Source organism: Anser brachyrhynchus (assembly GCF_964034855.1).
Source record: "Anser brachyrhynchus genome assembly, chromosome: 4".
Lineage (NCBI taxonomy): Eukaryota > Metazoa > Chordata > Aves > Anseriformes > Anatidae > Anser > Anser brachyrhynchus.
This window is the reverse complement of record NC_137698.1, coordinates 65,621,737-65,765,915: the sequence shown is the minus strand read 5'-3', so window position 1 is coordinate 65,765,915 and position 144,179 is coordinate 65,621,737. Positions and strand designations below refer to the sequence as shown.

The 144,179-nt window shown below is 39.1% G+C and overlaps 2 protein-coding genes and 1 long non-coding RNA gene across 3 annotated transcripts; 2 read left to right on the top strand and 1 right to left on the bottom strand.

Annotated features, from left to right (window-relative positions):
- Positions 1 to 34,763: 34,763 nt before the first annotated feature.
- On the top strand, positions 34,764 to 44,184 carry LOC308194557. Its single transcript, XR_013950663.1, has 3 exons — positions 34,764 to 35,774; positions 40,948 to 41,079; positions 44,004 to 44,184. It is a non-coding gene; the product is annotated as an uncharacterized lncRNA (long non-coding RNA).
- Positions 44,185 to 51,043: 6,859 nt separating this feature from the next.
- Positions 51,044 to 117,551, top strand: STX18 (syntaxin 18). The gene is made up of 11 exons (XM_080591990.1): positions 51,044 to 51,269; positions 83,863 to 83,930; positions 94,895 to 95,010; positions 96,397 to 96,474; positions 96,592 to 96,658; positions 100,421 to 100,536; positions 105,037 to 105,125; positions 112,956 to 113,014; positions 113,386 to 113,455; positions 114,040 to 114,120; positions 115,836 to 117,551. The coding sequence occupies exons 1-11, from the start codon at positions 51,108 to 51,110 to the stop codon at positions 115,929 to 115,931; spliced, it is 1,002 nt and encodes a 333-aa protein (XP_080448116.1). The 5' UTR covers positions 51,044 to 51,107; the 3' UTR covers positions 115,932 to 117,551.
- On the bottom strand, positions 117,541 to 139,402 carry NSG1 (neuronal vesicle trafficking associated 1). Its single transcript, XM_080591992.1, has 5 exons — positions 139,125 to 139,402; positions 138,535 to 138,685; positions 135,087 to 135,203; positions 124,240 to 124,350; positions 117,541 to 118,935 (listed from the first exon to the last, which is right to left on the bottom strand). The coding sequence occupies exons 2-5, from the start codon at positions 138,661 to 138,663 to the stop codon at positions 118,735 to 118,737; spliced, it is 558 nt and encodes a 185-aa protein (XP_080448118.1). The 5' UTR covers positions 138,664 to 138,685; positions 139,125 to 139,402; the 3' UTR covers positions 117,541 to 118,734.
- Positions 139,403 to 144,179: the final 4,777 nt, after the last annotated feature.

Here is a 144,179-nt window from a genome sequence, read left to right as displayed (position 1 = left end):
TTTATTAATCTTCCATGCATTTCAATGAGTGTTTTGAGCAAGGACTGATAAGTGTCATCTCAGCTTTTTGTCAAGGTTCTCATACTGGCCTTAGCTCTTACAAATCCTTATTCATCTGAATTCCTTTGCAAATTGGATCTTTCCCACTGTATTTATAAAATAAAAATAAAAATAGGAAAATGCTACTTGTACATAGAGGAGTTTTACAGAACTTGGACCTGAATGCCCGCTGTTCTGGCATTTGGTTGCTTCCATGCTTCTTCTTATACAAAAAATTGGGAACAGTTATAACGCAATTTGAAAGCTAAGGCATTCTTTTGCTATTTTTCCTGGTGCAGAATGTTTTGTGTTTCATCTGTCACACAGTGAGCCCTGTGTCTGTACATACAGCTGTAAAGCAATCTCCTTCCTTCTTCATTCCTAAATACACATGGAAAAGTTAAGCTCTAAATAGGCAACTGCTAGCCATCTCATTACTATCTTCCTCAAAATGCACTGTAGGGAGTTCTAACAAGATTGAAGGCAATCATTTATTTGTGAATTCATTCTAAAACTAAAGATGGGAGAAATCACATTGAATTTCCTAGAATCTGTGTGCTATTATCCCTCAGCTCTTTAGACCCAAAGGTCTTTGGCAGATTTTCTCCTACCTCTTTTAGCCAAATGCATATTTTTCCCTTTGATGGTAATTCATATTATGAGCAATTAGGTCTTGCTCAATATTATCTTTCCATGTTCTTCTTCATTGGCCTCAGGATTGAAACTCCAAATGATGGCTTTCCAAAATAAGCCTTGCTGGTCTGTCTTCCATCATCTTAACCACATACTCTGCCCACTCAGGTCACTGGGATTTCACTCCATTCACTGCATTTGGCTCATGATAGACCTCCCACAGTCCCTTGTTCAATAGTTCTCTCCACACATCGTTCCCTCTAACTGGCCCAAACATTTATCACAGAAATTTATTCTCAAAGATCTTTAACTGTCTTTTGTTCTTTTTAGTAAATTCCCTTGTTTCCCATCCACATTAAAAATAATAATAATAAAATAAAGTAAAATAAAAGATTTCCCAGTGGTTCTATATATTGGCAGCTTGGTCTTTCTCAGTAGTTGCCTTGAGCTAAACATTTTCTTCAGAGAAAAGCAACAACTGTTCCTCCTCTGGACTAACTCTGCATTTTCCCTCACCAAAATGTTGCTGAAGTTTTCTGGTCATAGCCAGAATGCACAATTTGGAAATTATCTGTAGAAATGATGAGTGTGGTAATTTTGATCAAACTGCTCTGTTTATCACATTTTAGATACATTTTGTTCATATCTATCATGTTTTTATGACTCTTTTCTTTTCCCCATCACCTAAACAATGTTTCAAAGCTAAAATGTAATTTTGATTTTATTCCATGTGTCTAGTATAAATTCTGTATGCATTATCACATGTACTTATCTTCCCAGAGCTATTGTTATTTTTCCTGTTGCCGACCACCAAGTTACACAATTCCAATATTGAATATTGTTTCCAGATTAACATGGAAGTTTCCCATATAAACAATAGTTTTATTACATTTTACCTTTATTTACATTTTTAAAAAAAATCAAATCCTCTAGTATTTGATTCCATGGCAGAGAGGGAACATAATATGCTGTAAAATTAGCCTTAAATCATGTAAATATCCCCTAATTCCTTTAGCTTCAGGCAAAAGATGGTATCTCTGAGAGAAAAGATTTTTAAAGCTTAAGGACTCTTATTTTGCATCCAAGCAGTAAAAGCCACTCAAGTATTGCTGTTACCTTTGTATCACTATTTGTGAAGAACAAAGGCCTTTTTAAGCAGTGAAAAGCATACTGGTGCAATTAAAGTCTGTTAATAACAATTGAATGTATTTTCATAAGTCAGTGCAAACAGGGGTTTTAATCTTTGATGAGAAGATTTAATCTGGAATTTCTAACACACTGTAATTGCTGTAAAAACTGCCAACTTGGTAAGGAGTTAAGAAGAGAATTTATCTCCTGCTCTTTTGATACTACCTTGTAAGTTCACTCTTTATCCGAAGCTTTAATTTCATTTTCATTGCTTGTTTTACTGCCCTGTAGAATTCAGTGTGATCAACTGTCAAGTCTTAAAATTCATTGGGCTCTCAGAAACTCCTGTTTGGAAGCATACTGTAGTGTAAATTAAAGTCTTTTAAGTGCGGAATATAAGCATTAACCAAGAAAGAAACAAAGCATGATTCAGAGTATAATGCAATGACAGAATGGGAAGGTTGGACATCACTTTAACAGAGCTATGTGGAAGCTGACTCTGGAAGAATTTAAAATCACTGCTAAGCATTTTGCAAATGGAACAAACAATTCATGACGTTTGACAAGCAGACAGCAGCACACAATAATGCTGACAGACTCATTTAAAATAATTTATAAATATTAGTATAAAGAAGCTACTTTCACTTGCAGATGTTTCATTGGCTGCAAACTTCTCATAATGCAGCTCGCTGGAAAGCTATCAATAAGATTATTTTTTCTTTACATAGATAACTCAGGGGCTTGCCATTGGAAAAATCTCGCCCCGCAGAAGGTGTTTCCCATGTCAGTTTGCCAAAGTTTTACGTTGCTAAGCTGCACTTAATTCCAATAGGTATCTGTATCTTCACAGTGTCTTCAAGCCAACAAAAGCAGGTGAGGAAGATGTTGGAGAAACTCTGGAGGTGGTTTCCTAGTTGAAATGTCGATAGGAATCCTTCCTTTGCTCTGCATTTTGTCCGTCCTTCTATGTAGAGTGCAAGACCCTTTGACAAAAGCCTGGCCCTGCTTATTGGCCTGGTGTAGGGTCCACTGAAGTCAATAGAAATACCTTGACAGTCTTCAATAGCACTTGATTCCCAGTATGCGTGTACACAACATGTACAATAACTCATCTAGGTCAAGGCATGTCAACGCTAGTGTAATTATAGAGAAGTTATCTGTGATTCTGCCACAAAGGCTCGTTTGCTGTGTACCCAAAGCAGAGAATGTAGTATCCAGGCAGCAAGTTCACTTAATGTTTACAGCACAACCTTGAAGAGCTGGACGAGTCTTTTTAAGTCTCCAGGTAAATATATTATCTCAATATACACCATAATTTGTTTAAAACTGTGTCCTTTAAGAAATTTAGCATCTGTGTCAATGTTTTCTTTGAGTCTGGTTACACATAACGGAAATCCAAACACATTAGGGCAGTCTGGCACCAAAATAACTTTTTAACTCTGCCCTTCAGTGATACCATAAGTACAGAAAACATAGGATCGAGGAATTTTATGTACTTTTAAAAATGAAATATAATCTAATCCAGGAGCATAAATACAAAATGCTGTAATTATAATCATATCATTGCCACACAGATAAAGATGTTTCGGAGTCTTAATCTTCATTGATTGCCATAATGAGTGGATCTCTTTTAAGTTTAATCATGTTTTCCAGCTTTGATTTTGATGTAATTGAAACAAATCTGTACAATATTTTCCCTTGAATTAATTGTTTTCTTGGTCTTAACACCATCTTAATTTATTTTTTTATCAGGGCATACCAAGTAATTGATTTCTCAAATGAGTAGCTATGTACCTAGATCAATGGAAAAGCTCATTTTTCAAGAGATTTACACAGCATGTTAGAGAATACTTTGCTTCAGTTGAATTAAATACCCTGGCAGTGGGATATGCAAGGAAATTATTGAGTTTTATAGCTCAGTAGATATATCTTCATACATAGTATGAATATGAATATCCTCTTTCAAATAAAAATCTTTTAGCATAGTTTTTCAATTATTTCACTTTTGTACAAATCTCCCATTATTACAATGATATTGGCTTTTGATCACATTGCATATTTAAACACAGATTTGAAAGAAGAACACAAAAAGTAAGTGTTCTAGCAAGCAAAATCACAATTTATGTATGTTTTTATCTTAGAAGTACCTCGTTCATGCTCTAAATTGGTTAGTTTTCTGTGTGTTACTACAAATTGCATTGTCAATAAATGCCTTTGATCAAAATCTAGGGAGGAGCACCACTCCTTGATTACTATATCTATTTCTTAAAGACACTCAGTAGTAAAAGTTGATAAGAGCAGAGATAAAAGGTTACCAGCAGCCTGAGATTTGGAATGTAATTGAAAGCTGAGACACTCACAAGTCAGTGGGGTGCTGTTTAAAATGTAAACCATGGAATTAAGAACTAGAAAGACTGAGAGTATGTATTTTTGCATGTTATGGTTATGAGGGCTATCACAGCTTATTATCAATGTTGAATAACTAAAGACACTGTGTTTTAAAAAGGCTGTAAATTAAAGGTGGAACTTTTAGGACAATTCATTGAAAAATGTAAATCTGTTTTAGATATACTTTATAGGTCAAAACCTGGCAGTCTAGACCTGACATGCAGTACTAATATCTACATTTGTGGAGTCACAGTTAACAGAAATTGCAGGAAAACCTAAGGCTGAATTTACACAGTTATCTCAATTCCTGCTGCAGGCAAGAGGGGGAGCTTGCAATCATGCAGCCGAGCACGCAAGGGCAGAAAGGGAGGGCGGCTTCTGGAAGTCAAACTCTAAACTGGTGGAGCGCTGGCACAGGTTGCCCAGAGAGGTTTTGGATCCTCCCTCCTTGGAGATCTTCAAAAGCCAAGTGGATGTGGTCCTGGGCAACCTGCTCTGGGTGGCCCTGCTGGAGCAGGGGTTGGAGCAGCAGACCTCCAGAGGTCCCTGCCAGCCTCGGCTATTCCGTGATTCTGTGAATAAAGAAACAAGATTCACTGAACAGTGTAGAAAGTAGCTAATTTGGACAGAAGTGTTTTACAAGTGATTAGGTAGTAGAATGGGCACATAATCATATGAAAAATAACAATTTTCTCTGTTCATGCTGTTCATTCTCTGTTGCACTTTTAAAGTGAATGCAAAAATGTTCGAGGCCCTTCTTTTTGATGATATAAGAGAAACAATGTGTACTTTAAGCTATGATAAGACAGCTCCTAGACTAAAGTTTCTGCAAGAGTTTTCCATTGTGTACCTATTGCTTCCTTTGTCAGGACACTAGGAATCAGTAATATGGCTGAGCAAGTGATTATACACAAAACCTGAGCCTATCTAGTACTCCCTTCTGAGACAAAGCCCTGTCTGAGACCAAGACTGTCGCTGCCTTCAGGCAGTTTCTTGTCCATTCAGGACAATTATTCAGGCATTCATAAAAGAGCATTGAAATCAACATTTTGTTTATAACTACGTTTTACTTGAAGCTCACACTTATTTCTAGTCACCGAGAAAACTCTCTGTGATTTCAGAGCATAAAATACAGTGCAAGAATGTGAAAAAAAAAATAAACTAAGAGGAAAACAGTAATATAGTGGTTATCCTACAGTGGTAGATGAGCTTGTTTTAGTTACTAGTTAAATAGTTATTAGCTATTGTACATATAGAAGTATCATGTAGTTACACTGCACTAAAGACTGGAGTAGTCATCAAATAATTGTATTTGTTTTATTTAGTTGAAGTTCATACACAGAAGCTTTTCTTCTTGCTTCACGCGGCCTAGGAGTTTACCCCCAGATTAGCTACCTCACCCAACTCATTGGAGAAATTGAGAAACTGCAGATGGGATTTATCTCACCCAAATACAACTGCCTAGAGGCTAGGAGTCTAGTCTGCATAACTTACCCAGACTTCCTGTATTGCCAGTGAGAACCTAGTCATCTTCCTATGCAATAAATTCCATCTATCTCAGATGCTTTATTACAGCCATAACTACATAGCTATGAGTCTATAGCTACGCTTTCCTAAAATGTCATGGAGTATGCACTGTTTCTTCCAGCTTCCTCTAAGCCAGCAGAACACCTCACTCTGGGATGCTTCTGATACTGCTGTGTTTGTGTGGTAAGCTCTGTATGGCTTTTTTTTCAGCTAGCTTGATTTTCAACAAATGATCTGACTTCAAAGAAACCCTGTTGATTTTCTTTGTTACCAGATATAAACTAGCCTATGAAATGATTAAGCTTGAGTCAGGCACAAATTGCTAAGGGGCGGCTAGGCAGAGCTGCTGTCAGAAGGCAGCACACGGGAGCGCAGCGATTGCACTGGCAGCAGGTCGGCGTGGTGCCCTGATGCTTTCTTGTTGGGTCAGAGAGCTCACTGCTGGGAGGGAACACGCAAGAGTTGCCTAATCCATCTCTCCGCTGTAGCTCTGGCTGCGTGAATAACGATATTCTATTTCAAATAACAGACAAGCAGATAAGTTTAGAGCTTCCTTCTTAGCAGTGACTTTGCTGCCCATTTGTTTGATTTTGGAACCATCACGGGGGCTGCTAAATTTCTCAGCTGAGCAGCTACTGCCTGGAAGTCAGCACCACCTTAAACCCTTTCTCATATGAACCTAGCATTTTCAAAGCCAAGCAAAACCTGTAACCTTGAATTACTTCTAGAACTTAAGCTAATATCAGGCTGAGGAAGCAGTTTAAGAACCTGTTCCTTCCTGCTTTCAGTAGTTCATTACCACTTCTCAGCTCAGGCTGGGTACCTAATACATATGTATTAGAGGGCTTATTTGGCTCACATCAAATGTGAAAACCGATATGACATGTTAGTGTGACCCAGCTCGTGGATTAGAATACAGTTGCTTAACCACCCAGGCAAACTCTGTCATCTGACAAATTCTATGGCCTTTTTAATAGTAGATAAAATCTTCAGTCATTCTGTTGATAACGACATTCCTTCTGGAAGACTGAAATTCTTCTGCAGAAGAATTCTACAGAAGACTTTTTTTTTCTTTTTTTTTTTTTTTCCAAAATGTATGCCATTTTCACCTTCTGTTCTTCATAGCTCAGTAAATGGTTTTATAGTCTCCATACCTTTTGTAATGAAATTTCACAGCTTTTGCAAGCACTTTTTTAGAAGTAGGAGAGACTTGAAAGACAGCAGTTTTAAGGGATCGTATAAACTACTATTTCATTCAAACTTATCTTCATGGTTAACTCCATGGGAGAGTAGCTGCCTATCTAACCCATTTCCTTGATTGGAGCTTCTAGCTGCTGATGTAAAGAAAAAAAATAGGAATTCTTACTGTTTACAACCTTCAAAGTTAACAGCAATCACTGCAATATAAACCTAAGAATGGGTGGTAAAATCATCAGGGATTTATTTGAATGTGTTCTGGTATTTTGAAATGATCAAGGAGAAATAATCTAAGTAAGATGTTTGTCTAACTTGCCAGGAAGTGACTACATAAGGCTGAATTTAAATGTCGTGTACTCATTCGCTGGAAGCTGAAAGAGAGTTGATGACTCTGGTGTAGTTTGATGTTACATCTAATCTCATGAAATTGCATGTGTAACCCTCAAAAGGGCTTCTCCTGTCCTTGCATTGATTCCTTCATATGCTTCCTGCCATGTCACTGGCCTCGGACACAATAATCAAGTGACCTAAGGGTGAGTTAGTACAGTTTGCTGAACCCCTGGAAAACTAATCTAACCAAAAACTAATTTAACTAAGAATAAAGATAATAATTTTCTATTGCATCCACTCACCGAACCAGCTCATTCTCTGCTAAAGCTGACACAGAAGGGAAAAAATGGTCAGCAAAGAAGGGAACATGACCAGCCTTTCTAGATGAAGTCTGCAGAGCTTTGAGTTCAGTGAACCTCAGACCCTAGACTAACAAGAGTTTTAATGTTGTCTAAAAATAGCTTGCTGCCAAAAAACCCTATACCCATACTGCTGGCAGTATGTTCTTACATCATCCCTTTTGCTGATATTGGGTGCTAATTCTAGCTGGGCCAGACACCTCATGTACAACAAAACACTTTGCGACACCTGCAAGTCCATCCACTAAATACAAAAAGGCAGCATTGTCTGATCTTTCTGGTAAGTTAAAATTTAGCCATGTTAAATTCCTTGATCTAGACCACTGGGTGGTTATCTAATTGGCAGAGTTGGCACAGGAAGAAATGTCAAGATATGGGCAGGGACTCAGCAAGTGTCTTTACAACTCTTTTGTAGTTCATTCCTAAATCATCGTAAAGAAAACATGGGGTATGAGACTGCACCCAGGCTGCAGTGGTTATCTGGTTGAGATTTAAAACACAGAAAAGAAGAAGGATAAAATATCATGTCTCTAATTAGTTTCTGAAAGGGAGTATTATATGTGCTGGGGAAAAAAAGTGCCAGTATTCTGATCCTGGAGAGAATCTGTTCTACTAGAAGATGAGGTTGTGCATAAATTCAGATTGTAGCATAAATAGTCAAGGAACCTGACTGTATGCAAAATCTGGACTAGAGGCAGACAGCTTCATGATATATATTTGTAAGACGTATCACAATTCTACACCAAGTAATTATTTCTTCCTTCTTTTAATTAAGTGAGACATATTCCTTTACTGAAAAAAAAAAAAAATCTTATTTCACAACTTTTCAGGACCCTTCCAGTTTTGTCTGACAGTTCTTGTAACTTCAACGTCTTTAGGAGACAGAGAGGCTTCACCTTCCACTCTGCTGCACAGTCTTCACTTCTGGTTGTTGACTGCAGCCAAAACAGATATTCGATTTTCAGCTAAACTTCTGCATTGCGAAACTTGCAAATTAAGTCCATCTACTGAATATAATGACCGTCCTCAAACATTCTAAAGGGTGATCCTTGTGTGCGGCAGTGCTTTTAATATTTTTTACTTTTTCCTTCCTGTGGCAATATATTGTAAAGAGCAAGCATATGCTAGTATTAAAAAAAGATAAACATTTTAAAAAGCATAAACGACATTTTGAAGCGTGAAGGGACTAAATAAAGTAGCTCTCTCATCACAAAATTGCTCAGAAATTTGAGTAGGAAATTAATATCTGTTGTGAACAAAACCTTAAGGCATAGAAATACCCATGTCTTAGGAAAAAAAGTCCAAGATGAAATCCTGACTCTTTAAGAGTCAATCTCCAATTGATTCTTTTGAGACCTAAATTTTATCTCCCGCATTTATGATAATTATGCTTATTATTAACTCCTTCATTCTCACCACTAGACAGAAAAATTTCATTTTCTCTCTTCCTTCTTAGAGAGATTTGGGGATGCACAACATTCAGTCCTACAGATTTCTAATCCAACAGCCTCCAAGACAGATGTCAGCCTGCTATAAATGATGTGGTCACATTTTCAAAAATGCTTGATCCCTAGTTGTTCTGTATATTTTCTACGGCAATTGGACGGAGGATTAAAGTATGACACTTGGATTTTAACTGCAGATTCTCTGTTGCACAGGCCCCAGAAAGGTACTTGATGCAATGAGCTACTTTTAGCTCCAAGAGTCTAAGCTCCTTCCCATTTTTCACATATGAAACAATGATGTCATGTGGCCTTTCATTTTTATATACTTTCATGGTGTCTATTGAGAAACAGTTATGGGGAAAACTGGAACTTGAAAGAATGCTACCATTAGTTTAATGGAATAGCACAGAAGACGACTGTCCATAGTAATCACAGAAAGGATGCAAGACCCTACCCAGCCTCTTTTATGCCATGGGAAGATACACTAAAAGAGCTCTAAAATATGAAGAGTTGAGAAAAATTAGGTGCAAGTTAGGTATCCATACCTCTTGATCTGCAGTACAGTGTAATACCCAGAGGCTTAATGTTATATTTCTTAACATCTGAATAGTGAAATAAGCTATTGTCAGCTGATAATGCTGAATTCACAGAGTACAGAGGAATGACAAATGTGTGAATAACCATTCTTTTTTACAATGAAAATTATAGAACTATGTCTGTGTTTGTGAACCAAACATGGGCCCAGGATGCTGATGTATGATCATACATCAAGTTATTAGCATAATCCCTAGAACAGTTTTGGCCTGAGCCAAAAAAGCAGTCTCACAAACTGCATCTGAGGCAATGCCCATTATCAGTAGATAGTTTGGATTTGGCATCGTGGTTCCAGCAGACCACTGGATGTGAGCCAGTGAATGCAGCTGTAAGGATGTGAGCTATGCCATAGCACTTAACCACGTGGCCAGCAAATACTCAGTGGCTTGTTTTATTTACTGGTGTAAATATACTTTAAGTGCAGAAGAAATATATTTTCTGATACAGCATAAGAAGCCAGATGAACCGATGTTTTCACTTTCTGAAGCATGGCAGCTTCAATTACAAACACACACACACAAGTTCCATAAAAATTAAGGTATATAAAAATGCACTGTAATGTATCTTAATATGAAGCTTACATTTTCATTGGATTATATTCATTGTTAGAAACTTAAGATATCATTTCTGAGGTTAAAAATATATTCTGGTAATTTATTCCAGTTTTAAGCCTAAAAAAAAAAAAAAAGAAAAGTATATCTTCTGACTTGCATCATAATCTTGCCCATTTTTTTCCCCTCACAATCCTGAAAAAATAAAATGTGGAATTTGTAGAAAGGTTTGTGATCGGGAAACCTGGACTTTAAAGCAGGTTCTGTGTCTGTGCATATTTACATATCTTCAATTCCAGATTTAAAAAAGAGCAGAATTAAGTCAAAGGAAGCAAAGTCCTGCTCTTGAGCAATATCAGCTTCCTACCTCCATGGAAAAAATGAAGTCTCCTTAGAGATTCAGAAAAAGGACTAACCGTGAGGGTCTGGCATCACTTATCATTGGATATGGTGCAGAAGTTCCAGGTTATTCCATTATCTAGGTGGGGAGGGGAAAAAAAAAAGGGGGGGGGCATAAATAAGCCAAAGTTTAATAGCACTAAAGAGAATTTTAAGTGATTACCAGATAACATGTGTTTCACATGAATACAGAGGTATTAAAACTGACTTAATTTGCTCTTCTAAATGAAGAATGGCATCCAAGCATGCCTGTCATTTGAAAAGATAAGTGTTCCATCTTCCAGTAGCCTCTGCCTAGAAGGCTGTTTTTATCTTACTGTATATTCTCCACATCTAGTAATCAACAGTTATCTTTCACATGTGGAACTGCTTTGGCATTCTGACTTTACTTTTATCTTGGTTTTAGTTACCTATAATTTCACTTTCACATGTGATTCATAAAAAGTAAAATTAGGTTGCCAGGGTCTGGGTCTTAACAATCAGTTTTGTGGTGTTGTCTTTCCTGCACTAATGGTCCAAATAAATCATTGTTGAGACAGTGGAATTTAGTGCTAATAATCACCTGTACACTTCCATACTCTTATCCTTTAACTCTTATAACAGTGAGAATTCTTCTTCAGTACAGAAGGCAAGAAACACCTGGCAGCACATTTACTTACCTATTATGTTGTTCAAGCTATAAGCACTGACGTACGATATGCACGTGTGATAAAATTTCTAAGAAGAAATATGATCAGAAAAATCATTATGCAAGTTGTGGTTTCACTTAACCTTTTTAGTCTGTTAAACATATTTGATGTTTTCTTACAGCAAATTTAATAAATTTTAACATCCCTGGACTTCCTGGCCACCACTGTCCTATAATGGTGTGTAGGTCTTTGGAACATGAATAACTGGAGGTAACTTACACGGTCTGTTCATAATACCTTTGCTACTTACACTTTAATCCAGTATAAAGCAAATAAACTTTCATCTTCTAGGCACTTAAGCTAATTACATTTAGCCAGAATCTCAAGTGCTGGAATCAGTTCTATATACAGCTATTACAAAGCCAAACATCATAAAATCCAGATGCAAAAAACATGGCAACTTAGTCTAACAAATTTGCTTTGGCGTGAAACATGAACAAAACCATATCGACCACTGTAGCACTTCAGATGTCAAATTGTTAATCAGTGTTCTAAAATGAAAACTTATTTTACTAATGTTTATATACATGTACATTATTACTAAAATGCATTTGATTCAGACAGTAGAAAATCTTAGTATAACCAGTGTGTTGAATCTTTGAAAGTTAGGTGCCCATATGTTCAGTTTCCCAGAATAGTAATCGTAAATTATAAAGGCAATTTCAGCTTAATTTGATACTATTATTTTTTCCATAGAAGGGATTTTCTGTATTTTTATTTCTATGCTACAAGTATTGAGGGAATTACTGCTTTTTCAAAAACTACTGGTAGAAATCTTAATTATAAAGACTTTTTCAAAACAATTCAACTTCTAACACTTGAATTAACCGAGAAATTTCTTTCCAAGTCATACTGAACTGTTGACAAAATTACATGAAAAGAAAGAGCTCATAGAAAAGACTAGGGATATAATCTAGCTGCTTCATTTTTTGGCAAAATAATTCATATTAGTATCAGACTGTGTGATAGATCAGCTTCCTGTCTTGCACAAGTGCATTAACACACTGATTTGGGAGCATATTACTCCAATTTGCACAGTGAAAACTGCTTTTAATATTCCTTTGCAATATGTAATCCAATAACAATATAAATTGGTCCAAGGTCCAGAAAAGATCATTTTAGCTTTAAAGAGCTTTGCTGCACTTGATTGTTCTCTTACTTTGTTAGTGTAAAACTGTTCCAACTTCTATGTTCCAGTTCCCAGACTCTCTATAGTTCACACCACTGTCCATCACCTTAGGTTCATAAGGCTGTTTACATAAAAGTAAGTAGTAATTATTATATGGATTTTACAGAATCCATTGCACACCTCATTATGGTGGAAAAAAATCCATTTGAGATAATATGGGAGTTTTATATCTTATCATTTGGTTGTAACTTGTTTGCCATTGGGTTCATTTAGTAAAAGGTGCACTAAGACTGTAGGGTTCAATTCCTTTTGTTGTTAGAAAAGTGATTTGAAAAATGATTGTCTGGCAATTCCTGGAGTCAGCCTATGAACTCTTGTCTGCCATTGAATCATTATGAATCCCCAGTGCCTGTGAACAAGGGACCTAGAGTTCATCAGGGATTTCCCATCATGTCATTTTCAATCAATGTCAGTTAGCAAAAATCAAAACTTCTCAGTGGGATATTCACACTGGTTCTGATGAAGGTGAGATTCTTGCCCAAAATAAGAGAGAGTAACCCACTTCAGATTAGAATATGTCTGAGATATGCGAGAATAAGTTTCAAAATTTAGCTCCAGTAGTTATTTTGTGATTTAAACACATTTAAATAGCTCCCAGAAAGTAAAATAAATAAAAATAAAAATAAAATAAATTGAAAAGACACAGCTAAAAAAAAACCTAAAACAGATAGCAGAGTCATTCACTGGGGATTTTGAAGTGTGAGGCAGGAAGCAGATATGGCAGAACAAGCTGAAAATGCTAGTGCTCCTCTTTACTGAGGACAAGTGCCCAAGAGCTCTGCTAGAAGTAAAAATCTTGTCCATGCTGCTTAACCCACCTAAGAAAAAGACAGTTAAATTAAATTATTATTGTAGGTGTTTTGACACTGTCTGATGCTGGCTAGAAATTTCTTCTGTAACTTTTCTTCTTCCCTCTTGCTGGCAGAGAGATAGGGATATCATGCACAATTGGAGTTGCTTGAGCTGGGGGACAACTGTCTCCACTGCTTTAATTCAAATCCTTTGCCTTTCAAGCAGAGCATGGCATGGGTTTTCTCATGACACAGATCCTAACTGGCTTTTCCTGCTGTGAGATAGGAAATCTTTTTCCTTATCATTCTTACTGGTAACCATTATATCACAGAAGCTGGTGAAAACTCTAAGGAGCAGAAAGGCTAGATATTCCAGGATTCAGCTCTGCTGCTGCCATGCAAAAGTCTTGTTGGATCAAGTTTGGTTAAAAGCTGCCTATGCAAAACTTGTAAGTGGGTACCATGATTTCAGAATCCAAACACCAAATTAAATGGCAGCCATAACTTGACCAGCCCTCTAAGCTCAATAAAGTTCTGAAGTGCATGAAACTAGCTTTCACTATAACACATTTATTTAAGTCTTTATAAAATAGAGGAAAACTTAAAGGGTAGAGAAGAAAACCTTACCCCTGAATTTCTTGGGCTTCATTGCTTTAATGTTAGTCCATAATTTCTTTAATTATTTTACATGCAGATAACATCTGTGAAGTTCAAAGTATTTCTTCCTTTGTATGGTATTAAATCAGGCTCATCAATAAGAGTTTCAGACTGACTAGGATTTTATGTTGTTGTTAAATTACTGCTGGCATGCCCTGAAGCATGATTATCTCAATGACAAAAGACAAAACAACACTGAGTCTATCAGTGTAATAATACTGGCATTTTGAAAGGAGCAATTGCCACACAGGTTACACTCCAACTGCTTCACAAGGTACTGCCAAATATTTTGAGTGTTTAGAGGGATCCTTTCCTTCATCTAAGTAAGCAATAAACCAGCAATGCCAAGTTTATAATGTGATTTTAACAACATGTATTGTTTCTTTTTCCCGTAAATGCTGCAGGTTAGGACCTTGTTCACAATCTTCCTGTGAAATTCAGTTCAAAGATTTCACCCAGTGAGAAGATTTTACACTCTTTTCTGCTAATAAGTCTCACACACTTGTATATATTGAGTGTGAATTTATTTCAGTTTTGATGTTCCTTGTGCTCTAATTATTGCTACTGTCCCTCAGTAGAAGCTATCTCAATGGGAAAGGTGTCCATATTACCCACATCAAATTAAGCATGACTTATAACCACCTTCACACACCACCTACATGTTTGAGGAAATCTGGAATGTAAGTGAATTCGAGTAACTGTAAGACCTGGCCTATGTAAGAAATTGATTAAATATATTTACAGTGTTTACAGATGTATGTAGCTGTAGTGGTGTAAACCTTTGCTAAACTAGGTTTAGTTTTCATAAACAAAGTAGGAAAGTAGGCCTGACATTCATTGGCTTTGTACAGCTTTTTGCACAGTGAGGCTCTGAAGTAGCTGAAGGGTGTAGGCCGATCTTATAACTGATGATATCACAGATTTTCAAATTCATCAGTAGCGATGGATTATTTAGCTTCAACCTAGAGTCAAAAGTTTCCATGATGATCACTTCCTCTGGCATTTATTTTTCATACCCATTAGATTTCTAACGTACAGGTATATTTTAAAGCAAAATAAAACGCAATCTTCTTTCACACACTGCTCATAAACTTACAGCTTGGTTTCTCCAATGGAGAAAGGTATCTACGGGGAAAAACAAGGCTTGAGAGCACTGTGAAATTACTGTCGAAATATTTGATGTACTTGAATGTAAGCAAGTCTTTTATATAACATGCTGCTGGGACTGCATTTGGTCACCTACGAGGTCCCTTCTTGCCCTACTGGAACTGTCTGACACAGGGCATTCAAGGACATCCATACTGGAAGTCCAGCCAGTGAAGAAGAATTCAGCTTGAGTCACTCCAGCCACAGTTCCCTTGAGGCTGCGTGGCCACATACACCCCACAGCAGCCCAGAACTAGGCATCCTGGCACTTATCATGGAAAACATCTATGCTTTGACTTTCTTGGCATTAATGGCCTTGTGCTCCAAAGGAAGGCCTGTTTCTCCAGGTGTCTGGCCTACTAGCTGCGTTACTTGAAAATATAACTTCCAATACAAACTTCCAATACAAAGCTAAAGAGGGAAATCCCTACTGGGCTATTAAGCCAGCTATGCACTTCATTTGTTTAGCCAGAATGATAGAAAATGTATCTGTCAGCATTTACTTAGACACTTGTACATTCAGTTTTTCCAAGTGACATGGAAATATGATTGTAATATTTGAACTCTGTTAAGAACAGCAGTTTCCTCTGAGAATGGGGGAGACTAACTGTTTTTTCCTTTTCTTTGTTTTTTTCCCCCAAAAAATACATACTTTAAGGGTCCACTGGGTCATTAAGGATGTCTTTATTTTTAGTTTCCTTTTGACTGAGCCCTTTATAAGAGATGATGTGTGGTTTTCCTTTAGAAGAAGAGGAGTTTTGTGAGTAGTTAAGGGAAAAAAATTGAATTTGTTAGTGGTGCATTCCACACTTTTATGACTAAGCCTGTAGCACATGTCTGTGTTACTGGTACATAACATGATACTAAATCAGCCCGCATAACTAAATTGCAGCATACCATTGATTTTAGCCTCTAATAAAACACATGCATGGGTTTCAAATGGTTTTAATTATCTGTTTATTATTAAAGTGTGTTTTCTCTGCTGTATTTCTATACAGTTTTGATGTACAAAAGAATTTTGCTTCCAAAGTTAAGCTTAACTGTATTACTGGAGACGTTTTCAGACCAGGCAAACAGCAACAAATGACCATTTATGAAACTATTGTTCTTTAACTTCAACCTCTTAAAGGTGTTACAGAAATTATATCTGAGAGCTGGTGTTTGGGTTAAAATAGTTAAAGTTTTGACTGACTGCATGATAGAACTATATGGTTAGCTTCAAAGAAACTAACCACTTCTTGAGCTGATGTCAGAATGATCTGTAAGCCTGACTAGCAAAATAGTGGGAAAGCAGTTCTCTGCCTCCTGCTCTCTTCCTTTCTCTTGCTTTTTCAAAAATTCCTGCCGCTGTGATTCCCTGTCCTCCACAATTTATTTATTTATATACCTATATATTTTTTTTAACCTTTCTCTGACAGCAGAACTTTAACTCACTCCCATTACCCCTTTATTCTCTTCCTGATCTTGCACAACGTGGTATGTCTTGGTAGCGCACAGCATGGTATGTCTTGGTAGCCTGGATGACTTCCTGCACCATGGATGTGTCTTCTCCTCCAGGTTTGCCGTTTTGCTAAGTAGTGTTCCACAGAATAAATCTACTTAATCCCCATAGCTTTTTCCAAATCTCTGACTCACGCCTTAAGATTTCCATCTTCCTGTACCCACTTCTCTGTCTCCTCAAATGGCATCTCACTGACATCTTCGAGAGGAAATCAGCAAAGGCTTCCTCTTTGTCTTGCTTTCTCTTCTCCACCCCAATTTTCTCTCCTTTTCCCTTGAGGCAGAGGTGTTATACTGGCTTTCTTCCTCTCAGAGCTCAGCTTCCTCCAATAACCCCATCCCTTGACTACTCTCTTCCATTTTATATATTGCTCTTACTACAGCTTTTGCCACTTTCTCCTTTGAGTGTAACCCTGCTTTAGTCTATCCCATAGTCACCTTTCCACACTTGTCTCTCTAGCAATTGCTTTATTTGCTTTTTACTTTAATTTATAAGCTCACTGAATGAAAAATTAAATTCCTCTCCTCTGGTTCCATCGCAGAACCTCTTTTGGACAACATTTTTTGTATTTTACCAACACAGTGATTGCCAAAGCCTTTTTGAGCCTTTAGACTATGTATTCTTATCCTGCTCAGTATCTGTCATTCATTTTCAAGTTATTGGCTCACAGTTATTAACAGGAACATACTGGCTCTCTCAGCAGTTTATACTCACATAATAAATTTTTAACAACTACTTTCATTCCTTTGCCGTCTTTGTTCATTATGCTTAGGAGGAACTACCCACAAACATTTATACTCAGCTTCTTCACAGTCTTCTCTTTCCTTGATATCTGTGGAAAAGCAGACAATTGCTACATTACTGGTCTGCAGAGATTGTTGTTTATCACTACTTTTGCTAAACTAACCCAATATTTTTTAGTTTCCTTGTACTTATTTATCTGAATCTATTCCTTTGTCTTATCTTTAAATGATCTTTGAGTCAGGAATGTGTTTTTTGTACACTGTTCATAGAACTTTTCCTGTGATAGGGTCTCAGTCCAGGAATAAGGCACCACTTCATTTCAGAAATAATAATAGCCATACCTTAAAGGCTTAACTGAATTTCAGCTGTATCTAAATGCACATAATTGTTAATAAACCAGACTCCTATTTTTATAAAATTGTTTGAATTTAAACCTTTTTTCAGTAATTTACTCTTCTTTGTAATTAAAGATAGTGAGAAACATATGGTTACCCTTTTTGATCTGAGCAAGTAGACATATTTTGAGATTTCATATGTTATTTCCATTGGATGGAGAAATTGATGGAGTAAATTTTCTTTGATGTTTATTTCTAAGAAGGTTTATTTCCAAGAAACAAATTCCTGCTCTCTTGAAACCAGCAGGATTCGAGCTACCAGAAATAATACATCCTCCAATCAGTACCCAACAAATAACACACCCTGTAGACTTCTCCTAGGGCATTGGTTCTTTTTATAACTTCAGACTGTTTTTTGAGCATTGCTGCACTTCTCAGTTTGAGGTCTGTTCTACATACTCATATATCTATTCATGTGCAAGATAAGAAAAACTACTTCTCTTTATTTGGATTTGTGTGTTGAGTTTGGAGGTTGTTGTTATTTAAGCTGTTTGCTTACATGGAAGGGCTGAATGACTTCTTAAGACTGTTATAAATAAACAGCAAGTTCATCCCTGTCCCAATAATGCAGCTATATTTAATTGAGATTTCTTTTAAAAATTATATGCACATGCATTTACTGTGAATTTTGCAACATGATCTGTAAAATCCTGACAGAGAATAAAACTATGTTTGTATTTCAGCTTTGTAAACCTCTGGAAAAACTGTTTCACTCAAAAATATAGAGGATTTTTCATGGAACACTGGAAATTCAGCATTTACTTCGAGAAGACTGTATTTTAAAGCAGTAAGAAAAAAAAAATCATACAGTAAATCTGTAGGAAGTCCTTTGCTAACTAACTGTGCTATTTCAGAATCTCCCAGAAACCCAGCCAGAACCTTTGCATGTACCTACAGGCTTTGTTGTTTGTGTGCGTTTGGAAGACTTGGTTGTGGCTATATGGTTACTTCATGTTGATTTTGTGGTGAAGTGAAAGAAAGGCACATCACGGACTTTATTATAAACTATAAATAATGTAGTACAGGCCTTGTAAATTCATAAGTAAGAACCATGTTCCTTTTACCCACACACTCTATAGCTAGTATTTTGCTGTCAATTTTTATTAGCACACTGTAACTACAAGCTATCTTATACAGATAATAAGTGATGATGTGTTAAAGAATGCATAAGGCATTTTTGCCAGGAAAAATACTTTTCACTTGCATTGTTTTTTTCATTGCTCTTCCAATTCTAAATTTGTTTGCATATTCTTCTATAAATATCCTGTATGTGATAACTTCTCTCCAAGCAGTTAAAAGAGGCAGTCTTGCTATTAGGAGAAAAAGCTAATGTGGGATTTTATATGAATACCGTGGGGCTTCATATGTACTTTAGCTCATTTTCCCTGAATCTTAATTCATGTTGAGATGTCCATTGCTGCTTTAGTAATCCTACTGGAGCACTGTCATTTGGACTTTTTTATTTCCCCATAAATTTTCTACCTTTGCTAGTGCTGACAGATTAAACTCAGTTCTACCAACACTGAGATCATAGAATCACAGAATATTAGGATTGGAAAAGACCTCCAAGATCATCTGGTCCAACCATCCCCCTACTACCAATATCACGCACTAAACCATGTCCCTAAGCACCACATCCAACCTTTCTTTAAACACCCCCAGGGACGGTGACGCCACCACCTCTCTGGGCAACCTGTTCCAATGCCTGACTGCTCTTTCTGAAAAGAAATGTCTCCTAATTTCAAACCTAAACCTCCCCTGGAGCAACTTGAGGCCATTCCCTCTAGTCCTATCGCTAGTTACCTGCAAGAAGAGGCCAACTTCCCACACCTTCCCACACCTTCCTTTCAGGCAGTTGTAGAGAGCAGTAAGGTCTCCCCTAAGCCTCCTCTTCTCCAGACTAAACAACCCCAGTTCCCTCAGCCTCTCCTCATAGGACTTGTGTTCCAGGCCCTTCACCAGCTTCGTAGCCCTTCTCTGTACACACTTCAGGGCCTCAATGTCCTCCTTGTAGTGAGGGGCCCAAAGCTGACCACAGTACTTGAGGTGCGGCCTCACCGGAGCAGAGTACAGGAAGATTCTTTGACTACACGAGCACAGAAATATGTCTCCACAGATACAGCAGTGATGAGGGTTCTCTGCCTTGCTCTTGAGATGGCTGCTTATGAGCCTGCTCTAGCCAGGAAGCCAGCTGGCTCTGTTAGTGCCTCAGCTGGTCAGACTTGCTGAGAGGCATGGAGAGTGTTTTGGGACTGGTGCTGCCTGATGCAGTTGTATGGGCTCCTGGACTGCTCATAACTTGTGCCTACCAAACTCATGCCTGTTTGTCAATGCATAATCAAGGTTAACATTTTGTGTTTTAAATACTGTGTTCTTCACATGACAGCATGCAGGTCACTGGCACATTTTCTTTGTTCAACCTTAGTTCAGGGCAGATAGATTTGAGTGGAAGGCACCTGCTACAGCTGTATATATGCATCCTGAAACGATACGTGCAAATTTCTGTAGCCCCATGAAAACAAAACTTCTTTTTCAGTCTCATTTATAGTATAACAAAGTAGTTGTTATAAACTGTAACCTTTCAACACTGATCCTGATGAATATACAACAAAAAGATAAGTTTTTTTGAGAAAAGCAATTGCAATGAACTAACTATAATAATACCTAGCTCTTGTACAGTTCTTTTCATCAACTGATCTCAGAGCACTTTAGAAAGGAGATCAGTATCATTACCCCCATCTTATTCATTGGCTTCATTTTCCTACAGTGCATTGTCTTGATTTGCAAAATGTATACAAAACTCTTTATATTCCTCTTTCAGATCTAATGTGAAGTGGGAGTTACACTCACTCTGGCATGAGAGGGTGCTTTTTGCCTTTCACATCCTCCAACCCCTACACACACAGACCCCTCTATTTTTTTCTGACTGAGTGGTTTTGCAGAGCAGAGATCAAAAGGAAATTTATCAGTATCTGTCTCCCTTCAGACCATTGAAGCCAGACTTCTGACAACTGTGTAGCAGCAGCCCTAAAGCTGAAAGAGGCATCAAGAACAGGAAAAGAAAAGAGAGAAAAAGAGAAGTCCCATGGCTACACTGCCACTGTCAGATTATGGAGGAGTAAATCGCAGTGCGAGCACCCACAGATGCTTTGAAGGTAGGGTGCCAGATGCTGGGGACTGTGGCCTCACTTGATTTTGGTTTGTCCAGTTCAAAAGACTCCAGTGTCCCAAGCCCCTGAAGACCCTTGAACTCTGAAGTTGAAACAGCATCTTCTTGTGTTACAGACGGTTGTGGTTAAACGTGAGCCAAAGTGCTTTAAACACATTAAGCACCTTAAAATCTTGGATCATTAGTAGAACACACTTGTACAATCAAATTTCAAATACTTCACTGAAAATGCATTTTAAGTTGTATCATTTAAATACAGTCCTTCATTCATCTAACTACTAAAAGCAGGGCAATAGAGTTCAGAATTTCTTCTGGTAAAAAAGCTCTCTTATAAATGCTACGGTGGGAAACCTGGAGTAAATACTTACGAGTTACTGGTCTGAACTTTTCCAGACTCCAAGGGATTCAGGCTAGGGATTGTCTGAAGTCCCTTGCTTAACTACTCAGCCAAGACTGCTGAGGTGATATTAGACAGCACTGACTCTGTTTAGCTAAACCAGAGGAAAAGAGTCAGTGGATCCTTTTAAGTCGGATGTGCTCAGTATTCCTTCAACAGTATCCTCTATCTACCATACTGCAAGGGCCTTCACCAAAAGCGCTGGGGAGGGCTCTGCTTCTGCATTGCTTTAAATAATCATGTTAGGGATGTGATTCACTGATGAAAGAGAAGCAGATAAATCCCTGAGCTCTGAACTTGGAAGGCAGAAAGAAATGATGGATGAACCTTCTGCATCAGCAATTCAATAGGGTTCAGATAATGAATCAAATATTTAGCTGCTTATCCAGCCCCGATCCCCGAAAAACTCTCCAAACAGTTATATCTGATACTGGGACTTCATCCAGCTCCCTTTGAAATCAATTAACAGACTCTCAGTGATTTCACCAGGGAGGAGATCGGGCCCTAGGGCTCAAACAGGTTTGCTGTCATGTGTGACCTACAGATTCTTTTTGCATTCCGTCTGAGGTGGGGACAGGAGTGGCAGAACACAAGTGTAAAGACAAATCTCCAGTAAAGGAGAAATGGGACAAGTGAAAATGCCAAGGACTGTAAAAATACTCTAAGAAAACCCCTGGTGGGGCACTATTATGTATTTCTTTTCTTAGGTAGAGTTGATTCAGTTTGAGGAAAAAGTCAGATTTGTTCTAATTTTGACCGTTCTGGTTCACCTGCATCAGTTAAAAGCACTATATTTCATCATGAATAGGTAATTATTTTGAACTTGTTGTCTGGAAGATGCATTTTATTAATGAGTAGGATCTGAAAGAATCTTTTTGAAAAAGAGTCACATTTACTTTTGAGATAATAATGGCAAGCATACACAGTAAATTCTCCACCCATGATCAGGGAGGAGTTTAGAGGTTCCATATGGCGACTGGCACCAAGCAAAAGGAAGCTGGTCAAAGAGGTTAATTAATTGGGACACATCCTCTCAGAGTTTTGTTCTGTGTCATTACTACCCAGAGATACTCAACAGGATGTGGTTACATTTCGTCTTCTTGGCATTTCAGCAATGTATCTGAGACTGCATTGTTGAGCCTTTTTCAGATTTAAGAGCTGTCAGTCCCAATACTTTTGTGTGACTGTGTAAATGAGAAAAGGATACATGTTTATATGGAGGCTGTCAACATAGCATTTACAGCGAGGAAAGAACCTCTACATCTCTAGGAACTAGACTTTTTTTTTTTTTTTTTCCAGGGAACAGTATTAATTTTTAATCCTTTTTTTTTTTTTCTCTCAGAAAATATAAAACATTTCTAACTGAAATATAAAAAATGGTTTCTAATTAAATATATATCGCTCATGTTTTTCATGTAAAAAAACTCTATAATATTTTTCATGAAAAACAGGCTCTAATGAACAAAATTACACTTTCTAACAGGAAGAAATGTTATAGTAAGAAAATGAGCCAGTTCTGCTAGTAACTCTTTAGATCTTCATATCTACATGTGAGATATTCCTGGGTTCCATGATTTTCCTTCCAAATTGACCTTGCTAATGTGAAGGGGAGGAAAAAAACACAGATGTTTTAGTCTCTGTGCTGTAGCCAGGAGACAGTTGCCAACTTTTTAAACAAATTTTTCAGTCCCTAAAAACCCAAGAGCACAAAAAGCTTTGAGGATGTGAAGCCACAGGTCTCAATACGGTGGTGCCATTTTAAGCCAGCATTATCTGAGCATTAAGCTTATCAGGCACAGCTGACAAGAGCTGTTTTAATGATAATGATCTACCTAGTCTGGCCATACACAGGCTCCTTCTCTGTTGACTTTTTCTTCCAGGAGCACAAGTCACTCTAATATAAAAAGACTAGATAGAGCTGTGGCAAACAAGAGCACACACATATCCCAAAGCATATTTCTGGCCCCTAGCCTGCGGCATGCAAATAGGCTCATGAGCTTCTGTGGAGTGACTGTGGTGTCTCTGAAAGTTTTGGGGGAGGTAAAATTTAGTATATGCCTGTACAAGGAGGCATTAATGCCATACAGAATTGGGTCTGAAACATTTTTAATCTTTTTTTTTTCAACTATTACCTTCCACTTGATTCAAATGTAAATGGAAAACAGAGTAGTCCATGTTACTTGTTTTTATAGCTGTTTTCTGGCTAGGTTCATAGCCTGGTTCTCAGGCACTCAAGGAATGTTAGCTGGACTCACAACACTGGAAAGCAACGATCCAATGCAAAACATTTCCCTTTATAATGGACACAAATCATGGCAATATTTCCATTCCTACTATGTTTCAAAAACCGACTTCATGAAACATAATTTGAGGCCCTAAACCACATGGTACAGACCTTGTAATGGTAAAATAAACAACGAAAAAATGCAAAATTAAATATTCTTTTACCTATGTTGAAACTTAGTTACTGTTTCTGAAAGGTGCCACATATTTTTCATTTCCACTCAGTTGTGGGTGGTTGTGGTGAAAGTAGTTTTCTTGAGAAAAATGCAGACCTTATATTGGTTCTGCTAAATGCGTTCGCTTCACTGCATCTGATGCAGAAAAAAAAAATAAAAAAAAATCAGGACTTGAAGTATGTTTCCTTCTGTGGCTCTTCATTTATCTCCTCTGAAAGTAATCTAATATTGGTCTTATCAGTAGCAGGTTACCCCTCGTGTCTGGATCTGTTACTTGTGGTACAACGTACATGGTGCTTGAGAAGGCAAAGCATGCCTGACAAGCCACATAAAAACCGCAGGAATGTCGCAGGGTTTTTTCGTTAGTCTACCTTTGTCTGAAGGAATTGGCCATAAATCCCAGTGCCTTGAGCGTGCCTACCCAAAACTGATCACTGAGAGGTGCAGTTTGGCAGATAGCGCATCACACTGGTGTCAAAGGCTGTTTGGGAAAAGTCTCCTGAAAGTGGGCATAAAAATAAAATGGTTTCTTCAGAGAGCTGAACAGAGACCTCAGGTAAAGAAACCAGAATTCACAAGAATGATTAATGGAGCTCTTTGCACACTAATTCCAAATCATGAGTACATGAGGCACAGTTGATAATCAGATTAAGAACAGTTTACTGTCAACATCCAAATAATTAAAAAAAAATCACCCCAAATTCCTCATTCCCTAATGGTGTTTGCCACAACATAATGAAGCTCTCATTCAGCTCTCATTCAGACTGTTTTGGACAACAGACATTTGTAGAAAAACACTTTGTGTTGTGGATAACCTCACAGGAGAATGTTTTCTGCTTCCATTTAATTTAGAAATTATTCAAAAAAAAAAAAAAAGCTTTGGGTTTGCATCAGCATACTGGAAATCAGACATAGCTCATGGGTATAAAATCTTGCCTGTTTCTGGATGTTATCTGGGGAGACAGTGCTGACACTGCAGTTTCAAGCCTGATGTAACCATTCATCAGACATCTAATTTTTTTTTATTTTATTTTATTTTTGTCTAATATGTGCATATAAACCAATGCTGCTGCAATTTTGCTGATGGGAGATACTGTTTCCGAACTACCCACACATATATTTCAGAAGTCATCAAAATCCAGCACAGAATACAGATGTTCTCTATATTAATTAATTAGTTTGTTCTCTGTTGATATCGTTCCTGCTCCCTGGAAAGGCATCCTACAACACAACCAAGAGTAAAGAGAAGTGACATTGAAAACTGGAAAAGTAAAACCAGCGTATGTGGATGGAAGAATGGCAAAATTATGTATTAGGCCCTTGCTTTTGCTGTCTTCAGCAGGCCATAACCTGAAGTCCTTGTTCAATTCTTATTTCCCTCTTTAAACAACAACAACAACAAAAATAATTGAAATTAAAAAGTAATAAATAAGTGATGAATCAATTATGAGGCCGATCAGTATTGGGTGCATGAGTTGCCACATTTTGTAATTACCTAATGAAGTAACCCTCTTCCTTTCTTCTTTTGGCCTTCTTTGCTTATGACTATAACCAGCATAACTGTGATGCGTTTGGAGAAAGAGAATATGCTGATAAACCTCTGCATTTGGTTATGGACCTGAAGTAAACTTAGAGCAATTATCTATTCTAGTAGCAATATATCTTTAAAAGACTCCCTGAGACAGCTGTTTCAAAACAATAACAAACACGCATGGTTTACATCTGAGATTAGCTCTTCTATCACTGAGCAATGTTTCTGGAAAATATTTGAGGTGGAGCAGCATGGACTTGCCATTGAGGTTTTGTGGCAAAACATGCAAGAAGCAGAGATCAACATAGTGATTACAGTCACCTACTGAATTGCTCCAGTTTCTTAATTCCTTATTCCCACATGAAGAATTGAGGTCCTTAGGAAATGTTTTCAGAAGACATAAACTCTTCTTTTGCCAAAATAAGTGGATGATGTTCAAGGCTTTAGAACTTCTTGACAGAAGAAAATTCTTCCCCATAAACCAGATCCCCTGGGACCTGCTTCGTGCCAAGCACTTTTGAAATATAAATCTTTCTTACCTGTCTAGCTGAGCACTGAGCTTTTCTGAAACGCTGACCCTGTGATATTCCAGTGATAATGTCATAGAAAAATAACAAGTTACAAATGTCTGTTTCTTGGGGCTTAAAATGCAAAATACGTCCAGGATAAAATCCAGGTTGTTTATCCCTTAAAAATATATTTGCCTTTTATCTGAGCTGAAGAACTGTCTAGTAACTCCTTATAAATGTCTATCAAGTCTGTTAGCCTTTGCTAACATTCTACATCAACTGAGGGATGCTTTTATTAGGAACACTTTTCCTTTCAGAGGGATCATACCATCAGCATATTATAACAGTCACAGAGTCTCTGCTTCTTCTCTGGTCCCATATCATCTGACTCACTGTATTCGCATATATTCTTAATTATTTATAATTAGCACTTTAAAATGACAGGGGACATCTAAAAAAATTGGATGACACTACACTAAGCTATCACACTGACAAACCTTGCACATCCCTTATTCTGCCCAAACATGGCTCACTGCAGTACACACGTGCATTAGATACACATTTATTTGCACACATTTGCAATGTGTGCCCTATATGCTGACAGTGACGTTATTCCATGAATATGGATTTAGGCTCCTAAAGAGGCCCTTAAGTGGAATTACAGACTCCCTATCTCTTAACCTGCCACCACCTTTGTGTTTCCAGTTAATGAACTACATCTTTCTTCCCCCCTCATTGCATGTGTTCTTTTAAACACCATTCTAAGTAATTTAACTCTTGAACTGCAAAGGAGGCTTTGCAGTACTGAGCTCTTGATTTCTTTTCAGGGGACAGATGACAAAACATTAGCTATAGCCCTACTTAACTGATTTTAGCTGATTTAGTCCTACTTGGCTGATTTTACCTTGTATATAATAAAAGCAAGAGACAGACCAAGATCAGGTAAGTACAATCTTGCAAACACATAATGGTTGTCATCAGTACATTAAAAAAATCAACACCTTGACTTTATCGAGGCAACAGAGATATTAGTTTTATGTACGTGTGCGGGACATAGATATAAATTAAGAGTTTATAAGCCTTCAGCTTTTATTTATACTTGTACTACTTAAATTCTTATGTACACAAAATACTCATGAAATGTTTGTGGTAATCAAATTTCTTGACAGAGAATTCTCACAAACATTTGAATTGCAAGTATTAGTGTCCACTAATGCTGATACCTTTGAGGAAAAAACAGCCTGATGAATGTAAAACACATCATAAACCTAACAAAATAGTCTCCTGAAAGAACAGCAAATTACTGCCTTTTTTTTTTTTTGGAGTAGCTGCTTTTCTAGTACGTGCATTTCCTTTCATGTTAGAAATATGCATTTTGGCCAAGGTCAGTATCCAGAATTGTTAGTGTAATCATGGTTATCATCAAATCCACTGAAGGAGTCTGTCACAGTTCCTCTCAAAGTGTAAGTCCAACTGCTTAAAAGCATTGCCTAGTAATGCATCTCTGAAAATGTTATTTATTATTTGATTCCCCAAAGAGGGGACATATAACATACTATAAGTTGCTAAGACTCACAACGCTGCTTCTGCAACAGGTGATTTATATTCCCAAGGGACTTACATACACTTGGAGATCATGTGGAGAGCATCTGAGATCAGCTGGGAACCATTAGGTACATTGCAAGATTAGACCCACGTGAGGTTGTCCCTAGAATTACCTTTTTTGCTCATCATTAACCATTTCTACCTCCTTTTCTTTCTTAATCACTTTATTTGTTTCAAGGGGACTGATACAGCCCTTAAGGCAGTCCCATAATGATACTAATTAATTAATAATTGGTAGCAATTTGGGTGTGTTGGAAGAGCTGACCTTGGATAATTCATGCATTGTGACATGATGTACTTTACAGTGCCAGCAGCAGAAACAGCAGGAGTGCCATCCTCCAGCTGCCAGAACTAATTATAAGCAGTTTGTCTTTTCCCTCAATGGCAGATTCTGTTTGTTTCACAACAGCCGATTTAAAAGTCACTTTTAATATCATCGTCAACAAAATAATACCTGGAAAAAATGTGCTCACTTTTGACCAAGAAACTTTAGAATGATTTGGATTTCCATGGCTGCTTTTGTTAATTCAAACAGTGAACAGAAGGCAAAAAGCAGATGGAAAGTCTCTCACAGGAAAATATAAAAACTGGTATTGCTTTTGCATGACTAATGTGGTGCTAACAGGTTAGTTAACTCAGCAACTTAAAACGCAAAGTCACTTTCTGAGGCTCTTATGTTCTATGACCAAGCTTATGACAAAGGACCACAGGCTATGCTCTCTGTGAAAATTACATCTATGTAAGTCTTAGTGGGAACAAGGTGCTGAGAAAGTCAAGTAGTCTTACAGAACTATCCCAGTGTTCATTAAACTAGAAGGTAGCTCACTTTTATGAATTCTCCTCCTTCCTGTTACTCGGTGCACTTACATACTCACACCATTAAAACCCCATCTTAAAATTTCATTCTTCCTCTATAGTAAGGTGAAAAGGTTAATTCTCAAGGGACTAATCCTGTGAGGTGCTGAGCTCTCTCAGCTCCCACTGACTTCAAAGCTAAATATTTGGTTCACATGAAAGCCTCTTTAATTCCCCATTACTGTAAGGTATACTTGTATACAACAGTGGGAGCAGTTGTCATTATAAATCAGACAGTTTATCAGGGGAGCTATTCTCCAGGGCAGAGCAGATTCTAACACACCACGACATACTTTATTTGTTAGCCTCAATTCCACAGGAATTTTATTCAGGCAGACACCTCAAGGCATGCATCTTTTCAAAGTGTTTAGGCAGGAAGCGAAATTCAAATTAGATACACTTACGATGCAAATGCATTATTATTTAGCTCAAAACGACTGAGGCTCAGGGGTCGTAAATCCTGCCATAAAGAGATCTTTCAATTACCTTCTGTTCAGTGAATCAGAGAAGAGGAACCCTTTCCCTGGCTTTTTCATGCAGAACAAATTTGACTCCCAAACAAATATCAATCACCATAATACTCTATATTTTGGCCTCTATATAGACGTAACTCCAAGCTGTTTTATATGGGGTTTTCTTTTAAGACGGTGTCAAACCAAAACCTTGCATCTTTAGTGTGACTGAAATCTGAACCCAGTCTTGAATGACTCCTCCCTTTGTGAGCTGTGCCAAAGCTCCAGAGTAAAGGATATTGGAAACCCAGAGTCAGACCTAGATATGATTTAAGAACGATTTTCTTTCCTTTAAAATTTCATTTCTTCAACAGCTCATCCCTGTCCTTCATTCCGAGCCAAACTGTATTACTCCTTGCTCCTTAATTTTTCCACAGCGTGACTTTTTCTGGTGGCTCATGTTTCCCTTCACCTCATTGCTTGATGTTTGGCTTTCCTAACAGTCACCCAGTTGCCCCTGGTTCTCCTGCCTTCCTGTCCCCAGATGCGTCAATCTGTTCTGCAGACCACCTGCCCATTGGAGATATTGACACTGTGGTCATTCATTATCCACCATATTGACCACAATGGCCATCACAGACACCTTGAATCCTTTCATTAGTTACTCTTATTCCACTGTATCAAATCATACCTTTTCCCCCTCAGAACCCCATGAACCCCTCCTTTCCCTTGCTTCTCTGTTTTTATGCTGCCCTCCTGCTTTGCCATTCTTCCAGTTACACTGATCAGCTTCACCCACCTCCTCCACAGCACTGCCACATTTTACATTGAGTTTTATTGGATGAGACATTGGGAAGTTTTTATGTCTCCTTCTGCTTTGATCTTCTGGACAGGTATAAGAGCAACATCTCTTTACATAGTTCCTCAAAACGTGTGTGAACTCCTGTGTTCACAGACAGAGCATAGGCTGGGAGTGTCCCAGTAATGGTGAACTGCTTGTAGTCAGCATAAGGTTTCAATCAATATAGTTCTTGGCATGTATATCCACACGCTAGATTGTCTGTGGGAAATTTCAGTTTTGTCATAGCACAGTGATGATTGTATAAATGCTGGTTTAAAGCTTCTGTGTGGCATAAAATAAAGGAAATATATGTCTCTTCAGATACACAAAGACATCACAAAAAAAAATCAAAAAAAAAAAACAACTTTCTCTGACATGGAGAAACTGTAAGGTCAAGTTCTCAGTTCCTTATGTTTAAAAATATACATATCTTTAGGCTCATATTTAAATACCACTTGAGGCCATATTTATAGCAATGCACATATTCCAATAATATTTTATGCAACTAGATATTGTATGTATGTTCAGTAGAACCACATTTAAATATATCCTCGCAGAGAAACTTGCTAGTTCACAGGCATCAAATTAAAATTTTGATTGTGTTCTAAGTGTATGCATGTATCTTCTCACATACAGAATAAATAAATTGCTGTATTTTGCAGTGTATTTTAAATGGAAGCACGCTTTTCAAAAATAACGGTGTGGCTGCAGTGCTGGTGAAGAGTGCCAAATAAATATCTTCAGAGACTGCAGTTTTCTATGGGGTTCGTCCAGAGACTATTACTTTACATCAACTATTAGAGAAGAAGTATGGGTCCTGTGGTTAGGGAATAGAGCTATGTGTCCAGAGGTCAGGTTTCCATTACCCACCCTGCTGGACCTGCTGCTTAACCTCAGGCGAGTCACCTGATCACTTTGTAACTCAGTTTGCCCATCCATGAGGAGGGCTTAATCTTTCCTAGCTACTCTGTAGGAAAGCTCTGCGGTGTATTTTGCTAATGTTCATAAAGTGCTTTGAAATGTTTGACTTGAAAGCAAAGCACATCTCTTGTGGTTGTGTTTTCATCCACAGAACTGGTACTACCTTTATAGTCATGATACAAGGTCTCCAATGCCACTAATAAAACTAAGCCCTAATGATAAAAATGGTTCCCATAAACTTCCACATTTTTTTCTTTTCTCTTTTCCTCCTTTTCTGTCAACTCAGGTGATTTTTTTTCTTTTTTTTCCAAACTAAAAAGACAAAGGTCCAAAATAAATTAATTTACTTTACAGAATTCCTCACTCAATTTCAACCAAAATGAGAACAATAACAACAACAACAACCACATTTTAAATTAATTGATAAAGTAGTCCTTTTGTAAATTAGGCTTTATGAGTATGTGTGGCAAATAAATACAATGGAAACAACCACAGAGCCATAGCTTAAAAGATACTATCACTGGTTCCTGAGTTTGTGCAGGCCTGCTTAGGTCTTTATCTGTGATTCCACTATCTAAACAAAAGCTTATCTTTCTTTTACTGTTCTTATCTTGTTCGTCAGTCGATTGTTTGCTAAGTATCTCAGTGAACAAGACCCAAACAAAAATGGCTGTTCATGTATAATTTGTTTGGATCAGATTAAATTGGAAAGAAGGTAAAAGTGAGAGACAGAGAAAGTAGAATAGTCATTACGAATGAGTAGCGGAGGTCAAAATGAATTAGCAAACATTATGTTTGAAGTTTTCTCTTCCTTTTGTCTGACTTTTCTGAGTAGCTTCTGGCAGAGGGTAGCTATAATAGCATGTCCAAAGGAAATTCTTTAGCTGATGTGAATTTGAAATGTCTCTTATTATTGTAACGTAAGAAAACGTCTTGGGAAGAATAAAAGGGTCTAACACAATTATGGCTAACATAGTTAGCTCCCTTTGTCACACTGTTGCCTGCTGACAATTCTTCCAGTGACTGCTATTACTTTCTGTTCTACCATGCATTTCTCATACTGATTCATTTTACTGTTGTATCAGTGCAAGTCTTTGAAATTGATCCTACATTTCTTGCAACTCCAAAGGACTCAGAGCCCTCACTGGGATGTGATTTGGAAGGGAGAAACTAGTCATGTTAAAGTTCTTTGTTGTTCTGTTTTTGTATCACAATAATACCTGTATCTGAGATTCGGACTCTGTTTTGTTCAGAAGCGGCACTATCTTATGACCTTATTTCAAGTAGATAAGGTAATCAAAGGATGCCTGGGGAATTAAAAACCTTGCAGGATGCCATGACTTGCCAAAGGCACAGCATGCCGGCAGCGGCAGAGCCAGGATTCTGGAGTTCTGTTGTGTTTCAGCAGCATCCGCAAGCTGCTAGTATAGGTATGTTTCCCACTTCTCGCTCTCTCCTCAGCTTTTCTTTACTTCACCCTCTCAGAGACCTAAATCCAGAAGAAAAATAAAGCTATTTAGTTGATGCCCCTTCATTCTACAAGATGGATAATTTTGTTAGGGGTCCTTCCTCCACTCCTTCTGGCCTGTTTTTAAGATAGACTGTTGATTTAAAACCAAAAAGGAAGCTACAACAACCTTATGTAAACTCACACCCTTACATAATCTTCCAATGGTTACCAGCTCCCATTTAAAAAACTGCATGATTTATTTTTATTTTGAATTTGTCAGGTTTCAGTATCCAGATGCTGAGCCTTGTCATATATTTGTTTGATAGAAAAAATCTCCCAACTAAATGGATGATTTTGAATGGTCCTACGCTTCTTTTAGATAAATTAAAAAGATTTTCAGTCTTCTCCGTAGATCTTTGTAGCTCTTTTCTTTACTTCTTCTACATTGTCAGTATTTTATTTTAGGAGAATGAGACTCCAAACTTGGTACAATATTGTCCAAAAGACCATGTACAATTGTAATACTTCCCTTCTGTTTGACTAGTCCTCTGCTCATATGTCCAGAGATCTTCCAGCCATGTCACGTTCAGTTCATTATTTACCATGACGATTAACAGTAGAGAACCTGTATGTGTCTCATACCTCTGTCCACACAGTCTTGCCAGCCTCCCGCTGCCAAAAGATACTCTTTCTAGACGATTTAACCTCCCCATTTAACCAAATCCCCTCCTCCACTGAGTTACATTTCCTCCCATGCCAATCCTCACATCTCCCTAAGTCATCCGAATTCTTCCTTGCTTAGACCTTCACTGAGTTCCGTAAACTCCACAGATGATTTTTCATCTGTGTTGTGAGCGTGTCCAACAAGACGTGATCAGTGCTAGCAGTAGGGAAATTATTTACATCAGAGACAGTTCAAAATTAAAAGTCCCTGCCATTATTTCTACCTGTCCCCAAAGTCTTTCTCTGCTGTATGTAAAAAGTTGGAAAAGGGAAATCACTAGAAAAGGAGTGGAAAGAAAAACATGTAGCTGTGTTCTTTCAACAAACTACCTAGTCTACTTTTCTATGCTGTACATACATATATATCCTTTAAAAAAATAAAAATTAAAAAAAAAATCCAGTGATGATATCCTTCCTTTTCTCTACCCATTTAATGGAGACATTCTCAGGATTATTCAGTCCATCATGTGCTTTGAGATCCTCAGTTCACAAAGAAATATAGTTACTCATTTGCAATTCATACAACATTTAATAAGATTCCCCCATGTTCCTAGAGTGATGAAATCAAAAGTAATATTAAACACCCCTCAGACAACAAAATGCCACCCCGAAGACTCTGAGGGGACCTCCTCTGAAACTCCATGATGGTTAGTAGATTGACAATTCCAAAGGCACAACTTGTTTCAGACTGTGGTACCTGCCAGAAGGCTTGGTCCGTTCATAAGACTCCTCCGAGAACTTTTAAAGGCCAGCAGCTCTCTCCCTAGTGCCTTCCAGAAGAAGATGACAGAGTACAGCTTTTTCAAAATGGTGTGTTTCAGATCAGAACATGAATTTGACTTCATCTTCCTTGTTTACAGAGTCGTCCAACACAGAGGACTTTGAGGCACTGCCAGGCAGGCTGTTCCTACAGGGAATATTGCGCTACGGGGGCATGCATATGTGGAGCACTGCTGGCATGGTGTGGACGGGACCAATGAGTGTGTCTCTGCGTGGCCTTGGTGTTAACCAACTTGTTCTGTCAGAAGGCTTATGTCACTCCTTAAAAGTGAATATTGATAACCATGCTGGAAAAGCCATGGGTTTGTTGGTAGAACATCAAACACCCCATGTGAATCCCAGCCAGGATGGATCAACTTTTGCTGACATATTTCTTGGCACAGGGCAGGATGCTGCCCTTCACACAGCAGACCCTTCATCGTTGAGGCCCTGAAGTGTGTACAGAGAAGAGCTACAAAGCTGGTGAAGGGTCTGGAACACAAGTCCTATGAGGAAGAGCTGAGGGAACTGGGGTTGTTTAGTCTGGAGAAGAGGAGGCTCAGGGGAGACCTTATTGGTCTCTACAGCTACCTGAAAGGAAGGTGTGGGGAGCTGGGGGTTGGCCTCTTCTCGCAGGTAACTAGCGATAGGACTAGAGGGAATGGCCTCAAGTTGTGACAGGAGAGTTTCAGGTTGGAAATAGGAGACATTTCTTCTCAGAGCAGTCAGGCATTGGAATGGGTTGCCCAGGGAGGTGGTGGAGTCACTGTCCCTGGGGGCGTTCAAGGAAAGGTTGGATGTGGTGCTTAGGGACATGGTTTAGTGCGTGAGATTGGTGTTAGGGGGATGGTTGGACCAGATGATCTTGGAGGTCTTTTCCAAGCTTCATGATTCTGTGGTTCTATGATCTCACGTACAGGCCGCAGGCCCGGCAGTGCGGGTGAGGCCCCGGCCCCGGCCCTGTACTCACTCCCAAGCGGGCGGGAGCCGCAGGGCCGGCACTGCGGTGCTGGGCTGTCGGGCCGCCTCCGAGCCTGAAGCCAACCAGAGGTCGCATGAAAGCCGGACTTGCACAAATAAATATTTTGTGTAGCTGTTATGATTATTGTCGGTAACTGTCCCCATTGTTCGGGCGCGGGAATTCCTTTGGTCTCATAAATACTAAACGAAGTCCTCCCCTCCCCCCTTTAACTGTCAGATAATTACACAGTTGGCTTTAGAGTTTAACTTGTCAAAGGAGTTTCATTACTTTGTTCCTTTTGGGCAGCTTCCACTATTGTGCTTTCTGAACACTAAACAGAACCTATATTAACTGTCAGTTAATTACACACCGTTTTTCTTCAGTATTTACCAGTCAAAGGGGCAGGTAGGCTGCAATCCTATCATCTCAATCACTGTCTCTGCTCACAAAAGAATCAATAAAGATGAGTCACTTAGTGTCACCCAGTGTCTGATACTCAAAGCCACCCATTCCTAATTGCCTTTAGAGATGGATGATAATACAAACTTTGAAGTGATAATCAGCCTAATGAGTGGCCTTGCTGAGAGGGTAGATCATGTGTCAGAACAGTTTGCAGATGCTTACAGGCAAACAAAGCCAGCTTTCCTTTTGGAGCTGGGAGGACCATGGCGAGTCTGGTACCCAGAGGCCAGCACAATGGCAGAGACTGGAGCCCAGCAGGACGCTGCAGCCTGCTGATCACAACCGACTCCATCCATCTTGCTCTTTGCCTTTAATCAGCACAGTCAGAACAAGTCCTCCAGATCCCTGCATGTTCATGCTGGATGTTTAGGCAATAACTGTGCAAAAGATAAATTCTCTGATTCTGAGTCGCTGGATTTAAATAATAGTGATTGGACTTGATGGGTAATGGCCGGGGATCCCGGCTAAAACTACCGAATAAATGTAATTAAATACAATCGGGTGCAGTCAGCCAGGCAAAGGCAGAGACCATAAAAGGCTCATTCAGACAGCAATGAAAACAAACAACGTCAGCAACAAAAACAAAACCAGTGTTTGGTTTGCTAATAAGAGCATGATCCGACGCCTGATCTACACTCAGGTTTTGCACCCAACAATTTGACCAAATCAGTAAGTTTTAAAAAGCAGCAACAAACAAACAAGAAGACAAATAAATTTGTTATAATCCCTTAGTCTGGGTGCAGTTATTATAACATTTTCTTTTCAAAGTAGTTAAACTGTCATAAATTCAGTCAAGTGTGAACAGATAAGCTATGACCATGCTTGTAGGAATACAACAGTCTCTGTAAAAGGGGGGTCTTGATTTAACAATCCTTTGCCAATTTAGCTAACTTTTGCCACGGACTGACCGGACATGATTTAAAAATCATCTCACACAAAGACTGATCATCTGTAGGATTGCAGCAATTTGACTTCAAGGTATAAATGAAACATATGAATGTGTATAAGTGGACTGGTTAACAGCTTTAGCAATTTAGACTTCACAATTAAAAAAAAAAAATATTTTGGGACCAAATGCTAAAATCTGTATTTACTTTCTTAAAACTATTTTTTACTGAGTCACTAAGTCAGGGACAGAAACGTAGTGAAAAAGCTTACCAAGGACTTCAGGATTTGACACTGCTTTAATAAGAAGCTGTCAGAGGTCTCTAATATTTTGCAGTCACCTATTTTGCTTGTAAAACCTGTCATGCAAATAACGAATTACTGAAAGAAAATGAATGAGAAACAGAACAATAAACTTGTCCTAAAAGCAAACAAATCCACTGAAATAAAAAGTAAGATTATTTCTGCCTTTAAAAAAGACCACAGAATTATGCCCTTTTGGGATAAAACCAGAGTCAGATTTACATATTTTCACCAGCTTTACATCTGCCTTGCTTCCTACCTTCAAATCAGTGAGAAAATTGCAATCTTTAAGATATGAATAGACAGAAAAATAACTTTTTTTTTTTTTTCGAGTTTATATATGAATATAACAGAAGTACAACTGGAAAGGTTTTAGAGTTCTCTGACTGTATTTTTATTTTCATTTTTAGGTAGTGTTCTCTAATAAGTGATGCCGAGTAATATTTTCTGTATGTTCATGTAGACCTATGTCTTCATGATCTGTGCTACATTTAGTATCTGTAATTAGCCCAATGAACACTGTCTGAAACTGAATTCACAATAAGAAGATAGTTTGGTTCTTTTGGTAAAAAAAATTGACTTCACGAATGGGCTCCAGAGACTTGTGTTCACCAGTGCTCGTATGCTGCCGGCCATCATACAGAATACCTACAGTTTCTGAATTCATAAAGCTGGAAGCACATGGAATCACAGAATATCTGAGTTGGAAGGGATCCACAAGGATCGAGTCCAACTCCTATGTCCAACTCCACATGTCCTCTACTGCTATGCTGTCAGTCCCACAGTAGCCCTACAGCTCTTCAGGGTTACCTCAGTGGCAGCTGTGAAGGACACAGAGTTTTCCATGCAGTGAGGCTGTGGGCTTGTTCCCAACAGGCCCACAGCCCCTTCATCTCTGCCTGCAAAGAACTAATGAGAACTAATCTTCTCTAACAATGCTACTGTGGGTTTTCTGAGAAGTAGTTTTGAGCTTCATCTTTATTCTTACCTGGGAAATCAGCTGGGAAAGAACACCTCAGCTACACTAAACTAATATTCTTCTCCATGGAAAATTCTAGCTCACAGTTAGATTTCTTCTACAGATAATATTCCTTTAAAATCATACCCATTTATAGTTCATATGATTTAAACTAGATTTTAAGTAATAAAGTAACTAGTATTTTTTTTAAATATCACTGAATAACTTCATATGCATATGCATAGGACTATATGCATACCAGAAGTTCATTCTAATTTAGTTAAACACAAATGTAATTACAAGCATACAAGTCTAAATATGTCCTTTCAAGCACAAAATATTGCTATCATTGCATATCTTATCACTTACAATCACAGTCAAGAAATCTACTGGAGCTCTAAAGTGTGTTGAAGAAAGGGAAAGCTTACCTGTGCTCAGACCTATAGACATGAAGCTGATAATTCATGATTAGTTAATGGAAAAGTGTTGACATATAAATTGTGGTTGCAAGCTTAAGCAAGTATGCTGTGGGCAACTCTGGGTGGGAAATGGAAAGGGACAATGAACAGAATAACTGGGTTTGGTGATGCATGATAGCTGATGTCCACTCAAGTAAACTTGGTCCAAAATTTGGATTGTAGCTGGGGATGTTAAAATCCATGTGACATGATGTACTGCAAGGAATTTACTAACTGCTTTTAAAACAAAGCAAATAAGACTTTTAATGTATCTCTGAAATCTACTCAGTTGATATTAACCCTAGGATATGAGTTTACTATTTTGATATATCTCCTGTTATTATACCTTGTATTCACAGAGGTTTTCTCGTGCTCAGATACCAATCAAATAATCTGTCTGATAGATTTCCCTACATGTAAAGCCCTAAGAAAGGGAATTAAAACTATGATTTTCAAAATAATTTTATTTTTGGATGAGCTCAGTTTAAGCACCTTAAAAAGATATGGCTATCAATAGATTTTGGGTTTAGCACATCCTAAAAATGTCTTAAATTTTATACTTAGAAGCAGGGGCAGCCATAATTGCTAGACATCTTTGAAAATCACAAGTGTGGTTTTTCCATCAGTTCATGCCACTCTTACATTGGGTCATTGCTGAAAAAAGGGAATCCTAACTTCCTTCTGTTTATGAACTCTCACTGCATTATTTATGCTGGCACTCAAGAGATCAAGAGCAAGCCAATCTGCTGGAAGCATAACCCAACAAAATATACAAGGTAATCTGGCTGACTGGGCAGCCACACAAGTGGCAGTGGCAGCACATGGGCAAAGGCTGCCAGGGCCAGCCTATGGCTTCATTCTCTGCAGGCTGATATTTAATCTAAATGGGGGAGAGTGACTTTGGCAAACTGTAGTTACACATCCCTTAAGAAAATACCATTTATATACATAAATAAATTAGAAGATAAACATAATTTAAAATAAATAAATAAAGAATATAAAGAATAAATACTTCATATTAGAGCAAGAGGAAAGCAGAAGAGGAAAATACTGGAAAGTTTGTAAAAGAACATAAATTAGGTATGCTCTTGTGTTAAGCTTTTGATTTACATATTGAGATCTACAGCAAGAATGGGTTTGAACCAGTATCTCCAAGCTCTGTTTCAAACAAGTAGCTCCAAGTGTTTTACAAATATCTAAAGAATCCCCTAAAACTTACCGCGAGGTAGCAAAAGTTTATCGGGAACTAGTCACTTGCCAGCAAAAGGCAGTACATCTGGAGGAAAACACAGCAAGGGCAATAAAACCTAGCAACATGATCAATAATGGAAACCACAGGAAGACATTAAGATGGTTCAATACAGTTACTGGAGATGAATTTTGGCCAAGGCATGATGGTGTACAATCCTTTTTCCAGTCTCAACCCTATTAACAATTGCAGTGAAACTGGTAATGACAAACAGGAACTGGAATCTCTTTTTGTGTCATCTGAGACATATCTCCAGAGTAGGAAAGAAGCTTGTTTTAAAAATAGCTAGTCCTCTATTTACTCCCTCTGAGCCAGTATAAATTTTACCAATGATTTTAATTGGACCAGATCTTCCGTGTGCTACTGAATAAATTACCAAACCCACTTCCTACTTTTCTTGGAAATGTCTCCATTTCCCATATTCATCCAGTCCAACTCTTCTCTGAGCTACAGCTCTGTTAAGTCTTGCAAACCACTGGGGCAGAAGAGAACTGTGCAACTTTGCAGCAAATTTTGAACATTTTCTTTAATACATGCAGTAGGGTAGCATAATTTTAAGCAAATCAATTATATAGCAAAAGTCACACAAAATCAAATGTAGCTTTTCCAAAATCTTTTTATTTATTTATTTTTTTAAAAGCACAGTATACGATCACTGATGTTAAAATGCAGCCTGATTAAGCACTGGGCTGTATTGCCTTCCTTCTCATTGAATTCAAAATGAATAAGCTCAGCCTGGGTATTTGAGAATTCATCGCTGCTAAGACATATTCTGGCAGGTCAACACAAGCATTATTCATAGGCCTCAATTCAGTCTGTCATCTGAAATGAAAGAGAGCCTTTCTTTAAAAAGCTAAAATCCATCTTTAATTTGTTATCCTAGTTACTGTATCAAAAACTGTTTTAAAATAAATACTAAAAATGAGAGCAAGCTGATGAGCAGCTGAAGCAGTAAAATAATGTGGAAGTGGACTGCAGGGCCACCAAATCCATGCTCCAGCTATTGCAGGCAGCCAGCTCATGTAGTCCTTTTCATAAATACATCAAACTCTATCTTAAAAGTAGCTGGTTTTATTTCTTCAGTTACTTCTATTGCGCAGTTATTTGTATTTCTTCCAGTTTGAGTTACAGATTCATAGATTATAAAGCCAGAGGGGACCACTGTGATCATCAAGTTTGACCTCCCATATAACATAATCTGTAGGATTGCCCTGGATTCATTTAAGAAGCCAGTGATTTTGCAGCCATCAGGTTATTGGTGAAAGGGCACAAAAACTGTGGTATCAGTGTTAGACTGATGGGATTAATCAGCTCATGTTAGCACACTGATTATCATATAGTAAAGGGAAATGTTTCAAAAGAATGCTCCAGTCTGAAATGTAAAGTGAAATCATTTGGACTTCCAGAGAGGTCATGGTTGAAATATCACAAAACTTTCTTTACTCAAAGCAGATGCTTATTAAGATTAATTTAGTGTGAAAAGTGAACCAGAATGCATATAAAAGACAATGCCTCCTCAATTATGTAATAGGACACCTCCTCATTATATTGTGTTCACTGAAGATGATGGTATTTTCCTAAGGGATGTATAACTACAGTTTGCCAAAGTCTCTCTCCCCCCATTTTAGATTAAATATCAGACTGCAGAGAATGAAGCCAAGTGAACAGAAACAAGAGAACCCACATAAACATCAATTTAAATGAAAAAGAAAACGCCCATTATGGGTGTTTTCTAAATATACATGTTCAAAATAGAAAGTTACACTGACGCCAGGATACAAATACAATAAAAATTACTAGCATTTAATATTAACAAAAATACCTCTTTACTACACTTGTACATGGATTGAAATGACAGACAACCTATAAGTGTAGATAGTAATGTAAATTCTCGCATAACTAGAACATCTTTTCTTTCTTGCCACCTTTTCTTCTTGTCTCTTTCTGTGAGCTCCCTCCAGTGTTCTCAAGTAAGTATTGTATCAATTTATTTTGGTGTATTCCAGTTTTATCACGTGAAGTACCATGACCAGAAAGATAGCATTCATGTTACCTAAAACCAGCTGCCTCAAAACTAGATGCCTTGTCTAAGCAGAAAGTCTACGCTAAACTAGACTGTGAAGATAGGCACTGCTAGGAGATAGATGCATCTCACCCACCACATGTCCCTTAGAAAGAGTGGCCCACTTTGCCAAGAGGACTACGGGCTCTAGAGGTGCCTAGAGAATTAGCTGAGACTGTGTACCGACTTTAAAAGATAGTTAAAGAGTCTGAATTCTTTCCTTCTCTTCCCCTTAGGGGCTAACAAGAAGAATTTCTGCTATAAACTTGCCATTAATTATTTGCAAAAGACAGACAACCAGAACAGCCCGGATGCTGACTCTCAGTCAACAACATGAAAAGTACAAGTTGTGTCTAAGACCCTAACAGGTAAGATAAATTCTGTATAGCAATAATAATGCCTTTGTACAGGTCTAAGCTGAAAGGCCAAGGGGGTATGTATGATTATACCCAGGCATAAAACATTCAGGGACACTGAATCCAGTACACTGTGGACATACTAGCCTCCTTGGAGCCAGCTGCTATGAAGGCTGTAAAGATGTCATGGTGCTCTGACACCTATTTAGATCAAATTTAAATCCTAACAAGATGAGCAAGAGTAGAGTCAGACGTTGTGTTTTCTGTGCCTCTTCTCTGGCTTCGTGGAGCCACTAAACTGAGCTGAAATAAATGAGAGTAAAATTATTCTCCATAAGGCTAGTCTGCCTGGTTCATTTATGCTGGTTTAATTTGGGGTCTGTTTACTGACAGAATAAACCAACATAAGCTGGGGCTGTTACAGTGTCTTTCTACCCTTTGGTCCTTAAGCTGTTCTCACCCTTCCCTTGTGCTTACAAGTTACGCTAGTGCTTTGTGTAACTGGGCCATGAAAAGTTCGGTTGACTGCAGTGTCGATTAATTTGTTATCTTTACTGGTGCTTTATTTATTGTGAAAGCCAGTGTGACAAGCCACTGTACTGCTAATCTGCATGATATTTAGCAGATAGTGAGGCATTGCCCAACCTCAGAAATGTCAGAACAGAGCTATGGAATGACTCCAGTCCTTCGTGGTTCTGGCAAAGACTTTGCAGGATCTCTAGTGACGTATGCTGGGCCTGATTCAAATCCCAACGACGGAAATGTCTTTAATCGGGCTCGCTGTTATTTCTGACCCTATAAACATGGGGAGCACTCAGGCAAAGGTATTGTTTGTCTGACTTATCGGTTGGTCATTGCATCAAATGAAACAGAATGGAAATCCTAGTTTGATTTTTACTCTTACTTTTAAAGCACTCAGCGTAAATTCAAGCCCATCCAGTCATCATGGTTCATTATGTATGCACCAGGATTTGAGTTTCTTATGAGAAAATTTAATATAATTGGTCTATATTTCAAAATTGTCTAGCTTATGCCATTGTCTGTAAACAGCTTCAGTCTTTCCCTTTCCTTGTCTCTCCTCTGTGTAAATAGTTCTTTAAAAAAGTTTTTCCGGCAGTTTTATTTTTCTACCCTATTGTCACTTTTGTTCTACCCATCCTCTTGTAAGGGCCACCCACCAACACTTATGCGTGTTACTAACACGAAATCAGTGGAAGAACTGTACTTTGTTTCAAGTTCATCCTAATATTTTATAGCATATTTTTTCTTCTCCATTTTTATAAAGGGGTTAGAATTTTAGGAAGTAGCTAGGTTGATTTAACTGCTAAATCCATGAATCATGACAAATAATTTGAATTTGGATTGTACTATGGGGATCTCCTGTATCTGTGCCACTTTTCATCCTTCATAGTAGGATAGCTCCTGAAACATTTCAGCCTCTCTCTGACTTTTTTCACAGTGCATATCAACATTATTTTTCATGTGAAATTTCGAAAGGATCTCTTGCATTTATACTTCTAGTTCTGCTCACTGCCAGTAACTCAGAGCCTGTGGGACAATATGAGCATCCCACATACACAATATTTATTGCATATATATTTTCAAGCCAAATCCCCTTGAGTCCAATATGGTGGACAGTGTTGTTGAAAATCTGTTGTGTATTTGTGGTATCCCATTTCTGAGGCAACACAGGTTGACAGCCACATATGCAGTTGTTGGGAATATTCATTCTCTTCCCTACCTACATTAAATTATACTTGTGCTAAGATTCCTTTGTGTTGCCTGCTGATCAGTTTGGAAGGGTTTGTCTACTCAGGGAAGATTACGAGCAGCAAACTAGTTTGTGAATGTACTATGCACTAAACCAAGCTGTACCTAAAACATCCGGACATTCCTGGGCTTAGCCAAAGCTGCCTCTTACATTCATCAGTGCCATACAGAGCGTGTTCAAAGGGCTCACTCAGTCTCAAGTGGGTTATCGTGGGTTATCGCCATGTGTGTTTTCGCAGTTCTTAAAATCCTCTCTTCGGCTACCTGCAGTTGTCTATGCCCTGATCCAGAACCTTCGGTCCCCAGTGTTTTTTTTTTTTCCCATTAATTTTTGTTCCCAACTTGTATTTATTGTAAGATTTGAATTGCTTGGTGTAGACCTTATCTACATCTCTTCCATTTTCAACTGACCTCTAAGCTCATTATGTTTCTTTTCTCATTCTTAAATTCCTGTTCTTCCTACTGCCATCATTTCTCCAAGGAAAGGCTCTCCAGATAGCAGTATAACAAACTATAGAATATGGAAGTCTGCCAGCGTTGCAGGGCTAACAACAAAGAGATGCACAAGATTCTTGTACATAGAATTACTCTGAGTATATGCTTAACTATTTTTTTCAGGATTTCCAAAACCAGTAGTTTTGGAAGATCTGAATACATTTTTCATGCATGAAATGTTTTCCTCAAAAATGCGTTATGGTTTTACATGCATGCTACCCTTGGGGAACCAAATACAACATTTTCAAGACACATAAAAATAATAGCTTGGGGTAGTGACAGTGCAAGCCTTCCTGTATTATCTTACTAATATTTTAGTGACTGCTCTCAAAGTTCAGTTCACTGAGGAAAATTAAAAGGTAATCCAGCTGTTTCATCATCTTTTACGATTATCCAAGCACAAGAGAGACAATGCCTGTTGTTATCATATATTTATCAATGTTAAACAAATCTTTTTTATTGCTCTTTCTTTTCGCCTGGTAGACAACACATTGCTTTGTTCCTAATTGTAGAGGCTGAGTTTTTTCAACTTCTTAGATGAATGTTGACTGATATTTTTGAAAAACGAAGTAAGAACAGTGTGACTTTGTGAGTCTCTGCAGTAGTGTCATACAGAATTCAGTAGACTGAACTTCTTTGTTTAAGTGCCAGCTTTATTATTTTTCTTACAGAGCTTCGTAGAAGAAACCATACAGTTTGCAAGAATCTGTGAGGGTATGGAAGGTTCTCAAAGGAGACAGGCCATATATTCCTATGCAAGAGTACGGCTCCCAGAGGTTTGGAACAAACTAAAATCTCTACAGCAAAATTTAAGACAAAGAACGTAGTGTTTCTATTGACTTCTTCCAAGCATAGGTGCTGGTTGTGGTAAATAATTGCTGTAGGTATTACTTGCTTTATTTGTTTTAATTATGGCAGTCATAATGATGAGATTTAGATGCCCAGTTGTCATGGCAGAGCCAGGTCCAGCTGCTCCCTTAGGGATGGGGAGCCAAGTGGACACCACGGCCTGCAGGGTGGGGCCTCACCAGCCGGAGCCTGTCCCACTGCCCCAGGGTGAGGGAGCAGGGTGGCCAGGGGGACCCCCAGCCCAGGGCATCAGACACCTTTCTGGGGACAGGGACAAGCCAAGGCCAGGCTAGGATAGCATCCTTCAGTGCCACTGTGGAATGGTGGTCCTGGGAGGTTGAAATAAGGTTTTGGGCCATCAGCAGCATGGGGGAAGGCCCTAGAGGAGCCTGGGCAGGGCCACTGTTGAGTCCTGGCACCTGAAAGTCACTGAAAATAAGTTATATATAAAAAAAACATGAATGGGATTCAGATCTTATTAGAAGCTAGGTTCCTAATTACCTTTGGGGAATCCAACCTATCTGGACCTGACCTTGGTTCTAGGTTTCTTTTTAGCTATCATTGCTTTGGATCCACTAACTGTCCAAGTTAGATGATAATCTGCTTAAAACACCAGGAGTGACTAGAGTTGTTAGTTACAGAAATACATCTGCTGTAGCTACTGCTGATGATGAATCAGTCAAGAAGCAGGAGTAATAATGACACCAATAAAACAATATACACTGTACTATAAAATCAAAAGCTTTGGGGAATGAGAATGGATCTACAAGTTTACAACTTCAGTTGTGAGCACTGAACTGAATATCCTACCTTCTGAAGTTGTCTGCTTTGGAAAATAACATTAATTTAGGTGCATAGGTTAAGTATGGTAACATGTATCATGGTTTTGGGCAACTGGCTGCAGGTGGCCCTGCTTGAGAAGGGGAGTTGGACCAGATGACCTCTAGAGGTCCCTTCCAACCTCAACCATTCTGTGATTCTGTGAAGTATATAACCCAAGTTGTTCTTTTTTATTGACACCTTGTCTATAAGTTTTTTTTTTTTTTTTTCTGGTGAAGACCTACAATTTTCTTCACTTAGAATTTAATCTGCTTTTTACATACAATGTTCTAAGGCAGTGACAGTATTTTAATTTACGTAAGGAAGATTTGGCCCTCCTGAGCATTCCTTCTGCATGCAAAAGCCAGCTCTTTACCATCTCCATACTTCAAGCTTAATTGCATCAAGCACACACATACATACACCTATCATTTGATGATGTAGTTTGGATAGAATATACTATGTTAGGAGTTAAATTACAACTAAAAAATGTTTTTTATATATGATATCACTAGGAACTAAATATGCCTTTAAACAATACGAAAATTGAGTTAACATTTTTTTCCTGAATTTGTGTTGTTAGACATCATATATTCTGATATATTTTAAGAAAAAAAAGTATACTTTCAACGATGGTTGGTTATTTTTCTTTTTTTTTTTTTTTTTGAGTGTGTGAATTTTGATGTGATGGTCTAGTTTCAAGAGGAATAACAGAACCTTCGTGTTACTGCCAATGGAATTGGTTTGGGGCAGTCAGTATTTGTTTCCACAGACATTAAAACTCGTGAATAACCCTGCAGTTCATATCCATTCTTTCCACAGAACTTTGCACCATTGTATACAGTCAGCATACTTTCTTTGTACAGGTTGTACTGTCTCCCAATCCTACTTTTAAATACCAAGAAAAGATTTCTTCACACATCCACAAATTTATTATATTTACTTTGATGTTTAGCCAATAAGCATGCATGCTATTGGCTTGAAAGTTTAAACAATCATCAAATACAGCTTCTCCCCTCTCGATTTGTCTCGATTACAGATGTGCACTGTAAGCAAATTGCCTTCCTTTTGATATCTTGTTTAGTTTGTAACACTGCCATCACAGAAAGAAAGTTACTGTTTTTATGCCAGAAAAAATATGAAATGTATAAAATGGACAGCATAGAGTTTTCTATTGTCTGTTCCAAATTAGGACCTCTGTAACTGGAGTGCATTGTAAGGGATAGAGTTCAGGAGCTTTGTCCCATTTTTTTATTTCTCACACAGGCAGAACTTACTAATTGAGGAGTTACCTGTCTCTGAGTGGGGATGAACCCCACTAGCTCCTGTTTAACGGGCATTTTAATTGATAACTGCAGGGGAGCCTTGGCCTCCTTTCCACTGGCGGGGTTGCCCAGGTTATTTTACTGGCATTTAAACAGATACACGCTGAAACCTGATGATCAGCATACTGTCCTCACACTGCAAATAAAACTGTAGTATTTTGCAAACTCCTAATTCCTCCTGTTCCAGACATATGTCTGCTGAAGCATGACTGAGTGCACAGTGCATCCGTTCCTACAGATTTACCTGTGTTGCTTATGGTGGCACTGTAGCCCTTTGTGCGTGTTTTGGAATTTTACTCCAACCTTAAAATCTTAAATTTCAAGGTTAGTCTATTAGCAATTACAGGAAGCTCCAGCATATACTATTGAAACCTATCTGCTCCAAAGTAAGCTTTAAACTTTCAAAACAAGGTGGTTGTGGAAGTGCAAATAACTACTGAGTAGATGCAGTTACTGTATACAGGAAGCTAGGATCAAGTTCAAATAAAAGCTCCGGGCACCACTTCTTAGCAACTGATTTGAAAGTAATTGAAATCTTCAAAGCTATCTATTTATCTCTACAGCAGAGGCCTGGGTATTATATACCTAATGAGTTAGACCATTTGAGCAACCTTCTTTCACATTGAAAAGGTGTTTTAACTTTTTTCTGTACCAGACGAACTGTTCAGTCCATTTCTGACAGATGAGATCAGCCATATGGAATTTTAATACTGTGTTTCTTTTAAAATGTGTCTCTGCTTATTTCCTTGTGCCTGAATAATTTAAGAGCATTGAGGTTCACAATTGGTTGTGCAATTCTCCTATTTCTGTTTTGGGGTGGTTTTCAGTAACTACTGGTCACACACATACTGTTATTTGTGGACACAAAGCACAAATAAATAGATAAAAGTAGAAATAAAGACACAATCATGTTCCCAAAGAATTTTAAGCCAAGGTCCTGATCTGATAAAAGCTTTATGTGCTTAACTGTATGCGCCTTGTGTGTCTCCACTGACCTCAGTGGGAGTATTCACAGTAATCAGTGTGGTTCAGTATGTGTATAAATCTTTGCAAAGTTGGGAGGTGAACTATAGTAAGTCTGTTAAAATTTATTTTGTTTTAATGTATTGAAGTTTCTTTTTTTCTTTCTTTCTTTTTTTTTTTTTCATCCAAAGACACACAGAGTATTCCAGTTATTTTTAAGTACCTAAATTTCTTTCGAAAATGAGTAAACTATAACCTGATATAGGCACTGGTAAGCTGTTGTTTCTAAAACCAGGAACATAAGATGAAGTTCAAAATTTCAAAATAGCATTCATATTCCTTCAGTTTAAATGTGAAATAACAACAACACCTAAATAGCAAAAATGTATAGATTCTTTTCCAACATCCACTTAAATGGGAATACTTCAAAGGAGTGTAAATGTTAACTTCATTAGATGTAAGAACAAGCTCTATAGTGAAATATGCACAAAACCAGGGAGGTTAATTTTGTCACCTACATTTTCAGGAACATATTACTCTGGCCCATGTTGTGAATGTCTTATTTCTACTGGCACAAAGTTACCTATGCAAGTGTCTATGAAGTAATGTGTTTGTGGTGTGAGGCATAGTTACCCTAAGGATGGCAGAATCACAGCATATGAAAACTGCTCTAACAGGTATCCATCATCAATGGCATGACATTCAGCTAAGGCGAATGCCAAGTTCTGCAGCTGGGATGGAGTAATGTTGGACATAGGTACATAGGTACATAGGAAGGCATGTCCTGTGTGGAGCGGGGAGGACACTTGGGTTGTCTGGTCTGGAGAAAAGGCGGCTCGGAGGAGACCCCACTGCTCTCCACAACTTCCTGAGGAGAGGAAGGCGAGAAGGATGTGCTGATCTCTGCCCCATGTTACCCGATGACAGAACAGGAGGCAACGGCAACGAGCTGTGCCAGGGGAGGTCCGGGCTGGAAGGTAAGAAACATTTCTTTACCATGAGGGTGGTCAAACACTGGAACAGGCTTGGTAGGGAGGTGGTGTATGCGCAATGCCTGTCAGTGTTCAAGAGGCCTTTAGAGAATACCCTAAATAATATGCCTTCTCTTTTTGTTAGCCCTGAAGTGGTCAGGCAGTTGGACTGTGTGATCCCTGTAGATCCCTTCCATCTGAACTACATCTAGAAAGAGCAGAGGCATGGGGGTTGAGGTCCAATCAAATACTGCTGGCTTTCCTGGAATGAAAACCCTAGTTTCCTTAGCTGTCCACTTGCTAATACCTTAAATTTATTTCACGGCAAATCCAGCACCGAGGACAGTGACTTAACACCATATGTTTGGATAATTAGAAATACCTATCCATACCATAAAAACAAACAAACAAACAAAAAAAAACAACAACCATGATTTAGAATAGAGCAGTGATGACAGAGTATGAATGGATCCTAATCACAACAAAACTATAAAGGAGCCTCGATTGCTAAGATTGAAGTGAACTGAAAAGCAAGGTAGTAATTATCAATGGAAGAAAGTCTGATACTCTAGAATGGATACGAAAAACAGTTGGATTAAGCTTCAGTCTGCTGGAGAGAGGCAAGATTTTGAAATTTTCTTCTTTGGAGACTGTTTCAGACAGCTTGCTCTTGGTCAGTGAGAGCACAGTTAAAAACTACAGTGTCTGCTGGACCCCAAAGCATTATATGGCATATATACGTCACCATCACTGGTTATTTGGTCAGAAGTTTTCCCTGCTGTGTCATACAATTTCCCTGCAAGTAGCTTGTCTCCTGCACAGAACATGGTAATGAAATTGCCTCAACAGAAATCATAGCAAAGGCTATTTCATAAAGCTTTCTTCAGATTCAGTTAAATGACCAATAAATGTGTATTCATAAGTGGTGTTCCCCAGGGGTCGGTGTTGGGGCCCATCCTCTTTAATATCTTTATTGATGATTTGGAGGAGGGAATTGAGTGCACCCTCAGTAAATTTGCAGATGACACCAAACTGGGGGGAAGTGTTGATCTGCCAGAGGGTAGGAAGGCCCTGCAGAGGGACCTGGACAGGACATGTCGATGGGCAGAGGCCAATGGGATGGGGTTCAACATGGCTAGGTGTTGGGTCCTGAACTTTGGTCAGAAGAACCCCATGCAGTGCTACAGGCTTGGGGCAGAGTGGCTGGAAAGCTGTGCAGAGGAAAAGAATTTGGGGGTGTTGATCAATGCTCACCTGAACAGCCAGCAGTGTGCCCAGGTGGCCAAGAAGGCCAACGGCATCCTGCCTTGTATCAGGAATAGTGTAGCCAGCAGGACCAGGGAGGTGGTCATCCCCCTGTACTCTGCTTTGGTGAGGCCGCACCTCAAGTACTATGTTCAGCTTTGGGCCCCTCACTACAAGAAGGACATTGAGGTACTGGAACAGGTCCAGAGAAGGGCTACTAAGCTGGTGAGGGGCCTGGAACACGAGTCCTATGAGGAAGAGCTGAGGGAACTGGGGTTGTTTAGTCTGGAGAAAGGGAGGTTTAGGGGAGACCAGGGGAGACCTTACTGCTCTCTACAACTGCCTGAAAGGAAGGTGTGGGGAGCTGAGGATCAGCCTGTTCTCACAGATAACTAGTGTTAGGATTAGAGGGAACAGCCTCAAGTTGTGCCAGGGGAGGTTCAGGTTTGAAATTAGGAGACATTTCTTTTCAGAAAGAGCAGTCAGGCATTGAAACAGGTTGCCCAGGGAGGTGGTGGAGTCACTGTCCCTGGGGGCATTCAAGGAAGGGTTGTATGTGGTGCTTAGGGACATGGTTTAGTGGGTGATATTGGTGGTCGTTGGACCAGATGATCTTGGAGGACTTTTCCAACCTTTATGATTGTATGATTCTATTACTGTAATTCCCTGTGTGGTATGTCTTTCAGGTACCAGCGTGATACTGTCCCAGTGTTAGATGGCAGCAGGTCTCAGGAACCTTGACAGTCAGCCTCCTGGTGAGGAGGGAATCACGTTCCAGGTCACGCACTCCAGGTGTAAGGAGCCTGTTCTATCTCTAAAGTTCAAGAATAAATAATCAATATGCCTATACATGTATGGCCGTTTCCTCTGGAAATGTCACTCCTGCACTAATCCCCGATCCTGCTACAAACCTGCTAAAACACATTGATCAGCTCTAATTAACCTGTCTTTCCGTGTCTAAGTTCTGAGCCTGAAAGCCTGGATGGCTCTGTATAACAGCACCACCTGGTGACACCTGCCATGCCACCAGAGCTCGGCGGCCCAGACGCCATTAGTTTCATTGCAACTTAAGTTTTATTCCGCAAACTTTTGCTATATGATAGGAGGCAGCAGCGCCGAAGTCTCCTACAGCACTGCCCCCGACAATCCAGTACACACGCAGACACATGCTTCTTCCAGCTTCCCCTGGGTGAACCCGTGAAGACAGAACAGCACGGCAGCTCCCCAAATTCTGGGAAGAGCTGGTCGAGCCCCGGGCTGCTGGCTGAGCCCCCTGAGCTGCTGGCTGAGCCGCCCAGGACGCCGAGAGCCGGAGCCGGGCGGCGGAGCCCGTCCCTGGCCGCGGCTTCTCTCAGCCGAGGCCTCCCTCACACAGCCCGGCCTCCGTGGCGGCCCAGGCCGGGGCGTGAAACACCTCGTAGGGCCGGCGGGCTCAGCGGAGGGTCCCGGCAGCCAGCCGCGCAGCCAGCCCCACGACCAGCCCCACAGCTGGCCCCACGCTCCCTCACAGGCTCCGGGACCGGCCCCGGGGGCGGGCGGGCGGCGGAACGCGTCGCGCGGGGCCGCGTTGCGCGGGGAAGGCTGCGCGGCGGCACCGGCCGCCATGGCGGTGGACATCACCCTGCTCTTCAAGGCCAGCGTGAAAACGGTGAAAACCCGCAATAAGGCGCTGGGGGTGGCAGCCGGGGACAGCGCCAGGGATGAGCTGCTCAAGCGCGGCGCAGCCCGCTCCAAGAGCGACTTCACCGGCCGGGCACGAGAGGTGGTGAGTGCGGGCACCGGGGCGGAGGAGAATGGGGGACGGCGGCGGCAGCAGCAGCAGCAACCGGGGCCGGGCAGCCCTCCCCGGGGAGCCGGGGCGAGCGAGCCCCGAGTGCCCGCAGACCGCCCGCCTTCCCGGACGGATGTGGGCTGGGAGCCCGGCGGCGGGCTCGGAGCCCGCCCGTCGCCCCCGGGGGCTCGCCTTCCTGCCGGGGCGGCGCCGCCTTCCCCCCGGGGCGCTGCCCACGGCGGCTGCCGCGTAGGAGATGGCGCCCGGAGCCGAGGCGACGGCGGGTGTTGGCGACACAGGACCGCCCGTTTTGTCGTCCTGCGTTTGCGCCCTCCGTCGTGCGGCTGTCAGGTGCCGGCTGCTGGTGAGCTGCAGGTGACAAGAGCACCGGGACGCCGCACGGCGTGGGACAAGCGCTGAGATCGCAGGAGTGGCGGAGCAGGAATAGCGTCCGTCAGCAGTGCTGCAGAGCAAATTTGGTGCCTAACCTTTGCCTCTGTACCGGGTGAAAGGGAGGGGGAAGAAAGTCTGGGATGAGAGCAGGGTTTGGAGAACACCTTTAGTAAGGCACTGACCATGTTTTGCAAGGGGAGCACAGCCCTACCAAAATGTGCAAGTTCAGTACTGAGCAAAGAGTGACAAGTAACCTTTGTCCTAACGTCTTCTCCCTTATAAACAGCCTAGTTTCAAACACAGGGATTAATGTCAAATTGCTGTTTCCATTGCACTTTTCCAGTTTCTCAGAGAAAGCACTTAAAGGCCAATGTGTTTTGCAGCACTTGACACCAGCTGTTCTACAGTAGTTCAGTGGTTGCTTTGAGGCCTAAGCAGAGGATGTCAAATGAGGTACCTGTTAATTGACCACATAATTATTAACTGTCCATGAAAAGTTCATATAAGTGCCTTGTCAACTGCGATTGCTGTCTTAGGGATCTATCTGTGGTGATAAGACCAGTCTGTAAAGCTACATTCAAGATCTTTGACCATAAGATCTGCTTTTTTCTCCCCTGCCCACCTTCCCCCTTCCGCAGCTTCTGATTTTAACTTAATTCTGTGGTGTTAGATCAGACTCCTTCAATCTTATCCCAGGACAGGGCAACCTTTATAATTTTTAACATAGTATGTGTAAATTCATAAATTCCTGGAATTCTAAAATAATTGAAGTTTAGTCATGAGGCGTCATACTGGCGTTTATCTGCATCATCAATGCAGCTACAAATTTTAAATCTACTCTTCAGAACACCATCGCTTGGACTGATGCTGAGAGATGGTTGTTATCCTCTAAGGGTCTAACACTAGCCAGTGTTTGGATACCTTGCTGAAGCGTTTCACAGTCATGCTCTTCTCATTGTCCAGCTATAGTCCTGTGCTGTGTAGACATGCTAGATGTACGTCTTTTTCCTCCTACCTTATTTTTCTTAAACCAAGTGAAGTAAACGGCTAGTGCCACCACCATGGATGAGCTGACCAGTAGGTCTGATGGCGAGAATGGGTTTCATTATGGTACTAACGTAAACAGTGGCTTCGGAGAAAAAGGCAAGGCCTTGCTGAAGCAGATATGAGCAGGAATGCTGTGAATGTGTCGATAAATGTGTCGGAGTGAAATAGATCAGGCTCGTCCTGTTTCTGCTCCTGTAGCTCAATTACATTGGTGGCAGCAGAGCCAGACACCTGCTGGACCAGAGAAGTCTTTATAACATTTCTTTAGGTCTTCTTAAAGAAGGTCTGATTTAAATGTGTGAACAAAACATAGAAACTGCGCCTAGAAACAGTAAGCTTTGTAGTGAAATAAATGATTTCAGTTGCTTGCTTCAGTTAAATACAATTTGATTTGATTACACGTGTCAAAGCCTCTTTTCAAATACTTTGTCATAGCAATTTTTAATTTGCCTAGCAATTAAAAATTGAGATGCTTCTGCAAAAACCATGCAACTTACCTTGCAATTGTAATCCTTGATAGATGCATTAATTCTTTAATATATTTCTATTTTAAACACACACACACAGCCAGTGAATTCTTCCCCTTGTACTTTTTTGTTCTGTTTGTTTTTTAACCCAAGAAACATATCAAGCTGTTAACTACGGTTGTCTTTAAAACTTGCCCTGGAGGATATCAATCAGAATACATAGGTAGGATAGCAATGGAGACCCTGAATAATTTACACCTTGGCAGCACTTTCATTGTGCCTTATTTGGCTGAGCAATAGTGGAAGACCTGTTTGACATGCAGGTATGGAAGTGGCAAAATATTTCTGCGGAGTCCACACAGCCACGCTTCCTTCTGTGCCACGGTTGGGGTGCCTTGCCTGGCTTTGTGCAGGGTGGCAGCAGCACAGCCGAAGGATTGTGTGATGTTTGTTGTAGAGACTGCTGTGACTGGTGACATCGTCAAACTTAGGACGAAACTGATCAGTTTGGCTAGGAGTGTTCTTCTAAATGAAAGAAGACTGATATGGCCACAAACTTCTAAAAAGATTTTCTTTGCCACAGCACTGACCTATTTCTGGCTTTTTTGTGTATGTGGATTTTTTTCATCCGTCAGCTGCATTTTTCAAGCATTTGATTGTCTTACACGCAGTGAAAGATGACAAAAGCTGCGTGTGTAGTGCATGTTGTTGGAATCTCTCCCCCTGTTCACCAATTGACTGGGACCAAGAGAAGAACTGACTTGAATGATTCCCTTCAAGAAAACCATGATACAGTGGTGAACTCTTCAATGCTTGAAATTTATAGGAGACTGTTAGAATTTATATTGTGTGCATTAGTGCTTTTGGGCCAACTAAAACAAAAGCAACATTTTTTTCTGTCCTTAAACTTTTATTGTGACATAACTATTTAAAGTACAGTGTATAGAGATATTAAAGATTTTTAATCACACTTTTACATGCTTACACAGTGACTTCGTATCAGATTTGGCATCAAGCTGAGCTATTTGCTAAGCGATGGAAGAATTTTAAGGACAAGACATATTAGCATTAAAAAAAAATTGTGTTTGAATTAAGCATTGAATGACAAGTTATCCAGAAAAAATATAGCATAGGCCCAGTTTATATAACACTTGTTCACAGCTTTACTGTGGCCTTATACTTGTTGTTTTGTGTATTTTAAATGATTATCAGTTTTGGAAGGTGTTTGGCGCTTGATCTTTTATTTTAGAGCAGTCTTGGGAAATCTTACTACTTAAGCCTTTCCTTTTCCCTTTTTTTATGGCAATAAAAGTTTTTGAGCTATTAGGAAGACCTGTCAAATATGCTTCCTAGTTATTTGAAAATGTGGAAGGAATGAGAACTTTTAATCACTGCTCACTGTTCAATATGTGTTATAGAAATGGAATCAGGGCTGATATGGCCTATTAACAGAAATAAAAGTAACGGTCAAACAGAATTTCATGATAGGCTTGATTATAACTATAAATTACTTATTTGTTGTTGTGCTAGGGAGATTATCTTTTTTAAGGTGTTTGTAAAAAGCCAAAAACTGAAGTGCTAGAGCACAAATTCTTCAAAAGCAATACCAGACATATCTGAAAACATATCCTTGAGAATGGAAAATTGAAAGGTTAAATGTTTGTAAGTCTTTAAATGCAAAATTTCAGAATGATCAAATGTCTGTGTTTGAAGCTGTTGAACACATAAGGATGCCAGATTCACAAGGCTACGACATCTGTTCTTCATATAACTTGTGTGTATGGATTCTATAGGATGATTAACTGATTTTTTTTTTTTTCTTAAATGGGTACGGTAGGCCAGCATTCACATTAAGAGTGTGTTTGGTTGCTCTGTACATATATTTAATGAGAAGGAAAAATCCCCACATAAAACTTGCCTCCAGAACTAGTTCTTGTGAAAGCCAGAACAAATGACTTTGAATATAAATTTTGAACAAACTTTCTAATTACGAGGTGGCCTGACTTTCATAGTATACTGTTCTGACTACAGATAAGCTCCAGTTGTTGCAGTTTGTTTTGTAGTTCTGTTGTTGGTTTTTGATGTTACTGTTTAAACTCTATATGCGATGTATAAATTCTATATACTTTGAGTAAAACAGCATTTTCATGCATACCTATGTAATTCCAGTGTATCTCATCGGATTAGCCCACAGGATAATTCAAACTGACATTGCTATTAGTAGGAGGGGAGAACTGATTTGTCGTTGGGCCCAAACATGGGATCTCGCTGCACATCTTTCACAACCTGGCATTTAGAGCATCCTTGTAGGACGAAAGAAAGGAGCAGGCATACTTGTATATGACGTTTACAGTGGCTGAATCTTTGCATGGCATTAATGAAGCCTAAAAAAGCATGGAGAATGCCCAAATGAGGAGCTGGACTCCCAAACTGACCGTGTTGCACCACCTTGAATAGCACAACAGAATTATTGACACAGCACAGTTAAAAGTGAATGGTTTTAAACATATTTACCTTCTGATCCCTGTCAGACTATTCTGAAACGTTTGAAGAAGGATCAAGAATAAAGTGCAGGACCCCATAGCTCTGTAATGTGCCCGGTTAAAGTGCATAAGGACTGGGAGGTCCGAAGGATTTTCCGCAGCCTCCCATGGGTGTGCGCCGGCCTTGGCGGTAGGCTGGTGGCCTTGGTGCTTGGCCTCAGCCACCCACCGCTGCTGTGGTTGTGACACTCTCCCTTCCCTTCCAGAGGGGTCTGGCGGGGAAAAGTAGGGATTGTATGCTGGTCCAAAAGTAAAATGTGTGCCAAAATGCCAGTGCCGAGTGCTAAACTTCTCACTAGAATATGAAAGTTACTGCGTTGCCCGTTCTGAGTCAGCCTTGGGTCAGTAGTTACAAAACAAAGAATTACTTCTAAATTTTTAAAAGATCAAGAAATACTCAAAATACTAAAAAGAGAGGAGGGAAAAAAAAAGGGGGGGTGGAGTCTACTAGCCTGGGACAGAGCAACTAACACGCAGACAACACCAGCTTTATCACTACTTAATTTCAGTTTGTGTGTGAAAAAGGAGACTCAAGTGAAAATCTGGCCTGCTTTGTTCTCTTGCCAGGGAAACCACAATTTCAGTATTAATTGCTCAGATTTTTTTTCAGTTATACAAACATTTATAATAACCCAACAACATTGTATTTATCAAGACCACCTGCCAACTTCCAGTTAACTTCTTTATGTTAAGGGTTTATATTTCTTTTCACTTGGAAATACCGGTTAAAATAAAATAACCTGCTTGCTACATTAACTTTTTATAGGATGGGACATGCCTTTGCCAGGTCTAGAATAGACCTGAATGGAGCCTAATCCCAAAAACCTCTGTAGCTGAGGTCGGTGCCGTTAAAGTCCGTAACAGCGCACAGCCAGCGAGCCAAAGACTGCATGGCCATGGAGCGAATTATCCCGATATACTGCAGTGGCTGACCCTAAGCAGCGCTCTGAGGGAGATGGCCAGCAATGGTTAGGATGGTATGCTTTAACTCAGGGGGTTTTACACAAAGCAGACTGAAAATTTCTAACCTGCTTTACTCAGCTTAGTTTATACGATCGTTTTGGCTCTAACGCTTACATAAGAATAACTCCCGTGAGAGAATATTTGGATGCAAGGGAAATATATATTGCTTACGGTATAACCAATTACAGTCTTTATTGCAAATTAATGACTGTGCCAAAGTTTGGACAGCAAGCAATATTTCAGTTCACTTTTTAGCTTTTAATGAGAGGTAAGTTCTAATAAATTGGGCCCATAGCTGAGGTCATCGGAATTCCTTCTGACGTCTCCCTCGTGCCGTGCCGAACGGCCACTTTTCTCCTCAAAGTTCACCGGTGGGGCTGCGTTTTGTGCTCGTTTACGTGCACCCAGGTTTTCCTCCCTCATTTGCTAGGCAGAAAACATAAGTCTTAAATTATGCTTTTTCAGATGGGAAGATAGAGAATGCTGCTTTCTAATATTTCAGATTTATCTCTTCTTCCCTGCAAATGATGGTTAATGATAGTTCCTTATTATGAAGGTTTATTGTTTTTACCTCTCATTCGTGTTAGAGAAGAAATTTAGCCTGAGAGGTGGAAGGCAAAGCAGTTGATATCTTTAATTAGGAGGTTAGAAACATAAAAAGCAAATTAAGGAAACAGCAGAAGATTTTTTTTTTTAAAAAAAAAAACATTTTTGGAGAGGAATGAAATGCTGCCCTTGTTTTATGCAGTAGGATTAAATGCCAGATCACTAATGTTCCCCATGTGATGCTTCTGGTTTCAGCAAAACTTACATCAGTAACAGTGGTGAGGATATAGGTCAGCCTTTGGGGAGGAGTTCTGAACTCTTATATTTTGGGAAGTTCTGAAATGTCTGTACAAATGTCTGTTGTCCTCTCCTCCCTTTGTTTGTTTTCTTTTAAATTCATTCTTAACTCCATGGGAATTGTTTTCTGAATGTAGACTGAACAGCAGGGTTGAAAGCTGGCTTGGGAGACAGCTTTCCTTAGTTGCCCATTAGCTTTGTTTCGGTTAACTGGACCTCACGTGGTGCTGAGGAGTCCAAGAGGACCCCAGGGCTGCAGTTCATGTTTTGAGGGCAAAGGGCCCTTTGTCTTCATCCTCTCCTGCCATCCTTCCATGGCCGGCTTGGTTGTGGGAAGTTCCTTCCTGGCTTGCAGTTGCTGGAGGAATTATTTGATGTAGCTGGTCACTACGAACTCCTTTAAGGGTACGGTTGTCCATTAAGTTGACACCTCCTGTGAGCTGTTGGTTTGTTGCCTTGCTAAAAATAAGGATAAACTCAGTGAGTTTGTTGTTTGTATGGAATTGGAGGAAATCTGAGGTTTAACATACGTCGCCCCCTTCCTTTCTCAAACATAGCTTACGTTTGCATGGCATCTGAAGAAGGAAAATGGTGGGACAGGGACAGGGTGTTAGGTCTGTGGGATCCAGAAAGCTGGAGTGATAAAATGGGATGATAGCAAGGACAACAGCAGGGAGTCAGCAGGCTTAGCAAGAAGCAAATAGTCTGATACAAGTTAGAGAAGGGACTATCAAACATGAGAGGATAGAAATAGCTTTTAAAGTTACATAGAGAGGGGCATTTCTTTTGTCTCAGAGTACTACTTCTGGTAATTTCCAGTAAATCTAGACTCAGACTAAACAGTTTTCTCCTCTGTGACAATTAGCTAACAGAATTTCTGAGCCATCACAGATAGTAATTGCTTTGAGCTCTCAGATACATTGAAATAAGAAAATGGGGAGTCGATTTAGGGTGCTATGCTTCATACTGTTGAAATAACAATAATAAAAAAGGATGTTCAAACCTTCTTAGGGAACAGGTATTTCAAAGCTTAAAGAGTTCGCAACTTCAAACAAATTGATAACTAGTCATTGCCGTCAACTAGTTGTACTGAGACTCTCTTCTGTTTTTGCTAATTTGGGCTTGTTTTGTCAAATCCCTTGTGATTTTTTGATAATAAGGGAATAAAGTTGTTTTAGTTGTTGTTCCACCATAGATAAAAAGATAAAAATTACCAGTAAGAGATTCTTGAAATTATATGCTCTGTCTTTGAAATGTCAGACCACTAAACGTGAAAATACTTTTCAGGCTGGCAGATATTAAACCTGGTATGATAGTTTCTGTGAAAGCAATTAAAGGGTGAAAATTGGAGATATGAACTGTTGGCAACAGTTTGTGGGAAAAACGTTCTTTAATGTCTGAAATACTTCAGTTTAATATAACTGTTTAGAATTGTAAATTATGAATACTTTATTGAAAACATGTTTCCTGGCTTCGGGGTGGTGTGGCAAAGCTTTTTGTCTGCCAGAAGTGACAATTTTTGGTGACTGGCTGCCAGCCTTGAGGTGTGTGCTTGCCCCTCTTCATCCTTTCCTTCTGGCTCGGCGTGTTCCCTTTGGGCTGAGAGCAGCGAGAGTGGTGGGTGTACGGCATCTGCTGAAGGTTAAATCTGTTCCACTTCCGTAGGTATTGTCCAGCATTTGAAAGAAATAAACAAGACCCAGATAGTTAAATGTAACCCAAATCCCTTTCAGTCGTTGCTTTTCTACTATTAATAGATTGCCTGCTTGACATTTCTCAGCGGGTATTTCCTTTTTTGGTTGACTTTTAAACCGCTTTGAATGTGGACTTAATTTTACCGATTCTGAACTGAATATTTAATTTCTGCAGTACAAGCTGGGACTGACTGATGGTTCTTACTTTTCCATGTCTCAGTGGGGTGGAAAGTGGGAAATAGGCTTCAGGTGAACATCAGCAGAGGTTCTGTGAGGACAAGCTTAAGTGTTTTGTTGGTCTGGGACTGAAAATAAGGGAGAGGTCTTGTATTTTGACATGTTAAAAATGATGATCCGGTAGGTTGATTACACGTCTAATATGGAGTAATATTCTAATCAGATTTTTAATATGGTCATTCACTGATTATTTTTTAAATGGAAAAGTCTTGAGTGAAAATATGAAGTCCTCAAACGCTTAGTACAGGTGAAAGGTAGCAATATTTACTGTAGAAGACCAGAAATAACCACGCTGCTGGACCTGGGGTACTAAACAGTCTCCAGGCAAGAGGAGAGTTGATTTAAAGGAGTAGGAAGACAGGAGTTTGTAAAGAGAAGCGTACTTTTGGGGGTCTTCTGAGGAATTCTGGAAGCATTGTATCATCTGCTGTTTTTTTTTTTTTTCAGATTGATGTGGGTAAAGTACAGACACAACTGCATTGTGGATTTTTTATTCTTGCCTATTTTCAGGTGGTTTGGATGTTCTCACAAAGCAGCAACAATTTCAAATTCCCAGGCTTTTCGTTTCTCTTTCTGAAAAGAAAGCTGTAATTTCTTTAAGAGCTTTTGGCTGAGCTAATGCTCTTCTGCCCCCCCCCCCCCCCCCCCGCCCTTAACTCCAGTTTAGCCTTTTAACTTGTGCTTTTTCCTGAAAAAGAAGAAAAACATTGTCAGAGCTGCAGAGGAACACACTGCTTAGTCTTGTGACACTTTATGTATAACATAAGGCATGATATACACGATATCTGTCTTATTCATAACTTGTTCACTCGTATTAAAAATAAATGGTGATAGCAAACTGATGTGAAAGACAAACATGTAATGGTGATGAAAACGATTTAATGATTAGTGGAGAAACAAATATTTATTGAAAATAAAAACCATGTCTAAAGGCTCTAATGCTGACTTTTGGAAACATTACCATGTTGTGGTATTTGCAATACTGTGTGTCCTGTACAGTAGATATTGTTTAAAATTGCTTGGGAACTGGAGCTTGCAATTGTGAGCTTGGAATGTCCTGCAGATAATTAAGTTGTGGTCAGGCTTTAGAAAAATAAAAAGTTCTCGAACTATGATTTTATAAACATGCTACAATAACATTTCTTTATATTTAACAGTTTCTTATAGAAAGCTGATACTCTCATGAGGCATTCTCTAAAGGTAAAACATCAAGAAAGAAAAAATATTAAATTAAAACTTCACTTAGGATGTTGACAGTTAGCTTGTAATATTAAACAGATGTGCATGTTCTTGGGATATTCTTCTTTCAGAACTGTGTTGCATACCCATTTCCAAGTGACAGCTACAAATTTTCGAATAATTTAAAATTCCCCTTTCTTTAGTTGTCTTTGTTGTATATATTTTTCTTAGGGTCAATTTAGCTTTCAGCTGGACAGTGTGATGCATGCTGTAGTTTCTGCCATATTATCCAAGGAGAGGGTTCTTTTATCTAGGCTTAAATTGAAGCACAGTTCATTCAACTCGGTTTAAATAAAATAAATAAATCACATCTATGAAAAGATTCTTCGGCCTGATATTACCCTTATATGTGTAAGTGGGGTGTTTATTGATTCTGGTCATGGTTATTGTAGGGCATAGTTTGGTCTGTTTGGCTCCTAGGAAGTATTGCACACAGGAGACAATACCGAAGTAATGATACTTAAACTTTTAAAAGATAAAAGTTTAATGAAATATGGAGGGAATTGCAAAGTCAAGGAAGAGAGTGTAGCACTCTTAAAATGACAAATTGTTTTGCCCAGATCTGTTGTAAACCTTTTCAAAACTATTATATATATATTTATTTTCAGCAAAGAGGTACAAAAATGATCTAAAGTCTGGAAAAATCTTCTTTGTGGTGAGAAATTTCCTCCTTCTATTTTGTTAGGAGATGTAATCACAAGAGGAAAAAAAGAAGTCTGATTGTCTATGGATTGTACAGAAAACCAAAACCAAGATACACTGCTGGAAAAAGTACGTTCTTGTGGTGTGGCTCAGCTGACCCTTGATTGGGGAGATTCTGCACCGCATGAAGTCTCTAAGTCAAGTGCACACGTTGTAAAATACATACGGTACTCACCGAGTAATGCAGGAGTTAATACATGGGGTGGCTCAGGAATTCCTTTTTACATGTGGGACATTGCTTCTTACCAAAGCAAAGAATTGGATACTGGTTTCCCAAATCCCAGACTACTGCTCCAGTGACCTCTGACTCTGATCAGTCTGACCTTAGGCTGTGTGAACGTATGAGTGTTCTGTCTTCTTTTTTATTTATAAATGAACTTACAGGAAACAATGTGTTAAAGTATTTCTAAAATAAAATATCCGTGTTAGACTTACCAGGACGCTTAATGAAATTATCTACCACAGAAGTTACTTAGTGCAAAGTAAATTACTTCATTTATGAAGTTTTTTTTGATCTCTTCCTCACAAATTTCAAAGAACATATGGATGTACAAAGACAGTTAAATGAACTTAAAGTAAGGTATTATTTGATATAATAGTACTACCTTGCTGTAGTCTTTTTCGACTCAGTTTCATGTCTAGAAGCTGGATATCTCCTTTCCTTGTTTTGTACATTTTCTGATCTGTTTAAAGACACAGTGATGCATTATAAAGGGAGTGCAACTAGGTTGTTGTAAGAAAATATTAGTATTAATGTTGTTGTTCCAATTTCTAAGACTTTTAGTTCATTGTGGAATCCATTGTAGTGTAGATGGGAAATGCTCACAAGAACTCTGCTACATCATATTCAAAAACTTTATATACAATAAAAGAGCATACAGACAATACAGGGAAAAATGCATCTGAGAGACAATCAAAATGTGAAGGAAATGAACATGGGTGGGGGGGCGGGGGGAAGAGTTAATCAGTTTGGCTAAAATGGGGCCTACTATAACTTCTTGCGTTCCAGAGGAGGGCTGTGAAGGTGACCAAGGGGCTGGAGCATCTCTCCTATGAAGACAGGCTGAGGGAGTTGGGGTTGTTCAGCCTGGAGAAGGCTCAGGGGAGACTTTAGAGCAGCCTTCCAGTACCTAAGGGGGCTACAAGAAAGCTGGGGAGGGACTCTTTGTCAGGGAGTGGGGTGATAGGACAAGGGGGAATGGATTTAAACTAAAAGAAGGAAGGCTTAGATTACATAAAAGGAGGAAATTCTTTACTCAGAGGGTGGTGAGGCACTGGAACAGGTTGCCCAGAGAAGCTGGGGATGCCCCATCCTTGGAAGTGCTCAAGGCCAGGTTGGATGGGGCTTTGGGCAACCTGGTCTGGTGGGAAGTGTGTGGCAGGGGGTTGTAGCTGAATGTTTTTTAATGTCCCTTCCAACCCAAACCATTCCGTGGTTCTATATGTTTATTTTTTTCTGTTACGGCATATAGAACGCACAGTGATGTGGTCTGGCTGTGACTTTACTGTTTTACCATACAACGCTTCACAATTTATTGTCCCTGTCCTGAAATTTGCAGTAGTTTTAGGAGTGGTTTGTGGGTTCACACAACACATTGAAATGCATGGTATAATTTTATTTTGTAGAGAAAATAAAGCATGTAAGTTTTTTCTGAACAAAACCTTTCTTACAATGAATGGAAAGAAGTCTTTTCTATACAACTCTTAAAATATAAATCTGTTTTTATTGAATTAAGCACTTTGTAAAATTCTAGTATGAATATTAATCCAGTTTTAAAGAAATAACATTTAAAAGCATCCACTAGGGATATGGGAAGGAAGATAATACAAATATTACATGGATTTTATCATCTGAGTAAATTTGCATGCTTGTTTTTGATGCTAACAAGAATCAGAAGTTTACTTCAAAGACTGTTTCTTGATTTGTTTATAAGTGGCTTTTACTGATGTTTTTTAAAAAAAGAGCTATTACTACAAAAATCATCATTTATTTGCAGGCTTTTTATAAATTGAAGTGTTTTGAACAAACTGATTTGTATCAGTTCTTTAAATAAAGTGGCTGAAGTTTCCTTGTTCAGGGATAATTCTGCAGTCTTTGCATGATGGGCAAAACCTGCTGTCAGGGCAGACAAGTTAGTAACTGTTCTTATATTATGAAATATCTTTCTGCTGAAGCTTTTGTGGGGATTGGGTCTGGCTTCAGGATTTGTCCCTTACGTGGAAGGCTTTGAAATAATGTGAATAAAATGTTAATCATGGAAATGACATGAGTTAGTTTGCCATGCTCCTAATCTGTTTCATTAGCACGCTTGGTGACAGAGGGAGATTACCTTAACGTATGTGTTATTTAAGGGCTGGTAATGGGGACGATACTAACTCTGACAGAGGGTTAGGGGAAGATGTAGGATGAAATCTGTCTTGCACTGAAATAGGTTGCAGAGCTATGGTCAGTTTAATTGAAGAAAAGATTTTGCAAAAAATTCTTAGTGAAAGTTTAATGCTTATTGTTTGTCCCACATTCTATCTTGTGAGTGAGGATGAAGACTCAAATAAGATAATACTAAAAGAGAAGTCTTCTAAAATGCTTTCTGGGACTCTTGAGTAAGGTAAACGCCTCTCTTCTTGGTTTGTAAGAAGTGAACTGAATTCACTGGGGCTATTTGCATGTTGAATTGGGTCCTGAGAGAGCATTCTCAGAAATTTCTGACAAATGGGACGGAATTATGAATAAGGATGTTTCTAATTTGTGTTATTTATTCCTGCTTCAAAGATATTCTTTACCCTAAAAAGAAATAATGATATGAGTATTTATACATAACAGTTGTTGGGTGAAACTTACAGTTTTTCAAGAAGGTTCAGTTTTGAAAATACGTAAGAGTTGTAGCAATTAACCTACATGCACATTTATAATTCTAGAAAATGGATGGCATATTACATTCAAAGACTGGATCTGATAGACCCAAATTGCTTAAAACATCAGTTATTGAAGATGTCCCCCTGGGACTTTGAGAAACCATTTAACAGATGAAAGTACATTTTGAAAAGTTTGACCTTACAGGCAATCATAAAATGAATCAAAACAGTTCTTTCCTCCCCTGAAATGTACAGAGCCCATCTGTATCTAATCCAGTAATTATAGACTGAGTTCAATTACCTTTTCAAACTTGGAGCAGACTGGAGACTAGGCAGTGAACAAACATAGGGTTTTGTCTAGACCTCAATTGACCACAGTCTAAAACTTGAATTTATATCTAATTTTATTTTTAGCTTCATTTGACAGTTTTTAAAGGATTTATTTTGCTACCTAGTCACTAGATCATGAAGTTTTTACTTTTGTGTTTACGGCTATATTTTTGTCCCAGTGAAGTTAATAAAATGACAGTTGCAAGAGTTTACTGGATAAATCATTTGAATTGTAATGAAAACTGGGCTAACCAGCTCTTTTGAGTCTTCAGTGTTGCTACGAGGAGACCCTGAAAGGATTGGAGCAAATTATATAATTTACATTCTGTGCTCACATCAGTGTATTTAATGTTCAGATTAAAAAATAAAAATAAAAACAAAAAAGCAGCTTCATTGGTTTTTACTCTTTTGGAAGAATAACTCCCAATTCTACCTGGCTGTGATCTTGCCAGCAGTTGGCACTGATTAGCCAAAAGTGGATTTTCGTCATAGTTTCTAATCAAAATTTTATTTTTGATAGTTTCTAATCTAGATAGTTTCTAATCCAAATTTATTAATTTATTTCAGTTAGGGCAAACAGACTCTCCAATCAGCCATATACGTAGTGTTAAAGAGTACACACGCAGTTGTGTTGGATGGTACAGGTAACCCTTCTGACTGCCAAGTCAAAGGTTAGGTATTTCTTGATATTAAGCCCACAAACTACTCAGACCACACCATAGCATGCGTGCTGCTGAGAAGTGCCGTGCCGCACTCGCTGAGCCGTGCAGTGGTGCTGCCAACGTGACCCTCTGATTCCCTGCAGGACGGTGTACGTGCAACCATCCCCTGGACAGTGGTTTTTTTTTTTGCAATGAAGGAGTGTGGAGTTGGCAGAGGAAATAGCTGAGCTGTGCATAAACCAACCGTAGCGTGCAAGACTTCTTGTTACGATGGCACATTTCCTAGGGCTCTGGTAGCGGTGTAGAAGCGGTAATTAAGGGCAGAATAAATGCTGTGCTGTTAACTTACAGTTGTGCAGCATGCTCTTGCTGGGATGGCATTTCTTGGCATATGATGGCTGTGATAATTGATGCATTAAGTTTAACTTACTGATACTTAATAGTAATCAGTCTTTTGTAGCAGTTGCCATAATTTGCTAAGAATGCTGGTCACAGTGACTTCCAAGTCAACACTTACTTAGCGGATAAGACATACTGTTCCAATGAGCAATACGTTTGGCGTGGCAAGCAAGAATCTTTTGATGTTTAATTGGCTTTCCTTGTAACACTTAAGAAACAACTGATGTAATGAAATGTTACATATCTGCAAAGCTGAGAGGCCTAAGAGATTGCATGTGATTATTCTGAATCTATTTTTTTCTGTGTATTTTATAAGCATGGGAAAAGTTCTCTAATACTTTCATCCAGAAAACTACTATACACTACAAAAAAAAGATGAGCAGATAAGGTAACGTGAAAGGTATCCAATTATTTTCATAGCCATAATTTTAAAGCAATTTTAAAAATAAAATACAATGAAGAATCATATAGTAACTTTCAGTATATAACATCAGTCTCCTCTTTTCTTCCATCAAGAAATATGAAGGGCTGTCATGCACTAAGCAGTGCAGAAGTCCAGCCTTTGGTTTCAGTACTTCATCAAAATCCTTCAAAATCCTATTTACAAAAGCACTGAGAACCTGTTGTTTGCTCCCTTCCTTATCTCTGCATTAGGAGCTGAGATGACCTATCATCTCTATAATGATGACTGTCATGCTCTGTTGTGTGATCATATTTGTACTATAGGCTTATCCTGTAAGATAGGACCATACACTGTCTTAGGAACAGTGAGCTCTTTGGATCAGCACATTTTTTGTCCTCCTTACCATAATGGTCATAAAAAATGAACAGTACAGCTGGAAATTTTGTTAAGGCTTGTCCAATATAACATCAGCTTTTGTAATTGAAAGCAAGGGCATTTAATATTAAATATAAATTTCTGATTTTTTAATTTATTGAAAAAAATCTTCATAGGAGTTAGAGAACTACATCAGCGATGCTGAATCTGTTATTGGTGCCCCCTTCCAACGTTTCAGAAACTCAGGTGTTTCAGACCGATAGCTGAAGTATGTTGAGAGCAAAGTAAGGCAATGTCTTTCAGTCTGTAGGTTACCTGAAATGAGAATACTTTTTTTGAACTGTTTAATCTGTTCTAGGTAATTTTAGTTCCAAGATCCAGTGACACTCATTCTTTTTTCCCAAATTCTAAAGTTAGTATTTTGTTTTAGTAAAAGAGTATTGCCTGCCATAGTAGACAAAAAGTGTGGTACAGTAAAAATGGGAAAATGACCACTTCACTGTACGGTGCACAGTCTCTCAAGTTTTTTTGATGGCCTTATCAACTCTCTAGTTGGCCCAAATCAGGTATGGGTAGGATGATTCCACCTCTCTGCTTGTTAGCATGTGTGTTTGGTTTGTGACTGTTGCAGTAAACTGCTGAATTGCACTTAGGAAGTCGCATTCAACTGCCTAATAGATTTACTGCCATGCGCTATCCATTGCACTATTTATTTAGAGTAATGAAGCACTATATATTTGTAAAGTCAGAGAAAAAACAGTGTTATTTTCTTAAAGAAAAGACTGTTCCTTCAATTTAATGGAAGGGGGAATTTAATAAGCGAAAATATTTGTCATTTGTGCTTCAGTGGAAATTTTTGTGTTGACTGTTTTCAAACCAGATTATTTAAGTCAGTTCCTAAAATTGCATGTACATCCTGTGAACTGAGAATGCAGGCAGTCAGATTCAGGCAGAGAGCATGTCTTTTATTTAACTGCCTCAAGCGTTCAAGTAAATGCATTTAAAAAATAGATTTTCATGTAGTATCATTTTTAAATCTAAAGAGAATATTGAATTTATTATAATCCCCAAACTTGGCTTTGGCAAAAATACTGTCTCTTCAGGAGTCTTCCCACTCTGTCCTGCTTCATTCAGTTAAAAAGCAGTAACATTCTGTTGTCATCGTTTGCTATTTCCAGCATTGAATTTTTCTGACAGTGTGCTTTTTATTTCTGGCCATGTGTGTTGTGTTTCGTCATAGCTCTGTCCCGCTGAAATCTGTCCCTCACGACTTTCGTGTCTCTGATTTCTTATTGGTATTTTCTTTTTTCACGCTCTATTTGAGTCCTTTGTTACTGTATTTGTTTCCTGATTTTTCTACCAGCACATATCACAGAAATAATAGTTGCTTGTTTATTTAATCGGTAAGATGATTTTCACTGCAGAAAGGGTGAATTGGTTGCTCACAAATATCAATGGTTTCTGCAGTAAAAAGCAGGCTTATTCTTTTCAGTTGCCTTCTAATTTGTCTTATAAGGCAAAGAAATTATATGGAAAGAACTGTCTACGTGAAGCTGCAATCTCTGTAATTTATATTTTTTTGTCTTTTTTTTTCCTTTCTTGTCCTTGCTTTTTCTTTTTGGACTCTTTCCTTTTTTGACTCCATATCATTAATAAAGGCTACTAATTGAGCAATAAAAGGCTGTATGAAATTGTTAAACTATGCTTTTTTATCAAGCGCAAATTCCTCAAACCAGCTTAAATATAAATAATTAAATTACACTGAGTTACCTGAACTTGATAAACAGTCATGGTTATGCTGATTTTATACTAGATATAACTAAACGAAGTTACATTGATTAAAACTTTCAATTTAGGCAAGCTTTTATGTTTGTTTTGGATTTTGGTTGTTTTTTTCTCTTTAATCTTTTTTTTGGTCTCTCTTCTATGCTTATTAGTGCTGTAGTCGTGTCAGACACACTTGTGCTGCTTATGGCAGAAATCATGTTTGGATTGTTATTAAGGGGACTGAAGAACATTCGGAACGAAAAAGCTATCTTCAAATTTTTTAACATCATGGCTTTTCAGGATCTAAGCTTCCCCTGTACAGTTATGCAGCTATACAGGGCATTCAACAACATGTTTTTCCATTGGTATAATATTAGAGTTTCAGACTTCTGAATTTGGTGTATATTTCTTTGGAAGAAAAATAATAATTTTGGGGTGCTCTGGTTCTACTGCTGATCTGCTGAGGAGTAAGGTGCTACTAAAAACAGGAGGTCATGTTAGCAATCTCTCTGCTAGCATATATATAGTATACAGTGTTTTGTTTAGGCTATTTTGCATGTTTTCAAGGAAAATAGTAAGGAGAATATTTTACATTCTAATGGGTGAAGAATCAAAACCCCCAAACTGATCATGAACTGATCATGATTATGGTTTTGCTTTATTACCCTAAATAAAAGTCCTAAAATAAATAAAGGTCCTAAGTAAATTCTTGGAAGTTCATGCTAGCTTTTCTGTCTCTAGTGCCTCTCTCCTATTTGCACTGAAAATAACTGTTAGCCAAAATATATCTTGTGATTTTTTTTTCTTTTTTTACCTCAGTCCCAGCCCTCTGCTGCTGTCTTTAATCTCTTCCATCTTCTTTTCAATTCTTCCCATCCTTCAGTTTTCAGAACTGCTTAGCACTACGTTTAAATTTTCATCTCTGTGCCCCAGTGAGCTTGCCTGCCCCCACTGCATCTACCCCAGTCATATGCCTGCGCAACACTTTACCCTGTTATATTGGCCACTCTCCTTATGTTAAATTCATGTTGTGTTAATGCAGTATCACCTCTGTCCTTGACATGCAATGCTGTACAAAAAAATCGCCTAAGAGCTGTGAAAGACTGATGTGGCAAAATACAGTAGCATGCTACTCAAGGATAGAGTTAAAATTGTATAAGAAACAGTATCCATCGTACAATAGATACTCTTATTTCTACATATTTGTATCCTCTGAAACGCAAGTATTTTCTGGTTGTTTTGTTACTCTTCCCCCCTCAAAGCATTTATATGCTTTATCAAAAGCCAGGCCATCTAGTTGCTGTGACAAAAGATACAGGGCAGAGCTGATTTCTTCACTGCGTACAGTTTGTCAAGACACCATGAAACTGTGTGATGGATGCTGAATCTTACTAAGACCTTTTTAGTAACTCTTATGGCTTTGTCTGTGAGGTCGTAGACGGCTTTTACATGTGCTTGGTGGTGTGGTGGTGGTTTACTTTGGTGATTGTGTCTCTTAGCGTGACTAGGTGCTGGATAACCTGCACAGTGCTCGTAAGCATGAATCTATCAATAAATATGAAATGCCTCAACGCGTGGCTCACCATCTTGTTTCCAAAAACCGTCTCACCTGGCTGGGCACCCAGAACCCTGGCTGTATTTGTAGTCACATAACATTTTCAGAACGGGGGCTGCCTTTCTTAGGCAGCCATGAAGGTAGCTCTGTAGCCCACAGCCCTCTCTTCATGTAGGCCCTTTGCAGCTGGCTGCCTCAGCGCTTGTGCTGCGCCTCAGTGCAGATGCTGTTTATGTCAGCCAAGCCTTTTCTTTCTTCTTCTGCCTCTGTGCTAAGTTTTTGCCTTTATATGTGTGTGGGGTTTCATTTCTGTTTTCTCTCCCTGTTTGTACACTGGGTGTTTTTTTGGTTTTGTTCCCTACCCCCAGGTAGATGGATACCATCAAAAAGCTACAGGCCATGTTAAGCTGTGGGTTCCCGTGAGCTTGAGGCCTTGTAGAGGTGGCCAGGATGCTTTCATAATTGAGTCACGTTGCAGGGAGAGGCAGCCTGGCAGTAAGCAGGTGAGTTAGCTAGGAGATGGGAGCGGACTGTTGCATTCCCAGTGCCTTTCTGGGTGGTTGTGTGGCCTTGCAAAGTTCGCTCCTTTGAGTCTCTTCTTTCCCATTCATCTTAAGCAAGTTTTCTTACGTCTTTTGTGAGCCTTGAGTTTGGCTGAGTCTCCAACATCATTCTCTTCTACAGACTGAGGGAAAAGGAGGAGACCAGAAGCTCACATCTGCTGCGTTAGCAGCGGTTCATGCATCATGTACACAGTTGCTTAGCTCACCCCAGTCGCATCCAAGTTTCCTCTGCTGCTGACTAATAACAGAGATTTTGGAAGAGCAGGCATTGCGGGGGGTGGTGTGCTGCAGGCCCTAAGTGCACGCAGTTTTGACATATTGCTGTCGTTGCTAGTAAGCATTGCTAGGTAAAGAGAGATTTTATGAAAAGGTCTGTGAGGCGCTGGTAAGAGGAACGTGGAAGTGAGTTCAGAGTCCTCGGGCTCTGGGTGCAGCTGGAAGAATTCAGAATTCTTCCTGGGATGGTGCATGTGTGTGAAAGAGGGAGGGGGAAAGACTAGTAAGAGCGTGTAATTTAGTCTTTTGTGCAAGACAGGAGACAGTCCCTTTGCCAGGAAAAGTCACATACACTCTGTTGGAAAGAGCGTGAGCTCTTTGGAGTGAGCTCTTGTTAAAATATTGGCAACGTGTCATTTGCATTACCTTTGTTTTCTTGACTATAAAAGTTGAAGTGGCTGTAAGTAACACTTTGGTTTCTGGCTGTGAATTAAAAGCCAGGTGCCAGTTTTGCTCAAATGAGGTTCTGCACAGGGATCTGTGGGCACAAGTATTTGGAGAAAACTAGTAATACTGCAGATTATAGTCTGGTTAAATTGATAGGCGTATTCAAGACCCAGTCATTTGGGTAGAGGATGGCATAATTTTACATATTGGTAACAAAAAAATACTCTATAAAATGAACACTTCTGTAACTGTTGCTCTTTCATGTTCGGTTGTTCACTTCCTCCTTTAGATGACCCTCAGGCAAGCAGCAATGCCATTCTGGAAACTCATTTCTTTTTCACAGGCAGCGAGAAAAATTCTAAGGCAACATAAAGATTTAAATTATGGGAAACTATAGTTTTAAGCAGCAAGTATCGTAGTGGCTTTCTGGTTTTCAAATCGCCAAGCTAGGCAGTGAGTCACGCCATGTAGATAGAGGGGTCCTGATGACTTCAGAATTGTTCCCGTGCTTATGAATGGTTACTGTATGTTTAGAAACTTCTGGTTTTTAAGCAGCTTAATTTTCTTTCTTCCTCTTCTTCAGTTATATATCTGTTCATTGTATAATAGATAAGAGAAGAACCAGTTCAGAAATTTCAATTATAGAGTTTAGAGTTTAGCTTTCTAGTTGTAAGTAAGGCTGAAATTATTTATTTATTTTTTCTACTATGGTCTGATAATTTCCCATTGATATGATTGAGGTAGGCTCATAAGCAGCTAGTATATGGAGAAAATATGACAGCTAGAAGTGCCACATAATTTTTCATAATCCGTATAGGTATAAGAGAAGTACTCTGGTTATTTCTTTTGAAGAAGATTCCTTCTACTGTATATTTTTCACAACTTCTGATAGGTTTATGTGTCAGTTCTGGGTGTTCCTGTAGGCAATTATTTCAATCTGTTGCACTGTGAAAAAATTTCTAGGATTTGGACTACGATTTCTTGTCTTGATGTTATATTGTGAAACACACCTGTGAATCTGGCCACTTCTTTTCCTTTTACTTACTTAACTGAGCTATCAATACTCAATTATTTAACCTTGAGGTTCTTGAGGTTTTTTTATTTATCATTATTTTTCAGGGTGGGCATGCTGTAATGTTTCTTTCAACCTCATAAGTACTCTTACCCTATAGTAAACGCTTTTTTTTTTTTTCCTGAACGTAATGTCATTTTTCAGCAATGCTGACATCTAAAAATGCTTCCCGGCTTGTGGTTTTTTCTTCTCTGCTGTTCCCAAAGTTGTATGAAAAAATCACAAAAAAAAAAGTGCTGTCTTCTCATTAGTCTCACAGTGTCATAAAAGTTTCTCACGATTGCTTTTATCATTAAAAATGTTTCTTACATATAACTTCAGCTATATAAATCTACAAGTCTTTAACTTTTTATCTTTCTGAGTTACATGCATCTTGAGTAAAATTAAAATACATTATTTTGAAGGTCTTTCCAACTTTAATGATTCTATGATTCTTTGTTAAATTGGTTATGTAGATATGATTAAGTTGTAAGTAGCCCATCAAGTAAAATCTTATGACTGCATACAAAGCTGTCTGTTGAATTAAAAACAAACAAACAAAAAAACACAACAAAACAGAAAACCAACTTTCATTTGCAATAGTAGTGTTCTGATTTTTGTTGTTTTACTCTATTTTTTATGAACTTGAGACTAATTTCTATGGTTACAGGGGATCTAAATCTTCAGATTGCTTTTAAAAGTGATTGTTTATTCAGAATGGGGCTGACAGCCTCTCCTTAAGAGAAGCTATTATTTAATTGTATTTTCCTAAGTTTAAATGCTTAAAAAATATTTGTAATGATACCCCAAAGGCATCATAAACATGCATAAATAATTACACTCTAAAATTACAAAAATTACAGGAAAGGGACATTTAAAAAATCTTACCAAGATTCATGGCTGAGAGGGGAGAGAAGAGATGTCTTGCTTCACAACTTAAATTCTTGTCAGGAGTTTTTGCTTTTCAGTGATTTAAGAAATATACGTTTGAACTGTTGGTGTTACTCACACGTGAAATAACACTGATTTCCCTTTAACTACAGCTAAAGCTTACCGATCCTGAATTCTGAAAGCACTTTCCTGGGAGAAATTTCTACGTGACTACCTACTGTAAACTTTTTTTTCAAGCAGAAATTATTCTCCCCATGCCTCCTATCCTTATTTCTTCAGGCACCAAAACAGTTGGCCTGTACTAGATAGATCAAAACCAATACGAAGAGCATTTTGTGGTGCAAGGGTCCAAAGATGTTTTTTTATGCCACGTTATATATTTTAACCATGGGGGGCTGATGCTCATTTGCTAACTGAATGGAAATATGGCAGAGTGATGTTGTCTAAAGGACGGGACTTTTGTCCGGCATTACAGCTGGGCTTTCACTAATTCGGGTAGAAGACTCTTGACTGGGGATGAAGGAAGGCACCTCAGCCCTTGGCGGTGCTTTCAAGCCAGCTTGAGCTTTGATTAAACCTCTGACCACTGCTGTGGAGTTGAGAACCTGTTGTTGTTTGCCTTAGTTATCATTTTATAAGACACTACTATAAAGAGGGTGGATGGAGGGAACAGAGTAGTATTAGCAGACTTTTCTTCAGGCTTACTCTCTTCTTATCCATGTCTGGTAAAAGTTATTAAAACTATAATCCTTTATTCCCCCCCCCCCTTATTTTGCTAATTGTTTTTGTTTTTTATTGGGATGAGTGGAGAGGAGTTGTTTTCCCCTGGGATGAAGAAGGTTTTTGTTTTGTATTGTTTTGTTTTTTTTTGGTTGGTTTGTCCCGGTCAGAAAATAAACGAAGCAGCCCATCTCAAATGGGGTGGCATGTAAGAGGTCTGATTGCCTGATTGGGAAACTTTCTGTGTAGATTTACCTCTGATGTGAATAGCCACCGTCGGTGTGCCTCTCCTCATCAACCATGTACGGACTTACAGTGACCAGGTGGCCCAGTAAGCTCCTAAAATTTAGGGCAGATGATCCAGGCCTTGGTGTTTTCTGTTACATCGGCAGGAGGAAAAAGTAAAAATAAATGCTTTGTCTTAATTTTTCTGCCAATACCATAAAGCACTTGAATTGAAATCTTAATGTGTTCAGAATTAGCATCTTTCCAGGTTTCTATTTATTTGCTGTTGCGCTTGATCTACATGTCCTTTAGCCAAGGTGCAATGAAAGGTGCAATGACCTTCTCTTTGCAGACTAGACACTTTCTTGGTCCCGTCCTCTTTGTGTTTTAATGGGGAAGAACATGATAATTTGACACAAGTGCTAAAGCTACCGCTGAAGTGATCTTACGCCAGCATAATAAAAATGAAGGTGCTGAAATGTAATGCAAGAATTTTTGTACTAAGAACAGTATTGTGCCAGTTATGAAAATCCACGAAGAAAGACTTAAAACACTGAAACAAAATGGAGTTGGTCCCCCTGCATCCTGTTGGACAGAGTGGTAGGGGTTTGAGACGCGGTAAGCGCTGTGTATGGTGCTGCATCAGTGTATAGGTGTTTTGGTGTCTGCAGAAAATACGCAGAAGTGGAAGCGGGGTCGGCCTGCAAGAAGAGCAGAGAGGAGCCTGCCCAGCTGATGCCATGCGCGCACCGCCTCTGCACCCCGTCGTGGCTTCCACTGAAGTTGATTGAGTTTAGTCCTGAAGTTAAACACGTGAATTCTCCATGAATTGTGCTGTAAAAACGTCAATTCTGAATTTCATAATGATGCTGAGATGGAGTAACCTTTCATTACTGGGTGTGCATTAAATGGGACTGGAAATCTTTTTATATCGTAAAACATATTTGAGTCAGGAATACGTAACATTAAATGAGTTTAGCCTGTGAGAACGAGGGATGAGAAAAATCTCTCTCGCAGACACAAGCAAAGTTGAATGCAGTTACTGCTGCGCTGTGAGTGGAGCGTTTCAAACAGCAATGGTAAAGGCCAATTATTGCAAATATGTATTTTGACCAATTTACTTTTATCTCTCAACCAAAACATTCCCCACAATTGTTGTGGAGCTTATATTTTAGTCAATGAGGTTTTGGATGATTGTGTAAAAATATAAATGCTAAAGAAAGTTATGATTAGACTTGGACAATAAACAAGAAAAAGGGAAATAGTAAGTTTTATTAAAGGCAGATGTTGCTTTTTTATTGAAAGTATGTGTTGCCACAGAGAGAGTAGATGAAGACTGGTTAAATAAAAACATTTAGCGTGACTTTACATTTTAGAAAGTCTGTTATTTTTTTTCTCAAGGTCACTTCATGTTCCTGTTGACCCTCTGCAGTTTTCAGAATATTTTGATGCACTTCTATACCTGTGGGTATCAAACAAGTTTATTCCCACAAGATGTAAGAAAACAGTGACAAAATTAACACAGATGTCTTTATCTAAATTCTGCATGTGTTGCAGTTTTCTGATTTAGAATTAAAAATTAGAAACTAAATTAACTTAGAAACTAAGATAATTGTCTATAAAACTGAGACTTTTCCTGTGTTTATAAATCCCTGGAATAAAACCATTAAAATGCTTTGTTAGAAAACACAATATGCATTATGATAATTTCAGTGTTTTTTTTTTTTTTTTTTTTCCAAATCAATACCTGTAAAATAGTTGGAGTTTGCTCTTGGCACTATACACATTTAAAAAAAAAAAAAAAAAAGCACCACCCCCCAATAAAACCTAACTCCAATGATAATACTGGGTATTTTCGGTCTTTATTATGGTCAGTGGGGAACTGGAGCTTTCATGCTCTTAGGTCTTAATTGTACTTTACTTCTACTAGAAAAATCTTTAAGAAAAATAGAAAAATAGTTTGCAATTGTGCCAGAAAATCACAAAAACACTCTCTCCATCGTTTACTTGCCCAAATCATATATCCCATACAAATTGATTATGTTTTAAAGAAAGCACAGTAAGATGAGATTTGAAGCTTTTAGGCTGATACTGAGTTATTTATACCAAAATTTCCAGGTTGTAAAATTAACAGTGAATAAAATATATATATATCTCAAAATGATTAAGTACACATCCGAAGTGTAATTAGAGGTTGAGTAGTCAAAATGTGAACTGATGGCTAATGTAAATTTTTTTGTAATGATTCCTAAAAACTCTATCATTCTCCCCCACCAATTTTATATTTAATTACAGAAATACTGGTAATGTTACACATTTGATCCTTTAATTTTTTGTTGTTCTTTTTGTTGTTGTTGTTTGCCATCTTTACCTTTGAAGAGTCAAAACACTTCATTTTCTTGGCTGCAATTGAATTAATTTAATTTTGAATGTTTTTACCCCGCATGCCATACTTTTCTTTTTTTTTTTTTTTTTTTAATACAACGCATATCCATTCTTGGTTCTGTTCATTACTTCGCTATGAATGAAAGACTACTAATAAAACACAATTAAAATTTTTCCCTGCCCGTTGCCGCTGCTGTAACATATATGCTGATGGAAAGCAGAAACTGAACCAAGTCACAATTTCATGAGATTAGAGGTAGCCAGGCTGACTGTCTCCTCGCTTTCTCCTACCCCATTTGAGCGTAGGGCCACCCCCATGCCATTGTTTAGATATTATTTGCTCTTTTGGGTTTCAGATTACAAGAGCAATTGATCTGCGTGACCTATTTTAGAAACTTTAACGTTTGCTGTGGAAACCTAAACCAAATGTATACCCTCAAGAGACAAATCATCTGAAAACTGGCCAGTTGGCATTTTGAGGCGGTGCGGTGCTCCTCTGCTGTGCATTCCGGTGGGACAGCACCACCTAATGGGCTAGAAATAACTTACCATCAAAATCTTTTCAACCAACAGTTTCCACACTGCCAAGGAAATTCAGAGCTGAAGCCGAGTATCTTGGTGTAATCTTTGATACATCATAACAGGGAATTGCATCACTCCGTCTTCTGAAGGTTCGAGTTCCTGAAGCGCAGAATCCAGGTTTTTTCCTTTTTTTAAAGGACATGCTATGTATTCCTTGGCAACAATCCTGCAGAAACTGATGTGAATTCAGTGGGCTTACAGTGCTTAAAATATAACGTGTACAAAAACAGAGTGGAATCTGGTCTTTCACGTGCAATTTTTGTGTAAAAGTTCATACTTCTATCTCATCAAAGGTTTTCTGCAGTGGAAAAAGTCTCCGTAGGAGAAATTTCTTTATCAGTGTCTTTCTAACTAGTCTTTCCCAACTACAATAGTTTAGGTAAGAGCCCAAGCTCTTAATTTTAAATTTTGTTTAATTTAAATTAGTTTTCTCTTTATGGTATCTATAATGTTGATTAGGTTTCATTCCTGATTTCAGAAAACATTTGCGCTAAGCATGGAAAAGTTCCTCTTTTTTTTTTTTTTTTTTAATATTTTAGACACTTTTTTGAGTTTTTGGGTTTTTATGTGTGATTAAAAAAAAGTTTATATTTTTCTGCTGATTGCTGTATCTCCTACTAGAACTAAGTCTGTACTTCTTTTGATTGAACATCATCTAATATCTCACTGAAATTCCTAATTTCTTCTGAAATAGGCAGGTTGACTGTATTTTTAGAACTGGAAACATGATAGGTAGCTAGATTTTTTTTTTTTTTTACTCTTTTTTTGCACTTTGCAGAGGGGATTGTAGAATGTAGCCACCTTTTCATGAATCTATAAATGAAATCTATTTAGATAAACATTTGAAGATCAGGCTTTTTGGACATACTGAAAAGTTCAACGTAAAACTCCTGTTGTTGGTAACATTTTTTGTTTGTTTTTACAGTTAACAAGGGAGTTTCATCAGTTGTGCTTATCGGTGCTGCTGAATCAATCAACAGTAAATGCAGCGTCTCTTACAACTTCTGCAGTCTTTCCATTTTGTTTCAGTTTTAAGTATTTTTAAAGCTTTCTTTAGCAAAGCACATCTTTTCAAAAGTCAGAGTGGAAGCACAGTATAAAGTGCAACAGTCGGTTTTATATGGTAGCAAATAGTTGAGCGTTGTTCTGATAGCAAAGTAAACTTGATAAAAAGCTATGTTTGTTCAGTGAAAATGACTATTCAGCGCAGTCGACTTCTCCCTACAATATGTCACGGGAACCTACCCCAATCATTTTAATCGTAAACAATGCTGCTGCTTCTTGCAGTGGGTTAAGCGTATGCAAATTGGAACCTACTGTTTCGTGAGCGATCAATTCTTTGTGGCGAGGGGAAAGAAATGTTGTATGTATTGCTAAGATACTGCAAGAAACATAATCGGCGTCTTTGTTCAAAGCATATGCATCTTTTGAAGACGCTGCTTTGCAGGGAATGCTTTGCTGTTTATCTTCTTATTTAAAAATACAAGCTGCTCTAAAATAGTAAGAAAAATCTCTAAACAGAACAACATTGAGCATTTCCTAGTGAAGGCCCCAAGTATAAATAGAGCTGTGCATGCCACCTGTGGTAGCAGATGGCAGCCATTCACAGCTTCTTTTTGTGCTGGACCTGCGTTATATGCAATAGTTGCTTTTATGGTTTAATAAAAGTCATTTGAAAATCTACAGTGGAGACAAAACACGGATAAATGTGTTAAAGAGGCAGTGTACAATGAAGGTGAACTTTGAAATGAAGGTAAAATACAAACTGGAACCTAAAGTGACTTTAAAAAGTTACATTACTGGCTTTAATGTGACTTTATAGAGTGCTTTTTACTTACATGATGCTGGCCCTCGTGTTGCCACCCAGTGGATAATGGTTGCTGGTTCACTGCAGAGAGTCACTTGGGTTTCCATTGCCAGAACCCTGCTTGGGGGGTTAAGTGACACCTGGAGTCTCTGACTTCTGTACCTGAGCGTGTGGGTTATCATTTTAAGCTTCTTAAGTTGTAATTAAGTGCACCGCCTTTCATGGCAGATGCTGCGTCTTTTAGGAAGTTCCCTACTGGTGCTACCCTGCTTCTCCTCTCCCTTGCGGTGATAAAGATATTTGGGTGTCAAAACGAATGCAAGAGATTGTTTGCATTTAGTCTTAAACATTATTAGCCCCGTTTCCAGAAGAATAATTTAAGAAAAATCATTCCAGTCTGTCATTGTGTGGTACCGACCCTCATGGGACAGCCAAAGTGCGGAGTGCAGGTGGGAACGGGGACGGATGAGGGAGACTCTGGGACTGTAGGAGCAGTCCTTTTTGTCAAAAAGAAAGTAACCCTCGGTATTCTGGTGGTGCACAGCAGCTTGAGAACATGCTGTTAATGTAACACTATAACTGATGTTGGCAATATTGGGAGGAAATGCATTTTTTCCCAGGATTCTCATAAAAGTGTCAGTTATCTGGAAATTCAGTGGCGTTCTTCCCCGTAAGATAACTTTACTCTTAACGTAGTGCAAGAGTGCTGCGACTGCGAAGAGCATTTCTCTAAGCCCTCCTATCCCTCCGGGGAAAGAAAGAAACCATTTCTTTGTTTCAAGGCTGAAGGAGAGGTTTATTTCTCTGCTGCAGACTTTCAGAGAGGAAGAAAGCTAATTTCCAAGAACCATGACGGGAGGCCAGTACTCAGATGTGTTTGTGCTTCATCTTCAAATTGCTTTCATCTATCCTTTTGAAGGCTGTGTAGACTGGTGGGGTAATTGTTTTGAAAGCAGGCGTGTACGGCAGATAGGAAGCTGCAATTATGATGGATGGGTAAACGGGATGGGGAAAAAAATGGCTACACTAAAATACAAGTGGGATTTAAAACTGTTCCATGTCTACTCGAAAGATTAATTTGAGAAGATACCAAAAATAAAAATAAAATAAAATAAAATTAGCCCAGAGGCAATAAGGAGCAGGGGACATGGCAGAAAGAGAGACTGGTTGGCCAAGGAAATTGTTGCAGAAGGGAAGACTTTGTAAGGATAAAGTTCAGGCTTAGAAAGTTCACAATGACTTAACTAATGGCATGAAAAAGCCTGTAAGTTAAAATACTCTAAGTGTGTAAATAAATAGTGAATGAGGGAAAAAAAGTGGATTTGTCATGCAGCTGGAGTATAGATTATGAAAAGCTTAGGTGTGGTCTCCAGATTGAATTAATATGGAAAGAGCCACGGACCAGCAGGGTAAAAGCAAGGTAGGTATTGGGAACCAGGGCATGGGGTTGGAAACTTGTACCAAATCTCCGTGTTAATGAAGTCAAGTCACTGTTATCAGGTAATCCCTGGGCTGAGTTCAGACACAGCAGATGTGAGAAATCACAAGTCTGATGGCAGCTATTTTTGGTGAAAATACATTGAGCTGGTGATGGTACCGTTTGATCAGAGGGCAAAATTTAATGCCTAAAATTAAGTCAGCAGAGGGAAAATGACTGTGGCATCAGCAGGGCTTTTAGTCTGATGCAGAGGTGTTCCAGGCTTCAGAAAAGACTTTAAGTGGAAAAAGATAAATGGAAAGTAAGATAAAATGGAGTATGATTTCATGCCACACTAAAAATAGGATATGCCCAACCAACTTGATGCTTTAAGAAAATCATATTTCCTTTATTAAGAAGATCTGGTGTCTGATGGTAAAGGGGCTGATAAAGTGCTAATAGGTCTAGAGGAGATTAGCAGAGAAAATATTACCTGCATAAGATGTGGCTGTAACAGAAGCAGTAGTTCTGTGTTGAAAGAAGTGCTGCACCAAAGAAAGGTTAGTGGTTGAATTACTCTGGGATTGAGTTTTAAAACTAATCATATTTAACACTGTGCTCATTTTGGGTAATAAAAGTAAGATTTTGGTAAAATGCAGTGATGAGGAAATGCTGAGGGGAAGGAGAGGGAGAAGGAGCATGCTCCGTTACAGCAGGTGCTGTGTGCCTGAACTTCGGAGTTGTGGAGAGAAGAGAGAGATCCCACGTGCATTTAGGGACCAAACCAAAGAATAAGCTCTGAGCTAACCAATGCAAATTGGTTATGGGGGAAAAAAAAAAAAAAAACACAATGCAAAAAACATTTCCGGGTGAGTAACAAAGTATGAACACCAGCGTGTGCCCTTCTTGTCATTTGCTTTGGAAGAGGATTGATAAAAATTGGAGCAAATGCAAAGAAAACTTACGAATTAAGCAACTTCAGAGCTACCTTGTGTGAAGAAATTAAAAGATCGGGGTCTTTGTCCGGGCTGAAGGTGTTGGGGAGATAGGATAATTTACAGTAAACTCATAAGGGAAGAAGAGCTCTTAAGGGAAAGGACTGTTTTGAAACAAGAACGGATGAGTGGAAGTTGGTCATTAGGAAACCTGAAAATTTGGCAGTTCTTATTCATAGTAAGAGCAGTAAGATTCTCACAAAGGCAGTCGGCTGGAAGAGGAAGAGGCTTTATTGCCCTTAGGATGGAGCTTGATAACTCTGTAAAGAGTGTATTGTGTGCCTCTGATAACCCCAGAATAAATGCCAGTTGATGACCCTGGAGATATCTTCAAGATTTATATTTGTATAATCATGGATATTTTGTGTCTGTAGAAGATAAGCATTGTACCTTGTAAAAAAAAAAAAAAAAAAAGGTGTGTGTGTGAGAGATAAAATTCACATTCCCTTTATTTAATGCTAGTGAGACCTTTTTCATAAAAATCGCTTTATTTTGTTGATGTTGTAAAGACAAATTGAATTCACGACTATGCCAGTAGTCCACAATAAGATAAGGCAAAAGAGAAATAGCCTCAGTGCAAGATCCCAGAAGATGCCGTTAGGATTTGAGGGAAAGCAGAACAAGAAGTCTCACTTCTGATGCAAATCTTGGGAACTAAGAGCTCGATGCAAGTATGGGCATAATGGTGTCATTCTAAATTCATGAAAATAGCCTTACAAATGAAGGAGAGGCAAAGTGGGGTCAGTGCAATTCAAACACACGATGACAATTTTAGCCTAAATAGAATGCTCTTTGTGACTAGATGAATTAATTACTGTAAGACAGTGTTCTTGCTTGTCATTCTGATTCTTTCTGCTTGTTAATCACCCCTAAATTGTAGCTATTGCAATAATATTAAGATTTATTACTTATAAAATTTTGCTAATCTCTTTTCTAGTCTAATGTTTGTTCACGTATTAATGTAAATGTTCTGGAGTTTGTCTCAGACTTCACGTTTCTGCTCTTTGTGCCCCATAGCACTTTCTTTCTGCCTATTAGGGATTATTGTTCTACTGAAACACTGTATGACTTTTTAAAATGTTCTGCTTTTATAGTCAAGCTCAATTTACCTATTAAGCAAAGTTCATGATGTACCAAGTCAGAGCTGAGAAAGAGATCAGAATACAAAAAATATGTTCTGGTGGTGATGGGGAGGAACAGCTGTAGAATGGTTTGGCTTAATTTTTGTGCCTCGTTGATCTTGAGGAGTGATTTCAGTGTTTCTCTTCTTATTGCTTATGACAGTGCTAACACACTCTAGGAAACTTTGGATCTACTGCAGATAATAACTGAACTCCGTTTGCTGTAATTGAGATGAAATTTCTCGTGCTGTTAATCATATGGGAAACTTAAAACATGGAAATTGGGAAAATCCTTATCTGATAGCATGAGTTATAGTAAAAAGGAAACAGCAAATGATAACAGGGAAAAGTATGCACATCTATTTGCACAGGAAAATACATTTTAGCTGTACAAATCGCAGCGGTCTGTCTAAGTACATTTTTTCTTCTTTTTTCAAAGAGTTGCTGATCTTGTGAAAAATAATTGGGGGAATTAATCTTCTATTTGTGCAAACTATTCTGTGTTCTTTCTCTGTGGTTTTTTGTTTGTTTAATTACAAGGACCATTTGCATGAAAATAGGATTTTAAGACTTGAACGGCTTCTGATGCCTTTTCCCAGATACATGGAGTAAACCACATTTATTTTATTTGTAAACTAAAACAACTATTGCTTTGTAAAATTCCTTGCATGCTTTTTAAAGCTGAATTATTAACGAATATTTGAGAATATGCTTTAGAAAGGCTCCCCCTGCGCCTCCCACCTTGAAAATACCTACTGGTAATGTATATAATTTCTTCCCTTCCCCACATCCCATCATGTCTACTTCAAGACCTGCTAAGGAAGTCATATTGGTAGTCATCTCATTTCCATGGCTGATTTAAAACTGGTTTTCTGTACCACCTCCATTCTCTAAGATAAGTAGCATCTTATGCTACACCAAATCTTTTAAATTCAGCTGAAGTTTGCAAAAGTTCTTTCAGATCTTTGGAGTGTTTTCATCTTTTCAAACGATCTCTCTAAAGACTTCTATAAAGAAAATCAAATGGATTTACATCAAAAATGTGTCCATGGTCAAGTGGAAAACCAGAAACAGAAATCCAGAAAAATCTGGGGGGGGGGGAAGAAAGAGAAATCTGTTATGGATAAATTCCCTGGCAAAGCGTGCCATGATAGAGATGCTTTGGTTCAGGTACGAACTGGTCACTCACTGTATTGCTGCACAAATAGGAGGGAGGGGGCAGCACCTTGCTCTACAAGTTCTCGTAACTGAACTTGGGTATTTGCATCGCTGTTCATCAGCAAAACGTTAAAAATTTTCTTGTATAATCTAAAATGAGTTTATTTTCTGAGATATATGTTGGCTTCTTGGTTGCTGGTTCATATCACTTTGAAAAGTTTAGTAATGTTTAGTGTTATGCTTAATATTTTAGTGTTTAATATTGTAATTTTGTTTACAGTTTGCTAGTATTTAATATTTAGCTTATGCTTTTTGTACACAAGACATATATTTTTACTATTCCTTTCTAAGTTCTGCCTTTGTACAACAGATCTTTAGATGATTTTTATGTACTGACTGCTTGAAAAATGTGAAAACTAATTGTTACAAAATTAATTTTACTAATTCATATTCGAGGAATGGAATTACTGAATTTTAAACATATGAAAATATTGATTCATGTAACTGTGGAGTTTAATATGATTTCTGTTCTTTTAGATTTCCAATATTGGGAAGCTGAAAGATTTTCTTCTGCAACACAGAAAGGATTACATTAATGCATACAGGTATGTGTGTATTTTGTTTAAATAGTTCTGATTATTTTTTTTTAATTTATTTTCAGATTTATAAAGTAGACTGCCAAAAAATCTATAGGCATAATGATTGAAAACAAAACGTAGGTTGCTTATTGTTTGGTATACTGTAAGCTACTTAAGAAGAAGAAGAAGAATGTAGGCACAAGAAGAGACGGGTCCTAAATAAAACGAGGCTTAGAACTTGAATAAGACTTCTGGCTTTTAGGGTAAGATCTGAAACAAAGCAGACTGTCACTCTGAGCCCAACACCTCTTAAGGACCTGCAGAATAAGTTTCTGCAGTGGTTCCCGAAAGAGCAGAAGACTAGATTGAGTCATCCAGGTTATGCCTTTCACTCTGTGATGTTAAACCTCCTTGTTATCTCCAAGTATATAGTCAGTAGTGTCAGCAGGGCCTGGAGGTGAGTGATGTGAACTCTTCAGATTTTAGAACGTGAATTCAGATGAAGGATGTCATTGAGAACATGGTGTCAGGACAGCAGCAGAGGTTTTGCTTTTCTGTGACAAAAACTTTTTGCTTAAGTTCTGGTAGTTATTGTGCAGATAAAGTTTTAATTCTCAGTTACTAGGAGACATTCAGATTTGCTGGATCTGCTTACTTGCTGATAGCTTTATTAGTATGATTTGTAGAAGAGTAAAATGGAAGTTTTACAGATTGGTGCTAGTAAGAAAAAAAAATTATCATGTGATCTGCAGATTTCACATGCTTAATGAATTAGTAAATCAAGTTATCCTGAGATCTAAACATTTCTGCAACTTGTATTTTGGTGAACTGCGTACAAATAATCAAATAATTTGAGAAATGGAAAACTTGCTTTTTAACTAAACATTTTTCTACATGCAAACTTAGTAGTCATATTATAGGTTGTACAGTACTTCATTCCAGAAATAGGAAATACCTTCCCTTTTGAAGGTGCTTCTGTAAGCTTCACCATTTCCTGTGTTGTATTTCTCCAACGTCATGGCAGAGTTGCATGGATTGAATCAGCCCTGTCTGCACTGTGATTCTGCCATAACCCTGACTACAACTAAACTGTTGCTGCAATTCAGGTAGAGGAAACACAGTGTAAAGGCATCTGTGTGTTGAAGATACTGAGTCCCAAATCGATCTAATGCCTTTCTCCGAAAGCCTCAGAAATGAAGATTTTGGCATGTTTTAGAAATGTAAGGCAATGAGAGCTATTCGTAGTCAGTACTGGTGAAAATGAAGCTCCTGCGTGGGTGTTGCACAAATCAGTTCTATGTGGAAGGCGTACAAGGAGCTGCTTTTCCAAGCAGTGAGCGAAAGTGATGTACATCTGTGTGTTACGTCTAGCTCTCTGCTTTTCAGTTGCTTTTGGAATAGATAATGAACAACACTAGGTGGAGCTACCAATTGAATACAGAAATAGCTTCTTATTATGTGAAAACTCCATGTGAGTGTATAAACTGAGAAACTGCAAATAACTGCAGAGAGAAAAAGCTGTCAGTAGCAGATGACTTTGGGGTACTATTTGTGTTTTATTAGCAATAGTGTGCATAAAATAGAGGTGATAAAAAGGAGTTAAAATTTGTTCAAGATATTTTGCTATCTAAAAGTTGATAATGTATCTTTTGTAGACTCTCCTTTAACCAGTTATCTTGGTAATGCACAGTGATTTTTCCCTGCCTTAGGCATTAACTAAGGAGAGAAAAAGAACTGTCATTTCCTTTCTTAAACTTTACAATAATCATGTGAATCTCATCTGATCGCAGTTGATCCTGTCCTTAAAGGTCAAATTTAAAACAAATAGTGCTGTCAGATTCAGTACTAGGTTGCTCATGCTATTCTACTTTGTGAATATGAAGAGGACCATAGCATCCATGCTGGCAGTCTCAGTCTTAAACGCCTCATTCATTCAAGACAGAAGTTTTAATAACAGATTATATGGAAAATTTGTAAAGAATTTAATACAAAAAGGCGAACTGGAATTTATGTAGGAGGCTTAATTCTGTTAATCAAATTTGAATACTCTGCGTTTTGTCAATTCCGCTATTTGTTTGTAAACTGTAGTAGAATGTGTCAGTGAAAATTGACTTTTGAATTATGTGGTTGAGTTACTCAGCTTTGTGGAACTTCTTCCTAATGTGTTACATCCAGAAGTGTGGTTGCTTCTTTGACCTTACTTTTACAGAATGAATTCTACAGTAAAGATTTATTTTATTTTATTTTATTTTATTTTATTTTATTTTATTTTATTTTATTATTTTTGGCATACATAAAATATCCTGCAGAGGAGAGAACTTTAATTCATTTTTAGAGGAAGATTTTTAACAATGAGGAAGACAACTGGAAGAAGGGTTAATTGAAACTAAGGTCCAGACCCAATTAATCAAACTTTAAGTATTTAAATGAAATACATAAACTGAGTCTGAAAAGCTCAAGATTACTAATTGCTCGTTCACCTCTTTTCTTCTTGAGTTGTCTGTTAGCTGTAACCTGAAAGGCAAACCTTAAACAACTGATGCAGTGGTCTGAGCTGCACTTTAAGCCATTACACCTTTATCCTCCCCTGTTTATCAGGATTAGTTTACTTTCCCTTACAAGTGTTTTTTAGCTCTCTGTAATAGGGAATTTTTCTGTTCTGTCATGTTTCACGTTGTATCCTGTCTACCATGATTTTCCTCTGGTCAGAACTTCTGAGAGCTTTGGTGAGGGGTACCAGTGATCGGGTATCATCCTCCACTGGCAGCACAAGTTAGAGTGGAAGGCATTTTTGGAAACTGGCCTATTGGAAGACTTTGGTTTACAGAGGGGTACGTACAGAAGCTCCTCCATCAAACTTCTCTCCAAATGCATGTGTTTTTTTCGGCATTTTGCTTAAAAAATGTGTTGTACTACTGTTAAAATCTGTGTCAATAAAATAAAAACTTGGGCTTTCTCTACAATACACGTCTTAAGGGAAAATACTGCTGTTTTATTCGGCATTGGAGACTTGTCTTAGAATAAAAAATGCGTATATATATTTTAAAGTAGCAAACTTATTGATCAGTTTAACTATTTTCTTGCTGGCTTCATTATTCGTCTTGCTGTTTATACATTTTAAACCTAATGAAGCCCTTTGGGCATCATGATCAGTGAGCACATTCAGTGGCAGGGTATCTTATAAGAAAGGTAGCTAAATCGTGGGAGACTGCATCACCACCGCTCCTACTAATAGTAGCTGTCACTGAGCTATCACTGCATATTTTTAACTGCAGTCACTCTCGAAGCATCTTTGGAAGGAAGTGAAACTCAGCAATCAAGTAATGCTCTAAGACATCTCAGAACATTTGAAAATTAATCAGTTTCTGTTGAAAAAATACTCTGACAGTACTTAAAAACTGCATTGACAAACAGTATTTGGATATTTGTTAATAGCTGGTTTATCTTAAGGACTTCCTCACCAGCTTTTTTCAAGTAGGTTTATTATCAAATTTACTTGATCATCACAGAAGTAATTTTCGATTGATTAGCCAATATGGTAAACACCAGAAATTTAAATATTAGAAATTTATCCCTGCTAAATTGCAATCTTTAAGGACTTACCTTGCAATGTAACATTCAGCAAATGGCTGTCTTTAGTGAGATAGCTGAACGGAAAACAAAACTAAACAAAACCCTTTCCTAACTCTGCGAAGTCTGAATACCAAATTCTTCTCAAAGTGATGCTCTGATGAGGCTTTGTTGATTTTATTGGAATAATTTCTCATTTATATTGACATAACTGAATACTACGTGTTCTTTTTCGGTTCTGTGACAAATTAGATGTAGGGGTAGAATTAGATGTAGGGGTACATGGCTGTTTCCTTTGTCTCCCTTTAGTCATAAATGGTTTCCAACAAAACAAGGTGATCACTCATCCTGCAAAGGAGGAGGCAGAAACTCTTTGTTCCTGAAGATGTTAACAAGATGTGGGTGACTTTATTTTTTTCTTTTTAAGCAAACAGTGATCATGCCTTTCAGATAAGGGCTGTTAATTGCCTTCCCCTTTTTAGTGTATTATTGCCACGTATTCTATGTATTCTTCCTTTCTGTACATTTACTGTAATACACTCCCACATTGCTTTCTTCACTCTGCAGTGTGAGATCCTTTATTCAGTCTTTGGTAAATTGTCTGATGCTTAGTCTGTGAACAACTTGTGCCTTTGCCTTTCTTCACAAGCTCCTTCACATTTTAGACCACTGAACCACCAAGGCAACTTGGTTGTGTTACTTCTGCTTCTAGGAACTAGCTGTAGTACATTAACACTTGGGAATTGGAAATGATCCTCTGGTGGTCTCCATTTTCTTCAAGACATCTTTCTAGGTTGAGATATTCAAAGACCAGTAGTTATTCTTACTGTTTCAATTTAATGAGACATTGGAAAAGAATTAAGATAATTCTGGATTTTGACAGTAGAAGACCTCATACTTGAAAGGGAAATCACCTGTTTGTCTGGGTTAATTTGACTTATAATTTACTCTCTTTTGCAACTGTAAAGATATTTAGAGTCTGGCAGTGATGTGCAGGTTGGTTCTGAGTAGCAGTGCTTTTTCCATGGGAAAGGTGGGATGGGTGCCTTCTGATGCATCTTCACTACATGCTTCTGTGGACCTTCTGTGCAGTTAAGTGTGAACGTTTCATGTGTTGTTTACAGCAGTTAATGTGCTTTGAAAAATTATTAAAGAAGCATTTTTGCCTTAAGTAATATCGGAGCCCAGTAATTATTTCTCTTACTCTAACATTCATCTACCTAGTAAAGCTGAAAAAAAACAAAAAGGCAATAAATCAATTACATGTTTGACCACTAATAGAAGATAGTTGAATGCATGCCCTGGGTTTTGTGGAGAGTGCTCCCTTGATGTAGCTAATAAAAGAAAATAAGTCACCATTAAAGGATTCTAAAAATAGTCTCTTACAGGCTCCCCTAGAATGCCAAACTGCTTTATTGTGCTGACTTAATTATGTTTTTATAAGAAGCAAGCCTTTGTTACATTAAGACAGTAAAATGCTTAGGTAGCCTATAAGGACTTCAAGAGGAAGTCTAGCATCCTCTTCATGGGGGAACGTATAGTATTTTCTTGTTATCTAGGGAATTATTTTCAAATGATTTATTTTCTGTTCTGATTTTACTAAGTTCATATATCACGTTTTAGAAATAGTAATTCTTCTTAACAGCATTCTGGATTTTCTTAGCAATATTTTACAGAACTGGAGATACTAATTGAGGTGTGTCTATACTGCCTGCTCTAGTAGCTGAAGTTTCCCCACAGACTTTTAAGTATGTTGTTGTGAGATGTTTTGTCATTGGAGTGGACAGGTTTCTACCTTGGATTTATGTTGAACAGCTTTTTGATGGTAATGGGAAGTAAATTAAAAAGCAAGTAAATTAAAAAGCATAATAAATATTGCTTGAATTTAGTAGTTAAATAAAATAATAATAATAATAATTTAAAATGTACTGGGTGCCCAAAGGGAAGATGTTTTTAGAAATGTTTGATGTACTTACAGCTAAGGTTATGCATACATATACATATGCACATATGCATACATATACATATGACCATATACATACACACTTATCCGGTAGGGTATGTATATATCTGTAAGACAATACTGCAGGTGGTAAGTAAGGTTCATTTCCATTAAACATAGTCCACATCTGTATTTTAGAACTGGTTGATTTCAGCTTCTCACTTCTTTATTTTGTAATGCATTGCTGCAGGAAAAGCTTTTCAAGCAGAAACTTTTTTTCTGCTTGGTTTGGTGTCTTCGTTGAATGAGTAAGCAGAAAATATTTTAGGCATCATCAGAGTTACTGATTCCAAAAGCTGGTGTAATGCCTCCATAGGCTGTTCTCTATGCTTTTCCAGAAAAACAGGATCATAGTAAAGGTAGATTGGATGGAGCATAGCATTCAAAAAGAGAATGGCGAGGTCATTCCTAACATTCTGCCTTCCTTACTTTTAAACATATCCTGCAGTGGACCTTCTGTATCCTCCCTCCGCTTTGTTTCTGTTTCCTTACCTGTGCTACTAGATTTTTTTATTTTTTTCCCCACTAACATACACTGGTTTCTCCTTAGTCTTTTCTGGTCGATGTCTACGTTTGGGTTTCCACACATGTTCTCCTTGTTGTGCTTTTTCCTCTCCTTTGGACGCTGTCCCAGCTAGTGTTGCAGTGAGGTGCAGAAATGAAACAACACTCCAAAAGCTCAGGACAGCAGATCGCCTTTTATTTGCAATGGGTTGTACTACACTTATGCACCCCATAGTATAGATCACTTCTTATGCAATAACATGTTGTTACGTTCAGTTTATGATACAGCATGATCCCCGTGGCTTTCTGAAGTAATGTTTCCTAATCGCTTATTCCCCATGCTCTGTGTGTTCAGGTAATTGTTCCTGCTGCAACAAAGAGCCTCTGACCATCCCTTATTCAAATTCCTCATGTCATTTCTCCACGTTGGCAATATTGTTTTGAACTGGAGTCTTGTTCAGTTAAAACAGTTTTAATTTGCTTACTTCTTTGCCTCTGCAAATTTAGGAAATGTGTACTCCATTTCACTGAGTTGTTATGTAAGTATTTAACAGTGTCAGAAGCAGGACAGCCCCTGTGGAACACAACTCAGTACCTCCTCCTGGTTTGCTGTATAACTACTCCACGTTCAGCTTTCCAAACAGTTTCACATTAATACAGTATTTGCTCCTTGTAACTTATTTATTTGCTGGTAGCTTATGAGGATGTCATGTGGGATGGTAACAAAGGCCTGACTAGAGAGAAGATATATGGCAGTGGTTGGTCTTCATCCATCCATGAGACCTGTTGCTACATTCCCAATGTAATTACATGGCATGTGACTTACTCATGATACATCACGGCTATTAGTTATCTTTTTGTTCTTTTCTAAGCAGTTGAAAATGGATCATTTGTTCCTTTATTTTCCTAGGCTGAGTGGTCTATAAATCCTTTATTATTTATTTATTTATTTATTTAATACAGATGCTACAGTTTCATCTTTTCATCTACCTAGAACTCATCTATCCTCCACTAATTCCTGGCAGCAAAGATACATCCTTTAATTTGATGCATTTTATTCCAGAGTCTGGCCTCCTGCTTCTGCAAACTATACGGATGTGTATTCACTCTGGGATTTTTTTGAAGCCAGTTAGTTCCCTTCAAGAGCACACCATTGGCATACAGATAGGAGGAATGTATACTTTTTGAATTCTGCTTGCATCATTAGCTCAGAAGCACTGCACCTTCAGAAACACTCGTGCCATGACCTGTTATGGCACTGTACACACTCAGCATCCTGTTATTAATATACCACTGGACACTTGCTATTACTAATGAAATAACAACAAATAACTTTGATTTTTTTTCTGAATGTTGAAGGTACTAAATTGAGCCCAGATGATTTAGAAACAGTAAGCTAAAGGTAGTAGTAACTGCAGTTTACAATTGACTTCAGAGATGAAAGCTAATGCAGAAAAAGCCATTTCTTCATAGTCTGCATATAGTTTTATATCTTTACTGAGTAGCAAGCCAACACATTCTTTGGTCTTTCTGTTATTAATATTTGTGGAGTAATCTCTTTTTATCATTGACAATCCCTTGTCAGTAGTGTCTCATCCCGGACTTGACCCTTTTCTGATTGCATCCCTATGTGCTGTGTTCCTTTACAGTTGCCAGTAGCAATCAGACCTAATTTGTACTTTCTGTATTCTGCTTTATTGTATTTGAACTCAATGAAGAGCTCTTGAAATAGCATAGTTCATCTCTTACTGCATTGCCTGTTCTTCCCTTCGATCAAGGACAGAACTGCAAATTGTCCCAATGTCATTTCCATAGGAAGACTACTAGTTCACCTGGAATCTTTTCTGTTCAGTCTTAGGTTTCCTTTTTCTTTGAAATTAAATCTTCTAATTTTTTTTTAGACTATTGAAGTCTGCCTACTTGATGGCCGCTGTCTCTATCTCACTCTTAACCCCTCTTCTTAAGTTGCTTTCCAACCCAAATTTCCTGTGAAACTTTCTGCAGTTGATGAGGATAAAAATCTACAAGAATTGTGCACCCTTCTCCCCTTCTTTGTCTGCATACGTTAGCCAGTGTGTGCCTCATGCTTTGGCAAGTTTTTGCGATTCCTTCTGAAAAAAATGGTTCATTTGACCTTTCCTGATTTCGTGATGTATCAGCCCAGTGATACTGCCACTGGTAGTACTTCGAAGCAAGTCTTTGCATCTCTGACATGTAGGTGGCTTGGGATTTTTTTGTTTGTTTTGGGGAGAGGGGGTGTCCCTTTGGCCTATTCCTTTTAAAGAAATGGTTCTTTCTCCAGTAAGGTTAGAAGATGGTGATTAGATGGATTTTCTGCATGTGCAGACTTCCTGAGGAGTGCAGTGGGGCTCAGGTACGCTGTTAGTACCAGTGGATGCTGTATGTGTTTTGGTATAATGCCATGCAATTGGGTGACTCCATTCTTGCCTTCCCAAGGAGGCTGGAGTTTCAGGTGTCCTTGGCTCTGGGTGGCTTGACTAGATCTTCTTCAGAAGTGCTGGTGCCAGACACTAAGCTATAAACAGGAGGAAAAAAAAAAAAAAAAAAGGAAAATATTCTATTTATTCTTTATCTAGATTGTCACATTTTGCTGCCTTTGAAGCTGTGAAACTGCTGTAGGAATTTGACCTACTCTGTTTTTGTATTGGCAGCTATGAAAGGTAACAGAACAACTTGTCAAAGGTGTCAGTAACGTAGTGATGCACTGAGGATAACTAATAGTTACCCTACTAGTAAAAACAAAACATGCCTGGCGCAGTTTTTTCATATTCATTTATAACGCTGATTTAAACGAAAATTCTTGTTTGCATTTTGTAATCTTTACCCTGTAAAGTTAAAAAGTGCGTGGAAAGCATAGAACTCATTAAATACCACACAGTTGGGCAGGGTACAAGAACCTAGGTGTACCACACTCCATGTACCACACTCCATGCAAGCTGTGCGAAAGGAGTAGAGAAGCAGTCTGTCCTAATATATTTAATGGTGTGAATTGTTTTACATTGCATTGTAACCATCAGTATATGTCATTTTAATCAGGCTGTGGAAATGCTGTCTCTAAAATGAAACAATGTCAGATTTTTCGTCGTTCAGAAGCTGTTCTCTAAGAGAGTGCAAATGAGAGGTCCAGTTTAGACTACCGATTACAATTTCAGTAGGGATTTTCCCATAAATATATGAAACTCATCTGTCCTGAGCAAAGGAGAGCAAATCAGCTCTTGAAATACAAATGGAAACATTATACATGGCTGCTTTTCTGTAAATCTTCTGTAAATTATACAAAATAATTTTATAATATTTAGTGATTTTAATCAGAGGGAAAAAATCCCTACTATTTATATGTCAAATATGTGATAGTGTTGGAAACAAACAAGAGGAAAATAAAGAACATTACTTGTAATTAGTTTGCCTTTCTGTTTGCTGGCTAATTTGTGCTTGGGTACAGGCTGGCCCGTCAGCAGATACCAATTTTCAAGCAAGGTGAACCTTGTGATGCCTTTTTTTTTTTTTTATGTAGCTTGTCACTCAGGGTGAGGGCGAAGATGTTTTGGGATACCTGGGGACATTAGAGCGAGTTTCAAACTTTGTGGAGGAGCTGTGGGAGAACCACACTGCCAGTACTTCGACATACAAGAAGCAACTGGTGGGATTGCATGTGATGAGAGGTGATAGAGGAGAATGAGATAAGGAGATGTGAAATGGTTGTAGGGCATTCCCGTGGCAGGCAGTGCAGCAGACGTAGGGAAGATTTGGCATTGTTGTGGTGAAGTATGAGGGACATCTCTAGGGTATTAGGCTAGCTTTGGAAACTGAAGATTTCTTCTTTTTACTCATTTAATTGCATTGATACAGTTGCGTTATACATACCTTGGACAAGAGGAAAAAATTTCACATATAAATAAAAATTTAAGTTAAAATGTGTGCATTTATTGAAAATTTTCTCTCTAGTTTAAAGGCAAAATAGGCTGTGGTGACTGATCAGGCAACCCAAGATGAACGTTGGGTAATGTGCTGTAGCAAAGTCTTATCATCCTGTGCAGCCACTGTTAAAGTCTCCATTCAGTATGTTTTTCCTGGTGGTTATCTATGTTGTATTAATATTTTACTGACAGGAAAGGATAAAAAGTCTTACAAGTGTACTGAAGTAAAGCTCTAATTATACTGGACCCAGTTAACGTCAGAATGGAGAGCTCTGCCTAAAACACACTGCTGTTTGGCCTTTGTGGTTGACCTCCATTTTTATTAATTTAGTAACAAAAGCATATATTAATCCTATTAGAAAATATTAAATACATAATGTATAATCTAAAATAGAAATAAACAATGAGAACATGTTTTAATAAGTCTTGTAATCTACTTGATATAAAATGTACATTATTTTCTGATATTCTTCTTTAGTGTGGTTTGGATTCACAGATTTCTTAACAGCTACTTTTTAAAATGAAGTTCAGGATTTAAGATAAAAACATACATTTAAGTGAAATAAGTTCCAATTTTTTTGTATTTCTTTCAGTATTTGAACTATTCTTTTGTCTTACTTGGTGGTGGTTTTTTTGTTTCTTTGTTTTGTTGGAATAAATAGTGAGGGTGATGATTTATTTTCTAATTGTATTGCCTTACTTTACCTCCTTGGTACTATAGAAGATGATAGGATATGTTGTTCTTTCTGCATCTTTTACCACTTCAAAAAAATGTTCTAAATACCTCTCAGCTTTATAGAAGTGATGGATATTGTACTTTTTAGTCTTACAAATAGTTTGTATCTCCTTTTTATGTGTAAATCAGTGTTGCAAAAAAGCTTCTGGGGAGATGGTGAGTGGGAAGAAGGTCCAAAATGTGTGCTTACAGGTGCTATGTTGGGGATTTCTTAAAAGTGACGATTTGTCTTGTTTCTCAGCCATATTATGTCTGAATATGTGAGGATGACAGATACAGAACGTGATCAGATAGATCAAGATGCTCAGATATTTATGAGGACATGTGCAGATGCCATCCATCAGCTGAGAACAGAAGGTAAACCGAGCAACTTCTAAGTATTCTTTCTTAGTTATTGATAAAGGCTGAATGTCACATGGTGTTGAGAGATCTGAAATCCTTTTTGGAAAGAGACTGTCCCTTTTTATTTGCATCTCTGTAATCCTATTGACCAATTATCACCATGCTTGGTTTTATTTAATGTAAGTGAAAGGATAAGCCACAGCATAAAATTTTATTTGTTCAAGTACACTAATTAGCAAGTGTTTAAAAAAAATAAGTCTTAAATACTTACTGTTTAGTATTAATTTAGCACTGGGGCGTAGAGGCCTGAACCAAACTGAACCAAGGCTCACTAAAGTTAATGAAAGTCAATGGCTGTTTCTTTCTAGGTAGTCCACCTGTAAGGTTTTACAGGTATTCTCTTTCCATGTTTGAGATAATGACATCATTGTACAAAATGTAATAACATCTAAATCATTACACTCTTTAAATATTTTCATTAACCACAGACATTTTCCTGAGTTGTTGAATGTAGCCCTCAAAAATTTGTGCTCCAGTAAAAAAAAAAAAAAAAAAAAAAAACCTCAGCAATTGTTCAGAATATATTTTAATTGTAAAATATTGTGTGTATATGCATATATGTTTTAAACAGATAATTTACTAGTATATGAAAAGACATAATTTTCATTGTGACAAGTATTAATAATTTTGCTTTTCTTAATGGGACTACCATTGAACAGAGTCCTGGTAAAGTAATATAATTTTGACAAATAGTGTATGAAATTATACTTTTACAGAACTTATTTCATGTAAGTTGAAGAGAGAACTTCTGTTTTGTCATTTTTAACTTGGCTTGCTCTGTGTATGTGTTTTACCAGTATACCAAAGATTTTCATCCACTTTGGAATGCCTTTTAAACATACATAGAGCATTATTCAGAATCACAAAAAGTGATTCATGGATGGGAACTTCATAGTATGAAAACAAGAAATATGTGAACTAAAAAGATGCTTGACACAATAGATCCCCAAGATTTCCATGTAGCATGTGCTCTGGGAAATTCAAAACGTTAGAATTTCAACATGTTAAGCAAGTTAAACCTCTAGACCTGTTTTGCAATGCTTAGTTTGATGACATCTATTCTTGTTTAGAAATGTAATTGATGTAATATGACTCAGTGGCATACATAAAGAATGACAAACATTACGTGACGCAAGTTGGTTTGAAGTTTTGTTTTCTTGTAATAATTTGCTGGTTTACAGAATGTATATTTAAATATAGCAAAGTTCACAATAGTTGTATGTAATGTAGATAAAATGTTGATAGGCTCTTGGATATAACTTGTTTATGAACTGAACATGCAAACTTTTATGTAATTCAATAAAGTGTTAAAAGATCTTGTATCTTTCTTTTGCATTTCAGCACACAAGGATGTCCAGTCTGCTCAGGTGAAGGAGCACAGAACAGCAGTCTTAGACTTCATTGAAGATTACTTAAAAAGTATGTAGCATTTTTTCTACAATAATGAGTGGTTAAAAATGAATGTTTAACTGTATTTTCCAAGAAAGATATCGTGCTCTTCTAACCTGAAATTTTATTTACTGGTATCTTGAACAGGAGTGTGTAAGCTGTATTCTGAACAAAGAGCCATCCGAGTTAAACGAGTGATAGATAAGAAGAGACTGTGAGTAGTGAGCTCTTGTTGTCAAAAAAAAAAAAATAGTTTAACTCTGAATTGTGTTTGTAGGTTATTCAACAAAATCATTATTCATGTTTAGATTCTAAGGAGATTGGTTTAGATGGAAATCTATAGCTGGATGAGGAACTTCCACTATCAGCAGGTGCATTTTATACTTCTGGCATGTAAAGTTAATTCTGAAAATGGCAAAACGCCAATACAATGTTGTGTACAATTCATATATGTCAATGATCAAAGCACCAAATTAGTAAAAAGGGGGTTAATAAACCTAATGCACTTCTACAAGTACAACAAAATATTTTTGCCTATCCCATTAAGTAATATTCTACATAAAATAATTTAGAATTAAATTTTGCACATTGATAATATGTCTCAAGATGCTATTTAGGATACCATCTGGTTAGGTACAAGAGATGTTCACTTCTCTACTTCTCTCTCCCATTCTCTCTTTTTTTTTTCCCTCCTTTAGACCACTATCTTTCTGCTAAAGCAAGTGATTATGTTATACTGCTTGATATGGTGGGGTTTGACAGCAAGTAGTAAACTGCTTAAAATCAAAATCTTGTATGTAACTTCTGAATTGAACCAAAGGAGCTTCTGCTTCCTATCGTCATGGCATACATTCAAGCTGCTAACCTAGAGGTGAAAATCAATGGGAGAAGTTAAAGATGATTCACTTTGTGGCTTAAACCCCCACCCCTCTTCCTGCCAAGTATCAAACCCCATACCTTCTGGGGAGTTTTTTTCTGCATACCTGAGATATAAGAATGAGTTAAAATGCACAAGTTAACAAGTTTGCAATTTATTTAATACATCAAAAGCTTTCCATGTCTTCTAAATCCGCATTATTTGAATTCTAGCCTTAGGTTCCATGATGCATATTTTAATATAAAAATAACAAATTTTAGAATATACACATCAATAGGTATAGTACCTTTCTGAGACTTGATGCTGCTTTATCAGTTTGGTGTTTAGCTTGATCATCTATTACATTGAAACTAAAGAGATGTTTTCAGAAGTCCATAAGTATATGTTGTTCAGAGTGATTCAGCATGATTAAACACGATTGGATTCACTTAAATATATCCTCCTGAGACAAAAATAGAAGTATAAGCCAACGACAAGTAAACAAAGTACCCCAGAACAGATGTGAAATTTATTAGAAAGTCACGTGAGAAAAGTAAGATAGGAGTTACAAAAATACTGAGGGCCTGTAACTTTGTGAAAAAATCGTACAAAAACATACTGCGTGATATTTTTAGCAGGCAAAAATACATAACCTTATTGATACTGTTCATAGTAAGGAACTTCAAAGAAAGTTAGCATGGTTCCTGCCATGATACAGTTGGCTAACAAATACCAGCTATTTAGCTTGATATACTCTTATCGTTGTTTCCATGTCAAATGCAAGGTTCATGATTTCTCAGATGACTGAACAGATGAGGCAAGTCAATCTGCTTTATACTAAGCATGAAACAATGAAAAAAAAAAGCTATTCCAGAAATTAGAATATCACTTATTTAATTGAGCAATAAGGCCCTAAAAAATAACCCAGAAGATGCAGTCCTTTTGTGAAACACGGGAGGAGTACTTCTTGGCCTCTTCTGTATGGACGTAAGAAGTAAAAAGCAGACATTGATCAGCTGGAGCCTGTATGCATTGCAGATGTGAGGTAATGGCTAAATTATCATTAAAATTAAAATTCAATTTAAATAAATCACAGGGCATAAACCAATCTTTATGATGATTTGAAGAAAAACTGTCTTTTTTCATGCTCCTTCAACTAGTTGATTTGTAATTTCCCCTAGGATTTCAGTAGATTTCAGCACTTTGTGATAATAGGAATACGCTCCATCCCTTAAACGAACTAGGCATTCTTTAAGTAGCAAATTCCAGGCATTTTGTTCATTTTTAATTGAAAACTTTCATACATTAGCATACCATGGTAAGTAGGGACAACAAATAATAAAGGAATGCATTTATTTAAAAGTAAATTAATCCTAGTGCAGATCTTTTTTCCTGCAATTTAGCATAAAATATGTACTTCTTAGACAATTCCGAGAGGTTTGCAGTAAAAATACACGTCATTATGTTTACTTTTACATGGGTAAACATCCTAAGTTCTTCCAAAAATCGTGTTATAATTTTTGTATATAAGTTGTGTTTATATACTAATTCATATTTTTTGATTTAAAAATTCTGCCGATTACATAGGACTAATTCCATAGAATGAAATGTTGAGAAATAGAAACAAAACCATTTTTTTCTGTAAAGGTACTTGGTTGGGATTTTCAGTTTTTATGTTTATAGGTATTCATATTTATATTACATTTCCAATATTAAACTAATTTTCCATTAGAATTTCTTGTGAATTATGTATGCAGTTATTCAAATCAAGTTGACTTTTATTATTGTATGATTGGTGTTTTATTAGTATCAGAAGTATTATTTGAATGGCATGGCCATCCAGATAAGTCTGTTGTTTTTTTTTTTTTTTTTTTCCTTGGTATTAGGCAAATTTGGAACTCGGAGGAGGGGAGAATGAAAAGTTCTTTTGTGTAAATGTACACAAAGCCCAGTAGCAGAGTTTTTAGAACTAATAAATGTTCCCTGTTATTATTTTTTCTTGTTTAAATAACATAGTCTGTCAGTGATGACTAATGCATTATATTCTGTTTTTCTCAGAATTTTCTAATTATTGGCTAGAATTTAGACACAATACAAAGAAGGAAAAGCACACAAAATGCAACACCTTCTGTTAAGCAGCAGGGGAAGATTGCAGATCATAATGAGATTAACTGTTGATTATATATGAGAGGGGAGGAAGTGATGAAGGTGGCACAGCAGGTGATTCAGCCCATTATTTTTTATTTTATATTTTTTTTTAGCTTCTCTATCAGCATAATTGCTAAGCATTTAACTATCTATTGTGTCGTGGTTACAGAATTCATTGTTGACAGCAGTGAACCACAAAGTTTACTGGAAAAAATATTTAGCCACTAATTTTAAACTTTTTCGGTGCTGTAGTGAAAAATACTTGACAAGTACTGAGGTACCGAAATAACCACTGAACGTGCTTCTCATTTTTTATATTGGTTTTGTATTGAAATCGCATAGCAGGGAATATGTATCTGACCATTACATACAGTTTTTCTTTTCTTTGCTTCTAAATGGGCTGTTCTGTCTCTTGGCAGACACGGTAAGGATCACTCTCGTACAGGTTAAAGTATTCTTTATAGATAATTAAATAATAATAATAATAATTAAAAAAAACTTGTTTCAGGAAAAAAAGTTGATTCTGTTGTATCTTCTTATTCTCCCCTTATGATAGTTGACAATATAAACATGCAAATATTACTTGAAAAAATTAAATAGGTGAGTTGGCTGTTGCTACTGAAAAATTTCAGTATGACCAAAATGCTATATATTCCAATACTCCAGATTTTTTGAAAGAAACTTTAATAAAATGTCTGGTTTTTACACTTCAAAATTCTTCTCAACTCTGAACATGTAATGTATAATGGAATATAGATTATACAGGAATACTGTTCGTGCTTTCTTTGCTTTTCTAATAGTATTTCAGTAAAGGTAGCTAAGTACATTTTGTATCTAGACTGAGAACTCTCTATTGTGAAGTTTTCAAGACCAGGTTAAAGTGCAATGAATGCGAGTAATCTGTGGTTGTTCTTGTTTTAGAGAAATTCAGTTCCATCATATCAGTTAAATTATAGGATCTTATGCTTCTAGGTCCAGACTTGAACCTGAGCAGAGCAACATTTCCAAATCACCTCTTTCTCCTGAAAAAAATTCACAGAATCCTTTAGATGATTCTGAAGAAAAACTTTCTTCTGAGGAAAGCAAAGGTAAGAATAAAACATAATTATATTTCTGTTTTGTAGCAAGCCCTTTCTATTCAACAGTACTTCTTTGACATTATGAGGGCCTATTCCAAGAAGGCCTCTTCCTGGAACATGTACTTTTTCTATTCTCTTTTTCCCTGAGTTGATCAGGCTTGTGTGATGCACGTTGTGGGACTGGGGAAGCAAAATCTTCAGCTTTGTGACATGTTTCTTTCAACCAGCTTAAAAGGTCTTATGTCTTGCTGGATTTCTTCATCCCTTCAATAAACTTTGTGTGAACTCTCTCCTTTTAATTTATTAATTTTCCACTATCCGTCTAGTTACATGTCTTCTGAGACCTGCCTGATCTTTCCACATCCTTTTCACTGATGGTAAGGAATAGGAAAGTAGCTTGGTGGCTTTCTAGTAGTTTCTAGGAGTGTTTTCTGGTTTTTAAGCACAGAGACCTTCAGTTGGACACCTCTACAGTATCAACACAAAGGCAGAATATGTGCACAGGGGGGATTTTAGTGGCTGGAAAGACACAATAGGTTTGGGGATGTTCTCCACAGCCTTGAATTTTCTTGCTGGAAGGACTGCACCTTCTATTTCAGTTGACAGGAAATAGCCAGAAGTCTAAAGCAGCAACTCTGGCCCCATGGTCATTTCAGCTGGTGCTGTTCTTGACAGAACTTGCAAATTCCTTAGTGACCAGCTTCTGAGGCTGCAGATGTAAGCCCCTTCTTTCAGCCTTTTCTCAGAATGGTCCCTTGGTCTGTTTTGGGGTGTGTACACTTACAGACCTTCATTGCAGAGTGTCTAAGTACCACCATTGTGCAATAATGTCAGATTTCATACCTAAAGAGGAATCTTGTTTCTCTGATTTCAGAATTGCTTTCTGTGGTGTGATTTCTCCCGCTTGTACTGTCTAGAGAAGTCTGAGGTACAGTGTGATTACAGTGTTAAAATTATTCATGGAGGGAAGCAGAAACTGTGGCAAAATGTAACATTACATTATTCTGCAAATCTGTTATTGCTTTTTATTTATTTATTTAAAGAGTGAAGTTTCTCTAGGTAGTGACTTGAGGGTTGTACAAAGGTTGGATTCACGTGAAGTGGGTACTCCATTTCTGAACGAAGACTCTGATATTGAATTACCTTGCAAAGTGCAAACCATTTCATTTTCTGACACGGTATTGCTTATCTTCCAGCCAGTTTGTACTTCTGCAGCCCTATTGATACGATTTTTTTTTTCTGAAGACTGAATTTACTGTAAGAAGTAAAGGTTTTGATTATGTGTCATTTCTAGTGCTTACTACATTTTTATATTTATGTCTTAAGTGATGCAGCACAGAGGTACACAGATGAGTTTCACCTTAACACGTTATCAGTATTTCACAGCTGTGAGCCAGTGCCAGCAGAAAAGCAGCAGCCTTGTAGCATCTTCATAGCTCTTTGCTCTTGTCTCCACAATCTCTGAAAGTGTACACTCCCACCACATAAAGTGGCATCACAATTTTTAGCTCAGAAAACTGTGCCATGCCACGGGAAACACCATTCTTTGTTCTCCCTGGATGCAGCAAACCACTGCAATGAACAGAAATGAAGCTTAGTTTACCGCACATTAATTTTGATTACTCCCATTTTCACTCTTATTAGTTCATGCTTTAATTTTGTACGGGAAAGTAGCTAGACACAGGGGTTCGTGATGCAGTTCTTACAAGAGGATGCTGACTAGTCTTTGAGAACACTAGGAAAGTTGTATATCAAAATAAACCCGTCTGAAGTAGTTTAGATGCACAGAATATGAGGTTCCTCATTTGGTTGCTCAGTTGGTTGCTGCTGTTTATAGAAATCAGCCTTGTGACTTCGCTGGTAGGTGGTTGTTGAAGCATAATAACATGAATGAAATGACTAGTAAACAAAAGCTCAGTTTAAATCGTAGAGCCTTTGTGGTTGTTTTTTTGTTTGTTTTACAAGTAACTTCAAATTTTTAAGAAATTGGAGAAATGACTGTGTGGAGAAATAAACTCTCTAATCCTCAGGACGTTGATGTTTTAGAACATGGTAACCATTTATATCTATGAAATATGAAAGGTCATCAGAGTGTCTGGGTTCCTTGCTTAAATATCGCAGCTGTAACAGTCTTCTGAGAGAGGTTTTGGTCCTGTCCTTACCTTGAACATCATGGCAGACAGCTGAATGTCCTACGTGGGGTGCTGAAGCACAGCCTTGGTTTTGTCTGGTGTTTTGGCAGATACCAAAGCAAAATGTGATTACTTTTGAGACAAAGCACCTGTTTACATTGGCATTATACTGGACATGCTTCATGGTAGGAAAATAGTCCCTCTAGAGATTACTTTAATATGCTGACTGTATTTATTTGCATATTACAAATCCGACATTTAGTTTATGGAAATACATGTAAATAATGAGTAGCTTTTGAACCGGTCCACTAGCTTAGCAGCTGCCTCCTGTCAGTATGGAAAAAGGTTGAGATTATTTGATCTTTATTTTGTATTTCCATCATTCATTAATTACATCTATTTCTGCAATTGAAACGTAGGTAGCATTTTTTTTTCTTTGTCTGGCTTTTGCTGGATGAATTGTAGAAAAGTACAGATGCCAGCTCCACAAAAGCTGCAGAATAACTTTCAAAGTGGCCAGAAATGTACCATGGTGACAGGAGTAACTCTGGGGAGATGCATGTTTCTCACTTACCTCTTGCTTGGATATGTGCTTATTAGCAATCACATTGGATACAGGTGCTGTTTTTTAACAAAGCTGACAGTGTCTGAAAGTAATTGGTTCCTCTGGGATAAAATAGGAATACATCTTATTTCTTAGCTCCATAAAGTAATTATCTTCTTTTCTTTGAATCCAGTAAATATGTCATTCTAATTTCGATATAATGTAAATGTATTGATTGTCCAAACAAATAATTTTGTGTCTCTGTGAAACAGATTGGAAATACTAATGATATCCAGTGGAAAATGTTGAGTTGAATTATTTCTAAATAATATTTAGAAATGCTCTTGTTTTTCTTCCTTATTACTTGTAAGAAAGAGCAGATTTTATTTATTTAATTATTCATTTTAAAGACTGTATGCCTTACCCATATCCCTCATTTATAACATTGTCACTGTTTGGTTTGTCATTGTCATCTTTGGTTGGTTGGTGGGAATGAAAATATACATTTGTAAAGGAGACGCACACAACAATACTCTTATTTATTTTTCGAGAGTTTTCACAAATATTATAATGAAAAATAAAAGGGGAAAATTTCTTCTTACAATACTTTTAATATATTTGTTCATAAATAGGACTACCCCATTCAGGGGCTTCCCAAGAGAAGGTCTTAATGATGATGCATCAGTGCTGCTTATGCGATTGAAAATAATGTAGGTTTAGAAAATTATAGTAAAGCAAATAAAAATACTTATAAATGCCTTAAAAACAAAAACAACACATGAACAACTGGGATAAAGTCTGAAGTCTTTCAGGAAGTCTGAAATCTATGAAAAAGTAAAAACTAAACCTTAGCGTATTTTAATTTGCAATCTGCATGTGATAAGTCAAAGCAGTTCAGCTTTGAGTCTGTTCAGGGTTGGTACAAATCTCTCTCTATTTTGGGTTTTGTAAAAATGCCACAGCCAGTGGGGAAGGAGGCCTTCTCAAGTTTGCAGTGTTATCATTAGGATTTTAAGCACTGATGCTAGAACAGCTTCAGAAACAGTAGGTTCCTGCTGTACAGTTTTTCTTTCCTATTCTAAATTCTTAGTCTATAATTAGAAGTATATAATTAAGCCTAAAAATAAATCTTCTAGAGGGAAATATCCTAGAAATAGCCATTCAAGATGTTTTATGCCCAACTCCTGCTAAGATTTATGCAGATGGTTAGCTTTAATCAAAGGGAAAGTGCTGCTGAAATCAATGGAGCAGCTACGATGTGGAAGGGTTAGTTTGTGGGTTCAGATCTGGCTCCCGTTACGTTCAGGAGGACCCCTTGCACTGAGTGCTGTAGGATTTGCGCTGTATTATGCAGTTTGAACAGAGTGAGGAAGCCAAATTTGTCCTACAAACTTTGCTCAAAATGTCTTTGAGAGTCTGCTCTTTCTGAGGAATGAGGAGCTGGTGGTTCTGTCAAATCTCACTGGAAGATAATAGCCTTGTGTACAGGCTGTCATTTTGAAAATTGTGTGTTCTTGTTACAATTCTAATGTGATTGTATTTTCTGCCGTAACAAGTCTTAGTGTGTTGTGAGTTGTTTTACATGTTTTGCTGTCAATATTTTAGTGCAACTTCTCGTAGTTCACAAAATTAAACATATGTGTACACCTCTGTCCCAGTTCAGGAGTTAAAGGTTATTGGTGTATAGTCTTGTGCTGTAACTATATGGTGAATCTTGATTAGTAGGAAATGAGATGTAACGATTTCATTGGAGTTCTGAAATCATGAGAAATGCTGTTTACTTCACTGTTCAGTGCCCTGCATTGTCTCAAGCTTTTGGTGGTTCTTGTACAGACAGGAATATGCCTGATGCTCAGTCTAACCTTGGATTATGGGGGGATGGAAAAGGTGAAGACGAACTGTCACCTGAGGAAATACAAATGGTAAGTCCGTTATTGTCCATTTTATATTTTCTGCTGTATCCACATGTGCTAAGAAAGTTCAGATTCACCCAAGTTCATTTACAACTTCCATTTTATGCAGGATAATGCCACGACAAGATATGTCATTTATATATGGCTTCCTGGTTCTTCTGGGAGCTGCTAATATTTAAAATTGCAAAATATTTGACATTAATACCAACTATTTTTTCAGCAATTGGAAGTGCCCTTTGAAAATGAAATTCTGTTTTTAAAAATTATAATTATGAAATGCTTTCTTAGAAGACAATGGAAGGAAAGGCAGCATCAGGAATGCATTAAAAAAATTTCTGAACAATAAAGATTTTGAGACTGGCTGCTTTTGACTTGGACTACTTCTAGTACACAAATAGCTGTATTTCATTTTATTCCTCTTTTTTAGGTTGATCAAAATCACACTGATTTTATTAGAAGGAATAACTACAGGCTTTCAGACACAGCAGAACCTCATGTATTTTTAGCTTTGCTATATTTCCGCCACTATCAGCAGTTTTTTGTGTTGTTTGTTCCAATTCTGTTCACAATTGAACTGATACGCTACAAAATTTGACGTGATTGCTGACAACCTGTTAGGCTTTTTGATGTTCCTATGATTTCTTGTTTTGAACTGCATGAAGTTCAACAAGGCCAAGTGCCGGGTCCTGCACCTGGGCTGCAACAACCCCAAGCAGAGCTACAGGCTGGGAGATGAGTGGCTGGAAAGCTGCCTGGCCGAGAAGGACCTGGGAGTATTGGTGGATAGTCGGCTGAATATTAGCCAGCAGTGTGCTCAGGTAGCCAAGAAGGCCAACGGCATCCTGGCCTGCATAAGAAGCAGTGTGGCCAGCAGGTCGAGGGAAGTGATTGTCCCCCTGTACTCGGCTCTGGTGAGGCCGCACCTCGAGTACTGTGTTCAGTTTTGGGCCCCTCGCTACAGGAAGGACATGGACGTGCTCGAGCGAGTCCAGAGAAGGGCGACCAAGCTGGTGAGGGGTCTGGAGAACAAGTCTTACGAGGAGCGGCTGAGGGAGCTGGGCTTGTTCAGCCTGGAGAAGAGGAGGCTCAGGGGCGACCTCATCGCTCTCTACAGTTACCTGAAAGGAGGCTGTAGAGAGGTGGGGGTTGGTCTATTCTCCCACGTGCCTGGTGACAGGACGAGGGGGAATGGGCTAGAGTTGCGACAGGGGAGTTTTAGGTTGGATGTTAGGAAGTACTTCTTTACCGAAAGGGTTATTAAGCATTGGAACGGGCTGCCCAGGGAGGTGGTGGAGTCACCATCCCTGGAGGTCTTTAAAAGACGTTTAGATGTAGAGCTTAGCGATATGGTTTAGTGGAGTACTTAGTGTTAGGTCGGAGGTTGGACTCGATGATCTTGAGGTCTCTTCCAACCTAGAGAAATCTGTGAATCTGTGAATCTGTGAACGTGGCTCCAAATTCTCTTTGTATTAGCACACACTGTATTGTTTCATATAAAGAAAGTAAAACTTCCTTACAAGTAGCCAGTGGCTGTAGAGTTTTCAACATGGTGTGCTGCAGCACAGGGCTGCTGCAGCACGATTATCTGAGGCTTCCTTGGCAATGACTAGAGATGTTCCCAAACAGAGCAAGCATCACTTCCCGTCAGAGATGAGTAAGTTGCACATAATTACGGTATGGTTTGTCAAAGAGAAAAGGCTCTTTAGAGGCTGCTCCTGATGCTATCACATTGTTCTTGTGCACCAGTCTGAAACCAGAAGGCTTATTGCTGCTTTCTTTTTTCTCTCTAAACAGAATTTGTCACATACCTTCGTTTTTCTGTGTTCAGGCACCATATTATTAGCCCCCTTGGTGTAAGCTTCCAGAGGATCGGGAGGTAACAAGCATCAGAGGTGACAACTCTGAAGGTGCTTGCTAGTAACTGACTGCTAAATGTTAGGCTGCATTTTGTGGGCACGCTCTAGTAAGTTTTAAATGTGTTACATCCTTTGCCATGGTTCTTTGGGAATGAATGCATTTCTTTCTTTGGGAATGAATGCATCCTTTTATCCTTTTTAGAGGAAGGCCCAGCACACCTCATGACTTACATGAGTTGTCCAGGTCTGTGAGTTTTGTTCTATTTCTGTTATCGAGTGAAGGAAGATAACCCGGAGATAACCTGGGACTTTTTTTTCCCCTGGAATAAGTTCTTTTTATTGCCTGGTGAGGTGGAATGGTTCCAAGCCAGAGTAACACAAAAATCAATGTTTAATACTTGGAGATTCAGGAGCCCAGAAATCCTTCAGTCCTGATCTGCTTATTGCAAGGCATTTTCCCAGCTCTTTCTGGGGAGAACCATTAGACAAAAAATGCATTATTAATCTTTGTCCTTTCAGACCTCTCCCATGCTATGCTTTTTATTATTATTATTTTTTGCTATGCTTTTCTATGATTCTTCTTACACTGAGCATGAATTTCTGATCCTGGCAGTTATGAAGAAATACAGAATACATTTCCACCTCTGCTGAAAGCTAACAAGCATCGGTTGCTTCCACGTTATACCTTGGAAGGAGTATACATTGATTAAGACGTAAAAAAGAAGTGAGTCAGCATTCATGACAGTGTTAATGTAGATGCTTTTTCTTTCTCCACCAGTAAGTTGTCAAGTAGGAAGCAAGCTGCTTGATTCTAGTTATAGTTAATGACCTTGATGGAGGTAATTTCTTGTCAGGTAATTTTTTACAGTTGGATTGGATTGCATACATTGGGGTTGCTGCAGTGTAAACCAGGAGTTGTATATATGTATGTGTGCACAACAGGTTTTCAAATGTAAACTTTGCTACTAAAATGTTGATGCTCAGAACTGAGCAAGCCATTGTTCTGCTCTGTGGACCTAAAACGATTTTTTTTTTTTTTAATTTTTAATTTTTTAGGGTTTAGGAATGCTATAATTTGCAAAGGCTAAGGATGTACATAGTCACTATTCCACAGCAAGACTGCTTTCAGTGTATTTTCAAGTAAAGTTATACCTAAGAGTTGACCTTTATTAGTAGAAGCTGGATACTGTGTAACCTCACTCCTAATGGACTTTAATGCCACTGGAAGCCATTATTCTAATTTTCATGTAAATTTGGGTCCAAGGTGTAAATTATAGGTGTAACTAGGATGTAATTTGAGTACTTGAAAGTGCATTGATTTTATTCAATGCTTAAGTAAATACTTCCTAGTAATATGCAATACTTAATGACTTTATTGTGCTTTTAATGCAGGAATTTAAGGGTCTTTAGGAACACTTAATGAACCTTTACAGCTTTAGGAAATTGAGCCACTAAAAGGACTAATTATTTCTCCTCTGCATTATGTTTGCTGTTACAGAGAAGTTAATTTCTACTTTTTAAACATTTGATTTGTGAAGAGTGGACCGACTCCATTTAAGTTACTAAAAAAAAAACCACACTAGCGATTCTCAGAAGAGGGTAGGTTAAAGTGTAAGGAACTGCTGTTTTGATTTTAAATTGGAACGTGTTGCGTCAAATTATATGGAACAATTCTCGCTCATGGTTCTGTGATCCTTCCTGCGGATAAAATAATGAATTAAAGCACTATCATGTTGTTATAGCAGTAATTTATTTCAGTTTTTTACCCTAAGCAGAGATCTTTACATCAGTTGCAGGCTGTTGTGTGATTTACACAGTAAATCTCACTCTATAACTCTGAGCACAGGTACATGAATGTTTTCATAGTTGTTGTGAGCAGATGTCTTGTGGTTGTGTAGAGCGGGGAAAATGTGGTTCTGCTGTGAAAATCTACAGTTTTCTCTGACTTTTTATCTTGTTTTTTGTCTTTAGTTCAGGTATAGTACATTTCATGATTTATCTTATGGGATAACAAAAAAGAACTGTGATTCTTTCAATGCATTAGGCTTTGAGAAATATCTTAAGCAGTCACTTTATATCCTGGTAGCAGAATATTTCATTGTCATAAAAGAGGCTACTTTAACAAGCCATAAATCGTTGAGCTCTACAGATTGCTAGAGCTTGCTGTATGTTCACATCATGTTAATCCCTTTGTGACACACGATAGGCGACGTGTCCTTCTGTTCTCACCTCTTGTTCACTTGGCTGTGTCACCACGTCTTGCTGCTGTCGGAGCCGTGCTGTCCCTCAGCCCTGATTTCAAATTGCAAAGACTATTTAGCAGTTTAAAAAGCAATCTGTGCCAGTGGAGGATTTCAAATATCAAAGGGTTTTTTAAATAGTACTTTCTCAAGTGGATTTGTGCTATTTGTAAGGGATTAAAAGCATTCACTGTTTCTTTATTGAAAATTTGCCTCCTAAATTAATTATCGTCTCAGTTCTGCTAAGACAGCAGAATAGGGAATTTTTTATGCTGAATATTTGTGGAGAAATACTTATTCGTACAGAAGTCAGAAAACCAATTACAGCTTGGTGGCTCCACTTAGTCACTTAATGTCCGTGCAGTTGGCTCTGTGCTAAAGCTCATGGATCCATTTTATTGTCCTGTTCCTTGGCTTTGTTCTGAAATGAATCCCTTAAAATCAGAGACCTACAGAGGGGCCAGCGTAAAGGAGTGATGAGATACCTATAGCCACGTGCTGCTGTGAAGAACGTATCACTGCATTAATATTTTAACAAATGCTCTGCTCTGTAGAGATGCCACGGACAGTAGCGATGACGACACTCCAGTGCACTGTAACACTGGTACTTTTGTATTTAGCAGAACCATTGAATCTTGAGGGTGGGCAGCAGTGGGGCTTCAGGGAGCTGTGCACTGTGCTCCTCGCTGTCCCACACCTGTCCCACAGGACTGGGCTCCTGCCCTGAGGACTCGGCCCCACAGTGGAAGTTATGGAGCATGATAGCATCGGGGATCTTGGACTTTCTTCAGTTCTTTAACCAAGAAAAGAAAGCTGTTCTTGCTAACCAGGCAGCTAGTGAACCTCTAGTACAGAAAGATGTATTTTAAAAGAAACAGAAAAACATCTGTTATTATTATTATTATTATTATATAGACTGCCTGCTAGAAGACTAAAGCATTTTCTAAGAGATTAACTGTTATCCTGTTGAAACAGGTGTCACTTCACACTGACTGGTAACAAATTTCTGGTTTTTAACATGGTAACCGTGTTCCCCTAGGTCATGCAGCTCGACATGTAATTTGCTGTCAGTAAGGAGTCAGGTAGTGCTTCTCTGAGGGCCTGGTGGGACTGAAGCGAGATGAAAAATGTTACAGCACGAAGCATGGGACACAGCGGAGATGGTGTGGGATGTGAGAAGGAGGGGATGAAGGTGATGGGTATGACAGGTGGCTTGCCTTTTTTCTTTTTTTTTTCCCCCTTTTCTGTTACTCTGTGGCAGTCTAGAAGTCTTGCTCAGCTCCTTGCCGTCTGCTCTCCCTTGGTTCAGCTGTGCCGTGTACTCCTGTGGTGAGATTCAGTTTACTAATTTAGCAGAAAACTCCAGGAAAAAAGTGGTCAGGGAGTGAAAATGTCATCCCATGAAATCAGACGAGCAGCGGTTTGTGTACAGGAGTGTGTACTCGGGGAGAGATAGGAGCATGACAAATCCTTCCAAGACTCCCCTAGACCTTCCACTGCACCCCAAGTGGAATCAGAACATCCTGAGTTGGAGGGGACCCGTAAGGACCATTGAGTCCAACTCTTGTACATTTGCTTGTTTTTTCTTTCTCTGTGTAGGTATTATGAAAGTTTTTGATATGGCAGAAGTTTAAACTAGAGCATTTTGGATCATTTAACAGGATGTATAAATCAGCATGTGGAACAACGTGTACAAGGGGTTGAATAAGCTGTACATGGAAGGTCTTAAAAGAATCGGGCTAGAGGTGCTGGTGGAATGATTGGGGCAGGGAGGATGTCATAATACAGTGTCACCAAACGCAGCAGTCTAATTATATTAACTCAGTTACTCCTACAGATTGGCTCTGTGAAGTAAGCTGTGGGTCAGGTGACCTGTATGAACTAGCCACTAATTCTCATGTTGCATCCTAATGATGAACTGCATTGTTGCTTAAATGCCCTTGAAATCTTAGGTTCTTCATTTTTAGCTACTTCAGTATTACTGCTGTAAAGGCTCATTTGCCTTCCAGTGATGCAGCACTACCCTCTTCGTTATTGTTAATTCTCTGCGATTCAGACATTATTTTCCCTCCTCCTTCCTTCATTTTTTTGCAAAAGATAACAGTTCCTTTCAAATACTTACTGTCTTCTCTGGGCATCACGACATTTTCTTGCAAGTTCAAGCGTTGGGCCTTTGCTCAGATGGTGAGCAATTACTACTGCACAGACTGGAAGCCGAGACTGATCTGTAAGCAGTGCTGCTCTGCTGCTGTTTTCATCTCTGACAACACACTGCTTTGTCCCAAGAAGGATAATGAGACCTTGCAAGGTGACTGAGAGGAATGCTGCCTGTATACTGCTAATGAAATTGTAACTTGATTGAATTACACTGAAATCCAGAAGTGTTATGTAGGCTAGTTTGAAATAAGTAGATTAACTGCATTAGAACTGGGCTTGCTGTCTTGCACAGCGCCAGTGTCACATCCTTTGGATTTTTAATCCTGTTTTCTGGTATTCAGGCTGCCGCGTGTATCACTCAGGATTTAGAAATGAGGCTTCTCAGAGGCGCGTAGTGGGTAATAATTTCAGGATAAATGTATCCTGGGTGCTACTTCTGTGCAGTGGCAGAGACAGGGCTTTCCGAGCTTTGTGAGGAACGTGCAGAGAGTTAGTTGTTTCCATACCACGCATGTCCGGCTGGTACTGAGGCTTTAGTCGTGGGGCATTAATTGGCAGAATACCTCAAGTAACCTTCCCCTCCCTCCAGCCAGAAGGGGACTTGTGACCCTTTCAGCACGAGGTACTCTGGTTCCTGCCGGCAGGAACCTTTTGGCAGGGGCAGGCGGCAGCGATCTGAGTGCATTGCCCACACCTGAGCGTGGGGAGAAGGGAGCAGCACACCGCGGGGCTCGCTCCTGTGTCTGGCTGGCAAGGTGGCAGGATCGAGCTCATTTATTTAGGCACCTGGAAAATCCCACCTCAGAACGTGGTAAATGGGTCCTGTTTAAAATACAGTCCTTACGATGGCGCTTCCAACTAACTCTGTTATGATGTGATGCCTTTCTCAGCTGTGTTCTAGCAGTGTGTCTAAAGCAAACCTTGTCACCGTACTTCCTGCACCATAGCTCATTCCACATTGAGTCCCAAATGATCTGACAGGGAAGTATATCTAGAAAATCAAAGCTTGTTCTCCTGTATGAGGTCTTGTGTTTGTGCTCGTGCATTTGAAAAATGTAGTGCCAAAAGTGAAGTTTTAAATGAAAGAGGCTGGTTGGAATAAAGCCAACGCAGTGGTAAAGTACGAAGTAGTAGACATCAAAATATTTTATATTACAGCAAAATCTGCAAGCTGTTAACTTTATGCCATGGGTAGAACATGAATAAAGTGAATGACGGTGTAAAGGTGTCACATGCTATGAGAGCTTTCCCCACTCAAATTTTTAAAATAAAAAGGACAAAATTCATCCCCTATGTTTTTCCTTAGTGCAAAGAACTCGAGCAAAATCTGCAAAATATTTTGGGGTTTCATTCGTAACGGGAGGATAATTGACAAGTGTTAGAATGATAACACTATGATGTTAATGATGAATATGATGAATGATAAATGTGCAGGCTCATATTGTTCACTGAAGCTAATGGTAGTCATCCTTGGAGATCTTTGTAAAGGAAGGTGAAGGTTGCTTTGTTGGGGCTGGGGGCTGAGGAAAGTTCACCGAGTCCAAGCCTGTGAACTCTAACAAGACTTTTTTTTTTCTCTCTTGCAGTTCGAACAGGAGAACCAGCGGCTTGTTGGCGAAATGAACAATCTGTTTGATGAAGTCAGGTACAATTTTCCATTTACTGACAGGTCGCTGTATGTGCTGGTCCTGTAATCAGGATAACATCCACGCACGATGAATTTGCTGCTGGGCACCTTGCTGCAGGAATTGTAACGGTGTGGTGGAGGGGGGGACAAAACAGGAATGCCCAGATCTGTGTAACATCTGGAAATGAACTGTAGGGGTTTACACGGGGTTGTGTTCCTGTAGTGTAGACAGTTTTCAGAGCTCTAATCACACCTTATCACCACATAAGACTGCTAACAAAGAGCCGTGCCTGCTGAACCAGGCTTTACTCTGGTTGGAGGATCTAAAGCTGTAATAGTGAGAAATGCTTGCAGAAGTTTCTAACGGAGTATTTCTGTTCTTTGCCAAGACAAATTGAAGGAAAAGTGGTAGAAATCTCCAGATTGCAAGAGATATTCACTGAAAAAGTCTTGCAACAGGTTAGTGTAATTTAATGCTTGAAGGTTTTCCTGGGGGTGTTTTGGTCTTGGTTCTGTGCAAGATGTAAACATAAGAGCAATGAACTTTAGCACAAATGTGAAGGGAAAGTTTGTTTCGGTTTTTTCTTTTTTTTTTTTTTTTCCAAAAGCAAAATCAAGATGGTAATTACTACCATTACGTATCAGTGTATACTGGGAATGGAGAGTGCTGGGTGTTGTAGTGATCCCTCTGTCTCAAAATTAGTGCTCTATTAACTGTATTATTTAATAGCGTATTTTCTGTGAATGGTAGCACCTCTTCCAGAAGAGCCAGCAAAAATTAGGCCAGATTTGATGTTGGGTAAACAGGAGACTTCCTATTGATCTTAGTGGCCTCGGTTCAGGCTCATAACAACACATTAAAAAATGCAACTTAATTGCCTCTATGCCTTTGCATCGTTGAAGAAAGCATAAATAAAGCTAAGATGTTAACAATACCAGATTTTATTTTATATTTGAGTTCTGCTCGTCTCCAAAATCCTTACAGATGTTTTTTTTTTCCTAAACTTTGTCAATGTTTCTCGATTATTATTTTTTTTTAACAGGAAACTGATATTGACAATATCCATCAATTAGTTGTGGGTGCAACGGAGAATATCAAAGAAGGCAATGAAGACATAAGAGAGGTAATGTCTAAGCTGTTTTTCAATTAATTCCTTTCTCCTGAATTTCAGTTTTGCCCAAGTGTTGCTTGAAACAGCATGTACAAGTTAATGCATGATACTGTGTGTATTGGGGAATCAGGACATGATTTCGAAAAAATTGTGAATACGCTTAGCTAATTTACACATTTCACTCTGCTTGTCTTGCTAACCATGATCTGAAACTAAATGAGTCTGCAGAAATCTGCTTGGCCTTACCTATTTTTAAACATGAAGGTTGCGTGGTATGCACTTAAGCTCATCTGAAATTTTGTGGGGTTTTCTATTTGTTTTGGTTTTAATTAAAAAAGAAATCAGAGTAAAAGACAATTCTGCAATTGTTGAAACTGGAGTTAAACACTAAGCATTACCAGAAGAGTCTCTTTACTATGCTGAAGGCATCTCACATGCACCTAGTAAACAAATCTGTCCCGTTATCCTACTAATGAGATGATGCTTTCCTTCAGGAGCTGCGATTTCAGTAAAAACTGAGTTCCCAAATTAGCCTCTGTAGTAATTGGCTCAGTTCTTTCTTTTTTCTCCTGAAAGCACATTGAATATGTAATTCAAGGTTGAGTTAGCTACTGCTCAGCTAGTCTGAAAAGTGCATCAAACATACATTAGCAAAAATAACTTAGGTGCTTAAAATTTCTGTTTTGGGAACTTATTTCCACATTTCTTGGAGTAGAGTAGGAAAGATTTAGAGTATTATTTTCAGCAGCTGTCCAAGAGGTATGGTGGTATGGCAGATGGTGGGGAAGATGTGAGGGATTTTTCAGTTTTGGTGCTGGTTTTTTTTGTTGTTGCTGGTGGTGGTGTTTTTTTTAAGGACTTAAATCAATAGATTTATTAACACTTAGCATACAGTTACCGTGCCTATGTGTAACTCTTAAGCACTTGATGTTAAATAGGACACTGGAAGGGTACAGACAGGTCAACAGATTGTCCCAGTGTTCATAGTAAAAAGTTGGTATTCATGAGATGGCATGAACTTACATTATTTTTGCTTTGGTTTTCATATTTGTAGGTGGAACTAAATTTCCCAAACCACACTGAGAAACAGTAGAAAAAGGTCATTAAAAAATGTAACTGTCATTAATGTTTATACCCCATGAAAAGTTATATTCCATGTAAAAATCTGAAAAAATGAGAGAGAAAAACAGGATCCCTCCTTTCTGCCAGTCTGAATTTTGGGAAGGCGAATCCTAGAAAAATATTTGCTCTACTTTGCTGTAGTTGTTCCTTGCTCTAGTTGCTTTGAGGTTGAAATACTTGATAGACAGTCCTAAAGCAGTCTCTAGAAATAGCTGTTGTCAGTTTCTTTGTGTTGATTTTTATTTATTTTTTAAATCACAAGAGATTTATTAGAGTGATATTAGACTGATTAATCACAGTTTCACTTTTGGAACTTAACCTTTAAGCATGTACACTTTGACGTAGTTCTTCACGTTTCGGATGTTTTTCTATTGTCTGGGATCTGGATTTATGTTCTTAAATCACCAACTTCAAGATTTTGTGAGAAGCTATAGTGTGAGAAATCTGAAGTGTTATAACCAACCTGACTTTTATTCACCTGAAAGTAATGGCAGCTTTGTTCTTTGTTCCTAAGCCACTAACAGTCATCATGGGTTGTCTTTTTTTTGAAATATGTACTGTACTTTTTACTGGTGAGAGTAATCAAGATAATCTTTTCCTCACAGGCCATCAAAAACAATGCTGGATTTAGAGTATGGATCCTCTTTTTCCTTGTGATGTGTTCATTTTCCTTGCTTTTCCTGGACTGGTATGATAATTAAAAATATAAAATTGTCTACATGCTTTGTAAAACTTTTGACATTTTTTTCCTATGGAAGGGGGTATATGATATACCTGTATATTTTATGCATTTTTTGTGCTGCTGTGATGGAAATATTTTCCAACAAATAAGCACATGCATATGTCCATTGCTACAGAGGGAGACGATAGCATTCATTTTATCAAATGTGAAACCACACTGAATCCTGCACACATAAACCTTTGAAAGAGCTGGTAAGAAAGGTACAAGCTGGAGCATAGTTAAAGGGGTAAAAATAGAAAAGTAAATAAAAAGTGGTTATTGTCAGTCACCTATGCCAATGATACTTGGTCAAGTCCAGCTCTCAGTGCGCAGAACGGGTCAAGAGAAAATTGTTGTTGTGCAAAAGCATCTATACTGTTTCAGGCTTTTATTTAATCACACCACTTCAGTACACAGTGATCATTTTGCAGATGTATGACCTCTACTTCTAATCCTTGACAACTACTTTAGAGATCAAGATGATTTAATAATAATTAAAAAAAAAAAAAAGCTAAAGAGCTTTACTTGGGGGTGCAGAGATAATAACAATGCCGATTGTGCAGTGAAACAGAGCTTCTGAGACATCAGAACAAAGCCAAAGGACAGACAATATTAAAGCCAAACTCTTCAAAGTACTAAAATTGGGAGCAATTTGGTATCCAAAAAAGGGGTCTCAAAACCAACTGTGGCTAAGAATCAATAAACTTCCTCTTGTTAAGTCAGAGGGAAAAACTGCTTTTGACTCTTGACTTAATTGCAAAGCAATCAGTGTCCTACATCCTACAGCTTGGTATTTTTTTAATGTTCACTGTAATGAGTGCAGTTAGTTCTTTCTCATCAGTTTGCTTGTGCATTGAAGCCGTTTATTGTGCTATAGTTAAGGGGAGGAAGATGTATCATGAATCATCTCTATGTAGGACAGTCTTGGGAAAGAGATCTTTTTTATCTTGTAAAATCTGAATGGCCTCTGTAAAAAATATGGTGATAAATGTGTTCTGCTGTCTCTCTTCTGACTTGTGTATACCTATACATTATATGCAACAAGCTGTATCATTCTTTACTCTGCACAGAGTGAAAATGTCAAAAGTTACATATTACATTCAATAAAGCATATGCCTACTAGAAAATATAAACATGGTAGTTTTGAGTATCTGAGTATGTGACCTGTAGTTTTGAAACGTGAAGAAAAATTTGGCACATAACTTATTGCTTTTTATGCATTCCACATACCATGACTTAATAAAAATTCTTTTACAGATATTACTTGCATACTTCATATCAAATCTATAGAATTAAAAAATAATGGTTATTTTTACTGTATTGGTTAAAAAAAAAGGTGGTTGATAATGCAATTCTACTGGCAAAGAGTAGAAGTGGAGCTGACTATGTTTGTTCTGCTACAGATCTTGATGGTTTTCCTTTGTTTTGTATGGTCTCTACAGAAAATGAACTTTTGACATGTCCACTAGAAGTTGTTGCATTTAAGTAAGGTTACTTGCTTACCCAGATGCTTCACGCTCTTGTCTGTTAAATTAATGATGCCTTCTTTTGTAATGTATTTAAGATTTATAATAAAAATGAAAACATGGTTTCACACAAAGAATAGATAAGTTTGTAATTACAATGGAACTTTAACGTGCATCCACAATACTATGATCTTCTACATCTTTTCCCATCCCAAGCCATACATAAACAGTTCTACTCTTCACTCAGTTTCACATGTAGCTTTCAGACAGCCAGTTGTGTTATTTAAGATGCTACTGTTTCACTTGTGATGCTTTTTGTTTTAAAGAGCATTGAACTGCAAACCATACATAAACTGAAAGCTCTAATTTATAAAAAGGGAAAATGTTAATGTCATAAAAGAGAAAATTTAGACATATTACTCCCCCGTTGTATCCAACAAATTACATAGCGGACTACATCTACTGTGAACAGGCTTTCTACCTCTTAAGTATGATCAAAAGGTGTCATTTCTCTTTTGAACATCCTTAACCATATATTTACTTTTTTACACTACCCTCACCATCCATCACTAGAATTGTCTGTGTTTTTCCATAGTGTCTATCTAGTTTGTGTTTCAGTGCATATCCTTACCAAGCTGCTAAAGCCACAGTGGAAATGCAGTTAAATCCTGTTGACAGCAATAATAAAACATTGAGCATGCCTTGTTGCAGAGAACTTCATTATCACTTACAAATAAATAACAGTAAAGAAAATGTAAGAAAAATGCTACCTGACAGGTTTTTTTTTTTCCTTTCTCCATATAAGTCATTACATTATGCCCTTGGTATCAGTGCTGATTATCACTTTTACTTGAGCCAAAACTAAATACTAAATATAGCTCTCAGCTAAACAAGAGATCACTCTAGTTATGGCTGTGGTGTTTCAGTTTGCAAAATGACTAACAATAAAAAATTAATAAATAAAGTATCAGTTCAGACAACAGAACACATGATTTAAGGTCCAAGCCCTGAAAATCCAGTGAAGAAATCTGTCAGTATCCAATAAACTGCAAGAACATATCTAACAGTTGTTTTTTTTTAACATTGAAAACGGTGTCAAAGCTCTAAAGCAATGCTGATATGCGTCTTGTTTTACGCCCATGAATGTTCTGCAGCAAGTTTTTGTTTTGTTTTTGCAAAGCAGTATCAGCAAACAGAAGCAATTGCACCATAAACATGAGTAACCTCTAAATTATCCATAATTATATTTAATGAAAAGTTCCTTAAAGTCCCTTAGTTACCTTCAAATGACATAGTGTTAATAATTAGCTTATCATACTAAGCTGATTTCTCAGCGGCTTCAGTCTCCTGTTCAGATAATTTCTCTTCTGACAGTACTGTCATCCATGGGGACACTGAGCGCGTGATGGTTTGTTTGGCCAGATTGTAGTGGTTTATGACTGTGTAAAATTTCCCTCGAGCACTGGAGTCTTGTTCAGAGTAGTAGTTTTCCAACCCAGCTGGAATGCATTGATTATTCTGAAAAGAAAATCCATCACTTAGATTACAGATACAACCTCACACACACTGAACATAGCAGGGTATTTTCTTTTCCCTCCAGTCTAAGCAAGCTTTTACTTTGTGCGAGTCAAGGTGCAACACGCAGCAATTACTACTACAGTGTCATCGTACTGCAGTCAGAATGGTCCTCCCTGTAATCCTTAGACTACACCTGCATTTGCCAGAAAGACAAAGCTGTGTCTGTTTTCCAGAATAATTGACAGTTAAGAAACATGCATGCGCAAAATTAATTTTTAAAAGTACTCAATCTCTTGCTCCAGCTCTTTTCTTCCTTTTTCTTCTCTACCTAGTCCTACCTGGTCGATCTACAATTACAGATACCTGCATTCTCACATTGCAGTGTTTCAGGCACTTTAATGTAGTGTGTTTTCAATCTGTGGGGTAGAAATTAATACAAATGTAGTGGCGCCAAGGCATGACCAATTTTACAGCCTAGCAATGCACAAAGGGAAAACATTGAGGGCAGCCGCATTAATGTGCAGATGTGTATGTACACATGAGTCTATGATTTTAATACTTCACTCTTCATTTTCAGAAAGATACAGTCAGTATCAGGCTTTTAAAATCTATCATTAGCTGTGGGACTACATTATTTAGTTTCCCAGAAGTTTAAGAGCACTACGCAGAAACTGCAAGATGCTCAGAGCTTTCGAAAATTAAATACCTGACTTAGTTAAATACCAAGTAGGAGCCAAACTCTGATGTCATCTTAAAAAGCAAATGAATGTTCCTGTACAGCACATCTTGCAAACCTCCTGTGATGATGTGGTAAAAGCCTATGAAGCAGCAAGTTGCACTGAAGGAAAAAAAATGATTGGGACATGTCCTGCTGACCCCTAGGTTTTGCTCCAGAAGGGCAGAGGTCTCTCCACAGGTCCTTTGCCACCTCTGCCAGTCCAAGCAGTCTTGACCAATACCTCAGTGCTGCAGGAGTCATCTGTGCAACCGAGCTGACCCTCTAAAATCTACCGTGTGAGTACCTGCAGCTCTCATATCAGCTCAAGGAAAAGTAAGTTTAATCGTTTCTCCTCTCTTTTCAAAAGATACAAGCTGTTTGATCTTCCTTCTCCCACCAATGAAGACTCAAATTTCTAATACTGCAGGACAGCAATTTTAACAGTGCTGAACTTGGCAAGAAAAACTTAATATTGGAAATTTCTGAGCACAAAAACATTGTCACAACCAGATGCTATCTCATACATGTACACATTTACTTTGAGATTGACTCTTTTGCCCTAGTCAGAAAAAAAAAAAAAAAGAGGAGAAAGCAGCATAAATGTGTACCATTAGCAACCGTTTCCAATGTTTTAAACCATATAGCACAAAATAGCTGGGGGAAAGATCCGGCAGACAGTCTTGGCTTAAAATAAATTCTGCCTCCTAAAAATGTTGGGGTGAATAAAGCATCAAAATGTATGAAAGAAAAAAGCAAGACCTGCCAGAACAAGAGGCCTACAGGTAGTCTTATGAACTTGCTTGGCCCCGATGAACGTGATCTTGGGGCAGATTTGACTGCTGAAGGAAGACTTGCTATCACGAGACTAGCAGTCCTCCCAGGGAGTTAGCAGCTCATCAGTTCTAACCTGCTCGTGCGATGGACGCTTAGATGTGTGTCAGACACAACAGCACGCAAAGTTACCACATCCAGCTAGGTTCGGTTTGTTTTCTTTTTCACAGAGCAGCCAGGGCAAATCTTGCCCCAAAGCTTTATTGCAACTAGCACTACAAAGCAGACAGAGCTTAACCCCAGCTAGGCGGAGACTTGTGGCCAGGCAGCACTGTTTAACTCACAGAGGTTTCCCTGCCATAATCACCAGCCTCATCCAAGTGTCAGTCCCAAGTCTGGGACCGAAGTTTGAAGAGCACAGAGGACAACTCTGGAACTGAGCTGCTTGGTATGCGTGTTCACCTGCATCAGCCGTGCCATCTTCTGGAAGCATTATCCCAGATGAAGCTTGGATAACTGACACGACTTCTGATGTGCTAAAATGACTAAGAAGCACTCAGACACAGACCTCTTTGTAGTGATTATTTCACCCAGTCACTGGATGTAGTGACAGTTCTAAATATTTAAAATGGGGGAAGGAACACAATCCATTGATCTAATTAAATCTGCCAAGGAAATTCAAGCAAATGCAATATAATTATTAGTGCTGAAGACAAGCCAAGATTACTGCCAGTCTAAAATAATGCCACAGAATCTTTTACTGCTTAAAGGAGCAATTAGCTTTTTAACAGGCCAAAATGACTCAGTAATGTTATTTTTTGTAGTCACAAGTGCACAACAGCTGACAGAAGAGCCTAAAGAAATACCCAGCAGAGTTTCCATCCTGACTGAATTTTTGCTCAGGACTTCATGCTTCTGGAAAAGATGAGCAAAAACTCCCTTTTTACTTGCTGTTCCTTGTGTACTGCCCACGGATAACCCCTCTGCTCAGCATCTCATCAAGGCAAGCAGGGCAGCACCCGGAGCTCCTGAGCTGTGGGAAGCGGTGCCCGTTCGCATCGTGCCACTTGCTGTAACCTTCAGCCTACGCAGAACATTTCTAGCTGTTTTGTCTCATTGGCTTCCAAGTGAGAGAACTAGTAAGAAAGGCAACGAGGAGAAACCAGGATGCTCCAGCATGAGTTGTCAGTCTCTGGTTTCTATCATATCCCTTCTATTTCAGAAGTTAGTTACGGGTTAAGGCCTTTGATGCCAGAGAAAATCCTGGTTGCCAGTCTGTGCATGACTCTATGAAGATGACTCCTTTCGTTCCCATGACACAAAGACTCCAGTGGTACCAACGCTTCACTTAAAAATAGTATCCTCTGTCCTATTAACTTTGCTGGGTCAGAAATCCCAACCTTAATAGATGATGGTGTTATCTTTAATATACGGAAATTACTTTCTCGTACCGTCCATGAGTCTGACAGAACACAGGTGCCTTGGCAATGGAAGCTGAAGAGTAACAGATGCAGTATGGAGCACACTGAAGCCCTGGAGAAATTCCTCCAGGAAACGAGCTGCGGTGAGTCTCACCATGAGCCAGCAAGGAGCGCTTCAGAGGAGCGATCTGCACAACAGGGCTGTGCCTGCGTCAGCTTCAGCAAGCACAAATTTGCAGCTCAGGCTGTTTAAGATTGCTATGCAGAGGAAAATGAGCGGCTTTTTAATTACACCTTCAAGCTCTGGATGTGTAGGACAGCAAAAAGGTTGAAAACACTGAAGCCTTTGGAACTGCTCCGTGTATAACAGCATCAAAGCAGAGAAGAGCGAATTTGACTCAGGGCTGCAGTCGCTCAGGCTTTATTCAGAGATTCCCATGGCACCAGGCTTCCTGAGGCAGGACACATTTGCCCTTAACAAGCAAATCACATCAGCATCAAAAGCCTGGTGACATCCAGGCCAGAGAATATTGCTGAGTTCACCTGAAGCACAAAGCCAGTCCACAGAGAGACTGGTCACAAGGTGAACACAACTGGCAGAGACTTCTCCTTCATCTCTCTTAGGACATCTGTGCCAAGCTATGCCATGATATGTTATAGACTCTCCCAAAAAAGATGATGGACAAGCAACAAGTATAAATTTCTGTCTGCATTGCTAGCTCCAGGCCTCGTGCCATTTGGTAACATGGCTATCCTGTAAAGAAAACTTAAGATGACCAAAGATGCTGTGCCTTCTGGCATTATGCCATCAAGCACCTAGGAAACAGCCTCTACAAATCCCAGCACTGGAAGAGCAATAGCAACGCAGCCCTGTGTATGTGCTGCTCCCAAAAATCAAAGCATCAGGCATGAGATGCTCTGCCTAACACGTTTCAAACACAGGGTCCTAAGAAGAGAAACCCAATCAGATTCTTTTCACACACTGTGCAACTGAAATACAGGTCAGAAACTGTTCTCCTCTTACGTGCTTGTGACACTGGAAAGAACAGGTAAGAAGCCAGAACACTGCAATTCGAAGGAAGGGATGGCATGGTATGAAAGGACGCAGAAGAAGCAGACCGTTACTAGAATTATGACAGGAGCACACAGCTGGCCATTCCCATCGAGTAAGGATCACATCAGAGTAGGCTCTGTAGGAACACACAGTCCATGTTCCGAATTGCTAAAAGCCAAGAGAAAGCTTAGAAAAAAAGGCTAGCACCCCTCGAGACATGGGCATAGAGAGGTTTCAGAACTTGTCTGAGACAGCACAGAAAGAAAACTGGCAGAACGAAGAGCTGTATCTCCTGAGCTACAGCCAGCTGTTCTAACCACCGCATCTTTTGCCCTTGAACCAAGGGGAAAACAAATGGTTGGAGTTAAGTTAACCTAGTACAGCACCCACTGATTATACCTTTGGACTATATTCTTCTAAAATATTTATGTGCCTGAAGTGACAGAATCAAAAGTCCTGAACAGGACTGGCAGGAGCACTGAAGCAGCCATTCTTTCTTACGTCATTTTGAAAATCCTATTAGGTCCCCTTCTTATTCATTAGGAGACTAAATAGCCTTAAAAAAATTAGAGGGAAGAATGCCATCATCACTGCTGCTTTTCTTAACTAATTACAGCCACGTTCAACCCTGCTAAATTTACAGCTGAGAGAAATCAATACTACCTTTCTGACTTCCAGCCCAGGTCAGAGCTGAAGAGCCAGCACTGCCATCTTGTAAGAATTAAGTGAGCCTCTGCCTCCCTTTCAGTTAGTACAGGTATTTTTTTCCAATAAATGTGTTTTCCCTTTTTTGGCACCACTTTTGGCCTGTGGCAGTAGGGCTGGGAGGTCACTGTTCTAGAACAAGAAGTTCTTTCTATAAAAATAACCCTAAGGTAACTCTGCTACTCTTAATGAGACCATCACTTCAACCTGTCTTTGACATATTCCAGTGTCTGTTTTTTTTCTCCAGGTTTTTAGATTTATCATTCTCTTCTTTCTTATGACAAATGAATTTGGAGGAACACACAACACCAATAAATGGCGTATGACCCGATAAATGAGTGCTTTGCTCAAACAGCTGCAGATAAAGGAGGTCTGCAGGATACCGGTGTTGGCACTGTTGATGCATTTTCAAGGTTTAGAGCATTAGCAAAAATACCAAGAATGTGAAAACTGTGTGATGGTCACAATCTCCATTATAAATTAAGCAGAAAGCAACATAGCTAAAAGCACACTAACCTCTGAAAACAACCACAGATTTCTGTACAACACAGGATGACTTAATGGAGGCTATGCAGAAAACAGCACAGGGAACATCACACACTCTCCTGTTTTTCTGTAGTGCGTACACCACTTACCTTGAAAACGAATCCTTCTGGACAGGTATGATCATACTTGTAAACCTTGTAGACTACCAGAAATACAACACATGTTAAGAACGCAAGGGCGAAAAGGACCAGCACAGTTACCTGCAAAGAAGAACAAAACATGCTCACGTTAGTAATGCATTGCTCATCGTATCGCTGTTCGTTACCGCAGGCAGCAGAAGCTAGCGATGAGTGCACTTTGCAGTAAAATCAAGCAGAGAATAAAAACAGCTACTTAATTATTGAGGGAAAACTGAGAAATAACACACGTGTGCTTCTACCTCCTGCTTCTCCCTGAAAAAAGCCGATGGTATGGTCAGTGCCCCATTGCCTCTATACTGCAAGGCTTTTTGGGCTGCTTCTCTTTTCTGCGTACACGTGAGGCCAGAAGGACATATTGAGGTGGTGGCTTGTGTCTGCTGCTTTTTCAGGATTTGGATGATGTAAGTGTAAACCTAGTTTATGTCAGCTGATGAGCGTGTTGGTTTCCCCTGTACCTGTCCAAGAATAGAGTCAGATGACAGTAAGGTAGCACAGGTGTCATCCAAATGATCCAAAGGTGACTCCAGCAGGGCAAGGAGAAAGCAGTGGCTGCCCCCTCTTGTTAGGAGAAGAGTCTGTTGCACCTGCTATAGAAGTTTCTGTTTCACAGCACTCACAGAGAAGCCTACGAATCTACACATCACAGTCTGCGTTGCATGGCACTGACTTTCACTGTCTCTCTAAGCGCCTCCCTGGTCCCGAATCTGTGTTGGAGCAAAAATATGAAATGCCTTAAATTAAATCTGAAATCAGTGTCACTATGAAGCTAATCTTTCCCAGGATTAAACTCTGGGGGAATGTCCCAGGTTTTTACTATTCTAAACCTTCTAATGACACATAAATGAGTAGCTCCTGGAGATTACAGGAAGAGGAGAATAGTAAGAGAGTGGTTGAGCTTTTTTTTTTTTTTTTTTGAAAGTTAGAGAGAAGCCAGCATGTCCTGCAGCATAAGAAAGTAATAAACTTTTAAAGTTAATGATTAATCAATTAAAACAGCATATAGTATGATCTAAATTTTAAGGAAATACAAGCAAACCAGCTACATCTACCTCCTAAAAAGAAAACGTAGGGACATTTGGGTCGATCACACAAACAAGAATAATCTGGTACTTCAGAAAGCAACCAAAAAAAAATGTAGCTTTGCCTCTCAGAGAAATAAACCAACCAAGCACACGCTCCCGTTATGATAAAGCCCAGAACTAATAGGATTTGCAACACTGCAAACTGTGTGTGGCAGAAGACCGGGATGCTGAAGGACTTAGATGAACTTCTAGAGACTTAGGAAGCTAACTTCACGATGGACACACAACAGCGAGTGCTAAATTTCCTGGCTCGAACAAGGCTGGGGAGTGCAGTGAGCTGCTGAAGCTAAGGATTCTTGATAGAGAAAAAATAAGAAAAAATAATAATAAAAAAAAAAAAGATGACCAGAGGAGGGAGCAGGGAGAACTGCAGATCAAAAAGAAAATTAGCAGAAGAAATGTAAATCAGAGCAAAGGACCTTTCTGGTTCAGAGTAACACCTTCAGCTTCCCAGAACAGTCACTGGGTTGGAAAAAAAAAAAATAAGAAATCGTATTCTTAATCACCCTCTGAAAACCTCACATTGACATCAATTTTCAAATCCAATTACTCTTCCTCAGGTTTGTTACTCGTTTGCATACACAAAGGTTAGCATGGATGGATAGCTCTGCCTTGCCAATCTCGTATTTTCAGCTCACGTGTCCCATGTCTCAGGATGGCACCGATGAATGCAAAGGAAGGGCATTTTCCCTTCTGGTTATCTTCTGTGGCCCAGGTCAGTAACAACCACCTCTCCTCCTCACACCTCCCAGCCCAGCCAAGCCGTGTCCTACCTTGGCCTGTCTCGGGTGTTTCTGCTAAGGCCTTTCCCTTTTTTCTTCTCCAGTTGCTTGAGTTCCTTCCTGCGTATCCCCAGCCACCCCACCCACAGATACATACACGGTCCTTTACCCCTCTGGCTTGGCCCAAACTTTGCATCCCATCTTCCAGTCTTTCCCTCCCCACAGCTGTAATAAGCCTTATCCTCTGTTCTCCCCCAAGAATCCTCCTTGCACTCCAAGCTCTAGAAAATCTGACCTTTGTCCCCTGAGCTGGCAGTTTCCACAAAGGGCCATGGGCCCACGGCTTTCTTTTTCCCAGCTGGGCAGCACGGGGAGATGAGGAACCACAAAGGAGGGAGCAATCCTTACCCAGACAAACAGCTCTACAGAACCCTCATGGCCCAGTCCCCAGGTTTGGGGTCACTCACCTTCCACCCCTACAATCCGCTGGCTCTAACTCTGTCCAATTTGCTCTGATGGTCACTGCTCTTTCCCTTAGAAAATAAGATAGAGAGGGAAAAGAGATTCTAGAAAGTGGGGAGAGAAAACAAAATCCAGCTGGGATTATTGCAGAGGTTTCCATGCCCTTCAGGATATATTCTACAAAGCCTTCAAGAACGTCTGCTCTAAGAGAAGAGGTCTGGGACATGGGACAGAGCAAGCAGGACAACCGCTACGCTATGGGTTGGTTCAGCTCACGTTCAGCTCCTCCTCAGACAGGAATAAACAGTTCAAAACAATTTGAAAAGTAGTCTCAAATCTCAAAGCATTTCAATCACATTCCCTGCCCATCCTTTTAGCAGGAAAGAGTAAAATCCTAACATTTTTCCCCAGCGGTAACCATTCTGGCATACAGATGAGGCCTTGGGAACATACCACAAAGCTAACAAGCTGTTTTGTAGTTCAGATCAAATATTGGACAATCTAAACATATTTATAATCCCGCAATCATCGCACAATCTCCAAGGCTCTGGAGATGTTTGGGAAGGTCAGTAAGTTTTCTGCAGGAGGCCAAAAGGCCAGCACTGAGCAGGCTGGGGGATTCTGGCAGTTCCAGAGCCGCAGCCTCAGGGCTGGCTCGAGCCTTTGCCTGCTCCAGGGACCTACCTGGGCCTGGGTGCTCACTGCCTGCACGAGTCAGGTCCACCACGCATCTTCCACGGCCACACAGCAAGCCCCTGGAAAGAGCTCTAAGGGCTCCTGCTTCATAACTCTCCCAGAACCTCTCCCTTTCACATACTGTACTTCCTAACGTTATTAATTTTGGTATTAGCATGTAAATTTTTACTCTCATTATCTCCAATAATTTGCAATCACACTCCATTTGCAAATCCTTAATCAAGTAAGCTCTTGTCTCCTTCCTAGCAGAAGAGAAGCTCTCCTCTCCAACCATCCTTCAGGATACAAGTCACTTGTATTTAGGTAAAAGACAGCTGCACGTGCAAGTGACAGATGGAAAGAGATCCATCCCTGGATTCCAAGGTGATCCCAATCACCTGGTTATCCACTTTGCTTCTTTCTTATAAGCTGAAAATCCTCGTCCTTCTAACAGCCATATTCCTTCCCTCTCATAACCCACCACTGATGGTCCTTAGATGTCAGATGCCCAGCTTCACTCCTGACCCTCAGCCAGTCAGCCTCTTTGCCCTGTCAGTACCTCCCTCCCTGCCTCACCTTCTGAGCCCTCTCCTCCCAGCTGCCCTTCAAAAGTCAAGGCACGCAAAGAGAGAAGACGACAAGCTGCTCTGTAAACCACACGCTTGGCCAAAGCCAACATCTTATTGCCTTCTTCCACAGAAAAAGTGCATACTCGCTACAACCTAAGGCCAACTTACCTTCTTCTTCCTGCAGGGGCACTAGCAGCAGCTTGCCCTCACCTTCCAGTCGAGGTAGAGGATGCAATCCGTGTGCAGGCACCACTCCTTTTCCTACAGGGAATCCCTGAATCTCTTCTCCTTGTGGCATGCAGCTGGCTGCCTGCAGGACCTCGTACAGTGGGAGCAGCAGGCTTTCAATTACTCTGATCATTCACTACCACGTAGATCCAGCAGAACACCAAGGCGTCTGTCACGCCACACGGATGACAGGCTTTAAGAATAGTTTTTAAGAAACAGCTAGAAGCTAGCACAAACAACTGCTTCTTTGAACTAGGAACCCGAAGTGTGGGTTTGCTTTCATTCCAGGAGTGTCCTTTAAGGTTAGTTTTAAGGGGAACTGGCAGCAGAACTAAGTGAACACAAAAGATGACAAGATATTATGTATGTGGCAGCTTTTTGAATAGATTGCAAGTGAAGAGCAGAAGAAGGACAATGTCTAGCCAGAAGCCATTACAGTAATCGAAATGAGCGATGACTAATGAATGAACTAAGTGTACCCACAGCAAAAAAAAAAAACAACAAACAAAACCACAAAAAACTACATGCTACCTTCAGACTCTGTGAGCATTTAGCTGAACAAATGAAACTCACCAGAGCTGACAACTATGCTTACACGCAAACAGCCTGTGATAAGGCCTTACCATCAAGATCTGCTAAATCTTCCCAATCAGTGCATCCTGCTCTGCTGCAGCTGCGTAAAACTGCAAGCTGTATTTTCATCTCTGCTTGGCTGCTGCAGTCTCCTCCCTCCCTTTGCTAGCATTTATTGGGCTCCCTTTATAATCAAGCCAGAATGTTACAGCAAAATGCATCAACTGCACCAATTGTGCCTGCTTTGCCTCAGACCCCTTCCTGGCTCCCATCCTCCCTGAACACATTACAAGACATGTTTCAAGGCATGTACAGTTCTGCCTGTGTTGCCCCTCTTAGCCTCATCTCCTTTTGCTCTGCCTGTATCCCACTAAAGCCTTGGTGCCATCTTTTTATCCCGTGCCCTAACCTCCACACTTCTCTTCACACAACCCCTTCTTGGCAGAAATTCTTGCATGAACCCACTCTTTCCGCACTTGTCTGCACTGCCTGCCTTCACGCTTTTCCTTCCATCACACACCTGTCAGAAAGGAGCCTAGGAGCATTCCTGTTATTATGGGAAGTGGCACTAACAACACATGCAGTGACTTCCACTGCTCAGTCGCCAGCACTTGGTCACATCTCAGCTCTATTCTACATCTACGCCTTACCTATTTCACTTGGAGCCGCTTGGGAACACAGCTTTCATTTCTCATTTGTCTGTAAAGTGCTAGGTACATCCTTAGTGTTAGCAGCAAACAAAAAGAGCGAAGACGCACATTTATAGAGCACTCTTCGTATCAAGTGATTTACAAACATTCATGTTTTGCTCACCAGTGAAACACAGAGCCCCCTAAGATGAAATACAGCAACTCTGCGCAACCATTTAGGACAGGAAATTAAGATCATTGCTATCCAATTTAAACTACAAGAGAATTTTAGGTAAGCAGACTGTAATTACAATAGATTGCGTCTGGCTACATACCACAGACTAAAATTCGTAAAACATCACATTGACTTCCCTGCAAATGGCCGTGACCTCCATTTCACCTCTCTCCACTAAAACCCTGCATCTCCTGCCACACAATGCCCTCTACCAGCACGTCAGAGAACACCAACACCAGCTCTCCGCTTCCCCTTACACTCTTGCTTTTCCAAAATGATTTTCTTTGCTGTTACCTGGGCCTGTCCCTCGAAGTTTATTTGAAAAGATGTGTTTGAAACAATGTGTGTAAGGAATAAAGAATATTCAGTTTGAAGAAAACGGTATGGCTTCCCATACTTGTTATGGGGATATACGTTCACCTACAGCACAACTGGTGACACGAAAGGCAGCCAGATGCCTCACTGCAGAAGGGTGTTTCTAATATAACCTGTCATGGTTAGCTGTATGACTGGGATCTATCTATCTCAAAGAGGATGACAGCCTTGGGATAGACTGGAACAGAAAAAGGAGAAGTCAAAAGACTCCTTCTCAAACAGGCAAAGAGGAAGAGAGAACTGGCTCGGATGCTTACCTGGAGGTGACTGAGAATAGCAGCACGAAAGGCAGACGGATTCATGAAGGGAAAACTGAAAAGAAACTACAGACCCAGTGCTTCTTAACAGCAACAGCACAAGGCAACAGAGCCAGCCTGCAAGGGAGTTGATTAATGAAACCTGAGGGAGATACTGTTAGACAAAACCAGATTAACAAGGCAGTGGCCTCCTGAGCCTAAGCAGCATCGTGGCTGAACACAACTGCTCATGGCAGCGTTCCCATCATCTTCCATCACACAGGCACCACGGATCTGTTTGCTACCAAAAGAGCTGAGGAAGCAGTCCAAGACATCCTGTGTCCCTGACGTGAGAATCCCGTTACCTTCCCATACAAACCTGGAAGGGATTAGTGAGGCCAAGAGAAAGGCTAGAAAATATCACACGCCCTTTCTGTGATGTAAATGTTGCATCCAGAGAGACCCAAAGCATCTTCTGTCACCAGTGTCCCTGCCACCAGGCTCTGCTCCAAGAAAAGGATTTCTAATGGGATATTATGGCACAAGACACCTGACTCAGAGCAGGGGAGCTGCTGCTAGGAATTATCCACTTTACTCAAATCTGCCAGCTCTGACCATACAAAAAATTCCTTTTAGCCAAAATTTAGCAGAAGGATTGTCAATGTTATATCAGGGAGTTATCAGAAGTAAAATGAAATGGAATAAAGACAGTTGCTATACACTGCATTTACATCCATAGTTTTAAACCAGCAGTTACACTGAAAGAAGAACCTCCTTTATTTGTCTTGCTTTAAGCAATAAAAGGAAAAATTCAGAGCCTGCCAAACTCTTGTAGCGGTGAGCAACTCTTTAATCGTGTGAGTAGTTCTGCTGAAGAAAAGAGAACTACACATGGCAGCAAGCACCTGTCATCCTTCCAGCACTAGGTGACAGACCAAGAATTACTTGGGGAAGTGCTATCCTGCACGGGAATCGGCTGACATCTCAGGCATTTAGCAGAGTTTTAAGTGGAAGCAGAGCCACAGAAACCAACAAGGAGTATTTTCCACGCCTCCAGTCAGTTTTGCAGTAAGAATCATCTGTATTACGAAAAACAGCAGGTAAAAAAGTCTTGAGGCAGAAACGTGTTTGAAAAGATGTCCCTTCAAGACAGATCAATCATGGAAAACTTTTTCTAATACATTTTTTCTATCTTAAAATAAGCAGGTAAAACTGTGAGAAGTCTCGATTCCTCTTCCATAACCTTGTGCTTGCTACTTGATAGTACGTGGCTTGCACCATATGGTCTTACCACAGAAAAAAGCTCCAGGCTCTGCAGTTAGATGTATGTACAGATGTCAAGGATAGAGTCTGAAGAATTGATTTGCCTTTGTACAGAACCAAATGGCTTAAGGCAAACCACAGCCTGGGTTTATTTAAGGGCTTGAAATTTATTGGGAAACAGAAAGGTTTGCTTTCAAAATACTTCTGAATGTTCTTTATTGAGGTTTCCCCAAAGACAGAAAAGAAAAAAATCTCATTCTTTGATAGACTGGACAATTTTTGAAATTGGTGTGCTTGTGCACAACTGTCAATTGTCAACTCTCAACGACGGGAGCCAGAACAGACATCTCACTAAAAAAAACAAGTGGAGTTTGTAAAAACACGGCTCCATCACTGGAGGCAAAGGTTTGGCTTTGGCTAACTGATACCATCAATTTTCTCCTGCTTCCTCCTACATGCTGATTCATAAGACTCCTTTGAAATGACACTTCCAGCCATGTTGTTCTGTGCTGTATAGCAGACAATCTCGAGGAGAGAAAAATCTGCCTCATTCAAAGTGGCTTTCCAGATGTGAAGGGCCAGCTCCCCACATCACTCTACGCTGCTCAAGGAACAAAAGACAGGCTTTTATTTCTCGATGAAAAATAAAATCCCCGGTGAAAGTCCCATCTTCCTTGGAGTGGTTACTGCCATAAAGCTAAATTACAGCAACAGGATTCTCAGAATCAGGAGATTCACAATCTCATGACAGATCCTGATTTGAATTCAGGACGTGACTTCAAGCAGGAAAATTATACTTGCAGTTTTCTTTGTAAACATTCTCAGCTCTGTTGTAATAACTGCGGTAATGTGGATTGAATGCAGAAAATACATTTTGTAATTGCATATTCACCCGGCTGCTAAAACACCAAATGATCTACATGACATATGCACACGCTGGAGTGGCTTCATTTGTTACAATATATAATTTCTCGAGAAGCACAGCATTAGATGTTCTGCACTGCTGAATCCCAAAAATGCAATCTGCTTTGTCCTTACTTAAGGACTACATCTTGGAATACACATGTGAAATATTAGTAAATATGACTGACTGCTTTTATTTTTAGCACAAGATTTGGGCTGTGTCTTGTAGCAAACTTATGCATGAGTGATGTACAGTACTGAAGTCATTAAAACAGCATCTGAAGCTTTTTTCATGAACACAAGCCAAAGTCAGCGTCTCACCAGTTAAATAATGCATTTCATAATTATAGCAAATATTTAATTTTCAAACAAATATCCTTTTGCTCTCTCAGAATCAACAGCAGCAGTTAACATGATGGCTCACAATTAATAAGGACCCAGGAGAAAACCTCACACAATCAGTACTTTTCATCTCCATATTTATGGCACGTCATCAATTATTCATGAAATATTTACTACTGGGAGTGGTGAACATGACACTCAGCCCTGCTGGAGAACCAGTCAGTCTTCTTTAAAATGAGGCAAGCAGCATAATTCAGTCCTTCAACTTTTATACAGAGATTAACGGACATTTTTAGGTTCTGAATGTGCTGCATGAAACTCTTGTTTTCGACTACCTGAACCACAATTTTCCTAATTGATCAACCCCCACACCCTCCTTTAAAAGCCGACTTACAGCCACAGTGTGAATCATCCTGCAATTCCCAAGAGATACCAAATCTTCCTGAAACCTCTCTCTGATGCAGTAGTTACCTAGCAGCAAAACCTAGCAACCCTGTAGTATGAGATTAATCCCAGAGTGATCATCATAAAGTAATATCTAAAAGACATTTTACTTTAAGCACGCCATCCAAAGGTATATAAAAATGCAACATAAAAAAGCTCAGGCTTCTGACTGCTCAGCTATACAAATTAGAAAAGACTACCTAACAGCATGACAAGCTATTTATTTGATGTTCACTGAGGTCTTTCTTGTTCAACAGTCCCAAAAAAGACAGAAAGAACTCAGATCTACAGAGAGACGTGTAAAACATTTAGATGCAACTAAGGTATTCAAAACCCTTCCTTATCTACAATTTAATGCTCCAGAAATGAAATCCCTTAGACCCTACAGCTAGTGGCTAAGCGCACAACTCTCCAGGTAGTGGTTCTGCTCAGTTGCTTGGAACCAAGGTCCTAGCAGGACGCTCAAGCTAAACACATTTCCCTCTTTACTCCTACAAAGTAGTAGGCATTTTCAGATCACTTCAGTCTGAACAAGACACACACAAGACAGCCAAACGTGTCTTAATTGTTCTGCGCTGTCCACCTGCACCTTAGCCAACAACACGGCATGCATCACCCTCACCTGAGAGGACAGGGATTACTTTCAAGGAGCAGCACTACGGTGTCAGGAGGAGAAAGAGTGAACATCAGTCAAAATGTAGCATTTTCCCTGAGGGATGGGATGTCCTTGCTCCAAATCAGGTAACAGAAGAACTGGTTTCTTGTCCCCTCACACAGCTCACTGGGAACCTTCCTGCTTCTCTGTATGGCTGAAGACCCTACCAGGTGACCTGAGCTTAAAGGTTTGTTCCAGCAACACTGCAAAATTCCATTGCAAATGTAGCCTAAAGCTCCTAATGCCTCCTTGAGCCTTCACTTTGCCCGTTTGTTTAGTGCACTTGATTCCAGGGAGAGCTGTAGATACTTCTGAAGGAAGGCTTGGGCCTGGACAGGTTCAGAACCACTGGTCAGGCACAGTTCCTGTGTTTTATTCTTCAAATTCTGTGCTTTGTGCTTCAAATTACAGAACTGGAATCTTTGGGTATGCCCTAAAACTCCCATGACACAAAGGGATGTTACATGAATGCAATAGCAAGGGAAATAGACACCTTTACTGAAACCCTGCATTGTTCCTCAGACTAAACTTAAGGCTTTCCAAACGTATTTGTACCTGGGCACCGAACAGCGTGGTTGCCTGCTGTTTAAAAATGCTTTGGCATCCTTGGGTAAGATGCTAGGTTAACAGGACTAGAAAACTAGTCTTCTTCTTTAAGGGAACTGATAGGAAAGCAGGAGCTGAAGTGCTCTTTCCTGCTTTGCTTTACTTGTACAGCACAAGAAAACCTGCCCTCCAGTGAGAAGGGGGATAGGTAATTCAATCCTTACATCAGTTAAGCTCTCAGCTTTCCTCTGGGACTACTCAGGGGAGTAATAAGGGTGTGGACACTAACGAGTAAATGTGAGTCAGATTCCTGCTGATCTGCCATCCTCCAGTAAGTCGTCACCAGGCTGTATGATACAATTGGACCAAGAAAAGAGCTCTGGTGTACGTCCTTAAGGTGCCAAGTCATGCATTTAGCTATAAAAAAATACATAATGAACTATGACAGTGCTTTTAAGAGAATGGTTTGGCTACAGAGAAAAATAATAAGCCAAAAAGAAAACATATACTCTAGTGGTTCTTGCCCTTCGACACTAACAGGGACTGCCCATGCCACGAGAGGTACCTGCGTGCAGCCACACACCAGCCAAGTCCTGAAATGCTTCCTGTGAGAGAATTGCCTTCTGAATGCGTCTGCCAGTGAGGGATTAGAACCAATAGTGCTGCAGGGTTTGCTTTTGCTTCTAATCACTAAACACTGAACTATTTTAACACTGAATTTCCTTTTCTCATTTCCAGCTCTACCCTTAACGGTTGCTCTGTTACAGCCAGCCAGTCTCAGCTACAATCAGCGATTGATTTTAAGCATATCTCGGAGCAAAACTGAGTCACCACCATCTTCAGATTGCACTGCTTACCTTAAATCTTTCTGAAACCCCTTCAGTGATGCTGATTGTGAACTCAGCTATTTTAGGAGTACGGAATTTTCCCTTCTTGCGATCAGGTTCATATTCTGTTTTCGTTTTGACCACAACCTTTGAAAATAAAAAATAAAATCAAAAATCAAAAAGCCATGTAGACAGTACCTTACTAGCACATCACCAGAATAAGGTTCATCACAGGAACCTTATTTACTCAATATTCTTCTTTTACCTGCTTACAAGCACATCTAGCACAATATTTTTGTTGTTGTTCCCCTTGCCCCATTTTGTGTAATTCTTCTATGGAAGATTTAAGTTTTAATTCTTCTATGGAAGATTAAGTTTTTAAGCATCTACTTAGCTCAAACCCAAATCGTGAAACTCCCCACTTTGTATAGTCTGAAAACAGCCACCTCCATTTGCTTCTGGAGAGGCATGCTCTTTAGCCATGTTCTCTGATGGCAGGATTTTCAGTTTGAAGGTGAGATGACCCATCTAGCTGCAACTCAGTATGTGCCAGACAAAAGCTCTTCACACTGTGATTTTTAACATCTCAGGTAACTTTTGAGTTATTAGCAGCAAGATGCACACAAACCCTTATGTGATAATGAGATTTCCTGATACACCCAAGGCTCTCTAATTTCAGTTTATTCCTTGCTACGAGCTATTGCCCCAAGCTACACAATTTAGCATCTTACCTGTATTCCTAAAATATTCATTACGTCAGTCATGTCTCTAGTACTCTCCTAGGCATTCTAATTGTACAGGATTTTTACAAACCTAACCTATTTGCCTCATTTTTGTCTTCTACAATTTCTCAGGATCTTTTTTCAAAGTATCACACATGAAATAGGGTGCAGTTTATCATACTGACAGTACTATTAAGATTTGGTCAATTATCTCTGTTGTTCCAAAGAATAAATATCGAGACCCTTTCAGATTTTTAGAATCAGACGCTATCTTTAGAGCAGCCCATGGTATCAGAGGAAACTACAACCTTCTGCTGTTAAGATTGTAACACTTAACAGGTAGCCAGGTACCGAAATTAAAGCTTTGGGTTCTCCTCTCCTCACTTCCCTGAAATGGCATCTAGAATGAGTAACTGTAGCTAGACTCAGTACCACAAAGCTTACTGAATTCTTTTACAGCAGTACTTACGTGATATGTAGATATGTGTGGGACATAGGAAAAATAGTTTCTAAAACTATTCTCAGCTATAAGATACTTATAACTATGTAACTTTGCAACTGCCCAACAGCATCATGGAAGTAAACCATCTGAAATGTCCTTTTAACATTACACTTCTTTTCTTCCCCCTTTATGTTGCATAATCTCAGGCAATTCAAATCACATCCAGCTGACACTGAACACAGAGTTCTATCTGCTTGGTTATATAATGTCTTCTTTTGTTTAACATACCTAAATATGAATTTAAATCAGTTCACCCATTTAATTTAGAAGCTGTCAAAACCATCAAATTCTCGTCGCTACAGTCACTATTATTCAAGAAGTTATGCTTCGCTGCCATGCTGGAGTCTTGTAAGTGAGTAATAAGCACAGATACGTGAAGTATGTACTCCTGTTCATTATATATGAGCACCTTCATACTTCAGAATTTGATCCATGTGTCAATCTTGACTTAATACTTTTGCTGTTTTTCACATCAGTTGCTCTACTACTCCCTTTGTGTCTGTAGCAACCAGTGAAGACACATTTACATGAATAACCACAGCCACAGAAGGAAGCCAGTAGGACGAATCAACATGTATTTTTTTCCTCAGTGTTTGCAAAAGGAAAGGAAAGCTACCATACCAATAGACAGTTGAAAGTGCAGAAGAGCCAACCAAATATTCCTTTATGTAAGTTCCAAGCCCAGGTGCATGTTTGCTTTTGTTCAAGGCAAACCTTGTAACCGTGAGAGGAGTCCTGCACGGTTCTAGTAGATGCATCCAGGCTGGCACAGAACCTCCCAGGTTTGCCACAGAGGCTCCGCTCAGGTTAAACCTATTATCACACAGCTCCCTAACTCAGATTTCTGCTTAACGGTGCAGTAACGTAACAAATTCCTCTGGATGTTGGTCTCAGTAATCGGTTATATCCAGTCACCAGTTGGCAGGCGTATCAGACACAGTAAGACTTAACTTGTTTTAAAGCCTTAGGGTGCAATTTTGTCCTCAGTTACAAGATTTACACCCATGTAACCAAGGACAGAAAATGGGCCCTAAGGCTCTGTAACAGCTGTTATGGCTTATTGTGTTTATGCCTGCCAACTGGTCATCACCACACACAACACAATGATGTTGATAGGAATTAAAATTGAGGTCACAGATTTGTTAGTACTGCCTACAAGCTATACTCTACCAAGACATATTAAAAAAGCTGAAGTGCTTTACCGCAATATAAGATTATGTGGGTTTTTTTGAGCTATAAGGAACGTATACCTACCAGTTTACCTAGAAGTAGAATTGCCAAAAAATAAAAATCGGCATGAAGATATTACTATTTTCCAGTTAAATTTTGTATTTTTCAAAGGCCACAAAGCTTCTTTACCAGATATATGTGGAAAAATACCTAAATATCCTACTGAAATATGATACTGAAAAACAGGATACTGAAATATTTGAAAAAATATCTGTATGTCTCACCCATAGTAACCCTTACCGAAACATTTATTGTGAGTACATTTAATAAAATGTATTTATGGGCTACTACATCATCTTCCTAAATCCTTAAAATTAAATCCCTAATATTCAAACAATGTGATAAGGAATGCAGGATACATGCTTCCTTTCCAACCTGTAAGCTGCACCTCAAACTGTCCTCTTGAAGCCATGGAGCACCTAAACCACCTCTGTTTGGAGGTTTGGGACCAAGTAAGTTGCTAAGGAGAAACTCCGTGGCCTGTTCTCATTTCGTTACTTCACGTTGTCTGAGGCTAGCAGGCAGGAAGTTCCTGCTGAGGCACAAAAGGAATATGGAAGTTCTCTCTGTGGCCAGTCTGCCTACGTACATCTTGCAGAGAGACAAAGCAGTGCTTTATCCCCCCATTAGGGGGGCTTTTTCTGAAATGAGAAAATTCACCTCATTCACAGAGCATGCATAGTACCTCCCAAATATTAAAAAGAAAGACACAGGGTAAGAAGGGATATGGCAATACAACAGACAGATGCTTGCATTTGCCTGTTTGTATATTTCATCCAGCAGCTCTGAAATCCAAATATGCTCATTGCTAACATTTCCCACTACTTTATAAATGCAAATCACCACTACTAGATTTTCATTAGCTTCGCTGTCAGGTTTTTTTCCCCAGAGGGAACTGACATTCCCTAAAACACCCCGTATTTCTTGACATTTCTAAGCCGCTCGTTACACGTAACCTATTCTTTTGTTGTTTGCCCGAGATTTGGGTGTGATTCTCCAGGGTGGAAACTAAAGCCTACTGTACCTTGTCAGGAGGTGGGAACTGGAGCTGATTGACATCCAGGGGTGTGATCAGGGGGATGGTGTCAAATCCATCCTCCAGAAGGGGCTGCTTTGTGCTCTTCTCGCTGAAATTATTCCCCAGTTTCACCATTCTTCCAGGAAAGCAGGATTTTCTGCAAGCAGACACGCACACACACACACGCAGAAACGCAAACCAGAGCGATTTGTCAGAAAGTCAGGGTGCACCAGACCCTTCCACAGCCCCCGGAGAACCCAAAACGTAAAATTTAAAAGAAATATGTATATATATTTACGGGTTGAGCCGCGGCTTGAATAAATTAGGCGTTCTGGGAAGTAAAAACGACGACCAACGCTTTCGACACGTTAGGAAATACTAATAAAAAAGGCACCCACACGCCACCGCACGTCAGCCTGCCCTCAGCGATGCTGCCCGCCCGGCCCCGGTGCGGCATCGCCCCTCAGCTCGGGCGGGCTCCGGGGCTGGCCCCGGCCCCGGCCCCTGCCCTCCCGCCTCCCCTCACGACGGATAGGGACAGGGACGGGGACAGGGGACCCCCAACAGCCGCCGGGCGGGCTGTCCGCCCCGCTCACCGCCGCGGCTGCCGGCCCTTCCTCGGCGGGCGGCGAGGCGTCGTTCCGCCGCGGCCCCGCGCTGCAATGGCGGAGCGGGCGGCTCGGCGGCGGCTCTCCCTCGGCGGGCAGAGAGCGAGAGAGAGAGGCTGCGGGGCCCTGGCGCAGCCGGGGCAGCTCCGGAGCAGCACAAAGGGGCCCCGCGGGGTGTGAGGCGGCTCCCCCCAGCCGGCAACTGGCGCAGCGGCAGCAGGTGGAGGACGAGGCGGAGGAGGAGGAGGAGGAGGCGGCGGGGGGACGGGACGGGACCGAAACGCGCCGCCCTCAGCGCTCCTCCCCTGGCGGAGCCGCGCGGTGCGGGGCGGTGGCCGCGGGCGGCGAGGGGGGCGACGGGGACGGTGGGGGAGACGGGGACGAAGGGGACGAGGGGGAAGATAGGGGTGAAGGGGACGAGGGAGGAGATGAGGATGAAGGGCACAAGGGGGGAGATGGGGATGAAGGGGACAAGGGGCGCCGCCGCCCTGCGCCTCACGGCGGCCACGGGCCCTGAGGCGGAGACGGTCCGGCCCCTTTCCCTCCGGCTGCGCTGCCTTATTTATTTATTTATTTATTTTTTCTGTCACAGGTCGGTTGGCTTTGTCCTTAAGCTGTCTCCTTTTTTCTTTTCCTTGCCTTCTTCTTTTTTTTTTTTTCCTTGCCTCCTTCTCCCCTAGTACACGCAGGGAGAGGACAAAGGTGCTTTACAGGATGGTAAAAATGTATTTTCCTCCCTACAAATGGGGGGGGGGGGAATTAAAATAAATGATAGTGGAATGGACGCTCGCGTCACTTCAAGGTAAATGCATATTGCAGAGCTTTTCAGCCCCAGCGAAGAGGACGTCTTATGATCTCTTCTGTTTAAAAATAAATAAATAAATAAAGTGATTCATATTCACTGCGCTGCCTGCCTGCCTCCTCTAACCCCCAGGCAGCCAGCGTGCTCATTTTGCAGCCCTGCAGGTGCCTTACTTCAGCGTGCGGAGGGAAAGCCACCGTAGGCGATGCAACAAGTGGCTTGGCTGGTGGGCAGCTCCTGCCGGAGGAGAGGCAGAGACGGGGGCTCAGCCGAGAGCTGGCTCCATGCTGCAGAACAAACCAACCTCTTCTCACAGGTGGTAGCTTGGGCAACCTCTCTTTTCCCTTCTGTGCTCCCAGCGAGCACAGATTCGAAGCAAAATGTTCCAAGATTGCAGTCAAGAGCTAGGAAAGCTTTTATTTCAAATTTTCTTGCATCCCTTGGTTGGTTTATTCTACCATTTGGACAAGATTTTTCCTGGTACCACAAGGGGCAGGGAACAAAGGTTTGTGCTTGGGATTCAGCTGTCCGTCCCCAGAAATATTTAGCCGTTCTGGGGCATACGTGAACTGCAGATGAAAGTCAAGCCCTGCTGCTTACAGCTTTTCTTACCTTACAAGCTGGTGTGTTAGAGACATGGCTTTTCTTTTTCACATTTAACAGCACCAGACACTGGCCATCAGTGGCTGGACTGGATCTAATTCTAAAATGGGCAAGGTTGTAATGTGGCTACGGTATATATGCCCATTTTCTGGGGTGCAGGCTCCCTTACTTAAATTTACGAATCCTCAGCAGCAGTTCCTGCCAGAACCAAATGTCAGCAGTCCAGAGCTGAGACCAATAAAAGACACGAGCCTCAGCTGCCTCAAAACTTTATTTCCTCCATTCTGCTACTTGCATGACTCACTAATTCCAAATGAGTCTATATACGTTTTCTACACTGTCCACTTTAACATAACTCCCCCATAAAAAAGTTTTCATATGTCAGTTGGTAGGATCTTGTGAATATAAACCATGTGAGTTTCAAACAGCTTTTTAATTTTGCACATTTCCAAAGATGTGTGCCATCTCTTGCTGCCTGGGGCGTTCCCTGCAGTTTGGCAGGAGCAGCTGTGCACCCAGTGGAACCACGGGATCTTGAGGCTCCCTATCTGTGGGATTGTTTCTTCATGTGGTGTCCACAGAGATCTGGGATGGTAGATGGACAATGCCAGAGAGATTTCAGGAGTGAAGTTAGAATGCCATGTCTTTAATAGGAATTTAGGCTTTTCTATGCAGAGCATAGCAAAACTGTGCTTGTGATGTGTTGGTTGTGGGTTGTTGGTTTTTTTTTCAACTTACAAATTTTATTGTTTTATGATGAGTATTGTTTTTAATCTGAGAATGGTATGCCCATTTGTCTGAAAATCACATTAGACACCTACACCCTTTTTCATCTCTTTTACAAGCTCTTCATTGGGTTTTAAGAGTACAAATTAAATCTGAGTTCAATTACAGTCACTGGAGAAAGTCTGTTGACTTTACAATAGTCATGATTTCACTCCGGATAGGAGAATTTCAGTGACTATGATGTAGAGTTAATGAAAGAAATGTATTCAAGACTGTTCAACATCCTATTGCTATCAAAATGAATCTCAATCTCACAGTTTAAAACAATGCTTTTTTTCCTCTCCCTTAAAGATGCTGTGGTTACTATAATTTCTTCTTTTTTTTTCTGTTTGGCAAACGATTGATTTTTTTTTTTTGCCTTTCTTTCTCAGAGGGCACAAAAAATGGATTTTCCTTCATTGGATTTGGTTTTTGTCATAAACGTCATTGACAATGCTAGTGTCGTCAGTGCAGTTCTGGGAAGTACGGCCTAATTAGTTAACCTGCTGTCTGGCTAACTACCTTTGCAGCAGTGAAACAAACATACTGGAAGATGAGAATGAACCGTAGGCTATTACTTATTTTTAAAACATTCTCAGTGGAATACCATACTTCAAATATAGAACAGAATACTCCCAGACCAACACAAAACATTCTCAAGGTAGAAATTGATTGTTGTGCCTCTCAATTACTGAGCAAGCAGTTCTGATTTTGTTGTTGTTGTTGCTGATGATGAGTGTACCGAATAGAGAAGAAGAGGATTCCAAACTAGTGAATTTAGCCCGAGCATGATAAGGATAGCAGCATTTATGTCCCTCTTGATGCCCAATTTTTGTAGCGTTGTTCAGAGCATCTTGACCCATGTGTCTGGCAGATATAGCCAGCATTCAGTCATTAGCTCTTAATACCTACTGATTTCTTATGTGGTTTGTTCCAGTTATTCAATCCAAAATGCATTACAGATTTTTTTTAATTTACTTTTTGGTCAATGGTCTGTGATGCAAGAGGCACAGATTCTGTTCTTAGCTGTGGAATAAAGCAAATCACATCTCTGACTATGGATCTTCTTGTCTATCTCATTTATTTCTCCCATCAGTGTTCTGTTCTAAGTAAGTAAAGTGTAAAATAAACTTGTCTTACTTGAGGAACATAAAATATCCAAGTACGATTTATGAAAAGTAGGAAAAAAAAAAGTTACTCGATTTATACAGAAAATTGCACCTGTAAGAGGAAATGAAGGGGTTTCCTAAAAATAAGAAGCATTTTATTTATTTAATTTTGGCAATACCCTTGTCTTACAAATAAATATTCTTGAAGTGAACAGATGAATAACCCACGGATGGATGAGCGTAATCCATTCATTTGTGTGTGAAGCCAAAGTCATTCAGAATCCAAATGGCATCAAAGTCCAAGTGAGTATCAGAACTACATTTGACAGTATACTATAGGGAGCAAAAATAACATGGCAAATATTTAAACAAGTTGACTGACTAGGTCCTTTCAACTCCAGCTTCTGTGATTTTATAGCCGAGCCCTTCTGTTGGCTGAAGAGCGTCAAAAGCAATGGGCCATTGGGTATTTAGTGTGTGCCTGAGAAAGTATCACTATCAGATTAAGATGAATGGAGGTGAATCCCCCAGTTTACTGGTGAGGCTTTTTTTAGTTATTTGAGCATACTCACAAGGCACTTTAGTGTCTTGTAGAGAAACGCATTTTGGATAGCGTATTCATGGTGCAAGTTATTCTTCTCTTTGGCACTGTGCTTTTCTGTAATGGTAATCTGCCCTTTGTGAACTAACTAGGCATTGTCTTACCCAGTTCTCCAGTTTTACAGAAAAATCCATACGCAGTAATTTTGTTAAGCATCTAGGTACTGCACTGTTGCTACATTATACTACTCCAAGTAGATTATTGTCTTTCATTTTAGGTGCAATTCACCCCATATACTATGATAAGACAAAAAAGATGTATGTATATTACACCAATATCTGTGGTTAGTAAGTGTCTCCACTTGCTAGGTATCTGAAACAAGCAGTTAAGAGGATTTCATTTCTGATCCTAAATAACCAACCACAGTTTGCTACCAATGGTTTTAGTAAGTTATCTCATTTTTTTCTTCTAAGAAAACTACCATGCTTCCTAGGCAGAAATTGCTGTCTAAAGGATGCAGAAAAGTAAGTATTAATGTAAAGAATATTTGGAAAGTAACATTATCTTCAACATTAGCACACATCTTTCTGCCAGGACTCCTGCTGTAGGTCATTTTGCTATGGTTATTCAGTGGGCTGTAAATTCTGGGAGAGGACTGTCCTCCTATCTCTGTTTTCTAAGGGTAACGCAGCAAGTTCCAGGTGCTTAACAAATAACGCACATCTTTGCTGAGGCACTTAAGAGTCACGGACTGCAATCTTTATCTAATGTTAGTGATCTCTGAGGAAACACGATTGCTCCTCATGGGTTTTGACTGGTATATAGGCAATGGAAAAAGCAGCCAATGCACAGAATTGATGACCTGGTGGCTAGTCTCATTAAGTCAGATTGGACCCTGATTTACTTACTCCGAAACTCTAATGGTCTCAGTGAGGCAAGAATACGCTGTGTGTATCATCAGCCCTACTAAGAACGCAGAAAATTTGTACTACCATCATGCAGCTGTAGTTCTTCCTAATGATCTACTTAATGGGGAAAAAGGAAGTAATGCTAAGCTTGTGTCTGCTGGCACTTGGTCCAGGAAATAAATACAGAAATCTTCCTTAAAAAACAGTAGGCGTATGTTACACAAAAGCAGGAGAAAGACCAAGTGCATAGGACACCCTGCATTTTCACCTAAACTCAGATCACATGCCAAGTTTTAAAATAAAAGTGTGGGAGAT

Coding starts and splice junctions, on each gene's coding strand:
- NSG1 (XM_080591992.1), bottom strand. CDS start 138,663: ATGGTGAAACTGGGGAATAATTTCAGCGAGAAGAGCACAAAGCAGCCC. Junction 124,351..135,086: donor GGGTTTCAGAAAGATTTAAG/GTAAGCAGTGCA, acceptor TCTTCTTTGCAG/GTAACTGTGCTGGTCCTTTT. Junction 118,936..124,239: donor CAGAAGGATTCGTTTTCAAG/GTAAGTGGTGTA, acceptor TTTTCTTTTCAG/AATAATCAATGCATTCCAGC.
- STX18 (XM_080591990.1), top strand. CDS start 51,108: ATGGCGGTGGACATCACCCTGCTCTTCAAGGCCAGCGTGAAAACGGTG. Junction 51,270..83,862: donor CCGGCCGGGCACGAGAGGTG/GTGAGTGCGGGC, acceptor CTGTTCTTTTAG/ATTTCCAATATTGGGAAGCT. Junction 114,121..115,835: donor GCAATGAAGACATAAGAGAG/GTAATGTCTAAG, acceptor TTTTCCTCACAG/GCCATCAAAAACAATGCTGG.